This window comes from Lemur catta, chromosome 21 (assembly GCF_020740605.2).
Source record: "Lemur catta isolate mLemCat1 chromosome 21, mLemCat1.pri, whole genome shotgun sequence".
In the NCBI taxonomy this organism is placed as follows: Eukaryota; Metazoa; Chordata; class Mammalia; order Primates; family Lemuridae; genus Lemur; species Lemur catta.
Window position 1 is genome coordinate 33484951 of NC_059148.1, and position 138039 is coordinate 33622989.

At 54.5% G+C, this 138039-nt stretch overlaps 8 protein-coding genes and 1 non-coding gene across 13 annotated transcripts in view; 4 read left to right on the forward strand and 5 right to left on the reverse strand.

Annotated features, from left to right (window-relative positions):
* Positions 1 to 10519, reverse strand: part of RAB43 (RAB43, member RAS oncogene family) — a 12665-nt gene extending 2146 nt beyond the window's left edge. The window contains exons 1-3 of the mRNA XM_045534173.1: positions 10159 to 10519; positions 3182 to 3365; positions 1 to 68 (exon numbers count right to left, since the gene is read on the reverse strand). The exon at positions 1 to 68 is cut by the window's left edge and continues 2146 nt beyond it. Coding sequence (XP_045390129.1) covers positions 1 to 68; positions 3182 to 3365; positions 10159 to 10362 — 456 coding nt within the window. The 5' untranslated portion in view covers positions 10363 to 10519. The remainder of the gene's footprint in view (positions 69 to 3181; positions 3366 to 10158) is intronic.
* Positions 10520 to 14440: 3921 nt separating this feature from the next.
* Positions 14441 to 27547, reverse strand: LOC123625646 (pre-mRNA-splicing factor ISY1 homolog). Its single transcript, XM_045534172.1, has 11 exons — positions 27400 to 27547; positions 23705 to 23727; positions 22858 to 22909; positions 21956 to 22021; positions 21711 to 21753; positions 20748 to 20860; positions 19248 to 19365; positions 17854 to 17976; positions 16278 to 16399; positions 15848 to 15934; positions 14441 to 15193 (listed from the first exon to the last, which is right to left on the reverse strand). The coding sequence occupies exons 1-11, from the start codon at positions 27400 to 27402 to the stop codon at positions 15086 to 15088; spliced, it is 858 nt and encodes a 285-aa protein (XP_045390128.1). The 5' UTR covers positions 27403 to 27547; the 3' UTR covers positions 14441 to 15085.
* A 2874-nt stretch (positions 27548 to 30421) lies between these two features.
* LOC123625648 (CCHC-type zinc finger nucleic acid binding protein) lies at positions 30422 to 42249 on the reverse strand. Of its 5 annotated transcripts, XM_045534175.1 has the most exons (6): positions 42081 to 42249; positions 35636 to 35712; positions 33265 to 33402; positions 33072 to 33164; positions 32694 to 32895; positions 30422 to 31465 (listed from the first exon to the last, which is right to left on the reverse strand). In XM_045534175.1, the coding sequence occupies exons 3-6, from the start codon at positions 33386 to 33388 to the stop codon at positions 31348 to 31350; spliced, it is 537 nt and encodes a 178-aa protein (XP_045390131.1). In that variant the 5' UTR covers positions 33389 to 33402; positions 35636 to 35712; positions 42081 to 42249; the 3' UTR covers positions 30422 to 31347. The 5 variants fall into 5 exon arrangements, with proteins under 5 accessions (XP_045390131.1, XP_045390134.1, XP_045390133.1 ...); XM_045534178.1 differs by lacking the exon at positions 35636 to 35712 and having other exon boundaries at positions 32694 to 32892; positions 33286 to 33402; XM_045534177.1 differs by lacking the exon at positions 35636 to 35712 and having other exon boundaries at positions 33286 to 33402.
* A 15212-nt stretch (positions 42250 to 57461) lies between these two features.
* Positions 57462 to 76947, forward strand: COPG1 (COPI coat complex subunit gamma 1). The gene is made up of 24 exons (XM_045534180.1): positions 57462 to 57637; positions 60122 to 60174; positions 60817 to 60897; positions 61165 to 61236; positions 61410 to 61489; positions 62422 to 62497; positions 62691 to 62783; positions 63180 to 63266; positions 63935 to 64092; positions 64191 to 64324; positions 65267 to 65334; positions 66042 to 66230; positions 67398 to 67493; positions 68165 to 68408; positions 69101 to 69176; positions 70036 to 70139; positions 70549 to 70674; positions 70946 to 71014; positions 72027 to 72169; positions 72451 to 72622; positions 73640 to 73737; positions 74698 to 74836; positions 74986 to 75084; positions 76433 to 76947. The coding sequence occupies exons 1-24, from the start codon at positions 57601 to 57603 to the stop codon at positions 76561 to 76563; spliced, it is 2625 nt and encodes an 874-aa protein (XP_045390136.1). The 5' UTR covers positions 57462 to 57600; the 3' UTR covers positions 76564 to 76947.
* A 1220-nt stretch (positions 76948 to 78167) lies between these two features.
* Positions 78168 to 85334, forward strand: HMCES (5-hydroxymethylcytosine binding, ES cell specific). Its single transcript, XM_045534181.1, has 7 exons — positions 78168 to 78221; positions 78595 to 78804; positions 80399 to 80539; positions 81705 to 81830; positions 82824 to 82990; positions 84260 to 84452; positions 85004 to 85334. The coding sequence occupies exons 2-7, from the start codon at positions 78622 to 78624 to the stop codon at positions 85235 to 85237; spliced, it is 1044 nt and encodes a 347-aa protein (XP_045390137.1). The 5' UTR covers positions 78168 to 78221; positions 78595 to 78621; the 3' UTR covers positions 85238 to 85334.
* A 4841-nt stretch (positions 85335 to 90175) lies between these two features.
* On the reverse strand, positions 90176 to 91350 carry LOC123625651 (histone H1.10). The gene is given in 2 exon segments (XM_045534182.1): positions 90176 to 91155; positions 91157 to 91350. Coding segments are annotated over 2 exon segments (657 nt in total). The 5' UTR covers positions 91265 to 91350; the 3' UTR covers positions 90176 to 90606.
* A 7361-nt stretch (positions 91351 to 98711) lies between these two features.
* On the reverse strand, positions 98712 to 121129 carry RAB7A (RAB7A, member RAS oncogene family). Its single transcript, XM_045534183.1, is given in 8 exon segments — positions 98712 to 98877; positions 98879 to 98911; positions 98913 to 98942; positions 101176 to 101304; positions 102581 to 102799; positions 107192 to 107318; positions 108509 to 108569; positions 120920 to 121129. Coding segments are annotated over 7 exon segments (624 nt in total). The 5' UTR covers positions 108562 to 108569; positions 120920 to 121129; the 3' UTR covers positions 98712 to 98844.
* LOC123626312 lies at positions 111491 to 111597 on the forward strand. Its single transcript, XR_006730800.1, has one exon. It is a non-coding gene; the product is annotated as a U6 spliceosomal RNA (small nuclear RNA).
* Positions 121130 to 133170: 12041 nt separating the features above from the next.
* Positions 133171 to 138039, forward strand: part of RPN1 (ribophorin I) — a 12206-nt gene continuing 7337 nt past the window's right edge. The window contains exons 1-3 of the mRNA XM_045534184.1: positions 133171 to 133508; positions 134989 to 135053; positions 136989 to 137295. Of these exons, the coding sequence (XP_045390140.1) occupies positions 133248 to 133508; positions 134989 to 135053; positions 136989 to 137295 (633 nt within the window). The 5' untranslated portion in view covers positions 133171 to 133247. The remainder of the gene's footprint in view (positions 133509 to 134988; positions 135054 to 136988; positions 137296 to 138039) is intronic.

The window sequence follows — 138039 nt, forward strand, 5'->3', positions numbered from 1 at the left end:
GTGCTCCGCCAGGCTCCGCGCCTCCGCCAGGGAGACCTCCCGGAGCTCGCCCAGGTCCGACTTGTTCCCTGCGGGGAGAAGCCACGTGCGCACGATGATGGCCACCTGCCTAAAAGGTGTGACATGTTTTCATTGCTTTCTTCTTTTTTTTTTTTTTTGAGACAGAGTCTGGCTCTGTCGCCCGGGCTAGACTGCTGTGGCGTCAGCCTGGCTCACAGCAACCTCAGACTCCTGGGCTCAAGCGATCCTCCTGCCTCGGCCTCCCGAGTAGCTGGGACTACAGGCATGCGCCACCGTGGCTGGGTAATTTTTTCTATATATTTTTAGTCGTGCAACTAATTTCTTTCTATTTTTAGTAGAGATGGGGTCTTGCTACATTGCCCAGGCTGGTCTCGAACTCCTGACCTCGAGCGATCCTCCCGCCTCGGCCTCCCACAGTGCTGGGATGACAGGCGTGAGCCACCGCGCCCGGTCTAGAAGAATTTTTTAAAAGTATCTACATGGTGGGGTTGACTTTTGTAACGTGGTTAGAGGTAGGACAAAGAAAAAAGTATAAGAGCCCGTAAATATCTAGAATTTCCTCGGTGACCTGAACAACGCGGTGACCAATTTCAATGTGTGGAGCTTATGTGGATACTGATTTTTAACAGAGTGGAAAAAACAAAACACATGATTTTCAAGAGCAATTATAGGTCTGAACACAAACCCAGCTACTTGAAAACGTCAATATTTTTAGATACGGAAATAATAATGTTGTTATATATATATTTTTTAAGTGTTTATATCTTTTACAGATTTGCGTGGGATACGGACAGGTGAATTTTTTTTTTTTTTAAGAGTCACAGTCTCGCTCTGTCACCCAGGCTGGAGAGCAGTGAGGCAATCATAGCTCACAGCAACCTCTAACTCCTGGGCTGCAGAGATCCTCCCGCCTCAGCCTCCCGAGTAGCCAGGGCTATAGCAGTAGCTGGGAGTAGAGTAGTAGCTGGGACTACAGGAGTAGCTGGGACTACAGGAGTAGCTGGGACCACAGGAGTAGCTGGGACTATAGGAGTAGCTGGGATTATAGGAGTAGCTGGGAGTAGAGTAGTAGCTGGGAATACAGGGGTAGCTGGGACTACTGGAGTAGCTGGGAGTACAGGAGTAGCTGGGAGTAGAGGAGTAGCTGGGACTACTGGAGTAGCTGGGACTACTGGAGTAGCTGGGAGTAGAGGAGTAGCTGGGACTACAGGAGTAGCTGGGACTATAGGAGTAGCTGGGACTACAGGAGTAGCTGGGAGTACAGGAGTAGCTGGGAGTAGAGGAGTAGCTGGGACTACAGGAGTAGCTGGGAGTAGAGGAGTAGCTGGGAGTACAGGAGTAGCTGGGAGTACAGGAGTAGCTGGGAGTAGAGGAGTAGCTGGGACTACAGGAGTAGCTGGGACTACAGGAGTAGCTGGGAGTAGAGGAGTAGCTGGGACTACAGGAGTAGCTGGGGCTACAGGAGTAGCTGGGACTATAGGAGTAGCTGGGAGTACAGGAGTAGCTGGGAGTACAGTAGCTGGGAGTAGAGGAGTAGCTGGGACTATAGGAGTAGCTGGGACTACAGGAGTAGCTGGGAGTACAGGAGTAGCTGGGAGTAGAGGAGTAGCTGGGACTACAGGAGTAGCTGGGAGTAGAGGAGTAGCTGCGACTACAGGAGTAGCTGGGACTACAGGAGTAGCTGGGACTATAAGAGTAGCTGGGACTACAGGGGTAGCTGGGACTATAAGAGTAGCTGGGACTACAGGAGTAGCTGGGACTATAAGAGTAGCTGGGACTACAGGAGTAGCTGGGGCTACAGGAGTAGCTGGGACTACAGGAGTAGCTGGGACTATAAGAGTAGCTGAGACTACAGGAGTAGCTGGGGCTACAGGAGTAGCTGGGACTACAGGAGTAGCTGGGACTATAAGAGTAGCTGGGACTACAGGAGTAGCTGGGACTATAAGAGTAGCTGGGACTACAGGAGTAGCTGGGGCTACAGGAGTAGCTGGGACTACAGGAGTAGCTGGGACTATAGGAGTAGCTGGGACTACAGGAGTAGCTGGGACTCCAGGAGTAGCTGGGAGTAGAGTAGTAGCTGGGACTATAGGAGTAGCTGGGACTACAGGGGTAGCTGGGACTACAGGAGTAGCTGGGGCTACAGGAGTAGTTGGGACTACAGGAGTAGGTGGGGCTACAGGAGTAGCTGGGACTCCAGGAGCAGCTGGGACCCCAGGCATGCGCCCCCATTCCCGGCTAATTTTTTCATTTTCCTTAAATTCAGGGTCTCGCTGGATGAAATGGTTTGATGTGCGATTTGTCTCAGAATGACACCAGGGCGGGAAGCTGATGAGGACAGAGACCAGCGCAGATTTGACAGGGGTTGTTAGTTGCAGCGGCAGAGTGATGGGCACGGGGGGTGGGGGGGGGGGTCGTTACACAGTCCTGTCTCGGTAGGTGGGTAACATGCTCTACAATAAAGCGCTTTTTAGGGAGGTCTCAGATCAAAGGGCAGCGGCCAGGAGAGCTCCACTCCGGTCAGAAATGTCACCCTGACCGCCGGGGTGAGGTCCCTGGGATGACACAGGTGCTAAAAAGCTTCTCCGGGGCTGGGCTCGGTGGCTCACACCTGTCATCCCAGCACTCTGGGAGGCCGAGGCGGGAGGATCGCTCGAGGTTAGGAGTTCCAGACCAGACTGGACAATGTAGCGAGACCCCATCTCTACTAAAAATAGAAAGAAATTATCTGGACAACTAAAAATATATATAGAAAAAAATGAGCCGGGTGTGGTGGCGCGTGCCTGTAGTCCCAGCTACTCGGGAGGCTGAGGCAGGAGGATCGCTTGAGCCCAGGAGTCTGAGGCTGCTGTGAGCGAGGCTGACGCCACGGCACTCTAGCCCGGGCGACAGAGCCAGACTCTGTCTCCAAAACATAGACATCAAAAGGACGCGCATCTCGGGCGCACAGGCTGCAGCCGGGCCACGGTGCACGCACGCGCGCCGCGCGGAGCAACGGACTCCCGTTTTGGATTGGACTTTGCAAGCGATCAGCCGGATCCGAATTCGAAAGATCGGGGCTCGGACCCCGGCTCGGGGCTGTCCCTGCGCTGGGCGGGCGGGGGACAGACGCGGGGGACAGACGCGCGTTGCGGGGACCCCCGGGAGGAGCCCCCCGGCTCACCGATGAGCAGCTGCACGATGCTGGCGCCCGCGTACTTCCTCACGTCCTGGATCCAGTGCGGCACCGACAGGAACGAGCTCCTCTTGGTGATGTCGTAGGCGAGGATGGCCCCGTTGGCGCTGCGGTAGTAGCTCTGCGTGATGGTGCGGAACCGCTCCTGGCCCGCCGTGTCCCAGATCTGCAGCTGGAGAACGGAGGGGACGCGGTGAGCCCGCGGGGTGGCGGCAGCAGAGTGCGGGGACGGAGAGCCCCGACCCCCCGCTGGACTCCAGAAAAGAGGATGCAGAGGCGGGATGCCACCCGCCGCCCCCCGCCCCCGTGCCAGCCCTCTGGGGTCCCCAGGGGGAGGCGGAGGAGGGGAACGGGGGGACTCAGAGCTGGCGGGGACCCTCTGTGTGTCCCGTGTCCCCTCCACACTGGCCTCGCTTGTTGGCGATACCCAAGCACCAGAGCTGGGGCGGCTGGCAGTCGGGGAGGTGGACCCAGGTGTGTCGCGGGGCCGGTGGGGCGCACGGCGGGGTCCCCTGCCTGCAAGTGTGCCATGCACCTGGCCCCACTCTCGGGACTCCACAGCCTGGGGGTGACAGGCAGCGGCAGGGAGGGCCTGGCGGGGACACGGGGACCTTCTTCTTGGGGGGCCTCTGAGCCTAATGCCGTTGCCATCATGTGACCCAGTGTGGCCGGAGCAGGGAGCTTGGGGTCCTTTGCCCACAAACGCCGGCTCTGACGTGGCCGTGCAGAAGAGGCGCCCCCCACTCCCTGTGTGTCCAAGGAGCCTCCCTGGCTGCTTTTAGAAGCAGCAGTCACTCAGGATAGACACCAGGCAGGACCGGAGGAGAGGCCGCCCATTCCAGGCTGGGAAATCTTGCACTTCGGGTGGACACACCAGGGGACAGGTGCCAGGGCTCGGGGGGACCGGACCCCTCGAGGGCCTGGGCTTGTCATCTCCGCTGCACCGATCGCAGGTTCTTGGGGACCTCCGAAGTTGGGGACGCTGGCTCTCTGGCTGTCCCTCCGGTTCCCACGGTGTGTGTGTGGGGGGGGGCCCGCGTCCATCCGGGGATGGGGAAAGACTACAGGAGCTTCCGACGGTTGTCCCTGTCTCTGTGGAGGTGACCGGTGTGTCCCCAACCCTGTCGGGGAGCGGTCTGAGAGTGAAAACTCCGGGCCACACGTGCTGAATAGACCCCCCCTTTTCCCGAGCCGTGAGAGGCTCTGAGAAGGCCAGGCCCCACCTCTGCGGCGCATGTGGGGTGACACGAAAGGGTCACCTGGGATCCAGGTGACCGATGGCTCACGTCCACACCCGGAGAGAGAGAGAGAGAAACACACAGAGATAGAGGAGAGAAAAAACAAAGTGATAGAACCAGCCTGGGAGATGAAGACGATCCCTTTCAATAAGTGAGGACAGTAAAATCAAGGGGAGGAGGTCCGACAAAAATACTTCTAGAAAGTTCTCCAGAATTAACTGAGAGGGCCCAGTAGGGACGGACGCACACGATGGAAGAAAACAGACCCGCCAGCAAACACGCGACTGAAAATTCCAGATTAACGGGGAAGAAACACAGAACACAAAAGATCCACATGGCCAGTAGGTGTTTCAGGAAACGATACCTTAAAATTACGGGGAAAAATGATTTCCAACCTCAAATTTTTTTTTTTTTTTTTCCGTTTTTTTGGGGACAGAGTCTCGCTCTGTCGCCCGGGCTTAGAGTGCCGTGGTGTCAGCCTCGCTCACAGCAGCCTCAGACTCCTGGGAGTTTTCACTGCCCGGGGCACACGCTCAGCCTTGAACTACGGGGTTCGTCGTCGGTCAAGGTGAAACCACCCCTCCGCCCCCCAGCTCCCCTCCTTCTCCCCCTGCGAGGTCCCTTCTGACGCACTCCTACCCATGCTTCAAGACCCCACTGCAAAAGCCCCTCCGTCAGCACAGCCCTCCCTGAAAGCACAGCCCTGAGCCCCAACCCTGAGTGGAATTAACTCTTCTTTCCTGCGTGTTCCCGTACCCCATAACGACAGCACCCGGCACAGGGCTGGTCATCCATGGGAGTCACACGTCCCACGCTAAGATGCCTTTGGGGGCTGGGCAGGGAACACAAAACGCAGGGGAGATGACAGGCTTGGTGAGACCCAGTGACAGTCAGACGGGGACATCACGCCTGAAGCAAATTCAATGAAAACAAACCAGACACCCCCTCCCCCCCCAAATGGCCTTATTTATACTGGTGGCAACTGGCCTGTTGTGTGCAACTCCTGGTTTGGGAGTCTGTCTCTTGCCACCCAGAATGGGTCCTTGTGGGGACAGAAGCCATCTCGCTCCTCTTTGTACCCCAAGAGCTAGCACGGTGGCTGGCAGTCGGGCCGGCGCAGAGGGGCTGAAAGCCGCTTTCCGGGGACTCGTGGTTCAAGTTCAAGTTCAGGTTCAGAGCACTGTGGAGACAGACAGGCTCTGCCGATGCAGTCTGCCTCCTGAGCAACCGGCCAGGCGGCGGCGTTCCCTGCCTCTGCATGTCAGAAAGGACCCTGGAGAAGCGAGTGCTGGGGACAGATGCTGCAAACTGGTCACACTGACCCACATCCACGTTCCTGAGCTATTTTACACCGTGTCTGGGGACGCGATGAGTCACACCAGGAAGCGGAGCTCAGGGGCCGCTGCGGGTCCCCACGGCTCCTGTCCTCGGTTCTGCAAGCCGGACTCTGGGCTCACAGCAAACCACGGGACAAGGGACAGGCGCGCTGATGGGACCAACAGTGAGACGCCGAGAAAATTCCGGCGCAGTAACTGGCTAAAGTCACAGCCCACCACCGTCTGGGCAGAGACCAAGTGGGGACGAGACAGGGAAACGCCGGGCCGGTGACACAGGGTGGCAGCAGCAGATCAGACTCAGATGCAGCCCAGTGGCAGGGGCAGGGGGGACAGGGACAAACTCCCGCCCGCTAAACGGGGCTGCCCAAGGCCCCGCATCAGGGGTGACTTTCTCTGTCCCTTGCTGGGGAGGCTCCGCTGCTGCATGGAAGAGGAATCTGGGACCCGCAGTCCCGTTCTGCGCCACGAGGTGGTGGTTAGGGACCGTCACACTGATTTCCTGCAGTAGTGTTTGGAGCCTGTCATGGGTGTAGGACAAAGCGTGGCATATACAGGGTTTGGAGCCTGTCCTGGGTGTAGGACGGAGCGTGGTGTATGTAGGGTTTGGTGGCATCCTGGGTTTCAGGCATCCACTGTGGTCTGGGGACGTGTCCCCCGAGGAAAAAGGGGAACTCACGTGGCAAATCCAAGACTTTGACCTGGCGCTTTCCGAGCCGGCCCTGTCTCCTCTTTCTGTCCACTGCAGATGCCACCTAGATGGTCGGAGACCCCAGAGACGGAGACAAGGTTTATTTTGCCATCAGGATGGCTGTGGCTGGACAGCAGATTTCTCCAGACTACCAGCGTCACCTAGAACTTTCTGTGTTATCGCACAGGCCTTTTGCGGTTTCCGATCGACACCGAAAAACCCCGACCGATTTGATCCAAAGAGGAAAAAGTCCACGAGCAAAGCCAGACCCTCGATGAGAAGGACTGAGGATTTGCAGACTTTAAAATGAAACCGGTTCCTCTTTCCCGGCCCTGTCCCCCTGCTTCTGGAAGTGCAGGGAGGGGCGACAAAAACACAGATGACTCTTGGGAGGGACAAAGGGAGCTCAAGAGACAAAGGTCCCGAAATCTGGAGGCCCAGGCCGGAGGGCACATGGTTTACCTCTGCAGAGGGGGGATCTGGCAGTGTCCCCAACAGGTGACAGCCGGCCAGACAGCCAGCTCGATAAAGGGGTACAAGTCCACAGGACCGACCTCTGCACTGGACCTGAGGCCCGTGTGCCCACTGAACCGCAAAAAACCGAGTTTACATAACAGGCCTTTGTGTTGTCCCAGATATCAAGGATGAGTTAGTTGGGAGCCCCGGAATGTTCTAGGAGTTTAGGACCAGCTGCGATTGCCCGAGGACAGCGAGGTGGGAAGGGACTCGGGGTGGGGAGGGGCAAATTCAGACATCCTCTGGCTTCTTCCCAGAGGGTGGACACTTTTTACCGGATACCCTTGTAAGTTTCTAAAACTTTGAAATTTAAGCCACGTGAATGCGTTGCCTATCCAAAAAAAAAAAAAAAATCAATGGAGGAAATTTTAAATTCTCTGAAGCATGTCCAAAGTTTTTCCAACAACCCTGAGAGGATCGTGAGTCCCATTTCACAGATGAGGAAATAGAGGCTCCGGGGAAAGGAGAGTAAATTGCACAAGGTTGGGGCAGAGTTGGAAATGAGCCCCAGACCTCGTCACAGCCTGCAAGACAGCAGCGTCCAGAGTCACTCTCTAATCCAGTCCTCATCGCCAGAGCCAAATGCATCCTCGGGAAACGATCACTACTACAGCACGGCAGCGAGTGTGAGCTGTCTGGGGCTATCTCCATGCCGAGTGTCAACCCTTCTTATTGAAAATCCATTCCGAGGCCGGGCGCGGTGGCTCACGCCTGTCACCCCAGCACTCTGGGAGGCCGAGGCGGGAGGATCGCTCGAGGTCAGGAGGTCGAGACCAGCCTCAGCAAGAGCGAGACCCCGTCTCTACTAAAAATAGAAAGAAATTAGCTGGACAGCTAAAAAATATATATAGAAAATATTAGCCGGGCATGGTGGCGCATGCCTGTCGTCCCAGCTACTGGGGAGGCTGAGGCAGGAGGATCGCTTGAGCCCAGGAGTCTGAGGCTGCTGTGAGCGAGGCTGACGCCACGGCACTCTAGCCCGGGTGACAGAGGGAGACTCTGTCTCACAAAAAAAAAAAAAAAAGGGAACACAAGGAACATTCTAGGTTGACGGGAATATTCTCTACCACGATCACGGTGGTGCTTATACGTCTGTGTACATTTCTGAAATTCACAGACCTGTGCACCCAAAATGCGTCCAGTTTACTGTGCATAAAGGAAACCTCAATCAACCGGACCAAATAAAACCACGCTGCTGGCAGACGCTTCGGAGTTATCTTGCAGATGAGGAAGCAGGCTCAGAGAGGGGAGATGGCAGGAGACCCCAGGAATCGTGGCTTGGGGGACAGGGTCCCCCGCGGTGGGCTGGGCTTCCCAGGCTGCAAGCGACCGAAGGCTTTCCCCCTGCAAACCCTTCGGCGAGCAGAGAATACACCTGCCACCCCGCTGGCTCCCAGAAGGGGCAGCCGCTATGACTCGGGGAGGATTTCCCACACTGCTCCCAGGCCCACCAGGCCACCCCCTAAGAAGGACAACCGGAGGTGACCGCGGTAAAAGACATAACAAACCGCCTGGCCCTGCATTGCGTAACCTGTGTGCACAGAACACTCTGGACTCCACCGGGACCCGGGTTGTTATCTCAACAGGTAAACAAGCACCCTGTCCCCCTCCCTGGCCACCATCGGCGACGGGCCACCACATGTACTCCTGGCAAGGGCCACCGAGAGATTGCTAGAAGGATGCCACTGCTCTTTATGCCTATATTCTGCCACTCCGCTGTCCCTGCCGCGGTTGGCATCGTCACCGGGCACACACTCCTCCAGGGACACACTCCATCCGTACCCGCCCTTCCCTCGCCACCTGCTCCAAAAAGGGATGGTTCCCAAGTGACCCCAAAGCTGCCTGCCTACACCTTGCAAGCTCTTTTCCGTCCTACGGAAACCAAAACACACAGAAACTTTGGGGGGCGGGGGAAGAAAAAAGAAAAAAAAAAGAAAGAAAAAGAAAAAAGAGAAAAGAAAAAAAAAGAAAAAGAAAAAAAAAAGGAAAAAGGAAAAAAAAAGAAAAACCTTCAGGCAGGAGTTTCTGCTTCCTGGTCACATCTACTGCGGTCACGTAAAGACTGTTGACTTAACTTTTTTTCTCCGCCCTGGGGCAGGAGGGAGGCGACACCCAGGGCTTATGCCTAAGTGGCAGAAGCAAAGACACAAAGCTAAGAATCCAGGGCCAAGGACCCGCAGCCACCCAGAGAGGCGGAGCAGGGCGACAGCAGGGCTCAAGCGACTCCCTGTGCTCCTCAGACATCTTGGGGACACGAAAGCGTCCAGTGCGGTTCAGTGAAGTCCCCAAAGCGTGTGCAGGCAGGACGCGCTGTCCGGCCCGGGCTAGGGACAGGTCTGACACCGGGTTAAGAAAACTCTGATTTCATTCATCTGCGCGTTACTATTTCCCAGACCACCGCCAGGACATTGTGACAAGCACATCCTGCCGTTTGTCGCTCCGAGAGCCATTGCCAGAGCTGGTCCTGTCCCCCGCCTTCCGGTTATCTGTGCAGGTTCTGTCCGACTCCGGCTGGGGGAGGGGGCCGCGCCAGGGCCCCAGTCGAGGAAAGTTCCACCGCCGGGGCCACAAAGCCACCAGCGGGGAGGCGTGGCCAAGCCGGAAATTGTGACCGAAGAAAGTTTGGGCCCTCGGGTCGCAGAGGCAGCGACTTCCTGGTCCCCGGTGGCAACGGGGGGCTGCGTCCCCCACCCGAAGGGGCTGCTCCCCGCCCCCGACAGCCCCCCCAGGCCGCGTCCCACGGGCCGAGTCACTTCGGAGCAAAGTCCCCCGGCAGGGCAGGGTCGCCTCGCTGCCTCCCCCCCTGCCCGCGAACCCAAGGCCCGGGCCTCGCGGGCTCCAACCCGGGCCGGACCCCGGGGCCAGGCCTGCGCCCCCGGAAAGCTGGGGCCGGCGCGGGGGGCGCACGGGGCCTGGGGACAGCCCGGGGGGCCTGGGGACAGCCCGGGGGGGCCTGGGGACAGCCCGGGGGGCCTGGGGACAGCCCGGGTGGGGGGGATGGGGATAGCCCGGGGGAACTGGGGACAGCCCGGGGGCCCTGGGGACAGCCCGGGTGGGGGGCATGGGGATAGCCCGGGGGGGCCTGGGGACAGCCCGGGTGGGGGGGATGGGGATAGCCCGGGGGGCCTGGGGACAGCACGGGGGGCCTGGGGACAGCCCGGGGGGGGACCCGCGCCGGCCGCGCACCTTGACCCGCTTGCCCTGGATCTCCAGCGTCTTCACCGTGAAGTCCACGCCGATGGTGCTGCCCTGGCGCTCGGGGAAGGCGCCGGTCTTGAAGCGCTGCACCACGCTCGTCTTGCCCACGCTCGCGTCGCCCACCAGCACGAGCTTGAACAGGAAGTCGTACTGCTCGTCCGCGTCCCCGCCGCCCGGGCCCGGCCCCGCCATGGCCCCGCGGGGCCCGGCGCTCCGCACGCTGGGGCCGGCCCGGCCTCCCGCAGGCCCCGCGCCGCGCTCCGTCCGCTCCGGCCCCGCGGGCCGCCCGGCGACGTGGAGCCGCCGCGACACCTGAACGGGCGGCGCCGCCGACCGCCGGCCCCGGCCCCGCCCCGGACTCGCGCGGCCCGGCCCGGCCCGGCCCTCCCCGCAGCCCGCGGCCGGCCTGGGGCCCGCTCCCGGCGCCGCCCGCCTCCGCCTCGGCTCCGCCCCGAAACGCAAGCCCCGCCCCCGGCTCCGACTCCGCCCCTGGCACCGCTCGGCTCCGCCCCGAAACGCAAGCCCCGCCCCCGGCTCCGACTCCGCCCCTGGCGCCGCTCGGCTCCGCCCCGGCCCGCAGACCCCGCCCCCGGCTCCGACTCCGCCCCCAGCACCGCCCACAGGCCCACAGACCCGGCCCCCGGCAATGCCCAGCCCGCTGACTCCGACCCCGGCTCCGCCCGCGGGCCCACCCCGGCCTGCAGACCCCTCCACCAGCTCCGACTCCGCCCCCCCAACACCGCCCACAGGCCCGCAGACCCCGCCCCTAGCTCCGACCCCGCCCCGGCATCAACCAGCCTGACTCCGCCTCGGCACAGCCCACGAGCCCGCCCCTGCCCGCCGACTCCGCCCCCGGCACCGCCCACGGGCCCGCAGACCACGCCCCTGGCCTCGACTCCTCCCCCGACATCAACCAGCCTGACTGCACCTCGGCACTGCCCACAGGCCCGCCCCTGCTCGGCGACCCCGCCCCCGGCACCGCCTACGTGGCCGCAGACTCCGCCCCCAGCACCTCCCGCGGGCCCGCCCCCGCCCTCCCCTGCCCGCCGACTCCGCCCCCGGCCCTGACTCCGCCCCCTCCAACAGGCCCGCCCCTGCCCGCCGACTCCGCCCCCGGCCCTCACTCCGCCCCCAGATCCGACTCCGCCCCCGGAACCGCCCAGCCTGACTCCGCCCCCGGCTTCGACTCCAACCCCCCGTAGCACCGCCCACAGACCCGCCAACTCCGCCCCAACACCGCCCAAAGGCCCAGAGTCCGCCCCCAGCACTGCCCACAGGCCCCGGCCCCAGCTTCGACTCCGCCCACAGGCCCGCCCACAGGCTGACTCCGCCCCGATTCTGCCTTCGCCCCGCCCCATCTACACCACGCCACGCCCACGCCAGAGCTTTGCCCCGCCCCCAACCACTTCCGCCCCTCCCACCGCCCGACCCGGGTCGTGTCCGCGCCGCCGCCCTTCTGCCCCCAGGCGAGGCCAGAAAAGAGGCTGGCGACGGAACCGGGGTGGGGACGGATCAGATCCCCACTTGGGGGGAGGCTGGGCCAGAAAGGGGAGTTGGCAGCCGCCTGGATGGCTCAGTGGGACCGTGGGTGCAGTTGGGGAAACTGAGGCAGCCAAGAAGCACTGAGAACGAGGGAGCCTCGCAGGGGTGTCTGGGCGAGCGCAGAGCAGCTCCTGAGCTGGCCCAGCGAGCCACAAGTCCCGGGAGAAATGACAGCCAGACACCCCCAGATGGGAGGGAACTGAGGACACCCCTCCCCACATCAGACACCTCCCCCTGGGGCATTCTAGTTCTTTTTCTCTGTTTTTTGGAGACAGGTTCTTGCTCTGTGGCCCGGGCTAGAGTGCAGTGGTGGCATCATAGCTCACTGCAACCTCAGACTCCTGGCCTCAAGCGATCCTCCTGCCTCAGCCTCCCGAGGAGCTGGGACGACAGGCATGCGCCACCACGCCCGGCTCATTTTTTCTATATATGTTTTTAGTTGTCCAGCTAATTTCTTTCTATTTTTAGTAGAGACGGGGTCTCGCTCTTGCCCAGGCTGGTCTCGAACTCCTGACCTCGAGCGATCCTCCCGCCTCGGCCTCCCAGAGTGCTGGGATGACAGGCGTGAGCCACCGTGCCCGGCTAATTTTTCTTTCTTTTCACTGTAGTGATGGTATCTTGGTGTCTCACTCTTGCTCAGGCTGGTCTCAAACTCCTGGGCTCAAACAATCCTCCTGCCTCAGCCTCCGAAAGTGCTAGGATGACAGATGTGAGCCACCACGCCCGGCCTCTACTTCTATTTGATAGAAACTGGACTAATGTCTGTTACGGGCCAGGCCTTGTTCAATAAACAGTGGCCCTTGGAATGCACCAGTGACCAAAGCAGACAGAAATCCAGACCCTCCCCAGTAGAGGGAAGTAGTTTTTGGGGTTGGGTGCAGGGAATGCCGCTCTGGGCATGGATTTTGTCACCAAGCGCGGCCACCACTTGCCTTTGTGGGGTGGCAGAAACATTACAAAACCGGACAGTGGTGAGGGCTACACAACTCAGGAAATGTATTAAGATCATTAAAATGTACAGTTATGCAAAGGGTGGGTTTTATGGTATGTGAAGTATACCTCAATAGAGCTGTTAAAAAAAAAAAATCTGCATTTCCTCTCTCTTGGTGGTAAATTCCTGGACTCTTCGGGTGGCATTTTATTTGAAATGGAATTATGCTAATTCGAAATGGAGCGATTCAAAAATATTCGTGATGTCTCAAGTTAACGCCCTGATTTTGAAATAATGCAAATCCCCCCACATTTTTTACGTGGGGTCAAGAATTTAACATCCTTAAAGCTAGTGGTGGGGCCGGGCGCAGTGGCTCATGCCTGTCATCCCAGCACTCTGGGAGGCCGAGGCGGGAGGATCGCTCGAGGTCAGGAGTTCGAGACCAGCCTGAGCAAGAGCGAGACCCCGTCTCTACTAAAAATAGAAAGAAATTAGCTGGGCAGCTAAAAATATATATGGAAAAAAAAAATGAGCCGGGCGTGGTGGCGCATGCCTGTCGTCCCAGCTCCTCAGGAGGCTGAGGCAGGAGGATCGCTTGAGCCCAGGAGTCTGAGGCTGCTGTGAGCGAGGCTGACGCCACGGCACTCACTCTAGCCCGGGCGACAGAGCCAGACTCTGTCTCAAAAAAAAAAAAAAAAATCTAAATACATTGCCCCAGAGCAGGAGGGGCCCGGGGCTGGGGGGTCGGGGGAAGGAGGACCGGGAAGAGCAGGGCATCCCGAGGCCTGGGCGGGGCTGCTGTGACTCATCTGAAGGCAAACAGGAGGGGACACTGTGAGTCGCACAGCAGTGGCGTGAGGGTGGCCTGAGGGAAGGGGAGGGAAGTCCAGGGAAGTGTATTTATGGAAAAGTTGCCTTTTGGGAAAACCGCAGGCGGAGCCAAAGCTAATAATACAAAGGATTTATTTAACCAGAGGCTCCTGAAACTGGCTCTGTGGCCTCTGAGCCATGCGAGCTCGGCCAAGGTGACCACGGCCACAAAAGCGGTCACACCCGCAAGCCCCAGCTATTTCCAGCCTGGGGCGGGAGCCCTGCTGAGTCCTTCCCTCTGTCACCTCCCCCGGGGGACACCTACGGGTGTCTCTCCGTTCTGAGCCTGTTTCCCCCAAGTAGCATCCTAACTGCGGCTCCACCGGAATCTCAGGAAGCCCCGCGGAGACCCGGGGAGGGGACGGCCTTGTCACTGAAGGCCTGGAGCGGGGGACTGGGGGACGGATCAGAAAGGCCCTGAGCACTCCGGCTTTTAAGACGCGCCTGGTTCCAGCCCCTCCCCGCTTCTTCCAGGAAGGACAAATGCCTGACAAATGTCTGAATGTCCTGCTGTCATCTACAGGCAAGGAAGTGACACCCGGTGCAGCAGGTGCCCCTTGGAAAACCAACCCGCAACTGGGCCTGTCCGACCGAGCCCGGCCACCTCCGCATGTCCCAGACCTTCAGATGTGGGTCACTCTGTCCCCGGGGCCCTCGATGCCTCTGACCCTACCTCGCGGGACTGCCCCGACCCCAAACTCCGACAGCAGCAGGTTCAGTCCCGGACTTCAGTGTGGGGAAACTGAGGCTACGGTCCTGAGGTCCGGTCGCACCCAGGGCTGGAGCTTTGGGGACTCCCCCCCGGAGGACAGGGCGGCGAGGGGACCGGGGGGGGGGGCCCTTCACGGTGACTTTGACTGCGTGTCCCAACGCCACTGTTGCCTCAGACGGGTCAACCCAGAGAACGAGCTGCAGGCACGGAGGGGCTCCCTTTCTTATAAAAATCTTTAATAAAAATAGCTCTCTGCGGAACGGGTTATTTAAAAAAAAAAATTAGCAAGCTCGAGATTTCTGCGGCGGGGGAGGCTGAAGGGGGCTCCGGACGGGCCACGAGCAGGACCCCATGGAGGGACACAGTGGCTGTGGACCGGCGTGGTGGGGGACAAGCCACAAGCAGGCCCCCACGGAGGGACCCGGTGGCCGTGGCCCCCGGGGGTGCGGCTCAGGGCTGACACATCTCCTTTTGCAAGAGAAGATGTGTCTTTTTTAAAAAAAATTACATTGTTTTAATGTTAGCCACTCACTGATTCTTCTCCTCCCCCCGCCCAGAATAACAGGGACGGGAAGAGACACAACACGGGCAGCCAGGCAGCTGGCTGTTTTGCACAATGCACGATAAAAATAAGCGGATTTCGGACGGTAGCAAAAGCTCTGTACACACGCCAAGCAGGGGGGCCAGGGACAGAACCCGGCCCCCAGCACACGAGGTAAGAAAGGCAGGAAGGAGGGGGACGAAGGACGAGAAAAGCTCGGGGAACCTGGCTGGCTGTGGCCGGGGACCGGGGGGTCCCGTGTGGCCGCAGGAGGAGGGAGGGACGCCCACCGGATCTTCCGGACTCCAGGGAGAGCCCCCTAGTACCCCAGCAGCCTTTTGGCTTCTTCGCTCTGGGCCTGCAGGGTCTCGCTGGCGTACTTCTGCAGGAGCTCCATCTTCTTCCTCCGCACCAGGGCCTCCTCGATCTGGGGACAGCGAGAGCGCAGGGCTGAGGCCGGGCGAGGTGGCTCACGCCTGTCACCCCAGCACTCTGGGAGGCCGAGGCGGGAGGATCGCTCGAGGTCAGGAGTTGGAGACCAGCCTGAGCAAGAGCGAGACCCCGTCTCTACTAAAAATACAAAGAAATGATCTGGACAACTAAAAATATGTATATGAAAAAAAATGAGCCGGGCGTGGTGGCGCATGCCTGTAGTCCCAGCGACTCGGGAGGCCGAGGCAGGAGGATCGCTTGAGCCCGGGAGGTTGAGGCTGCTGTGAGCGAGGCTGACGCCACGGCACTCTAGCCCGGGCGACAGAGCGAGACTGTCTCAAAAAAGAAAAAAAAAAAAAAAAAAAAAGGGGGTGAAGGGCTCATGCCTCAGTCCTCAGCCAGAGCCACCAGCCGGGCCAGAACCCAGCGGGAAGAGGGGTCTGATTCCAACACGCAGCAGGGTCTCCAAGAACCCCAATCCCTCCCCCCTGGGAAAGCATTTGTCGGTTTCACCGGCAGCAGGGGGTCCCCCGCCCCTCCTGGGTCCCACAGCCTGTTTCGGGCACAGTGACGAGGCCCGTGCGACCAGGACCCAGAGCAGCCCTGGCGGAACCCGCTAGAGCCCTCCTCTGCCCAGCCGCGGTCCTACCTCCTGCTGGGAGGGCACAGGCACGTGAGCGATGAACTTCTGCTGCCCGTCGTCCCCTCCTTTCTCCTGGCTGCCTTCCTCGTCCGACTGCAACAGAACCACCAGACGGGACCAGCTGTGCAAACGCTGACACCTCCGTGAGACACCCTTACTCTGCAGCTGTTTAAGGCAGGCCGGGCACGGTGGCTCACGCCTGTCATCCCGGCACTCGGGGAGGCCGAGGCGGGAGGATCGCTCGAGGTCAGGAGTTCGAGACCAGCCTGGGCAGCCCTCCTCCCTGGGAGCCCCCGGGGGGTCTTCAACAGCTCCCCCTGCAGCCGAGCAAGCCCGGCCCGAGCCCGCCTCGTCTCTGAGCCGAGCTTCCTCCCCTTCGCGCTTCCGGGCTCGGACAGAGCAGGCGGCGAGCCCTGGAGGGGACCGGCCCCAATACCTCCTCCTCGGTGACAGCGTAGATGTTGACTTCCTCCTCCTCTTCCTCTTCCTCTTCCTCTTCTCCTCTGGCCAGCCGGGCCTCTCTCTCTGCCTTCCACTTCCCCACCAAGTCGGCTCGGACTGAAAGCAAAGGACAGCGGGCGCTGCTTGGTCATTCCGGAGTCTGTGTCAGCCTTCAGCCCTCTGTAGGGGTGAGGCCGAGACAGCCCCTCTGGACAGGGACACCGTCACTCTGCCCTGGCGCGAGGGGCCCCAGGTCCTACCACGGCTCTGGCTGTAAGCTGCTACAGGGCACATTTTTAGGGCACGTCCTCCAGCCCTCCCCAGTTTACCAACTTGACTGACTTCCCAGCATGCCCACGTGAGGACAGTGGGGACAGAGGGGTGGCAGGCTGGGAAGAGGCTCCCACGCTGGGCCACTCACTTCCAAAGTCCCAGCTTGATGTGCCCCCTGGGGATCAGCACTAACGTATCCGTCACTACGCTGGCAGGAGGCTTCCGAAGGAGGCCTGTCGAATGCGCAGCACGGTACGTGGACTAAACACTCACATACACAGTGACGGCATCTTGCTCGATGTCAGTAACTGTTCAGCTGTGGTTTTTTTTTTTTTTTTTTGAGACAGAGTCTCGCTCTGTCGCCCGGGCTACAGTGCCGTGGCGTCAGCCTCGCTCACAGCAACCTCAGCCTCCTGGGCTCAAGCGATCCTCCTGCCTCAGCCTCCCGAGTAGCTGGGACGACAGGCGTGAGCCACCACGCCCGGCTCATTTTTTTCTATATATTTTTAGCTGTCCAGATCATTTCTTTCTATTTTTTTAGTAGAGACGGGGCCTCGCTCTTGCTCAGGCTGGTCTCGAACTCCTGACCTCGAGCGATCCTCCCGCCTCGGCCTCCCAGAGTGCCGGGGTGACAGGCGTCAGCCTCCGCGCCCGGCCCTGCTTCAGCTCTGTTTAAAGCAGATCTCAAAGCTACTGAAGTAGGTGCCACTTAGCAACTTCAAGAAAGGCCAGTCTGAAACGAATTCCTGGAGGGAAGGGACCGGGCCAGGTGTGGTTCGTCTGGCCCAACAGAGCTCTGCCTGTCTCGACTATTCCTTAAGGGGAGTAGTTGAATATTAGCAATAAGGAAAACTCCCTTCTGGCATAAAGCACTATCGAAAACCCTGTTTGCAGAGGAGAGAACAGCTATCAGGGCCGGGCGCGGTGGCTCACGCCTGTCACCCCAGCACTCTGGGAGGCCAAGGCGGGAGGATCGCTCGAGGTCAGGAGTTCGAGACCAGCCTGAGCAAGAGCGAGACCCCGTCTCTACTAAAAATAGGAAGACATTATATGGACAGCTAAAAATATATATGTATATAGAAAAACTAGCCGGGCGTGGTGGCGCATGCCTGTCGTCCCAGCTACTCGGGACGCTGAGGCAGGAGGATCGCTGGAGCCCAGGAGTCTGAGGTTGCTGTGAGCGAGGCTGACGCCACGGCACTCTAGCCCGGGTGACAGAGTGAGACTGTGTCTCAAAAGAAAAAACAAAACAGCAATCAGATGGCATCTATAAGGAACCGAAATGCCCAGAGACCTACGTTTCTTTTCGTATTCCTGTTCCAAAGGCACGATGACCCCGTCGTCTTCATCCAGGTAGCCGTAGTACTCAAAGTCAATCGCCTTCATGAGCTCGGCCCGGGTCTTTCTGGGAGGGGGAAGAGCTGCAAGAGACAGCAGTCACTCGGCTGAATTCCAAGGCCACCATCACGCTTTGAGCCAAGACTTGGCATGACACGATGCAGCCATCCAGCAAGTACGTTCAGGAAAATACCATGAAATGGTCACTTCTCTGCACCATTCGTGGGATTACAGAAGTGGTATGATCTTTCCCGAAATCAGCGCTTTGACCCCATTAGTCCCTTCGAAAGGAATCTATCCTAATTAAAACTTGGGAATGACCTAGGATTGTAAATTATAAACTGCAGAATGTTTACGGAATGGGACATCCCGCAGTCCCTATAATGTCGTTTTGCAAGGTCTTTTGATAACATTGGAAACGTCGTAATGTCTAATGAAAAAAGCACGATGGGAAATACAAATACAGAGATAAATAAATGAAAAAGACAAATGAGAATGCCCTGAAGAAAACATTTTCAGACTAAGGATTACTATGCAGAATATTTAAGCAATTTTCTTTTTTTTGGCCTGAATATACACTCCCTGTTTCAGTAATTCTTTTTATTTATTTATTTATTTAATTTATTTTTATTTTTGAGACAGAGTCTCGCTCTGTCGCCCGGGCTAGAGTGCCGTGGCATCAGCCTCGCTCACAGCAACCTCAGACTCCTGAGCTCAAGCGATCCTCCTGCCTCAGCCTCCCAAGTAGCTGGGACTACAGGCATGCGCCACCACGCCCGGCTCATTTTTTCTACATATATTTTTAGTTGTCCACTAATTTCTTTCTATTTTTAGTAGAGATGGGGTCTCGCTCTTGCTCAGGCTGGTCTCGAACTCCTGACCTCGAGCGATCCTCCCGCCTCGTCCTCCCAGAGTGCTGGGGTGACAGGCATGAGCCCCCGTGCCCGGCCCCCAAATTTTTTATTTGTTCTTCAGTTACAATTATTTTCAAGTAATAAGTAACTGAAACATGAACCTTCTTTGATGAGCTGCAGAGCCTGCCCCAGCCATTTTGGGGAACATCAAACAGAGCAACTCCTCGTCCGGACCCGCAGACTGGCGTGTGCTCAGAGCGTGGCATTTGGCACCAGCCAAAGCTGGGCTCACTCTCCAGCCCCCACGGTGTACCCTGGGCCTATAACTTCAATCCCAGTGCCTGTGGCTTCTCTGAAAATGTGGGAAAGATAATTCCTACACGATAAACCTGCTGTGACCCTAAGAAAAAATACAGGAAGAGCACTTAGCATACAGCGTATCTACTCTGATGATTCTCAACGAGCACGGTGCAAAACCTTCACAAACATCAGTTACTTACGTTCTTTTTCAAATAACTCTCTGACACCAGGCAAATCTTTGGCTGCTCCAAAGTACTTGTAGCCTCGGTTTCCCGGGACTTCTTTGCCTTCGTGATCCAGCATTTTAGGGCCAACTTTCTTGTTAGGAAGAAAAAAAAGAAAATGGGTCCAATCCTTAAACCCACTGTTTCCATGTTTGCGACGTATTTTAAGAGAATGCTAACGTGGGAAATATTTACACGCACACAAAAATGTTTATGGTCCCTTTTTTTATCCCTTAAAAAGCATCCTGAATAGCTGGGTGCAGTGGCTACTTAATCCCAGCACTCTGGGAGGCCGAGGTGGGAGGATCGCTTCAGGCCAGGAGTTTGAGACCAGCCTGAGCAAGAGTGAGACCCCCGTCTCTACAAAAAGATTTAAAAATTAGCTAGGCGTGGTGATGCACACCTGTAGTCTCAGCTACTTTTTTTCTTTTTTTTTTTTGAGACAGTGTCTCGCTCTGTTGCCCGGGCTAGAGTGCCGTGGCATCAGCCTCGCTCACAGCAGCCTCAACCTCCTGGGCTCAAGCGATCCTCCTGCCTCAGCCTCCCGAGTAGCTGGGACTACAGGCATGCGCCACCACGCCTGGCTCATTATTTCTATATGTTTTTAATTGTCCATCTGATTTCTTTCTATTTTTAGTAGAGACGGGGTCTCGCTCTTGCTCAGGCTGGTCTCGAACTCCTGACCTCGAGCGATCCTCCCGCCTCGGCCTCCCAGAGTGCTGGGATGACAGGCCTGAGCCACCGCGCCCGGCCTAGGGGCAACAGTTTTCCAAGTCAACGCCCATCAGTGGGGTCGTGAGATCCACTCAGGTCACAATCATCAGATGTAAAAAAAAAAAAAAATCAAGATGGAACAATAGGACACAGCAAACAGTACATCACACTCAGTATTGTTTCTAGCACACTTCTGCGGGTGCTGGCTTGTGATATGACGTGGGCGTGTGTGTATTTCATAACGGGTTATGGCCCTAAAAGTTTGAAAGCTACTGTGCCATCTGTAAGAATCAATAAAAAAAAAAAAAAGGGACTGTATGGAGTGTCCCTGAGATGCTGGCTTGTGATATGACATGGGCGTGTGTGTATTTTATAACGGGTTATGGCCCTAAAAGTTTAAAAGCTACTGTGCCGTCTGTAAGAATCAGTAATAAAAAAAAAAAAGGGCTGTATGGAGTGTCCCTGAGATAAAGAAGTCGCTTGGAACTGAGAAGGACGGGAGGGGCCCTGGTCATTTTAAACACGAGGCCCAGCGAGAAGAAGGGGCCCATTCGAGGGTCCCCGGCTGGTATGTGCAGGTGCCCTGGCTGCTCGGGGTCGTCAGCATCATCCCACCCGGCCTTTTGTAGGTTTCCTGTCCACGTGCAATGGACACTTTCAAGCCTTCTCTCATTATTGAGAGCCCGCTCCACGGCAGGGACGGGCTGGGGGCCGCAGGGGGTGCTTGGTGGGACCCACCACGGGGGGCTGCGGCTTACTCACTCCGTAATCAGACCCGCCCAGCTCCTTGATCCGGACCTCCCAGTGGCCCTTCTCCCTGAGCAGCTTGTTGATCTCGTCATTCAGGTCCCGAATCCGGAATTCACCTAAACCAGCTGGAAAACAGACGTGTTAATATCATGTCTGCAAAATGGCATAGCCTTAGAGGTGGGAGGATCGCTCGAGGTCAGGAGTTCGAGACCAGCCTGAGTAAGAGCGAGACCCCGTCTCTACTAAAAATAGAAACAAATTAGCAAGACAACTAAAAATATATATATAGAAAAATGAGCCGGGCGTGGTGGCACATGCCTGTAGTCCCAGCTACTCGGGAGGCTGAGGCAGGAGGATCGCTGGAGCCCAGGAGTCTGAGGCTGCTGTGAGCGAGGCTGACGCCACAGCACTCTAGCCCGGGTGACAGAGTGAGACTCTGTCTGAAAAAAGAAAAAAAAAATGGCGTAGCCTTAAAAATGAAATGTCAACGTCTACAAAAGGTACGCTACATAAAAATAGTCATTTAAATTGATTAAGAAAAACCATCAACACCCAAATAAATCAGAGCACAAGGATTATAACCGGAGTTCAGAATGGCGTAGGAGAAAAAAAAACCCTTGGAAAAAACCTCACCCTCATTAGCAACCTAAGAAATATAAACTGAAAAAAACCCTGCAGCTCCATTTATATAACTATCAAAGTAGCAAACGCCTAAGCAGGGAGGGAGATTTAGCCTCTGAGGCTTCTTCCAGATTTTCAGAAGAAAAACATTCAACTTCTCACCACTAAATATGACGTTGGCTGCAGGGTTTTTGGTAGAAGGGCTTTATCAAGGTAAAAAAATGCTTTTTACTCCCAGTTTGCTTAGAGTTGTTATTCCGAATGAATGTTAAATTTTGTCAAATACTTTTTTTTTTTTTTTTGCATCTCAGATGATCACAGTTTTTCCTCTTTGGCGTGACATGGTGAGCTTACCATTCTGAATCTGAGCCACCTTTTTCGATATCTCTCCAATGATCTGGAAAAAAAAAACAAAACAAACAAACAAACAAAAGGCGGTACATTCCCACGACTTTTGAATAGGTTTTCAAAACGCAGGAAAACCATAATTCGAAATTAGTAATTAAAAATCGTTCGAGTACCGGTTGAAGAGTCGTATGCAGATAATAAGCCGCAGAGACTTGTTACTACCCCTGAGATCAGATTTACCCAGAATGTACCTGTCGTCTCCACTTCTCGGCTTTGGGCAGCTCGGTACATTCCGAGGCAAGAAACGGTCTTCGTTCCTGAGGAGAAGCAAAATGACACGTGTCGCCACTGTACTACTTCCGAGATTCATGCGATATTCACCGCTGATTCAGGCCTGAAGTCTAAAATGTCTAATGGTCTAAGCACACTTGGTTTCAGTTCCAGAGGATCCTCATCAAGCCTTAAACCTCTCCCTGTAATCTTCTTAGTAAAACATTCATTGCATGGTATCTAATATGGTGAAACAACTTAAATGTCTGGGAATAGCTGGCTAAATAAACTAGGTCACATCCATTTCATGGCGTATTTATACCACCATGAGAAATGATGACTGTCAGAGTTTAGAACAAACATACGTGAATATATGTGTGTGTATATGTACACATATGTGTGGGAATAAAATTTCAAAAGAAATAAAACCATGCAAAGAATGGTATATATTAAAGGCCAGGCATGGTGGCTCATGCCTGTCACCCCAGCACTCTGGGAGGCCGAGGTGGGAGGATCGCTCGAGGTCAGGAGTTCGAGACCAGCCTGAGCAAGAGCGAGACCCCGTCTCTACTAAAAATAGAAAGAAATTATACGGACAGCTAAAAATATATATAGAAAAATTAGCCGGGCGTGGTGGCGCATGCCTGTAGTCCCAGCTACTTGGGAGGCTGAGGCAGGAGGATCGCTTGAGCCCAGGAGTCTGAGGCTGCTGTGAGCGAGGCTGACGCCACGGCACTCTAGCCCGGGCAACAGAGCCAGACTCTGTCTCAAAAACAAATTAAAAAAAATAAAAAAATAAAATAAAATGACGTCTGTCCAGGAGGAAGTCTTACTGCGCATATTCTTAATACTGTACAATTCGTTAAGGAAGATTTACACCTACCTTCACTTTGCCCTCTTCCAGTTGAGCCTGGCGAAATCGGGCTAAGGCCGTCCTACGAGGGATATAAAAGACTCCATTAGACCCTGTTCACAGATTTCTCATTACCCGTGTTCCTGGACGAGGCAGACCCACTCATGACCATGTTTAATGTCATTCATACATAACACTGCAATTAAGAAATCACAGAGTAGCTAAATGGTTTCCATGTTGCAAGGAATAGGGCTGAGAAGGCCATTTGTACTCCTGAACACCCAAATATCTCATTAATTTACACCGCGTGTAAGGACCGTGGGAAACGCTACTTATCAGACCACTGGGATGAGCAATGCATCCAGATGTTAAAAGATTAATATCAGCCGGGCGCAGTGGCTCACGCCTGTCACCCCAGCACTCTGGGAGGCCGAGGCGGGAGGATCGCTCGAGGTCAGGAGTTTGAGACCAGCCTGAGCAAGAGCGAGACCCCGTCTCTACTAAAAATAGAAATAAATTATCTGGACAACTAAAAATATATATAGAAAAAAATGAGCCGGGCGTGGTGGTGCACGCCTGTAGTCCCAGCTACTCGGGAGGCTGAGGCAGGAGGATCGCTTGAGCCCAGGAGTCTGAGGTTGCTGTGAGCGAGGCTGACGCCACGGCACTCTAGCCCAGGTGACAGAGCCACACTGTGTCTCAAAAAAAAAAAAAAGAAAAAAGAAAAGAAAACACTAATGGGGAAAACGAATAGGCAAATAAGGGAATGCTACGTGCAGAGAAAGAAACAGCTTACCTATACCGAAAGGACAAAATGAGTCTTGTGACGGTTATTAAGCTACAAAAAGTTTACAGCCAAAAATAGGTTGATACTTACATGGCCTTTTCCGCATTTCGAGCCTGGAAAGAGAGAGAAGGGAAGAAAAATGGCAATGTTTAAAATATCCTTTTTTGGCTTTGTTTTTGGGTAGCATGCAGGCAAGTTACCATTTACTTTATAGTGACAAGTTTTATAAGGATTCAGCCACAGACTGCTTGAACTGCTGTAACAACAACCAAAAATTCCAAAGACGTCCAAATCCTGTGACTTACGCTGCTCTTCCCTCCGGTTAAAATCTTTACTCCTCCTCTGTCCCTGAGACTCCCATTCCTCCCTGCAATTTTATCTGTGTCATCACCACCCCAGAGAGCTGGTTTGGGACCCCTTCTTCCCAACTCGGCTGGTCCCCTGTATCGGGGTTTATACTAACCACGACACTCGCTACCCAGCGTCACACCTTTCTCTTCCTTGCCACTGGGATTTGGGGAAGTTTAAGCCTCAAGACTGGCTTGTGCAAAGTGAGTTCTCTGCAAGCTCCCTAACACTAGTGTCAAGCCAATTATTCCTACAACACAGTGTTGGGCAAAGACTGATTTCTGGGCCGGGCGCGGGGGCTCACGCCTGTCACCCCAGCACTCTGGGAGGCCGAGGCAGGAGGATTGCTCGAGGTCAGGAGTTCGAGACCAGCCTGAGCGAGAGCGAGACCCCGTCTCTACTAAAAATAGAAAGAAATTAGTTGGACAGCTAAAATATATGTATAGAAAAAATGAGCCGGGCGTGGTGGCACATGCCTGTGGTCCCAGCTACTCGGGAGGCTGAGGCAGGAGGATTGCTTGAGCCCAGGAGTGTGAGGTTGCTGTGAGCGAGGCTGACGCCACGGCACTCTAGCCCGGGCGACAGAGCGAGACTCTGTGTCCAAAAAATAAATAAATAAAAGAATGTTTTCTGGGTTGCAGTGTAGACAGAAACACTACTGGCTGAGTCAGGGACTTTTACTTCCAGCTCTTCCATTTACCACCCCTGAGAGGAAGGAGTCTCTCTAAACTTCAGTCTCCCCATCTTTACAATAGAGATCGTATTTCTTATCTCATAGCGACAGCGCGATGATTTAAGGACATAAATACGCGGTGGCATCAGGCACATGAGTTTATAGACACACCCCCTCAAGAATGAGTTCAATTGAAATCTTCTTTTCAGACTCTTCCTTTCAACTGGTACAGAAACAAAAGCTTGGTGGATAAAGGAGAACGGCAGGGATTTGGGATAAAGGAGAACGGCAGGGATCTGGGATAAAGGAGAACGGCAGGGACTTGGGATAAAGGAGAACGGCAGGGATCTGGGATAAAGGACAACGGCAGGGATCTGGGATAAAGGAGAACGGCAGGGATCTGGGATAAAGGAGAACGGCAGGGATCTGGGATAAAGGAGAACGGCAGGGATCTGGGATAAAGGAGAACGGCAGGGACTTGGGATAAAGGAGAACGGCAGGGACGTGGGATAAAGGAGAACGGCAGGGATTTGGGATAAAGGAGAACGGCAGGGATTTGGGATAAAGGAGAACGGCAGGGACTTGGGATAAAGGAGAACGGCAGGGATCTGGGATAAAGGAGAACGGCAGGGATTTGGGATAAAGGAGAACGGCAGGGATCTGGGATAAAGGAGAACGGCAGGGATCTGGGATAAAGGAGAACGGCAGGGACTTGGGATAAAGGAGAACGGCAGGGATTTGGGATAAAGGAGAACGGCAGGGATCTGGGATAAAGGAGAACGGCAGGGACTTGGGATAAAGGAGAACTGTAGGGACTTGGGATAAAGGAGAACGGCAGGAATCTGGGATAAAGGAGAACGGCAGGGATTTGGGATAAAGGAGAACGGCAGGGACTTGGGATAAAGGAGAACGGCAGGGATCTGGGATAAAGGAGAACGGCTGGGATCTGGGATAAAGGAGAACGGCAGGGACTTGGGATAAAGGAGAACGGCAGGGATCTGGGATAAAGGAGAACGGCAGGGATCTGGGATAAAGGAGAACGGCAGGGATCTGGGATAAAGGAGAACGGCAGGGACTTGGGATAAAGGAGAACGGCAGGGACTTGGGATAAAGGAGAACGGCAGGGATCTGGGATAAAGGAGAACGGCAGGGATCTGGGATAAAGGAGAACGGCAGGGATCTGGGATAAAGGAGAACGGCAGGGATCTGGGATAAAGGAGAACTGCAGGGACTTGGGATAAAGGAGAACGGCAGGGACTTGGGATAAAGGAGAACGGCAGGGACTTGGGATAAAGGAGAACGGCAGGGACTTGGGATAAAGGAGAACGGCAGGGATCTGGGATAAAGGAGAACGGCAGGGATCTGGGATAAAGGAGAACGGCAGGGACTTGGGATAAAGGAGAACGGCAGGGACTTGGGATAAAGGAGAACGGCAGGGATCTGGGATAAAGGAGAACGGCAGGGACTTGGGATAAAGGAGAACGGCAGGGACTTGGGATAAAGGAGAACGGCAGGGATCTGGGATAAAGGAGAACGGCAGGGATCTGGGATAAAGGAGAACGGCAGGGATCTGGGATAAAGGAGAACGGCAGGGATCTGGGATAAAGGAGAACGGCAGGGATCTGGGATAAAGGAGAACGGCAGGGATCTGGGATAAAGAACGGCAGGGATCTGGGATAAAGGAGAACGGCAGGGATCTGGGATAAAGGAGAACGGCAGGGATTTGGGATAAAGGAGAACGGCAGGGATCTGGGATAAAGGAGAACGGCAGGGACTTGGGATAAAGGAGAACGGCAGGGACTTGGGATAAAGGAGAACGGCAGGGATTTGGGATAAAGGAGAACGGCAGGGATTTGGGATAAAGGAGAACGGCAGGGACTTGGGATAAAGGAGAACGGCAGGGATCTGGGATAAAGGAGAACGGCAGGGATTTGGGATAAAGGAGAACGGCAGGGACTTGGGATAAAGGAGAACGGCAGGGACTTGGGATCAAGGAGAACGGCAGGGATCTGGGATCAAGGAGAACGGCTGGGATTTGGGAAATATCCTCCGCCAGAAGAGGCTACGTCTCGTCCACTGGTTTCTCTCCTTGGGATCTTGCGCTCATCGGTCTACACCGGCTTCCAATCCGTATCGTCTATCCCTCAACCATGGCGTCCTGAGCCGCTTTATTTTATTTTTTTGTTGTTGTTTTTAGCACAACCCTGCGCTTCTTCCAGGGGCTCCGCTTACGGAAAACCACACTGTAGCCAACAGTATCACCTCCGAGCATCCTCTTCGCGACCGGCAATGTCCGCGGGCCGCAAACGCTTCTGGAAGCCACCAAGGCGCCGCCCCCGGGGTCACGACCTCCCGCCCTCCTGTCATTCATTCATTCATTCATTCATTCCGAGCCCCGTGTCAGGCGTTCGGGAGGCGACAGAAGACGCCCCCTTGCGAAGTGTGTGCCCCGGGGGGCAGCCCGGGAGGGGACCAGGGATGCCACAAACGTACAGTCACAGCTGTCCCCGGTGTCGCCAGTCACGCGCCCGCCGCGACTGGAGCCCGTCTCGATGTCCCCATGGACGGCGGAGAGAGCTTCATCGGGGTCCGGGTTCCAGGTTCCCCTTTCAAGTTCTGACAAGCCGCCAGGTGACACCCCGGGCGCCTCCGGCCCGCAGTGTCGCTGCGCCCGTGACCTGCGACACCACGGGCAGCCCCAGCAGGGCTGGGGACGTGACAGCCTGCCCGCTCGCCCCGTCCGTCCCCAGCGCACCCCACTCACCATGGTGTCGCTGAGGCCGCCGCCCCGGAGCCCCGCGGCCCCAGCCCGGCGACCTTCGCAGCCTCAAGCCAGGACGACCTCCGGGAGCACCGCGGATTCCCACCGCCCGCGGGCGCTGACGTTTTTGGCGGAAGGCTAAGCGGGCCGGACCGGAAGCGGGGAACCGGAAGTGATCGTGGGCATCGGGCCGGGCAGAAAATACCGCAGCACGCTCCTGGGCGTGGCCCTTCCCGCGCGGCGTCCGTGCGCCGCGCCCTGGCGCTCGCGCGTGCGCGGTTACGCAGGGAGGGGGTGTGGTTAAAAGTTGCGCATGCGTCGTAGGACGGGCGCGTTCGGAGGAGCCCCGGTGGCCGGGTTTGTTCTCGCGATACCAAGTGTGCAATTTCCCGTGTCAGTTACAGGCGCTGGCGGAAGTAGGGGGCGTTGCGCGCGAGCGTGCGGGAGGCTGCCCGGAAGTGAGTGTCGCCACTCGGTTATCCCCGCGGCCCCGTTCTCGATTGTTCGGTGACGGCTGCTGTCCCGTTTGGGGAATGGCTCGCCCGCCCGGGAGCCCCTGCCGGTCCCCGGGGCCGGTGGGAGCGGGAGTCGCGCCGGGTTGGGCACGTCCTCCCGGAAGGATGGAAGGTCCCGGGAGGAAAAAGCCGCTTCTGGGGCGGAGGGGGGAGGGCGGAGAGGAGTCGCTTCCCGGAGATGCGGTCACTGTGCGAAGGGGACACGGCCGGGGCCGGGTCCTTAGGGACTAGGGGACACTGATGGGAAGCAATGGAATGACACGCCGACAGCGTGTCTCGGCCCCCGTGACGCCCTCTGCCAGGGAGCCCCACCGGGGCTGGGCACATGGCCGGGGCCGGGTCCTTAGACAGGGACCAGGGGGACAAGGGGACACTGGTGGGAAGGAATGGAATGACACGGCGACAGCATGTCTCGGCCCCGGTGACGCCCTCTGCCAGGGAGCCCCACCGGGGCTGGGCACCCTCGCGGCAGCCGGGAGGCCCGAGCCAGCCAGGGAAGCAGGTGACCTGGGGTTCAGTGTCAGACAGGACAGGACACGCACTGAGCCACCAGGACCTCGTGCCTGGATGGGACAAGGACAGCAAGTTTTCTTTGCAAGTCCTAAGTGGGCACGTGGCCACCCCCGTATAGACTCCATCTCCCCACCTCTCTGGCAGCTAGGGTTGGGGTTAAATAAAGGCCAGCGGGAACCGAGGGGACATCCTTTGTCCTTTCGCCACCTCTGCTGAGACGAAGAGATGACAGGCACGGCCAACCGGAACTCAGAACTGCTGTGAGGATGCAGGTGCCCCTCCCAGCTCCACAACACCGAGCTCTGCAAAATGCGAAAAATAAACGTGTGTCTTGTTAAGGTCACTGCGTTTGGGGGTCTTTTCTTCACGACAGTTTAACCTTTCCCGTAAGTACCCGGCCCCAAACTAGTAGTTCTTCCTCGCTCAGATGAGGCTCTCGATATTTGCACGTCTTTAGCCGTTAAATCCCTGACTCTGGGATGCAGAGATCACGTATGGCAGGATTCAAAAAACATTTCCTATGTGGATTGTTCTGGCATCCGCTCCCCCTACAGACTTAACCTGAGTTCCACTCGGAGACCTCTCTGGTTCCCTCTGGGGAAGGGAACTGCATCCCACCTTTGAGAGGGGAATTGGATCCCAGCACTCGGGGAGGCCGAGGCGGGAGGATGGCTCGAGGTCAGGAGGTCGAGACCAGCCTGAGCAAGAGCGAGACCCCGTCTCTACTAAAAATAGCAAGAAATGAGCTGGAAAACTGAAAATATACATAGAAAAAAATGAGCCGGGCGTGGTGGCGCATGCCTGTAGTCCCAGCTACTCGGGAGGCTGAGGCAGGAGGATCGCTGGAGCCCAGGAGGCTGAGGCTGCTGTGAGCGAGGCTGACGCCACGGCACTCTAGCCCGGGCGACAGAGCCAGACTCTATCTCAAAAAAAAAAAAAAAAAAGAATCATCATCATTTCTTACTCAGTGGTGCAAGCAAACCCCCAAACCAACCTCACTTTTGACAAAAACCATTCGGGCATCATCAAGTTAATGTCATTCTATAACAACTTTTTTTAAAAAGGCCCCGTAAAACCAAGTCTCGCAGCAGAGCACTAGCTCCTACACACGCTGCACTTGCACGTTGGCTTTTAATTAGCTTGATTTCCCTGTGAAGTACATTTCCTTGTTGCGCTGCTCGAGCTGTCAAGCTCAATACCAATAAATTGCATCTCATTATTGCCCAGACCCGGGCTGACCTAAAGAGCAACAGCATATCTACCCCATTTGCTGTGTTTTTTAGGTTTTCTTACGTGAGGCTGGATCTCAGGGGGGGAGATGACTCCTTATGCCCCGGCCCCCAAACCTCAAATTTAACTGCAGTTCACAGCCGTGCCTTTGACAACAGCTTTTTGTCTCCTCATGCTATGACATTACTTGCAGAAAACAAACATTTAATAAGCTCAACATCTGAGACGTACACAATCGGCTCAGCAAAAATATCACAGAATGAAAAAATATATGCTATGCAGTGTATTTAATTTCGGGGGGCGGGGAGGGCGGAAACAGTAGAGGACTTCTATGAACTCATCTATAAAGTGAGTTCATTAAACCACACGATTCCTGAGGTCTGTCTCGACCCAAAATCAGAGCCTAGGAAAAAAGACAAGAAACCCAACGTTTTCAGATGCCGACGAAGCCCAGAATGTAAAATGCTAAAAACGCAGCCGCGGTATCAGAACTGTTCCGCGTGAGCACACAACTCGACGGCGTCGTTACGATGGATCACACAGAGAACTTCATACAATTCTGCAGAACAGCTGGCTGACACCGAAGTCCCTAAACCCTACGCAGCCTTGTGACAGCAACTTGTCACGACTGAGTTAGCAAGAGAAAAAAAGAGCTCAAACCGCCGGCTTTCGGTCCTCCACGTTCCCCGCTTTAATATGGCATTTTTTTGTACTATGTACATTAATGAGAATTTTTTAAACAAAACAAAAAAGAACTTGAGTCAAACTCCCCTTCCTCCTCCAGCTTTATTGGAATAGTTTAAAATTACATTTTTTCTATTTTCTAGGACTTCAGTTGCTTTTTCCATCTGACTTTTAAAAACTCATTACTGCAAAGGAAACACAGTTGTCTAGGTGATAATAGTATACAAAAATAACCTCTTGATTTCTGTGAAAATGCATTTCTCTGCAATTCCTGAAGAGCTTCGAATGATGCTAACTCTGAGCGCTGATGTTTTTGACTCCGGGTTTTCGATTTAATCTTTGAAAAACAAAAAATGTCGTTCTAAACCTTTCGTCAACGCCGTCTACACGCGCAGCATCCATGCGCTGCGGGGACGGTTAGGCTTGCACCCCGATCTCTCTCGCAACAGCCGTTATCACACGCATGTTTGTCTTTTTGTTGACTCCCCACTCAACTGTATGTTCTAGGTCGGGCCCGAGACAGATGTTACTGGATGTTATTTAATAGCTACTGAGGTCACACGATCCAAGGCCATCGTTCTGCTGCTAAAAATTAATGTTATTTACGGAAGCTCGTGGATGCTTCCAGAATTCATTTTACCTCCTACGTGGGAACGAGTTCGAGGAGCCCGGGACGGGCTCGCGGTCTGACTCAACTCTTCCCACTCCTCGATCCCTATTCACCAGTGGCACGGAAAAGGGGGCTCTTTAACAAAGCATTATACATAACACCTCTACCAAACTAAACAAACTTTTTTTTTTTTTGTAGTTAAATGCAGAAAGTCGGTTTTGTTTTTTTTTTTTTTTTTTTTTCCACCCCTTTCCTCCTTTTACACGGCAAGTAAAGCTCACTGGCCCGGGAGTTGCCTGTGTGTGTGTGTGTGTGTGCGCCAACCGTCGGCCAGTGAAGAGGATTCAGAGAAAATAATACAACCATCGATCAGAAAAGGAGGGGCGACGGGGGGCACGGTTAGGCGGTGGCCTCGATCGTGCACTCCCGCGCCAGGTGCCCCGACTCGCCGCAGCGGTAGCAGTTGACCTCGCTCGTCTTGCTGCAGTTGATGGCTACGTGACCGGTCTCGCCACACCTGGGGAGAGATCAAAACAGTCTTCACGAGGGTGCTCAGAACAAAGCCGTCTACCTATAGCAACAAGCCGAATAGGGAAGAAATTAAAAAAAAAAAAAAAAAAGACAAACCCCCCCCCCCCAAAAAAAAAAAAACCAAGGCCGCCTACCAAGCAATGATCATTACAGAACACACACCCGTTAATAAGCAAAGCAGTGCATTCTCCAAAGCAATAAATCTTCAGATTAATAAACTGAAGGCCGGAAGGAGTAGTTGGATCACAGAGCTACTCAACTGTACAGCGCAAGCTATGAAACTGAAACTTTTGCCATAAGAGATCAACCAAAATCAAATTCAAAACAAAAACAACGGCCAAGATGTTCTTTTTATCCAAATTAATCTCCTAAGGTTTCATGGGTACGTACACAGCTAAATTTATCTAACTGTACACTTTAAATATGCATAGTTTATTATATTTCACAGGCGAAGATATCTGATTATATGATGAAACAAGATTTATGTATATGAATTACATAGCTTTCTACAAACTCCCTGGAAGCTTCCAATTATTATATAACATTCTATTTAAAAAACTCCATAATCGGCCGGGCACGGTGGCTCACTCCTGTCATCCCAGCACTCTGGGAGGCCAAGGTGGGAGGATCGCTTGAGGTCAGGAGTTCGAGACCAGCCTGAACAAGAGCAAGACCTCGTCTCTACTAAAAATAGAAAGAAATGATCTGGACAGCTAAAAATATGTATATAGAAAAAATTAGCCGGGCATGGTGGCGCATGCCTGTAGTCCCAGCTCCTCAGGAGGCTGAGGCAGGAGGATCGCTTGAGCCCAGGAGTCTGAGGTTGCTGTGAGCGAGGCTGACGCCACGGCACTCTAGCCCAGGCAACAGAGTGTGTCTGTCTCAAAAAAAAACAACCAAAAACACCACCAAAAAAAAAAAAAGACAGACAAACAAACAAAAAAACCAAAAACAATTCCTTCAGATTGGAGAAGAAGGAAAAAAAGAAGAAAAACTCCATGGTCACATAAACTATCCAGGTGCCGTGTGCCCCAAGCTACCGTGGAAGGACGCAGGCTGGAGCACAGAGGGGCTGCTGGTTAGGGATGCCAAAAGGGCTCTTCTGTCTGGTCACAGCCAACTTTCCCCGAATGCACCGATCCACAAGGCCCTTCGTTTGTAGCTAATCACCTGTCTCTAGAAGGATCTCGGCCAGCGGCCTGCCGGCGGCTTACCTATAGCACTTCACTTTGGTGCAATCTTTCTGAATGTGTCCAAACTCGCCGCAAGAATAGCACTTCTGCTCGTCGGCGTGGTCGCAGTCGCGGGCCAGGTGGCCGGGCTTGCCGCAGTTGTAGCAGCACTGCTCCCGCTCCCTCTTGGGCTCCTTGCAGTCTTTGGCGATGTGGCCGCCTCGGCCGCAGTTATAGCAGGCTTCAACAATAGGGAAGGGAAGCGGGCGGAGACTATAACACCTCTGCAAGGCGTCCCTCTGCAGCACGCGACACAAAGCCTCAAGGGCGGGAAATCCCTGCCGGGGCTGCGTGCAGCGGCGCAGGCCCGCTTCCCTCCAGGCTCTGCAGGAGCAGGGAAGCGAAGGGTTAAACACTTACCATCCTCCTGAAGGTCGCAGTCCTTGGCGAGGTGGCCGGACTCCCCACAGCGGTAACAGATGTCTGGGAGAGAGGAGGAGACAAACTGGAAACCTATTTGCAGCAGAAACAAGAAAAGGATTTTGACGGATTAGACCGGTCGTGGTCCTGACGAATACTGGCGTACTGCCAATTTTTGTAATCGACAAAATACCTCTATCCGAGGTAAAACCACCTCTGCCTCGGCTTCTCATCCCGCGGCCGCGGCCCCCGCCGGTGGGGCACTCCCGGGCCCAGTGGCCGGACCGTCCACACTTGAAGCACTCGTTGCTGCTCATGGCTGCAGGCAGATCTTCGAAACATGAGAAACAGCAGCGTCAGACCACGGAAACGACTTTCAACCGTTATTCCCCTTTAAATGGATCTTCGGAAAATTATCCTGGGGCAAAAACTAGCCGACGTATTTGTTTAAAAAAATAATTAATTACACGACTATACACTTAGGCATTACCTATCTACGATAAAGCATATTGGAAATGAAATATTGTAAAACGTTGCATAGATCATACAATTTCTGATCTTTAAAACCACTGACGTGAAGCATGTGGGTATTAATACACATGTCAATACTATTGATGGGGCGATGGGATTTACAGGGTTAGTGTCAAGGAACACACAATATTAGAAATAACTGGTAGAGGCCGGGCGTGGTGGCTCACGCCTCTGAGAGGCCGAGGCGGGAGGATCGCTCGAGGTCAGGAGTTCGAGACCAGCAGGACCAAGAGCGAGACCCCATCTCTACTAAAAATAGAAAGAAATTAGCTGGACAACTAAAAAATATATATATAGAAAAAATTAGCCGGGCATAGTGGCGTATTCCTATAGGCCCAGCTACTCGGGAGGCTGAGGTAGGAGGATCGCTGGAGCCCAGGAGTCTGAGGTTGCTGTGAGCGAGGCTGACGCTGCGGCACTCTAGCCTGGGTGACAGAGCGAGACTCTGTCTCAAAAACAACAACAACAACAACAACAACAAACAGTAATCCAGAGATGATTTAAAGCATAGGTTATTTACAAATACCGCACCATTTTACATTAGCAACTTGAGCACCCAAGAATTTTAGTATCCAAGTGAGGTCCTGAAACCAATTCCCCACGGATATCGAGGGACAGACGTATGTTAAAAATATTAGCGAAATGACCAGGAGGTACACTGAAGTGCTACTACAGCACTGCTAACACTTGAATTTTCTTCTCTCCTCATCTCCCCCCTTTCCAAATGTTTCTGTCATTTTATGTTTAAAACAACACTACTTAGAATTCAATAGACTCCTGTACTGGGTATTATTTTAAAGTAAAAATAAAACTCCCACTAAAGCAAATGGATTTTGTACTTCTTTTGTAACAATCTAAAAATAAACTGATGCTATTCTTAGAAGGAAATGGAGTAGAATGGAATGAAAACATCATAAACTATTTTTCCACACTTCCATATCTAAATATTTTTACCCTACATCCCAGTGTGGAGCAATGGTACACAAAGTAGTATTTTAAATACTCTCTCAAACCTAAGCACCGGTACCATCACCTAGAAAAACATATTGTTTCAATAGCGTAAGACTGACTGGATGGTGGAATTAGCCAAACCAACCGCAGCACCAAACCCCCATAAGGCAATCAGAAAAATGCCAGGGTTCACCTCTTTCAATGATTGTTTAACCATTAACTTGTAGAGAAGTACGGTGACTACAATTTAAGCTAAAGTTTAGTATCAAAAAGTTTCCATTGCCAAATATTCAAAAGAAAAAAACCCAATATTCATTTATTCCAACTCTCCACTATCTGATTGAGGATAAAGTTTTCAGAGGAATCCTTCCATCAACTCTTGCCACTTGACCTTGAATGTATCACCAAAAAAAAAAATTTTATCTGTATGTATGGGATACTTGGGGTTTCACATGCAGTCAAAAGAAACCAGCCAGGCCGGGTGTGGTGGCTCACACCTGTGATCCCAGCACTCCGGGAGGAGGCCGAGGCGGGAGGATCGCTCGAGGTCAGGAGTTCGAGACCAGCTTCAGCAAGAGCGAGACCCCGTCTCTACTAAAAAAATAGAAAGAAATTAGCCAGACAACTAAAAATAGAAAAAATGAGCCGAGCGTGGTGGCGCATGCCTGTCGTCCCAGCGACTCGGGAGGCTGAGGCAGGAGGATCGCTTGAGCCCAGGAGGCTGAGGTTGCTGTGAGCGAGGCTGACGCCACGGCACTCTAGCCCGGGCGACAGAGAGAGACTCTGTCTCAAAAAAAAAAAAAAAAAAAGAAAAAGAAAAAGAAAAATACTGCTCCTGGCACCTGCTTCCTCTCCATGCCCGTTTTGTTCATTTTGCATCTTCTCCAGTTTACAATTAGATCAATAGGAGCACGTCTAACATTGCTCTCCTGAGTTCTTTGCACATAAACGATCACTTACTTTTACAGTGTAATCCAGGCAAGCTGACCAGTCCTGAATATTTCATAATTTACTATTTAAGACATTTCTCTTTAAAAAAAAAAAAAAAAGAAACAAAATCTCTGATTAGCCAATATCACTACCTGTCTCGAAAGCTAAACAAATACTTCCTGACGATCTCTCCTTCAGGCTGCTTTAAAGGGACCTGTTCATTTCACAACTGTAAAGTACAAAGGAAAAATGTTACAAAGGAATCATCAGATGCTTACCAGGGATACAAAGCCAGTGGTTACAATGTTCAGTTTACTTGAAACACTTCTGGAAAGCAAACATTAGCTAAAGTAACATTTTTTTTTTTTTTTTTAAAGAGACACAGTCCCACTCTGTCACCCAGGCGGGAGCACAGCGGTGGGATCACAGCTCACTGCAGCCCCCTACTCCTGCCCCCAAGTGAAAGGGACCCTCCCGCCTCAGCGTCCCAAGAAGCTGGCAAGACAGGTGCGTGCCACCACGCCCAGCTCATTTTTTTTCTTTTTTTCTTAGAAATGAGATCTTGCTATGTTGCCCAGGCTGGCCTCCAACTCTTGGCCTCAAGCGATCCTCCTGCCTCGGCCTCCCAAAGTTCTAGGATTACGGGTGTGAGCCACCTTGTCTGGCCTTTAGTATTAAACATTAAGCTCTACTTTTTCCTACCCTAACTCCCGACTGAAAGTTGGGTAAAACGGCATCATTTCAATATGGACCACAAATTACATTTAAGGCAAGCAGCAAGCATTTCTCCATTTAGTTAAAACAATCCCATTAACACAGTGCCTTATAGGACCGCACTTAAACTACTCTGCAAAAACAGATATGCACCTTTATACACTGTGACAGAAGTCTTGGATGTTGGTTTTGCCATCCACAGATTTTTAGGCGGGGGTGGCATTTTTTAGCCTCACATAATTTTGTTTACTACAGTAAAGGCTAAAAAAAAAAAAACCAGAAGGAAAAAACCCCACTGAGTCTTAAAAGGGAAAAAAAAACACCAGCCTGAGCAAGAGCGAGACCCGGTCTATACTAAAAATAGAAAAATTAGCTGGACGCGGGGGCTCACGCCTGTCATCCCAGCAAGGCCGAGGCGGGAGGATCGCTCGAGGTCAGGGGTTCGAGACCAGCCTGAGCAAGAGCGAGACCCCGTCTCTACTAAAAACAAAAAGAAATTATATGCACAGCTAAAAAATATTATATAGAGAGAAAAATGAGCCGGGCGTGGTGGCGCATGGCTGTCGTCCCAGCTACTCGGGAGGCCGAGGCAGGAGGATTGCTTGAGCCCAGGAGTCTGAGGTTGCTGTGAGCTATTATGATGTCACTGCACTGTACCCCGGAGACAGAGAGGGACTGGGGGGGGCGGGGCCAGGACGTTAACTTTATTACCAGTCCCCAAACCCCCCATCAGTATGACACACGCTTTTTACAGAGGCCTTTCCCACGGGCTTAGGTAACCTGCATGCAATCCGCCTTTTCCTCCCTTCCACCAAGCCAACCCTCAACAGTGAACCAGGCGATCTACGCTGTCACTGAATAACCAACCAGTCCCTTGCAATAGATCCGTCTCTGTAGCAGCATTAATAAACCAACCGACTGCCACCATGTTTTAGAGGTGTACTGCTTACGCTAGAGGCGGGTCCTCCTCCTAATAGTCACCTTACGTACACACATAGCTAAACGTCTTCAGAGAATTCCAGGCTTTTTTAGGACACGACAAGACACAGCCGAGAGTCACGGCTCCACGAGTCTCAGGGCCTCCCGCTGCTCCTGCCTGCAAGTTTGCGGCTCCGTCTTGCTCCCCCTGCCCTGCCTCCACCCGGCACCGCCTCGCCCAGCCTTCCACTGAAATGCCAACTCTATAAAAGAGTCTGGCCGCATCTCCCAGCCTGGAACTCTCCTCAGTTGAGACCCAGGACACCGTGTTGACATCTCATGGCCCCGCCATGTTGCCTTTTGTCAGATTCTTTTCCCAGCAAGTCACCTTTAAATCATCACGCCACCCCCCACACAGTTGTCCTCGCAAACAATGAATCCACTCTGACCACAGACGGTGTGACTGCAAAGATACCTGCCTGCTCTCTCTGTCCTTACAGACGGGACAAGATGAACCCGACCTGGGGTGAGAACTGTAACAAGGTACCTTGTGCTTAATAGATGCTCAACCAAAACCCTGCAAAGGTTTACGTCCTCTGCAGAGTTATTGTTTTCTTCCGCTCTTCCCCCAGTTAAGTTGGATCGCCTGCGGGCAGTTTAGACCGAACTCAGTCCAACACCTACCCGGCAGGTTTACACTGGGGCCGACTCTGCTTACAGTCTATTAATGGAATGGAGAGAAGGTTAAGAAGAGAAAAACGGGCAATTTCCAAGTGAGTTCACGCTTTCAACTCCAGATATCAGACTTCTGTTTCTGAGGTTCAATGTCTGTGGGTCAAATTTTCAAAACACAAACCACTCAAAGAGGTGGCAGGGGGACAGGGCACGCCGGGCAGGGGGAGGGATACCTCTGAGAGTGAAGATGATGCTTGAAAAGACTAAAGACTCACTGTGAGGGGCCATGTATATATATATACTACGTACCACTAAGGTTTGACTGATTTTACAGATTTTGCTCCTACCTGGGCCTTGAAGATTAAATCCTAGAAGCGATAAAAGCACAAAGGGTCTTCAAAATTTATCTTCATTAACACAATCATGCCATACTGTTGATACTCCGAAAACCAGTAAACTACTTAAATCTAACAGTATGCTCGGGACCGTGAGTTCTAATCAATAACAACTCTATCCTAGGAAACACGTTTAAGATAAGTAGCAAGAGGAAGGTTGGGGATCAAATGACACCAGCAAAGCGTGAGGTCATTCTGGCTGCCGCTATTATTTTATACGGTTTACATTTGCGTGTAACCTTATCTTCCCCAAGTTCAGGGTTATCCCTGACTCATCCATGTTGCTGACCTAACTAACTGCTCTTAGACCACAGGGCAGCTTTTGCCCTCTGAATGCGCACGCGCACGGTGCTCGCTAACTCACTTTAGTGCTCCAACGTACCTGCAATCAAAATAAACTACAGATACAGTGAAAGCAAGCAAGACACACTCTGCATTCTGGCCAGGATGACAGAGAACAGAGTACATTGTGGAAAGCAATTCCACAGTTTTTATCGCGGTTCCTGCGTTTACTGCCTGACCTTGGTGAATTCCATCCATTTCGGCCTGCCCTGACCACTTCTGACAGGTTTTAACAGCTGGATAGCTGAGTCAGGTATTAATAAACATATTACCTTTCATCTTACAACCCTGCATAGTTATGTATTCTCGCTCCATATTAATGGGAAGGAAGCTGAAGATCTTATACCAAGTGACTTACCCAAAACCATACAGCCAGGAAGTACTAGATCAGGATTTCAGTTCAACAGTCTGGCTCTAAATCCTCTGCAGAGGCTTAAGAGTTAAATGATAAAGTACACAAAAAATGCTATTATAAAGAGTATATCAGGGCCGGGCGCGGTGGCTCAGGCCTGTCACCCCAGCACTCTGGGAGGCCGAGGCGGGAGGATCGCTCGAGGTCAGGAGTTCGAGACCAGCCTGAGCAAGAGCGAGACCCCGTCTCTACTAAAAAAATAGAAAGAAATTAGCTGCACAACTAAAAATATATATACAGAAAAAATGAGCCAGGCGTGGTGGCGCATGCCTGTAGTCCCAGCTACTGAGGAGGCTGAGGCAGGAGGATCGCTGGAGCCCAGGAGGTTGAGGCTGCTGTGAGCGAGGCTGACGCCACGGCACTCTAGCCCGGGTGACAGTGAGACTCTGCCTCAAAAAAAAAAAAAAAAAAAAAAAAAAAAGAGTACATCAATTTACTCCCTACCTCAAAAAATATCACACCAGGGTACTACCACTATATAACAAGTAATTGTTAAAAAAAAAAAAAAAGGAAAAAAACTACACATCTGAATTCTAATGCAGAAAGTATTCGTTCTGTATTTCTCCTTAGATAAAAAAAAATCAAAGCAAAACTAGAACTGATAACTTTTTATTCACAGTATTCCACCTCCGTCTTGAACTTTAAGCCGAGGCAGATTTTTTTTTTCCCCCACTTAACTTCTTCACCAAAGAACTGAGGACTGTCGCTGCATGTGCGAATACGGGCAGCGTGATTTCACCAGTCCTGTACGGAGCCACTCCAGGGTCACGGCTGTGACACTCTCATATTCCTAATGAACTCTGCTACTCACAACTTGAATTCTGATGCCTACGAGCTCTCTCTTTTTGTTATCCCGGGAGTTTTTTTGCCACGTGAAAACGCGGGGTGGCTCACTGCAACCTCTAGGTGGCATTTCCCCACCCCCTGCGGCATCTACTCAGTGCGACAGTATGAAAGGACTGTGCTCTCCACCCGGCAGGCCGGGATGCCTTGGCATCCGTTGTCTGGCTTTGCACTGACTGTCAGGAGGCTCGGGAAGAGGAAAGGAGCCAACAATTTTTTTTTTTTTTTTTTAACTCTCACTCCTGCAGGGGGAACAAAGCAAAATCTGTGGTCAAGCGTTTTGCCAACAGACCAACCATTCCAATCAGCCCAACGGTGGTTCCGTTGCTTTGAAGCACCTATTTGGTATCTTCCCATAGATACAGGCAGTGTTTTTATTAGGTTTTAAAAGAATCCGGTCTTAAATCAGATTACAAACCCCATTTACGATATCTTAAAAGATCACCCTGCCCGTCCCCGACGTACAATGCCAGTCTGAGAAATGCCCCCTGGTCTTCCACTGAGTTGGCTCAGAATGTTTTACAGAAACTGCGCATCGGTTTGAAAAACATTACTTCTCTTGTCGTCAGTATGAAAATAAATGTGGACCTCTGGTTCCTAAGAAACACTTAAGTTTTGTATCGTGAAATATACGAAGAAAAGTACTCAAATTTATACTGTTAGCTGTAAAAAAAAAAAATTTTTTGTTGTTGCCAAGAGATGCAATTTGGGAAAACTGTTAAGTGCTTAATTCGGCCCTTGGGAATCTAATAAATTATTCCTTTTATTTTCCAGTACACAAAAGACTTCCTTGTGGACAAGAACCAGGCTCAAAAAGCCAAAAACAGCCTGTCCTTTGGACCATGGGACTTTCTAGGTGTTGGATAAGCCTTCAACACAGTAATTCTTTTGAAGCTTGAAGAAAAAAAAAACCTGCCTTCCCTAGGAGACACGCACGGCATCTTACACACATTTTTAAAAATCCCCCAAGCCTCACACTCCATTGACGCTGCTCGAGCAAACAAGTAACGTGAAGTTGCTGATTTAAATTCAAAGCTTAACTCCTGGCTGCAGACGTTAACTGGTTGTGTCTCGCTCCAAAACGAGGCCAAAAGGGGGGGAACCCAGTTTAAAAAAAAATGTCATTTAGGGGCAAGATGGGGACGTCAAGCAGTCCTGTTTTACTTTAAAAGACAAAAAAAAAAACCCACAAATCCAAAATCTTGGCTCCTTCCTCTTACCCTGTCTGTGGGTCCCCAATACGGCCAGTAAAACACACTAACTGAAGTCACAAACGGGCAACGTTTGCTGTTTATGAGACCCCCCCCAAGACCAGACGCGGTCACCACCTTCGGAAGTGCCCTGTGGCTCGGGCCATATGGCTAACACGTGGCAACAACCCGCAGCCTTACCTATAATTTTAAAAAATAAAAAAAAAAAAAAAAAGGGAAAAAAAAAATAATCATCAATATTTCCCCCCTGCCCACCCCGGAAGTAGACGCTCCTGCCATTCGAATACAGGTTTTCACGTTACGGGGGAGGGAAAAAAAAATAATAATAATAAAAAAAGAATCTAAAGGGACGTCGCCTCATGCAACTGCGCGTCTCATTAGCAAATTGGCAAATGACCTCCGTTTAATTAACGCGAGCAGCGCCGCACGGACCACTCGCGGCCGCTGCCACGCTCGGGGACGGGTGACAAAGCCGGGGTTTGGGGGACGTCGGGGCTTTTCAGGGGGGCCCCCCTGCAACTCAAATCGCCCCCCCCCCCCGATCGAGCCCCTGGGCCGGTGGCCACGGAGGACAGGCGACATCGGGGCTCGGGTGACGGCGCGGGACGCCACCCGCTCTGCAGGGCGTCGACCCCCGAGTCCCCGCCGCCCCGCCCGGGCGCGTCCCGCCACCCCGAGCGCCGGGGGGGCTTCCCCGGGGACCCTGCCCGGAGCCGCCCCCCGAGACTCCCGGGCCGCGTCCCGCCGGCTGAGTTCCCGCCAAATCCCCCTCCGCTCCCTCCTTCCGGGACCCGCGGGGCCGCCAAGGGCGCCCCGGCCTCCCTCGCGCGGGGCCCGCGGCCTGGGCGCGGCCCCGGCATCCCGGGGACGGAAGGGGACACCGGGGTCGCCCCCGATCGCGCCGGGGCCGAGGCGGCGGCCCAGCTTCCGGCCTGACGCAGCGGCGGCGACGGCCCCACCGCGGCCGCCATGGCCGCCCCGCCGGCTCCCGGCCCCTCTCCGTCCGGCCGGGGAGGAGGTGGTGGTGGTGGCGGCGGGCGGGGGGGACCCGCACGGCGACGGTCCCCGCGCCCCGGGCCCCCCTCACCTTCGGCGTCGCGGCGGGGACTCGGTCGCAGGCCCCGGGGACAGGCGGCTACGCCGGGCGGCGGCTGTTTATTTTCGGGGGGTCCTCGCCTGCGCCACACGCGGGTCTGCGCACGGCCCCACACACGCCGCTGCACACGGCTCGCCGCCGCCTCGCCCACGCAGCCAATCAGCGCGCGCGCCGGGAGGAGGGGGCGGGGCCTGGCCGGGGCCTCCGCGCGCGGGCCGCCTTTCCCGGCGTGCCCCACGCGGGTTTTTTTTGTTTGTTTGTTTGTTTTTTGTTTTTTTTTTTCCCATCGGGACCCGCGCGCGGCCTTGCCCGCCGGGGTCTCGCCTCCCGGACCCCGCCGACCGGAAGCGGCTCTAGCCCGGCCGGAAGTCCGGGTGTCTCGGCCGCGGTGCGGTCTCCCGGCAGCCGGAGCCCCGGGGCGGCCGGGGGACGCGTCTTTGCAGGCCCTGAGATGTGTTTGGGGGCTTGTGGGAGCCGCGACAGAGCCCGGAAGTCCTTGCTACTGTCACCGCCAGGAGTGACACATCCCCCGCCCCCAATGACAGTGCCCGGCGGGGACGAGGGGCCTGCCCTGGGGGGGCCATGAATGAAGCCAGGGAAGGGAATGTCGTGGCACTGTCGCACGACGCCCCTTGCGACACGTTTAGCACGTTTGTGATGAGTGACATCCCCTGGGGGCGTGAGGGGTCGCAGAGAGGGGGCCAGGAGGGACACCTGGCCTGGGCTGTCACGTTGGCTCTGCGACAATTGCGCCTCGTTACGGAGACTGTGTTGCACACGATCTGCTGAATGCTTCGCGGGGATTCAACCGTGGCGATTTGAACCCGGGTTTAAAGTCGGTTAGGACCCAGGTGAGAACGAGGAGGAGCCTTAAGACGATACAGTCACTCTTTGTATTTTTTTTTTGGAGACAGACGCTCACTCTGTCGCCTCCTTGTTCCCTGGGGGAGGCTCTGACCCTGCCCTCCCGTGACCCTCCCTCTCTTCCCCACGGAGGGTGACATGGCATTTTTTTCTTTTTTTTTATTTTTATTTTTTGAGACAGAGTCTGGCTCTGTCGCCCGGGCTAGAGTGCCGTGGCGTCAGCCTCGCTCACAGCGGCCTCAGACTCCTGGGCTCCAGCGATCCTCCTGCCTCAGCCTCCCAAGTCGCTGGGACGACAGGCATGCGCCACCACGCCTGGCTCATTTTTTGTATTTTTAGTTGTTTGACTAATTTCTTTCTATTTTTAGTAGAGACGGGGTCTGGCTCTTGCTCAGGCTGGTCTCGAACTCCTGACCTCGAGGGATCCTCCCGCCTTGGCCTCCCAGAGTGCTGGGATGACAGGCGTGAGCCACCGCGCCCGGCCGATTATTATGTATTGAGTGCTTACTATGTGCCAGGCATTTGGCCTCGCAGTATCCGCTGAGACCTCACCCTATAATATCCTATTGACTCCCTAAAGTGACAAAATAGGGAACATTATCACCTTTGATAAGGACAATACAAAACACTGAAATAATTTAGTGAACCTTTCTCCAATTATTTGGCTTTCTCTAAGGTCAGTTTCATTTGACCTTCAAATGAAACTCACTCGACTGCAAACTGATTAGAGAAAACCTTCACTTGCAGACAGGTTTAAAAGTTTCAAAGTAAAACCACCCGTTCTTTTCTTTTCTTAAAAGTAGATGCATTCATTTCTTTAAAAAGGCAATTTTGTATCAAGTACCTACCTAACTTAGTTAAACTTGGAACTAAGTAGTGACTAGCAAAATGATGGTTACAATTGTTTCCATGTATTTTACAAGATGTCCTGAAGTTGTTTCTTTTGAGAGCAAACAATGTGTCAAACTTGATTGTGTAGCGCCATAACCTACAAAAATACTTTTTAAAGATTAAAACCAGTTTTTAAAGATTAAACTGAAGAACTACTACATGATAGGGTAAATTAGAATCTAGTATCTAGAAGAACATTTAGTCCGGTCTCAGGATATTTAGTCCAATCTCTTCATTTTTAATGAGAAAAGGAAACCTATAGAGTTGCACAGAGTTTCTGCAAATCCCAGAAAGAGCAGATGTTTTTAACATGAACTAGACTAAGGTACCATCCACATCTCATAAGGGACTTACTGCCTGGTTAATCCAATTAATTGCAGTCCTTGTAAGAAAAGGAGAGCCCAAATCTTATGCTACCCATTCATTCATTGTGTCTCCAGCCCTTTTCTTTGGAAAGTAACACAAATGGCCATTCTAGTTTATAAATCAGTCACTTGTGAGTTTGGCAAGGATAAATCAGTGTTTTTCAATCTTCAGAAATGTGCTCAGACCTCAATTTATAAAACATTAACTTTATTTCTTTTTCTTTTTTTTTTTTCTTTTTTTTTTTTGGAGACAGAGTCTTGCTCTCTTGCCCAGACTAGAGTGCCGTGGCATCAGCCTCGCTCACAGCAACCTCCAACTCCTGGGCTCAAGCGATCCTCCTGCCTCAGCCTCCCGAGTAGCTGGGACTACAGCCATGTGCCACCACGCCTGGCTAATTTTTCTATATATATTTTTTTTAGCTGTCCATATAATTTCTATTTTTAGTAGAGACAGGGGTCTCGCTCTGGCTCAGGCTGGTCTCCAACTCCTGACCTCGAGTGATCCTCCCGCCTCGGCCTCCCAGAGTGTTAGGATGACAGGTGTGAGCCACCGCGCCCGGCCAGAGATTGGCCTTTTTCATTCAACACATTCCCTGGCTGCCAACCATGTGACTGCACGTATCATTAGACCATGCCTTTTGTTGTTGGTATTCCGTGGTATGGACGGGGGTTGCAGAGATTGCTGTACCCCACACACTTATAAGTGCCAGCGATACGCTTTAATTGGTGGCATGTTAGGTCCCAGGCAGAGCACAGAGCACATCAAAACTTCCACCTGCTTGACAGCAGATGCCATGAACCCCTTAGCTTTGCTTTTAGCAGATCCTTTGCCTCGTTTTTTGGAGCATTCAGATCTATCAATTGCATTGTAAAACCAGCCACGTTTTGCAATGATTTGACCGGTCCTTGGAAACTGCTGACATCACGAAGTCCTCCTTCCCTGATGTCTCCATTTCCAACCCAGGGCTGCAGCCAGAATTTAGAATCCTGACTCACCCTTCACCCAGCCCCAGAGAATGCTGATGATTCCGGCACGGTCAATGCTCGCAAAGTGACTTTGAAAATGGGAAATCGCTTTTGGACAAGGCAAAGCCAGTGCAATTTCAGATAATAGTGGGGCTTTTTCTTTTCTGACTTTTTCATCAGCTCAGCTACTGCTGCTCTCTCCCGTTGACGGAAGCGGAAGCCACGATCTTGCAGTCCTGGCTATAAAGTCACGGATCGTACGAGCTGGCACGGCCAATACTGTCCTACTGCGCTCGGTGAATTGTCCCGATCTCCACTGAGCTAGAGCCGGCTGCGGTGCAGTGGCATCGCTGAGCTAACAATTGCAAATTCAGCCCTCCTTCCAATAAATTACCTTCTAAAACAGCCACTGACCCAAATCACCTGAAGTAGCTTATTTCTGTGAATTTTGCAATTCCCTAAACTATCCGTGCAGAAATTGATATACAGGCCGGTCCGAAGGTAGTGAGTTATCTCACTTGATTGTTCACAGTCAGTTACAGACTGAACTCTTTATTCTATTACTTTCCCCCCTCCTCACTACTGCACTTGACTGGTCTTAAAAAAATAAAAGAAAAGAAAAAAGAAAAAAAAAAGAAAAAGAAATTGATATACAAAGTTTCTTATCATTTCCCTTCAAACCACAGCAAAAACAGGAAGGCAAGGACTAGGATTATCTAGGAGCATGGAATGTATACCCACGCCACGCAAATAATGTTAATGAAAATAGGCTGTGGATATTTTCAAAGGGCCGTGGTGAGGATTAAATGAGGCATCATATTTTGTTTTGTTTTTTTTTTTTGAGACAGAGTCTGGCTCTGTCGCCCGGGCTAGAGTGCCGTGGAGTCAGCCTCGCTCACAGCAACCTCAACCTCCTGGGCTCCAGCGATCCTCCTGCCTCAGCCTCCCGAGTAGCTGGGACTACAGGCATGCACCACCACACCCGGCTCATTTTTTCTATATATTTTTAGCTGTCCATATAATCTCTCTCTGTTTAGTAGAGACGGGGGGTCTCGCTCTTGCTCAGGCTGGTCTCGAACTCCTGACCTCGAGCGATCCTCCCACCTCGGCCTCCCAGAGTGCTGGGATGACAGGTGTGAGCCACCACGCCCGGCCAAAGATAACTTTTGAAAATTAAAATCATGGGAAGTCTTTGCAAACAAATCTCATCATTTCATTATCATTGTTTCATTTTCTGATTCTGTATCACAGACCCTGCCCTCAAGGGAAGGCGAGGTCTTAACTCATTCTCGTAGTCACAGGATCGAGCAGGGTGGCTGGAATATAGGCTTTCAATGAACTATTATTCAATCAATTTCATTTTCGCTTGTAGCATTACACCTGAGATTGCCCAATGCGTTCATTGTCCCAAGAGCTGTATTTATTACCTTGCACTTTAGAGTCGCTAAGACTCGGGCATTTTCCACAGGCTTTTCCTGTTTTTTAAGTACCTTCCAACCCGGATTTGCTGGCAACAGCAGTTGGCTTCTGTTTTGTGCTGGGCCTGGCGATGATACGGATAATACATTCAAGGGAATCTGGAATTTCCAGCATCGGTGTTTAGACGAATAGGTTTAAAGTGGAGCTATCATATAAAATGGGAAGGCCGCTGTTTAGCTCAGGAGAGGGGGTGAGTTTAAAATAATGCCCTATAAGTAGTTTTTACACTGTAAAGTCCTACTCAAATGTTGTCGTGAGTGTTACCATGTCAGAAATCAACCCATGGCCGGGCGCGGTGGCTCACGCCTGTCACCCCAGCACTCTGGGAGGCCGAGGCGGGAGGATCGCTCGAGGTCAGGAGTTCGAGACCAGCCTGAGCAAGAACGAGACCCCGTCTCTACTAAAAATAGAAAAAAGTTAGCTGGACAACTAAAAATATATAGAAAAAATTAGCTGGGTGTGGTGGCGCATGCCTGTAGTCCCAGCTACTCGGGAGGCTGAGGCAGGAGGATCGCTTGAGCCCAGGAGACTGAGGTTGCTGTGAGCGAGGCTGACGCCACGGCACTCTAGCCCAGGTGACAGAGTGAGACTGTCTCAAAAAAAATAAAATAAAATAAATAAATAAATAAAATAAATTATGTAATTAAATGAACTAAAAAATTTAATAAGCTTAGAATTTAAAAAAGTCGATATTATCCTATTTTTGCTACGAAAATGGATATAGGCCACATGAAATTGACAAAAATTCTGTTTTTTTTTTTTTTTTTGAGACAGAGTCTCACTCTGCTGCCCGGGCTAGAGGATAAAAATTCTTTATTTCTGCATTAGCCCTGAACCTGGATCTGCTTGTAAATAACATGTTAATTTACCATCGTTCATTTAATTCCTGGCTCCTAGTGATGAAAGAAACGCTACCGTCGCCCACGGGTTCCATGCAGGAGAGGAGGAACATGGAACCATATGTGAGTCAATGGTTCATTCGGCAAACATTTATTGAGCACCTACTGTGTGCCCGGAATGTTCCGGGCACCGGAGATGGCTATAAGGGATGCGGATCCGTGCTCTTAGGGAGTGCACTTTGCAAGGGGTATGCCTGGAGAGAGCTTTGCCAAAACCTGAGCAAGCACACAAACGCTGCCCAAAGGAGAAGGCGGTGTACGGAGGTTACCAGAAAAACCGAAGGTACCCCCCTTCTCAGCCAGGAAAAGCTCAACTCTCTGCCTTAGCAGAATGACAAAGTGACAATATCACGGGACTTCGGGGTCACCGGAGGACAGGCCAAACCCGCAAATGACAAGCAGATTTCGCCAGGATACCAGGAGAAGGGCTGAACGCTGGGACTGCCTATCCCTCCAGCCACACTGGACGGTGGCAAGTATGCTACATGGTTCTAGCCTGCAGGCCTTTGCGAGTGCTCTTTGCTCTACCTGGAAGATCCCCATGCTTCCCCCTGTCGCTGACTCCCGGGTGACTCACTCGTCCTTTGGTCCAAACATCGTCTCTGCAGACGGTACCTTGCAGACGCCTCAGGGACAAGATGTCCTGGCTCCCCGTGTCCCCTGTCTCCAGCCCCCGGTCACCGCCATTCCCCTTTCTGTCTCTGTGACTGTAACTCCTCTGGGGACCTCACAGAAGTGGAATCATGCCGTCTTTGTCCCTTTGCGAATGACTTATTATTCACTTAGCACGATGTCCCCAAGATGTGTGGTGCCGTAGCATCCTTCGGAATGTCCTGCCTTTTGAAGTCCCTTGTCTAGATTTTCATGCCTGCATTTTGGGAGGGGGCCCGTCCGTGCTGGCCACTGTCCCCAGAGGCCACCTTTTGAACAAGGAGCTCAAACCTCTCCCGACTGACCGGGGCTGAGAAGTTGCAGAGCGGTTATTTCTGTTTGCTTTGCCAGAAACACAATCTCAATTGTGCTGAATCACAGTAACTATCAACATTGTTTGCTTTTAAATATTTTACCTTCTCCTGCAGGCTCTCAGAGAATCAGCCTGCAGTTCTGCAACTGTGTTTCTGAGAAATGGATACAAATGAGTCAGCAGAGTCCAGATGCAAAATATCGGAAAGCTTCCCAGTCTAGGACAAGACAATGAACTATAAATCATGGATTTTATTGTATTATGTAAATCTGTATAAAAAACTTTGCATTAATTGGTACAAGGAAATTCATGGTCTATATGAGACTGCAATATACAAAATATTTTATGCTTTATTTGTATACTTTTATTTTATTTTATTTATTTATTTTTGAGACAGAGTCTCACTCTCTTGCCCAGGCTAGAGTGCCGTGGCGTCAGCCTCGCTCACAGCAACCTCAGACTCCTGGGCTCAAGTGAGCCTCCTGCCTCAGCCTCCCGAGTAGCTGGGACTACAGGCGTGCGCCACCACGCCCGGCTCATTTTTTTTGTACATATGTTTAGTTGTCCAGCTAATTTCTTTCTATTTTTAGTAGAGACGGGGTCTCGCTCTTGCTCAGGCTGGTCTCGAACTCCTGACCTCGAGCGATCCTCCCGCCTCGGCCTCCCAGAGTGCTAGGATTACAGGCTTGAGCCACTGCGCCTGGCCTGATTTTTTGCATTTTATTTAGAGACAGGGTCTTGCTATGTTGCCCAGGCTGGTCTCCCCAGAGTGCTAGGATGACAGGCGTAAGCCACTGTGCCCGGCCTGATTTTTTGTATTTTATTTAGAGATGGGGTCTTGCTATGTTGCCCAGGCTGGTCTCCCCAGAATGCTAGGATTACAGGTGTAAGCCACTGTGCCCGGCCTGATTTTTTGTATTTTATTTAGAGATGGGGTCTTGCTATGTTGCCCAGGCTGGTCTCCCCAGAATGCTAGGATTACAGGTGTAAGCCACTGTGCCCAGCCTGATTTTTTGTATTTTATTTAGAGATGGGATCTTGCTATGTTGCCCAGGCTGGTCTCCCCAGAGTGCTAGGATGACAGGCGTGAGCCACCACGCCCGGCCTAATAAGAAAGTTTTAAGGAGAGAAGAAAATATGTAACAGAGCAGAAATTTTCTGGAATAAGAGAGCTCTAATCATTCAGCTTAGAATCATCAGACAGTGGGCTATATTAGAGTTAAAGGGGGACGTAATCACTGTCGAATTAAACATCTGACACCACAAGTAAAAGAAACCTTTAGGGGTGATGTTGCAATAGTCCAGAAACAGGTGGTTTGCACAAGAGAAATACTATAATTTCTCAGTCCCTTAGTATCACTACAGCAGGTGTGGAGGGGCGGGGGTTCGGGGAAGGGGACCTTATTCCAGCCTTGCTCAAACCTCTCCCTTGGGCGTAGCTACTGGAAACGTAAAAGAGGACAGCTGCCGTGGAAGACAGTTTGGTCGTTCTGCAAAAAATTGAGCAAGGAATTACCGTAGGACCAGCAATTCCATTCCTAGCTACATGCCCCAGAGAACTGACAACAGAACTCGAACACCAACATTCCAGGCAGCCAAAGGGAGTAAAGAGATCAAGGGTCCATCAAATGATGAACAGACACACGACATGTGGTCTGTACGTTCAATGCAATATTATTCAGCCTTATAAAGGGACGAAAACAGAAAATAACAAGTGTTGGAGAGAATGTGGAAGAATTGGGATACTCATGCATTGCTGGTGATAATATAGACCCCAAAAGAACACAAAGCAGGGTCCCAAAGAGAACATTTCGGCCGGGCGCGGTGGCTCAAGTCTGTCACCCCAGCACTCTGGGAGGCCGAGGTGGGAGGATCGCTCGAGGTCAGGAGTTCAAGACCAGCCTGAGCCAGAGCGAGACCCCGTCTCTACTAAAAATAGAAAGAAATTATATGGACAACTAAAAATATATATAGAAAAAATGAGCCGGGCGTGGTGGCGCATGCCTGTAGTCCCAGCTACTCGGGAGGCTGAGGCAGGAGGATCGCTTGAGTCCAGGAGTCTGAGGCTGCTGTGAGTGAGGCTGATGCCATGGTACTCTAGCCCGGGTGACAGAGTGAGACTGTCTCAAAAGAAAAAAAAACCAAAGAGAACATTTGCACGCCTACATTCATTGCACCGGTATTCACAATAGCCAACAGGTGGAAGCAACCCAAGCGTCTGCCCACAGATGAATGGATACATGCAATGGAATATTACTCGGTCATGAAAAAGGAAGGAAATTCTTGATACATGCTACAACATGGATGAACCTTGAAAACATTATGCTAAGTGCAATTTGCCGGACACACAAAGACAAATATTGCACAATTCCACTAATATGAGGTATCTAGAATAGTCGGATTCACAGAGGCACAAAGGGGTTCGTTGCCAGAGGCCAGGGGGAGGGGGAATAGGAAGTTAGTATTTAATGGGGGCAGAGTTTCATCTTGGGAAGATGAAAAGGTTCTCGAAAGGGAGAGTTACGATGAGACACAACAATGCAAATTGTACTTATTGTAACTGGAGTAGGTTTTAAAATGGTTAAAATGATCAATTCTAGGTTACTGATATTTTACCACCATGGAAACAAACACAGGCCGGGCGCGGCGGCTCACACCTGTCATCCCAGCACTCTGGGAGGCCGAGGAGGGAGGATCGCTCGAGGTCAGGAGTTGGAGACCAGCCTGAGCAAGAGTGAGACCCTGTCTCTACTAAAAATAGAAAGAAACGATCTGGACAGCTAAAAATATATATAGAAAAATGAGCCGGGCATGGTGGCGCACACCTGTAGTCCCAGCGACTCGGGAGGCTGAGGCAGGAGGATCGCTTGAGCCCAGGAGTCTGAGGCTGCTGTGAGCGAGGCTGACGCCACGGCACTCTAGCCCGGGCGACAGAGCCAGACTCTGTCTCAAAAATAAATAAATAAAATAAACACAAACATAATATATTTGGCACCAAAAAAAAAAAAAAAGGAATGCATTTCTGATACATGGTTCAGCATGGATGAATCTTAAAAACATTTGTAAGTGACATCTCCTAGACACAAGAGGACGAATGTTGTACGATTCCGTTTATATGAAAAACCTACAATAGGCAAATTCGTAAAGACAGAAACCGGATCAGAGGTCACCAGGCGCTGAGGCAGGAGAACGTGGAGTCATTGCTTAATGGGCACAGGCTTTCTGTTTGGGGCGGTGGTGGCAACGTTTTGGAAATAGATGTTGGTGACAGTTGCCCCATCGTGTAATTCACACCACTGGATTGCACCCTGAAAAAATGGTGACGATGGCACATTTTCTGGTATAGGCATATGGCCACCCAAAGTGAAAAAAAAAAAAGAAGACAAACCGGCCCTTACAGTGGCTCTGCAGCTTTGCAGAAGTAAAACTCCACGGGCTCGGTGGCTGGCAGACGGGTCCCCCTCGAGCTGGCTCTGTTCCCGTCCCCAGAGGGACTTCCCGCTAGTCACCTGCTCAGAGCCTTCTCGCCCTGGCCCGGCTCCACAAAGCCTTCTCCAGTTCCCTGTCTGAGAGTCGGTCTCCCTCCGGTGAGTAACCGAGCCCTGGTGCACAACCCACCACCCCACCCTGCCCCTCCCAGCCCTCGGCTCTGAGTCATCGGGACTGGCCGGGGACATTGTGCTTAGTAATCATATAGACCGAGAGAGAGGAAGGCTGGCAGCCAGGGCTGGGCACCGCCAGTCTTTAGGAGAACCTTGAGTGAAGAGGAAAGGCCACTGGGTTTGGTGGCTCTGCCACCAGCTCACAGGGTGGCCAGGATGGGCCATTGCCTCCCCCCCAACACCGTGGACCTGCCTTCTCTTCTGTAAAATGAGATATTGCACTGGGATCCCCAAGGGTGTTTTCCATTCCGAGATTTTGTGACTCACACTGGGTAGCTGAGCATAGCAAGGTAGACGCCATCTTCTTCAAAGGACAAAGTCTTCCCAGAATGTTCAATGGATGGTTCCATTCTCACTGGGGCACCCGGCGCCATCTTTAAAGGTTGCTAGAGAGAACAATGGAAAAAATCTTTAATCCACCGAAGTCATGAGTTGTTTTTTGTTGTTGTTGTTGTTGTTGTTGTTGTTTTTGACACAGAGTCTCGCTCTGTCGCCCGGGCTAGAGTGCCGTGGCGTCAGCCTCGCTCACAGCAGCCTCAACCTCCCGGGCTCAAGCGATCCTCCTGCCTCAGCCTCCCCAGTAGCCGGGACTACAGGCATGCGCCACCACGCCCGGCTCATTTTTTCTGTATATATTTTTTAGCTGTCCATATAAATTTCTTTCTATTTTTTTGGTACAGATGGGGTCTCACTCTTGCTCAGGCTGGCCTCGAACTCCTGACCTCGAGCGATCCTCCTGCCTCGGCCTCCCAGAGTGCTGGGATGACAGGCGTGAACCACCGCGCCCGGCCTGTAGTCTTTTTTAGATAGATACTTGTGAACGTTGTGCGTAATAACTAGCAGTTCTATTATGTAAAATATGCAACAACTAGACACAGTGGACAAAGTCTAGATAGAAAATGCAAAACTTAAAGTTGTTTTATAAGGCTGACAGGCTGAGGAATAAATTTCTTCCAATTTCATCAAACTTTATGTAACACTACACTGTCTTTAGAATAAAAAGTAACTTCTACCCCGAAAAAAGCGAGGTTTCCTTTTTTTGGAATTTTTGACATTAGGAGAAGAGACAGAACCGAAATTTGTATCATGCGACAATTTATAGCTTTGTCCAAATATACCCCTATGTAGAGAAGGACTTGAAGGGGGAAAGAATGTTGAGATGATTGAGAGCTTTCTAATTTTTATTTCCTTTATTATTATATTACAAATCAAGAACGTGGGGAGGGCCGGGCGCGGTGGCTCACGCCTGTCACCCCAGCACTCTGGGAGGCCGAGGCGGGAGGATCGCGTGAGGTCGGGAGTTCGAGACTGGCGTGAGCAAGAGCAAGACCGCGTCTCAAAAAAAATTAAAAATTAAAAAAAAAAATTTTAAAAAAAATTTTTTTTAAATTAAAAAAAAATTAAAAAAAAATTTTTTTTTAAATTAAAAAAAAATTGAAAAAAAAAAAAAAAAAAAAGAACGCGGGGAAAGAACTTTTCATTGGTGTTTTCCCAGTTCCTGGAAGCTCTGTCTTCTTTTCCCAATGGTAAAAATCCCCTCTGTGAAATACAAACGGATCTGTTTGTCCCTGAAACACATTAACTCGAGCTACTGACCTTTGCACAGCAAATCACAGGCTATATTGAGAAAGAACTGTCACCGGGCGCTGCGAGAGTTATTTAGGACACAGCCTCTAGCTCCAGCCCAGGGCCAGCAGGGTCATTGGGACATGCTGACAGCCACTGTGTTCTGGGCACAGGGAGGAGGATCCGCAGCGGGCTGGGACCCGGGAAGGGAGCCACAGGACTTCCTCGGCAAGCGCTGCCAAGCCAGGGGAAGATTATCCGCCCTCGAGTGGTTTTTTGCCACGGCTAAACACGGATTGCAAATGGAACGTGATCCAAGCAGATGACGTCCCTGCGATTTTAAAAAGCAAAGTCAATCCCAGATTTGATAGGGTTCACATCAGCTACACCAACGCCTCTCGGGGGGGTTATGAGACTTGAGCTTCTTCTAATTCGGTTTATTGAATATGAAGAAATATCAAGGAAGGTTTAAAAATTCTGGCCGGGCGTGGTGGCTGATGTCTGTCATCCCAGCACTCTGGGAGGCCGAGGCTGGAGGATCGCTCGAGGTCAGGAGTTCGAGACCAGCCTGGGCAATGTAGTGAGACCCCGTCTCTGCTAAAAATAGAAAGAAATTAGCTGGACAAATAAAAATGTATAGAAAACATTAGCCGGGCGTGGTGGCGCATGCCTGTCGTCCCAGCTACTCGGGAGGCCGAGGCAGGAGGATCGCTGGAGCCCAGGAGTCTGAGATTGCTGTGAGCGAGGCTGACGCCACGGCACTCTAGCCCAGGTGACAGAGCCAGTCTCTGTCTCAAAAAAAAAAAAAAAGAGAGAGAGAGAACACTCAGGTTAGGCCCAGGACAGCCAGGGTCTCACCTGGGACTTTTATCCTCCTCCTGGGGCTTCTGAAAAAATAGACGGAAAAGAGGAAGAGTTGGTGCCACCTAGTGGCAAGAGAAGGCATTTCAGGAGGGCGGGGGAAATTCTTAGAACAAAGTTAGGTTTTCTTTAGTTGGAATAGAGGTGGTGGTGGTGAGAAGGTATCCTAACAATAATCTCTACCGTTTTAAAATTAAATTTTTATCGAAATAATCATAGATCCACATGCAATTGTTAGAAATGATACACAGAGATCCTTTATACCCAATGAGAACATTTTGCAAAACTATCGTATAGAAAGCAAGAGTCCAGAAACAAACCCCTACGTTCAGGAGCAACTGATTTTCAGCAAGGAGGCGACACCATTCAGTGAGGGAAGGAATAATAAATGGTGCTGAGAAAAACTAGTATCATAGGCAAGAGTGAAGTTGGACCGTTGGCTCACACCATGTACAAAAATTAATGCAAATGGATCTAAGACCTAAATGTAAGAGATAAAACTCTTAGAGGAAAACAGAGGGGTGAATCTTCATGACCTTGGCTTAAGTAATGATTCCCTCTGCCTGGCGTGGTGGCTTGGGCCTGTAATCCTAGCACCCTGGGAGGTTGAGGCGGGAGGATCTGTTGAGGTCAGGAGTTCAAGACCAGCCTGAGCAAGAATGAAACCCCATCTCTACCAAAAATCGAAAAAATTACCTGTGCATGGTGGCGCGTGCCTGTAGTCCCAGCTACTCGGGAGGCTGAGGCAGGAGGATCGCTTGAGCCCAGGTGGTTGAGGTTGCTGTGAGCTATGATAATGCCACTGCACTTTGCCCCGGGCAACAGAGTGAGATGCTGTCTAAAAATCAAAAAGAAAAAAGTAATGATTCCTTAGATATGACACCAAAAGCCTAAGCAATGAAAGAAAACAAGTAGATCAATCGAACTTCATCAAAATTTAAAATTTTTGTGCTTTAAAGGACAGTATTAAGAAAATGAAAAGACAACTCACAGAATGGGAGAATATATTTGCAAATCACGTAGCCAATAACGGTGTCGTATTCAGAATGTATAAAGAACTCTTACAACTCTATTTTTGTATTTTTTTGAGACAGAGTCTCGCTCTGTCGCCCGGGCTAGAGTGCCGTGGCATCAGCCTCACTCACAGCAACCTCAGACTCCTGGGCTCAAGCGATCCTCCTGCCTCAGCCTCCCGAGTAGCTGGGACTACAGGCATGCGCCACCACGCCCGGCTCATTTTTTCTGTATAGATATTTAGTTGTCCAGCTAATTTCTTTCTATTTTTAGTAGAGACGGGGGTCTCGCTCTTGCTCAGGCTGGTCTCGAACGCCTGACCTCGAGCGATCCTCCCGCCTCGGCCTCCCAGAGTGCTGGGGTGACAGACGTGAGCCACCTTGCCCGGCCCTACACCCTACTTTTAACATCTTACTTATTATACGAAGTTTGCATATCGCCTCCCAAGCCATCCGAAAAATCCCTTTTATAGGGTGCAGAGTATTTCGCCCCATGGATGTACCATAATTTCCATAATCATCCCCCCTTATTTACGGACATTTAAGATGTTTCCAATTATCTCACTGCAAACTGCTGCCGTGGGCAACTTAATTTTCTTCTTTTGCATGATTTCCTCCAGATAAGGGGTGGGGTTACTGACTAAAGATTCTGGACGTTTCTCTGCCTCTTGACAATTTCATCTCAGTGCAAGATCTGCTCGTCCAGGCCTCAGCCTCTGCAAAGCCTGACCGACAGGAAACCCGGGGCCCTTCCTCCCACCCCTCCTGCCACCTTGCTGTCACTCCCACCTTGGTCACCAGCCCCCTGCGAGTCCTCTCCCCAACCGGCTCACCAGGGCTGCTCCTCCCCGCGGTGCTGGCAACCTGGAGCCACGACGTTTGCAGCCTTTGCCCACCCTGCCTCGGCTTTGCCGTTGCCCACGCAGTGTGGCCACGCTGATCTTTCACTTTCGTTAGATCCCCGAAAGTTTAAATAAAATACCAAACAGGCCGGGCGCGGTGGCTCACGCCTGTCATCCCAGCACTCGGGGAGGCCGAGGCGGGAGGATCGCTCGAGGTCAGGAGTTCGAGACCAGCCTGGGCAGTGTAGCAAGACCCCATCTCTACTAGAAATAGAAAGAAATTATCTGGAGGACTAAAAATATATATAGAAAAAATGAGCAGGGTGTGGTGGCGCATGCCTGTAGTCCCAGCTACTCGGGAGGCTGAGGCAGGAGGATCGCTGGAGCCCAGGAGGTGGAGGCTGCTGTGAGCGAGGCTGGCGCCACGGCACTCTAGCCTGGGCGACAGAGCAAGACTCTGTCTCAAAATAAAATAAAAAATAAAAACACCAGACAATTTGCAGCAGGAGCAGCTGTGATGGGGCGTGGGCAGCCACGCATCAGAAGGCCAAGTGCATGCTCCTGTTATTCATTCACGCAACACGAACTTAACTGAGCAACTACTACGTGCCAACGGCAGCCACTGCAATGAATAAAACGACAATAAAAGCAAGATAGTCCAAGTAGTGTTAGGTAGACGGTGATTCGAGCTAGGGGAGGAAACCAGAAAGCGGAAAGAAACTGAATCTACGTAAGGCGGGCGCCAGGCGCTGAGCCGGGGCGCAGGTTACTCCGCCCACTTCCCGGCCTGGCCACACCCCCTCTGGCTCCGCCGCGGACGGGGTTAATATAGCCCGCTGCTCGGGTGGCCCGGATGTGCGCAGGCGCACTTAGCGCTGCGCACCCGCGCATAGGCGCACCTAGCGCACCGCGCCTGCGCACAGGGGCCCCTGCCGCGCCGCGCCTGCGCACAGGCGCCCCAGCCGCGCCGCGCCTGCGCACAGGTGGCCCCTCTCGCGCCGCGCCTGCGCACAACGCAGGCCGACGTGGCCGGCCGGAGCCCGGAAGTGGCCCGCGGTGAGGACGCGCCGCCGGACCGCTGACCAGAGCCGCGCCTGCCGGACGTTGCGGTGCCGCGCTGCGCCCCGGCCGGCGGCACCATGTTGAAGAAATTCGACAAGAAGGACGAGGAGTCAGGTGACGGGGGGCCCCGGCTGGCGCTCGGGGGAGGCCGGACCCCGCGCGGGCCCCGGGGACCCGTCCTCGCGGGGCGACCGTCCCTGCCCGGAGCCCGAGGCCTGACGGCGGCTCCGGAGCGCGCTCCGCTGTCCCCCGCGTGACCTCGGGCGGGTGGCCACGCCCCTCTCTGGGCCTCAGTTTCCCCAGCTGTCGGGGGGTGGCGCCCGGGGCGGCTGCGCCCCGCTTGCTTTCCGCGTCCGACCTCCCGGGGGTCGCCGGGTCGCGTTGCCGCGGGCCGGGCGGGGGCCTCATCCGCGGGGCCGGTGACCCGCGACCCCGAACCTCGACCCCTTCGTCCGGTCATTCAGCGGACGCGGGTCGGTGCGTCCTGTGTCGCCGTCCTGCAGTGGACCCGGGGGCACGCGCGGTGTAGACGGGGGGACGCGCGGTGTAGACTGGGGACACGCGGTGTAGACTGGGGACGCGCGGTGTAGACTGGGGACGCGCGGTGTAGACGGGGGGACACGCGGTGTAGACTGGGGACGCGCGGTGTAGACGGGGGGACACGCGGTGTAGACGGGGGGACACGCGGTGTAGACTGGGGACGCGCGGTGTAGACTGGGGACGCGCGGTGTAGACTGGGGACGCGCGGTGTAGACGGGGGGGACGCGGTGTAGACGGGGGGACGCGCGGTGTAGACGGGGCGGCTCGCGGTGTAGACGGGGGGACACGTGGTGTAGACGGGGGGACACGCGGTGTAGACGGGGGGGGACGCGGTGTAGACGGGGGGGGACGCGGTGTAGACCGGGAGGACGCGCGGTGTAGACCAGGGGGGACGCGCGGTGTAGACGGGGGGGACGCGGTGTAGACCGGGAGGGACGCGCGGTGTAGACGGGGGACGCGCGGTGTAGACGGGGGGACACGCGGTGTAGACTGGGGACGCGCGGTGTAGACCAGGGGGACGCGCGGTGTAGACTGGGGACGCGCGGTGTAGACCGGGGACGCGCGGTGTAGACGGGGCGGCTCGCGGTGTAGCCGGGGGGACACGTGGTGTAGACGGGGGGACACGCGGTGTAGATGGGGGGACGCGCGGTGTAGACCCGGGGGGACACGCGGTGTAGACCGGGGGGATACGCGGTGTAGACGGGAGGGACGCGTGGTGTAGACGGGGGGGATATGCGGTGTACATGGGGGGGCACACGCGGTGTAGACGGGGCGGGTGACGCGCGGTGTAGACGGGGGGGACGCGCGGTATAGACGGGGGGACACGCGGTGTAGACGGGGGGGACGCGCGGTGTAGACCGGGAGGACGCGCGGTGTAGACGGGGGGACGCGCGGTGTAGACTGGGGACACGCGGTGTAGACCGGGGGGACGCGCGGTGTAGACGGGGGGGACGCGGTGTAGACCAGGGGGACGCGCAGTGTAGACGGGGGGGGGAACACGGTGTAGATGGAGGGGAACACGCGGTGTAGACCGGGGGGGGACGCGGTGTAGACGGGGGGGGGGGGACGCGTGGTGTAGACCGGGGGGGGGGGGAACGCAATGTAGATGGAGGGGGACACGCAGTGTAGACCAGGGGGGACACTCGGTGTAGACCCGGGGGGGGAACGTGGTGTAGATGGAGGGGGACACGCGGTGTAGACCGGATAGGACACTCAGAGCCCGAGCTGGGGATATTGCAATTGCTACCGACCCCACAAAGGGGGGTGGGGGGGGTAGCCTAGGTCGCATGATTTGCAGCACAAGAAGCCAATTATGGAGACAACCAGGTTTGCAAAAGGAAGGCGTTTGGATGCCGAAGCCCAGTGTGGGGACAGAGTCTCAAATCCGTCTAAGGGCTTTTATAGGAGGTGGTGACGTGCAGGTCACGTTGCGTGGGGTTCGCAGTCCTAGGGTTCTCGGGGGGTCTGAGCCAAGAAGAGGCTGCTGGGCATGGCTGCTGAGTCCTGGGGAGAGGCCGGTTAGGTCTGGTTGTGAGGTTGGTTAGTTAAGGCTGGTTGTCAGGCCGGTTAAGTCTGGTTGTGAGGCTGGACTGGTAAAATCTGACGGAACACGAACCAACTTGGGGGGTGGGTGGGTCATTCTGCAAAGCCAATCACGGAGCGGTTAGAGGCATAGTGGATTCAGACATCAACCAGGTAATTACACACGTCGTTAATTACAAAGGTGACATCTGCTATGAAGGAAACTTGGTCAACAGGGAGATTGTGGTCCCCGGGCACGTAGAGGTTCGGTTAAATACGAGGTGCTTGAATGAAAGCGAGACATGGCACAGAAGGACCGTACCAGGGCTGCTGGGTGACAGGCCCAGAGCTTTAGGGTCGAGGAGAGTCCCCTCAAGGGAGACTGGCAGGACCTACAGATAGATCGTGGCTGCCGTTCCTTAGGAGTTTGAACTTGACCGGGTGTACTGGGAAGGGACATTCTCGCGTCTCCCTTTCCTTAGGTGTGGAGAGTTTTGAAATTCAGAGTCACAACCTGTCTCTTCTCCTCGCCCCCAGGTGGAGGGTCCAACCCATTCCAGCACCTGGAGAAGAGTGCGGTGCTGCAGGAGGCAAGTGTCCTTTGTCCCCCTTCGTCTTCCCTCCTAAACGTTCATCCTAAATGCGAATACATTCCAAGAGCAGTAGGGGCCCGGGCGCGGGGGCTCACACCTGTCATCCCAGCACTCTGGGGAGGCCGAGGCAGGAGGATCGCTCGAGGTCAGGAGTTCGAGACCAGCCTGAGCAAGAGCGAGACCCCGTCTCTACTAAAAATAGAAAGAAATTAGCTGGACAGCTAAAAATATATAGAAAAAAAAACGAGCCGGGCGTGGTGGCGCACGCCTGTCGTCCCAGCTACTCGGGAGGCTGAGGCAGGAGGATCGCTGGAGCCCAGGAGTCTGAGGTTGCTGTGAGCGAGGCTGACGCCACGGCACTCTAGCCCGGGTGACAGCAAGACTCTGTCTCAAAAAAAAAAAAAAAATTTTGTTTACTAAGTATCTGCTAGTCGATAGGTCAGCACATCCCTGACTGATATTTGGGGAAGATTTCGGGATTTATTCATTGATGAGTGAAGAGAAACAAACTCCTCGTGAAAATAAGCTTGCGTAGACAAGTGTATTTATTTACCCCGGGATCTCTCCGACCTCGAATGTCCTTGAAGGGAAATGGACCAGGCCGGACGGTGACATCGTCGCTTGCTTCTTTCTTCTCAGGCCCGTGTGTTTAACGAAACCCCCATCAACCCTCGGAAATGCGCCCACATCCTCACCAAGATCCTTTACCTCATCAACCAGGTAACCAGGGTGACGCCTGGGGGTGGCGAACTCGGTGCCGGAGGATGTTGGGGACGGTGGAAAGGTCGCGGTCGCCTTCAGGCTGTTAGACGGGCTGCGTGTGGCTGTCGGCAGTGGCCGGGTTCCGCGTCCTCCCCTCGGCCTCCAATTTTGATGCGTTGCCTTTGAGTCCCCGCGAGGTCTGAGGATCTGGCCTGGGCTGACGCAGCAGGAAGAGCCACCCGGTCCCCGTGTCACACGCTGAGACTTCTTTCTCGACGACCACAGGGGGAGCACCTGGGGACCACCGAAGCCACCGAGGCCTTCTTCGCCATGACCAAGCTGTTTCAGTCCAACGATGTAAGTTGCCCCCGTCCCGGCTTCCCTTGCGTGGTGGCAGGTGTGGGCGGGGCGGGGACGGCGAGAGCAGCCGGCGCCACCAGTCACTGGGCACTGCCTTTGTGCGGACTAGAAGCTTCTTCTAGCTCTGGCCCTCTTGCCACGAGCCAGGGCTTTTCCCGTCTCTTCCCCAGCCCACGCTCCGTCGGATGTGCTACCTGACCATTAAGGAGATGTCGTGCATCGCCGAAGATGTCATCATTGTCACCAGCAGGCGAGTCTGGAGCTGCGGGGGTGGCTCCTCCGACGGCTGCCATTGGCCGAGACCCGTTTTGTTTTTGCTTTTGTTTTTTTTTTGAGACAAGAGTCTCGCTCTGAGCCCGGGAGGCTGAGGCAGGAGGATCGCTGGAGCCCAGGAGGTTGAGGCTGCTGTGAGCGAGGCTGACGCCACGGCACTCTAGCCCGGGCGACAGAGCCAGACTCTGTCTCAAAAAAAAAGAACTGGGGCTCCGTTCTCCTGTTTCTCCTTGCCCCGGTTTCGGATGGGGGTCACACGTCGCTCTGTAGGCTCATGTAGAAAATATTTACGGAGCGCAGTTCGGGTGCCGTGTGCAGCTCTGGGGGTCCAGCAGCAAACGAGACAGACATAGCGTGTGCGGCCCCAGGATTTGCAGAGCAATCGCGGGCAGTGAGGCCATTAAGACGGGGTGCCATCCGGGTCATCGCGGGGCAGTACGGGGGGCTGCCAGAGGAGATCAGCAGAGCACCCAGCTTGATTTGGGTCCCGAAAGGCCTCCTAGCCCCGTGCTGTGAGCGGGGTGCGGACAGATGAGGGAGAAATAGCAGGACGGGGGTGCAGGGGTGAGGGCCGCTCCAGGCTGCGGAAATAGCACATGCAAAGGCCTGCAGAGGAGTGAGAGCGACCTACCGGGGGCACTTCCAGAACTTTCTGCATGAGGTCACTGGCCGTAGGGAGCCTTGGGGATGTTGTAGCAACAGCAGGGGGGTGACCTGGACAGTGTGAGTGTCATGAAACCCCCTGCAGCTGCCGCGTGGAGCGTGGCCTGGTGGGGCGGGAAGGAAGGGAGAGAGAGTGCGGGGTGGATGGCGATCCGGGTGAGCGTGGTGGCAGGGGGACCGGAGAGGCGTGGCCAGGCCTGGGCACCCCGCGTGGTAACAGTGCTTTCTGTCCCTGCCCCGCCACAGCCTGACAAAAGACATGACGGGGAAAGAGGACAACTACCGGGGCCCGGCCGTGCGCGCGCTCTGCCAGATCACGGATGTGAGTCGTGCGCTGCGCCCTTCCCCGCTGCCCGGCCCCTTCCCTGAGGCTCTGGGCCCGTCCTTTGCTTGCTTGGGGGGGTCCCCATCTCGCCGAGCCGGGCAGTGTGGCGTGGGAGCCCCCCGTGCCCCACCACCTGCCCGGCCGCGGCTCGCCGAGGACTGACCGGGTCCCCTCCGCCCCCCGCGCCCAGAGCACCATGCTGCAGGCCATCGAGCGCTACATGAAGCAGGCCATCGTGGACAAGGTGCCCAGCGTCTCCAGCTCCGCCCTGGTATCGTCCCTGGTGCGTAGCGGTGGCCCTGCGGGGGACGGGGTGGGACATTGAAGGAAAGAACAAGGCCACTTTCCGGTAGGCGCGAGAAAAGCATTCTGTGTCCCCAAGTCTGAGGGTCCCACCTGCCTTCTCAGGCTCGATCGATGGGGGGCCTGGGTGCGTGGCCTCAACCCGTCGTCCCCTTGGGGTGACAGATCGCTCGCTGGACTTTAGATCCGGCAGAATAATCTTCAGCCAGGACGGACGGGGCGAGGGAGGGCGGGAGTTACCCGAGTTCGTCTGGGGTCTTGGAGGGCCCGGACGGCGGCCAGGCCCTGGCTGTGTCCGAGGGCAGACCAAGCACCGGGCGACAGGGAGGGGACCGATCCTCCCTGCCTGCCCCTTAATGTCCCCCCTTGCCCGCAGCACCTGCTGAAGTGCAGCTTTGACGTGGTCAAGCGCTGGGTGAACGAGGCCCAGGAGGCAGCATCTAGCGACAACATCATGGTCCAGGTGAGACGGGAGCGGAGGGGGCGACATTTACAGTACTCAGGTGTCGGCCGGGCAGGGAGGCTCACGTCTGTCATCCCAGCACTCCGGGAGGCCGAGGCGGGAGGATCGCTCGAGGTCAGGAGGTCGAGACCAGCCTGAGCAAGAGCGAGACCCCGTCTCTACTAAAAGGAGAAAGAAATTAGTCAAACAACTAAAAATATATATACACAAATGAGCCGGGCGTGGTGGCGCGTGCCTGTAGTCCCGGCTACTCGGGAGGCTGAGGCAGGAGGATCACTTGAGCCCAGGAGGCTGAGGCTGCTGTGAGCGAGGCTGACGCCACGGCACTCTAGCCCGGGCGACAGAGCCAGACTCTGTCTCAAAAAAAAAAAAAACACTTCAGAGGGTCAGAGAAGCCTCCCACGTCGAAGGCGCACACACCTGCCGCATCTCGGCCCTCAGATGCCACTCTGCCAGGCCACGTGCTCGCGTGGTTTGTCAGGTGTCGAGCTGGGCGCTGTCTAGACCGGGCACCTGGGGCGATCGCTCCGCGTGGCAGCTGCCACCGTGCCCATCTCAGAAATGAAAAGGCCGCAGCCGACAGAGGTGCGGTGACCCGCCTAGGGCCGCACGGCTAATGGCCCTGGGCCCGGCGTGCCTGTACCGTGTCGCCGTCTCTCGCCCTGCAGTACCACGCGCTGGGGCTGCTGTACCACGTGCGTAAGAACGACCGGCTGGCCGTCAACAAGATGATCAGCAAGTTCACCCGGCACGGCCTCAAGTCCCCCTTCGCCTACTGCATGATGATCCGGGTGGCCAGCAAGCAGCTGGAAGAGGAGGACAGCAGGTAACAACGGCCCCCGTCCCTCCGCGGCCGCCCGATGCCGCCTTCATCCCTCCGCGCGGTTCGTCCCCAAACCCTTTGTCACCCGCGTTGTTTTGCAGCCACAACAGCCCGCTGTTCGACTTCATCGAGAGCTGCCTGCGGAACAAGCACGAGATGGTCGTGTACGAAGCCGCCTCGGCCATCGTCAACCTGCCCGGCTGCAGCGCCAAGGAGCTGGCCCCGGCCGTGTCAGGTCAGCGAGCGTCCCCGTCACCCGGCCGCGCGCACATCCGTCCCCGCTGGGGACTGGACCCTGGGCCGGGGGCTGCAGGGAAGGAAGAAAACGCCCTTAGAGAGGCGGTGGTTTAGTGTCAGGAAAATAGGGGTTGGTACTTAGGACAGGAAGCACGAGATGAGAGGCTGAGCGGTTGGAACCAGAAAGGGGGCGAGTTCAGAGGTCAGAAAAGGAGAGGCTCTCGGGGGTGGAAAACCGGATTCTAACAGAGGGAGAACATTCTAGACAGGACAAGCCCAGTGAGAGCAAAGCTGGCATCGCAGGTGGGTTAGGTGTGCGGGTTTTTAGGAGTGGATCGAGTTTTTCTGAGATTTCCTGGAATAATGGCGTCAACTTGGTCAGGCAGAGAGAGGAGTTCGTGTTCAGAGAGAGGAGTCTCCCTTCCTCCCTGGAAACAAACCAAAAAGAGAGCTAAGGAATTCGTTCCCTGACTTGAGCATTGATTTATTGTTTTGGTCTCCCTCCTAGTTCCAGAATTAGGTAGGACGTAAAGGAGAGCCTTCAAAATAAGGGTTAGCTTATTTTAAGAAAAAAACATAAATGCTAAGAAAAGTATCAGAGAATGAAAGCCAAGTTATACACAAAGGAACATGGCTATTCCAGAAAACGGTTGTCTTATTCACTACTAAGGGCAAATGCAAACTTTAGCTGTGAGCTCCCAGGCAGCCAGGGCAAGGAAAGGAAGTAGACCAGCTGTCATCATTGACCAGAGCCCCTGGGTGCTCGTAGACATGACGGCCCCTGTTCACGGCTGCCCAGGGCGAAGGCGAGCTCTGTGTCCCGGGCGGGGGGGCAGGTGTCAGCAGGGAAATGAGCCCTGCCCCTCCCTCAGGGGCCCGGCCCTGGCTTCGCCCAGCTGCCCGGTAGTGAGGGAAGCATGTGGCGTGTGTGTCCCCACAGTGCTCCAGCTGTTCTGCAGCTCGCCCAAGGCCGCGCTCCGCTACGCCGCCGTCCGCACCCTCAATAAGGTAGGGGCGCAGGGGTGGGGAGGTGGGGGGGCCTGGCCCCTCGGCAGGTTCAGGGGAGGCACGCTGGGTCTGGCTGCAGCTGTCTCCCAGCCCCCGGCCTGGCTGGGAAAGGCGTAGCCCAGGTCTCAGTTACTTCCTTCCGGAAGGTCAGATGATCTTGTCCGAAGGGCCTGTGACCAGGCTGGACCCATCCGGGGAAGTGCTGGTTTTTTTTTTTTTTTTTTTTTTGAGACAGAGTCTGGCTCTGTCGCCCGGGCTAGAGTGCCGTGGCCTCAGCCTCACTCACAGCAACCTCAGCCTCCTGGGCCTCAGCGATCCTCCTGCCTCAGCCTCCTGAGTAGCTGGGACGACAGGCATGCGCCACCACGCCCGGCTCATTTTTCTATATATATTTTTAGCTCTCCGGCTAATTTCTTTCTATTTTTAGTAGAGACGGGGTCTCGCTCTTGCTCAGGCTGGTCTCGAACTCCTGACCTCGAGCGATCCTCCCACCTCGGCCTCCCCAAGTGCTGGGATGACAGGCGTGAGCTACTGAGCACGCCCGGCCTTTTTTTGTATTTTATTTAGAGATGGGGTCTTGCTATGTTGTCCAGGCTGGTCTCCCCAGAGTGCTGGGATGACAGGCGTGGGCCCCCGCGCCCGGCTGAAGTGCTAGAATTGAGGTCCGGCCCCTCTCCGTCTCCCTCCCCACCCCCCCCCCAAACGAGGTGGCCATGAAGCACCCGTCGGCGGTGACAGCCTGCAACCTGGACCTGGAGAATCTGGTGACGGACTCGAACCGCAGCATCGCCACACTGGCCATCACCACCCTCCTCAAGACAGGCAGCGAGAGCAGCGTCGACCGCCTCATGAAGCAAATCTCGTCCTTCATGTCGGAGATCTCGGACGAATTCAAGGTACCCGGGCGCCCCCGGAGCACCCGCAGGTCCCCAGAGTGAGGAAGAGACCCTGCCTTAGTCACGCAGAGCGCGGTGGGTCGTGCAAAGCGGGCAGAAACCTGCTCCGCCTGCGGGTCACAGGGCGGCTTCGCGGGCCGAGCTGACCCGTGAGACGTGCGTTGGAGAGAGATCCTTCTGGAGCAGCGTGGAGTGGAGGACAGCGCGGGGAGGAGGTTGTCGCCGTGGTTCCGAAGGACAGGACGCGGCCACCAGAGCTGGCCGGGGAGTAGGAGAGGGGGGCTGGTGTGAGAGTCCTTCAGGGAATAGAGCCACTCGGTACGGCACAGCGTGAGAGTGGCAGTGGGGACATCATTTTCCACTTTGGGTTGACGGTGGCTCAGACGAGAGAGAAAGATCTAGAGTCGGTAGCATAGAAGTAGCTAAAGCTGTAGGCGGAGCTGAGCTTGCCGATGAGACTCAGGAGAGCAGAGAGGCAGGGACACAACAGTTAAGACACAGGCTGGGCCGGGAACGGTGGCTCACGCCTGTCATCCACCACTCGGGGAGGCCGAGGCGGGAGGATCGCTCGAGGTCAGGAGTTCGAGAACAGCCTGGGCAAGAGCGAGACCCCGTCTCTACTAAAAATAAAAAGAAATTAGCCAGACAGCTAGAAAAAATATAGAAAAAATGAGCCGGGCGTGGTGGCACATGCCTGTAGTTCCAGCTACTCGGGAGGCTGAGGCAGGAGGATCGCTTGAGCCCAGGAGTCTGAGGTTGCTGTGAGCGAGGCTGACGCCACGGCACTCACTCTAGCCAGGGCGACAAAGTGACACTCTGTCTCAAAAAAAAAAAAAAAAAAAGGCTGGACAAAGGAGGAAGCAGAAAGGCAGGTGGGAGTCACGGGGCAGGGTGCTTAGAGACTCACTAAGGCCTCAGGAGGACAGCGGAGTTTGGGGGACCCAGGCTCTGACTCCGGGGCTGTGGGGACACCCACAGGTGCCACCCAGCCCTGGGTTGGCTGGGGATCGAGTGCTCCTGAGCATGGGGGCAGTTCCTGTCCCCTCCTTGCCCTCGTATCATGCCCGTGGCCTGGCCTCGCCTAAGGAAGGGCGCTGCTGGCACTCGGTGACCTGAGTCACCCCACCCGGCGGCAGGGGCTCACGTCTGTCTGTCTGTCTGTCCCAGGTGGTGGTTGTGCAGGCCATCAGCGCCCTGTGCCAGAAGTATCCTCGCAAACACGCCGTGCTCATGAACTTCCTGTTCACCATGCTGCGGGAAGAGGTGAGAGTCGGGGGCGTTCGGGGCACGGCACACCCCCTGCGCAGGGAGTGACCTGGCCGCGGGCTCCGCACTTGAACTTGGAGCCAAGAGCCTCCTGACTGCGGGTGTTCTCAGACCAGCCCACCAACCAGCTAGTGTTCTTGGTGCCTCTGGCCCTTTGCCCGCCTTTTGGACAGATGGACGCTGTAAACACGCACCAGGTGCTGGTAATTACAGCGAGAATTGTGACTCACCGTTGTGGCTTTAGGGACACAGCAGGCCGGGCGCGGTGGCTCACGCCTGTCACCCCAGCACTCAGGGAGGGAGGCTGAGGCGGGAGGATCGCTCGAGGTCAGGAGTTCGAGACCAGCCTGGGCAAGAGCGAGACCCCGTCTCTACTAAAAAAAAATAGAAAGAAATTAGGCAAACAACTAAAAAAAAAAAAAAATGGAAAAAATGAGCCGGGCGTGGTGGCGCATGCCCGTAGTCCCAGCTACTCGGGAGGCCGAGGCAGGAGGATCGCGTGAGCCCAGGAGTCTGAGGCTGCTGTTAGCGAGGCTGGTGACTGGCTCATTTAGTACGATGTCAGGCGCCCTGCCTCCAGGTTCCGTCCTCGGTGCCGCCTGGCACCCAGCCCCTCTCTGGAGCGGGCAGACCCCGGGTTCAGCCCCGCCCCGGCCGTCCCCCCGCAGGGTGGCTTTGAGTACAAGCGCGCCATCGTGGACTGCATCATCAGCATCATCGAGGAAAACTCCGAGAGCAAGGAGACGGGCCTGTCGCACCTCTGCGAGTTCATCGAGGACTGCGAGTTCACCGTCCTGGCCACCCGCATCCTGCACCTCCTGGGCCAGGAGGGGCCCAAGACCAACAACCCCTCCAAGTACATCCGCTTCATCTACAACCGAGTGGTCCTGGAGCACGAGGAGGTCCGGGCAGGTGGGTCTGAGCCAACGCTGAACTCGGGCTCTTCGCTTGGGCTTGGGTGAATGTCCTGCTGGCAAAGGGACCGGAGCCCCCCTGTGGGGACCTTAGATGTCCTCTCGTTGATTTTTTTTTTTTTTAAGAGACAGGGTCTTGCTATGCTGCCCAGGCTAGAGTGCCGTGGTGTGATCATAGCTCACTCAAGCGACCCTCCTGCCTCAGCCTCCCGAGTAGCTGGGACGACAGGCATGCGCCACCACGCCCGGCTCATTTTTTCTATATATTTTTCTATATATTTTTAGCTGTCCAGATAATTTCTTTCTATTTTTAGTAGAGACGGGGTCTCGCTCTTGCTCAGGCCGGTCTCGAACTCCTGACCTCGAGCGATCCTCCCGCCTCGGCCTCCCAGAGTGCTGGGGTGACAGGCGTGAGCCCCCGCGCCCGGCCTCATCGTAGTGATTTTGAAAATCGCTCCCAGAAGCCTAGAGTGGGAGCTGCGATCCCACTGGGCTCCCTTTTCCATTAAGTAGATAAAGAAGTTGAGGCCCAAGAGGGTGCCGAAGTCCCCCCAAAGCCACTCATTGCAGTCGTGGTGACTTTGGGCCTCCTCACTCGAGACTTGTTGCCCCTGGGGCTCTGAGCACCGAAAGTGCCGGAACAGTCGCTGTCAGGGCACACGGGGCGAGTGACATCTGCTTCCTAAACAGGCGCCGTGAGTGCCCTGGCCAAGTTTGGAGCCCAGAACGAAGAAATGCTACCGAGTATCCTGGTGTTGCTGAAGAGGTGAGTCCCGGACCAGGGACCCTGGTGGATGACAACGTTCCCTTTGACCCAGGTCAGGATTTCCTTTTTTTTTTTTTTTTTTTTTTTTTTTTTTTTTGAGACAGTCTGGCTCTGTCGCCCGGGCTAGAGTGCCGTGGCATCAGCCTCGCTCACAGCAGCCTCAACCTCCTGGGCTCAAGCGATCCTCCTGCCTCGGCCTCCCGAGTTGCTGGGATGACAGGCGTGAGCCACCACGCCCGGCTCATTTTTTTCTATATATATTTTTAGCTGTCCTGATCATTTCCTTCTATTTTTTTAGTAGAGACGGGGTCTCGCTCTTGCTCAGGCTGGTCTCGACCTCCTGACCTCGAGCGATCCTCCCGCCTCGGCCTCCCAGAGTGCCGGGATGACAGGCGTGAGCCACCACGCCCGGCCTCATCAGCGACTCTTGGGTTATTTCCGTTTTGTGGCCCACACGCATGACGCTCTGTGAATACTCACGCACAGGTTTTCCTGTGGACGTAGATTTCCACGTCTCTTGGGCACACACCTCCGTGTGGGGTTAGTCACTGGATCCTATTAAATGCTGCTGGACAGCGGGTCTTGGATTCGGGGGCTGCCACACTTACGGGGCTGGGCTTTAGGGCGAGGGGCCGGGTGGCGTGAACGTGGCCCGCTGCTAGCTCACTGTCACAGGCTGCAGGCCCCTCTGCACTTCCAGGCCCTTGTTCTGGTGCTTTCTGGGTTCCTCATGTGGGGACTGACCTCTCAGAGCCTCAAGAGACCTGCTCCCCCCCGAGCCCCCCGATAGAGCAATGCGGGGAGTCCTCCTGCCCCCGAGCTGGGCTGCAGGCCAGAGCACCTTGCGTTCTGGCTGCAGGTGCGTCATGGACGATGACAACGAAGTCAGGGACCGAGCCACCTTCTACCTGAACGTCCTGGAGCAGAAGCAGAAGGCGCTCAACGCCGGCTACATCCTCAACGGTGAGTCGCCGGCTTTTGTCTGTCCCAGCGGTTAACCGGGGCCCTTCTCAGAGCAGCGGCACCCTCCCCGGACAGGGGACATCCAAGGCAGGGTGTTCTCGGCTGGACTTGTGTGGCATCCTCGTGACATCTCGGGAGACCCAGGGTCACGCCGGCGTGGGTGGAAACGGTCCGGTAAATTGACACAGTCGTTAATAAAACATTTTCCTAGTGCTTTGCCCTTCCTGAGTCGCTCCCTGGGAGAGCAGAGAGGCCCAGAGAGTTCAGTGATTCTTCTCAAGAGTCGCAGCTCCTAGGATTTGTCACTTGGGAACCCCTGAGACCTCAGTCTTCCACGGGGGTCCCCGGCGTGCGTTCCGTCGTGCCTGGCAGGCTCGGTGACATCTCTGTCCCCCCGCCCGGCCTCCAGGTCTCACCGTGTCCATCCCTGGTCTGGAGAGGGCTCTGCAGCAGTACACTCTAGAACCTTCCGAAAAGCCTTTTGACCTCAAGTCCGTGCCGCTGGCCACCACGCCCATGGCTGAGCAAAGAGCAGGTAATGGCGGGGCTCCCCCCGGGGCCTTGGCTGGAGGGTCTGCAGTGGCTTTGAAGCCACTAAAGGGACCAGGGTGGCGGGGCAGGGCTTGCGCTGGCTGCAGGAAGCAGGGGTGACACAGGTGCTCGGTGTTTGTCACATGTCCTGCGCTTCTCCCCCTCTCAGGAGGGCTGGAATTCGTCCTCCCTGAGTCATGGCGCTGGGGGGGGGGTGACACTCCACCAGCCCGCGACTGCAGCTCTCGGTCACCACGTGTGTTTGTCCCCTGCAGAAAGCACCCCCATCACGACCGTCAAACAGCCCGAGAAGGTGGCGGCCACCAGGCAGGAGATCTTCCAGGGTGAGTCACGGCGCCGGGTGGGCTCGGGGCCGGGGCGTGGTCTGCTCACGGGGGGCACAGAGAGCGAGAACAGCTACGGGGTCTCTCTCCGGAGCGCCGGGGCCTGGAGAGTGTTGTAGGTCACGGTCGCCTCAGGTGGACGCTGGTGGCTCTGTCTGGCGTCCCAGGAGTCGGAAGTTCACAGAAGGTTGACTTTGCACAAGTAGGAAGTGCAGGAGCCGGAATTCAGATCCAGATCCTAATCAGTGGCTCAGAGCTGCCCCAGGGCCCTGACTCCGCGGGCTCAGGTCCCTGTGGCCCAGGTGATTCCGGATGTCTGGCGGAGCACAGCACGGGTTCAAGGACACTGGAACATTCTGTTGGGTTCCATGTGTTCTGTCCGTGTTCTCTCACAAGGTTTTGTTTTTGAGACAGAGTCTCGCTCTGTCGCCCGGGCTAGAGTGCCGTGGCGTCAGCCTCGCTCACAGCAACCTCAGCCTCCCGAGTCGCTGGGACTACAGGCATGCCACATGCCCGGCTAATTTTTTCTATATATTTTTAGCTGTCCAGATCATTTCTTTCTATTTTTAGTAGAGACGGGGTCTCGCTCTTGCTCAGGCTGGTCTCGAACTCCTGACCTCGAGCGATCCTCCCGCCTCGGCCTCCCAGAGTGCTGGGGTGACAGGCGTGAGCCACCGCGCCCGGCCTCCACCTCCTTTCCAGAATCCTCACTGAGCTTCTGAAGCCTCCAGATGGGATTAGGGCTAGGACGTCCCTTGGGGTGTCACGGTTGGTTGGTTGCTGCTCAGATCTGTCCCAGGCCGTGGCGAGGGGCAAAGGAGGACCAAGGTCAGGGACATGAGGAAATGCACACACCCCTGTTCAGGAAGTAGCGAGCGGCCGGGCGTAGGGACGTCCTCGTCTATCTCAGGGAGGGGGAGACCGTGAGAACCGGTCCGGGGACTTTATTAGAAATGCTGACAAGTGTGTCTGCAGTTCGGGAAGCTGAGCACGCGTGGCCTGTGGGTTTCAGAGCAACTGGCCGCCGTGCCCGAGTTCCGGGGGCTGGGGCCCCTCTTCAAGTCCTCGCCCGAGCCGGTGGCCCTCACGGAGTCAGAGACAGAGTACGTCATCCGCTGCACCAAACACACCTTCACGGGCCACATGGTGTTCCAGGTGAGCAGGGTGGGCTGGGGGTCGATGGGTCCCCGGGGTGGGGATCATGGCGGCCCCACTCGGAGTTGGTTGGAAGCCCAGCGTGAGGGCAGGATCTGCCACGAGCAGATGTGTCCCTGCACCTCTTGACACGGCTCCGGAGTGTCAGTGTGGAGACAGGGGACTGGGGTAGGGAGGCCCCTCGGTCAGTCGGGGAGAGGTGGGACCTCCCGGCTCTTCTGTGCGTCACGGCGTGGACCGAGAGCCGCGTCTGAGCTGTCCCCTCCCCTCCCCTGGCCCAGTTCGACTGCACCAACACGCTCAACGACCAGACCCTGGAGAATGTCACCGTGCACATGGAAGCCACCGAGGCCTACGAGGTGGTCTGCTACGTGCCCGCCCGGAGCCTGCCCTACAACCAGCCCGGCACCTGCTACACGCTGGTGGCACTGCCCAGGGAAGACCCCACAGCCGGTGAGCCCTCGGCCCCATACTGCCCCGGCCTCGTGGGAGCCGTGGAGTCTCGAGGGGGTGGACGGCTGCGGGGACAGCGGTTGGCTCCCAGGAGGGCTTCAGCGCCCCGATTCCAGCCCTGAGAGGAAGAATGGCCAAGTCCCAAGGGCTGTTTTCTTTTTTTTTTTTTTGAGACAGAGTCTGGCTCTGTCGCCCGGGCTAGAGTGCCGTGGCATCAGCCTCGCTCACAGCAGCCTCAGCCTCCTGGGCTCAAGCGATCCTCCTGCCTCGGCCTCCCGAGTAGCTGGGACTATAGGCATGCGCCACCACGCCCGGCTCATTTTTTCTGTATATATTTTTAGCTGTCCAGGTAATTTCTTTATATTTTTAGCAGAGACGGGGTCTCACTCTTGCTCAGGCTGGTCTTGAACTCCTGACCTCGAGCAATCCTCCCTCCTCGGCCTCCCAGAGTGCTGGGGTGACAGGCGTGAGCCACTGCCCCCGGCTCCAAGGGCTCTTCATGTACTGTCTCATGTCATCCTCCTAGAAAAGCTGTGGGGAGAAGTTCCACCGGCCCTGTTCATCCTTGGGGAAACTGAGGCACAGGTTAAATGATCGTCTGAGTTCCTGTGACTGCAGAACCCAGGCCTGTCTGGTCCTCAAACCAGAACTCTTTCTTTCACCATGCCGTGTTTCCCAGAGACAAGCACGTGCACCCCAAGCCAGTCCCCCCCGTGGAGCCACCAGCCCCCGTTTCCAGTCCTGGGGCAGTGGGCCTGTGACTGTCACAGGGACACAGCCATCCTGCATGGTCTCTGCTTTTCCTCTTTCTTTCTTCTTTCCTTGGACCCGTGACTCGACTGTCCTGTCCTTCCCCAAGGTGGTGCCCTCTGCCCAGCGTCGTGGGGCCAGATGGCGTGTGTCCCCGACTCATAAAAGCAGAGGCCTGAGGAGCAGGCAGTGACCCCCAGCCCTGCAGAGGAGCTTGTCCCCTGCAGGCTGGTGGCAGCCTCACCACTCAGCCTCCTTCCCCCGCAGTGGCCTGCACGTTCAGCTGCATGATGAAGTTCACCGTCAAGGACTGCGACCCCACCACCGGGGAGACAGACGATGAAGGCTACGAGGATGAGTATGTGGTAAGAACCTGGTGTCGGGAGGCTCAGTTTTGCGCCTGAGGCTGCAGGCCGGAATCCTTTTCTTGCTGTTCTTTTTTCTTTTTTTTTTTCTTTTTTGAGACAGAGTCTGGCTCTGTCGCCCGGGCTAGAGTGCCGTGGCGTCAGCCTCGCTCACAGCAGCCTCAGACTCCTGGGCTCAAGCGATCCTCCTGCCTCAGCCTCCCGAGGAGCTGGGACGACAGGCATGCGCCACCACGCCCGGCTCATTTTTTCTATATATATTTTTAGTTGTCCGGCTAATTTCTTTCTATTTTTAGTAGAGACGGGGTCTCACTCTTGCTCAGGCTGGTCTCGAACTCCTGACCTCGAGCGATCCTCCCGCCTCGGCCTCCCAGAGTGCTGGGATGACAGGCGTGAGCCCCCGGGCCCGGCTTCTTGCTGTTCTTGGATTTAACTTCTTTTTAAATTATGAAAACTGAATGTTTACATCTAAAAAGAAAACTTGAGACACACAAAAACGAAGTAGAAATGAACAGGAAAGCACTATCCATAATCTTTGGGAGTTATTTTTCAGGGCGAGTTGCATATTTGAGGTCATTCTGCACATTATAGAGATCTTGCTGTTTTGACTTAAAAACCATAATACGAGTCTTTTCCCGTATCCTTACAAATACTTCATGACTACAATTTTTTTTTTTTTTTTGAGACCAAGTCTCGCTCTGTCGCCTGGGCTGCAGTGCCGTGGCGTCAGCCTGGCTCACAGCAACGTGTGAGCACTTTGAGGACATGTCCATGTCCCCAGTCACGTTGCTCTGTGTCCCCAGACCCCAGCACAGCCCGCAGCGCCCAGCAGGGACCCGCTGGACAAGCTGCAGGAGGGGCTGAGCGGACGAGCTCCGAGCAGAGGCCCTGCGGTGTGGGGAGCAGGGAGTTTGTCCCCTGGCCGTGGGTCCCCAACTTCTTGTACTGCCATCTCTGCAGCTGGAAGACCTCGAAGTCACCGTGGCCGACCACATCCAAAAGGTCATGAAATTGAACTTCGAAGCAGCCTGGGACGAGGTAGGGGACGAGTTTGAGAAGGAGGAAACGTTCACCTTGTCAACGATCAAGACGCTGGAAGGTAGAATCCCGGGAACAGTGACTCGGGGCTGCGAGCCTCCCAAGATCTGGGACCGCTGCCGAAGTGCCCCTCCCTGTTCCCCTCCAGGGACGCGGGGCCATGTCGAGATCACAGTGTCAAACGCCGCTCTGTTTGATCTCTCCCCGCAGAGGCCGTGGGCAACATCGTGAAGTTCTTGGGCATGCACCCCTGCGAGAGGTCGGACAGAGTGCCGGACAACAAGAACACGCACACCCTGCTCCTGGCCGGTGAGCGCCACACCCACGTGGGGCGGGCCCGGGGCGCGGAGGACTCCGCAGGGAGTGAAAATCCCCAACGTTTAAAACTCCCAAAGCATCAGAAATCTTCTCCTGACCCTTGGCTGGCAGCACCCAGCTTCCCTCCCAACCAGCAACCTGCGTGACAGTCACAAAAGATGCCTGTCTAGCCTGCCAGGTTTTGTGGGTTTTTTTGTTTTTTTTTTTTTGAGACAGAGTCTCGCTCTGTCACCCGGGCTAGAGTGCCGTGGCGTCAGCCTCGCTCACAGCAGCCTCAGACTCCTGGGCTCAAGCGATCCTCCTGCCTCAGCCTCCCGAGTAGCTGGGACTACAGGCATGCGCCACCACGCCCAGTTCATTTTTCTATATATATTTTTAGTTGTCCAGCTAATTTCTTTCTATTTTTAGTAGAGACGGGGTCTCGCTGTTGCTCAGGCTGGTCTCGAACTCCTGACCTCGAGCGATCCTCCCGCCTCGGCCTCCCAGAGTGCTAGGATGACAGGCGTGAGCCACCGTGCCCGGCCCCTTTGCAGAATTTTCTAGTGGATCGGTTGGTCTTTTCTAATAGGAATGGGTATTTAAGCATTTTGGCTTGGAAATTTTCAAACAGACACAAAAATTAAATAGTATCATATATCCAATGTGCTCATCTTCCAGCTTCGACTCACACACCTGTCCCCACACTCATTCTCCACCTCTGCGTTATTTACTAGAAAATTCCACATACAGCATTTTATATCAAACTGCGGCTTCATCTGTATGTTTCCATAAGAGATGACAACCAACCCCCGCCCCCCCTTTTTTTTTTAAAGGGCAGCACAATCATTGTACCTAAAACAATTAAAAGGAAGTGAGATTTTTTTTTTTTTTTTTGGCTGAGTGTTTATAAACAGAGTTGGGAGGATGTTCCGCTTCAGTCCCCTGCTCACAGCTGACACCCCCCCTCCCCCCCGCCCCCAGGCCATCCTGTCTGTCCCCACTGAAGCAACCCAGTCCCCTGGGTCTCACAGACACCTGCCCTGCGGTTTTCCTCCCGGTGGGGCTGTCCCCTTCCTCAGTGCTCTCAGCGTCGGCCGACGTGAGAGAGCCTCGGGGACATCAGGTACGAGCCTGACCTGTCCGTTAACGCAGTTGAACTTGGCAGAAAGCCTTTTGAGGTTGGGGACACCAAAGCCCAGAGAGGTAAGGCCACAGGCTGGGACTTCAGGCCGGCTTCCCTGCCCACTCGTCTACACCAGAGCTGCCTGGATTGGTCGCTGTAGACGCCACCGCCAGCCGGGCCTCCGCAGTCCCTTGTGCCTCACGTGACCACTCACTCTTCTTCTCCCTTCCCTTTTAGGCGTGTTCCGGGGTGGCCACGACATCCTGCTGCGCTCCCGGCTGCTGCTGCTGGATACGGTGACGATGCAGGTGACGGCCCGCAGTTCAGAGGAGCTGCCCGTAGACATCATCTTGGCGTCTGTGGGCTGAGGGGCCCGCCAGCCTGCAGAGAGACCCCCCGACTCCCACCCCGTTCCCCCCAGACACTACGCAGAAGTTCCCGCCCTTCTCGCGAAACCGCCGGAAACCCCATCTTCCCGGGCTTCTGTGTTCAAACGCAATTAGGAATCACGGCAGATATGTTTTTTTTTTTTAATTCTACCCCCTCCCGTAAACCCAGAACTATTCGGGTTTGTGACATTTTTTTTTTTCTTAAGTAGGGGTTGATTTTAGCTTGTCCTAAATCTCGTCCTCCTGCCTGCAACAGAAAAAGGGTGGTCGTAAACGAATAAAAACATCGGCACCTCCTCTTGCAGTTGCTCCCCCAAGAAACCATCTGTCTCATCCCTGGAATAATAAATCAGCATGTGTTTATCCAGCGACTGCTGACCTCTGCGAGACTCGTGCTCAGGTGCCCGCCCTGCCCCGTGGGGGCCTCCCCCCGCCAGGTAGGGCGCCTGCGCTGTCCCCTTCGCAGGCAGGGCCCTCTCTTTGTCACTCTGCACGCACCAAGCCCCGGGAGGGGAGCGGTGTGAAAGTTTGTTGCGTGAATGCCATTAGCTAATGGGCAATGCGTTCACAGCCATTTACCCCGGTGTCACCTGGCGGTGTCACCTGGCGGCAGGTGTGACCTGGATGGAGCAGATGGACCAGGAGGGAACAGAGCGGGGAACCGCCCTGCGACAGGCGGAGCCGTCCCCGGCTTGGGTTCCAAGGCAGCAGGCTCTGAAACCCGGGCCTGGCCTTGCCCCAGCTTGGTGGCCCCGAGGCCCCTGTCACCCTGTTTTGTAAACATCCGGGGCCCAGCCTTGGAGATGGAGGTTGGGGACTGGGGACAGACTCGTGCCGGCGCAGGTGACCCGCAGGATCCCTGACTTCCGCTTCCCGGTGTCCCCGCTCCCGTCGCGCTCCGAGGCTGCGGGACAGAAAAGCGAAGACGGTGGCGTTTGTGGGTTTCACACCCCGGGGTCAAGCAGGCCGGGACGCGGGGACCCTCCCGCGCCGTCCCTGAGGCTCCCGCTGCGGGACGGACGGCAGCGCGGGGTGGACGCGTCCGTGGGCCGCGGCTGTCACAGCCCCCGGCATCGTCCGTGTCGGCCCAGGACGGAGACGACCCGGCCGCAGCGCGGAGCACCAGTGACCCCGCCAAGGGGGCGGGGCTGACCTCGGGGGCGGGGCCTTCCGCTGGGAGGGCGGGGCCTGGAGCCGGGAGTGCGGGGTGGCCTCTGGGGGCGGGGCCTGACGCCGGGAGGGGGGGGCTGACGTCTGAGGGCGGGGCCTGACGCCGGGAGGGGGGGCTGACCTCTGGGGGCGGGGCCTGACGCCGGGGGGGGGGGCTGACCTCTGAGGGCGGGGCCTGACGCCGGGAGGGCTGGGCTGACCTCTGGGGGCGGGGCCTGGCGTCGGGAGCGCCGGGTGAGCTCTGGGGGCGGGGCCTGGTGTCTGGAGGGCGAGGCCTGACGCCAGGAGCGCGGGGCTGACCCCTGGGGGCGGGGCCTGGCGCCGGGAGCGCGGGGCTGACCTCTGGGGGCGGGGCCTGGCGCTGGGAGGGCGGGGCTGACCCCTGGGGGCGGGGCCTGGCGCGAGGAGCGCGGGGGTCGCGAGGGCGCCGGCGAGGCGGGAGCGGAGGCCAAGGCGACGCGGCCGCTGTGAGGGCGGGCGACGCGGGGCGGCGGGGCCGGGGACCGGGCGGAGGGGAGGCGACGCTCTGGGGACGCCCGGGCGGAGGGGAGGCGACGCGGGGAGCCCGGGGACGGGGACGGGGCCGAGGGGAGGCGACGCGGGCGGCGGGGACCGGCGGGGCCGGCCGGGGCGGAGGGAGGCGGTTTCCGGTCGCCGCCGCCGGGTCACACAAGGACTGGGGGACGGGGGACAGCGGGTCCCCCCGCGGAAGGAGCTGGTGGCTAAAGACGTCACACCGGGGGGTGACACGGAGCCGCGGCCGGAGCGCGGGGCCCTGCGGGGATCGAAAGGGACGTCGAATGTGAGATGCACAAACCGCTTCCTTACGTTTGGTGACAGGAAGGTCGCGAGAGACGGGGCCGCAGAATGTGTGGGCGCACGTCGTGTCACCTCCCCAGGGACGTCCTCACTCGAGCTTGCGCCTATCGGGACCGGCGGGGCCAGCAGCGGCTCCCGGCCTGGAGGGACCCGGATAAGTATTGTCCCTCGTACAACAAGAGCCCTCAGTCCCGCAGCCCCGTGCTGCTGTCGCGGCTGCACTTCGAGAAGGTAACCGGCTTTGCGTCACACTGTCCCCTTGCCCCGCGTCCCCGTGGTGTCGTCCTCGCTGCTGCTGGGTTTGGTGGATTCTCAGCCTCTGGGATGATAGTTACTCATTCATTCATTCATTCATTCATTCATGAGACAGTCTCCCTCTGTCACCCGGGCTAGAGTGCCGTGGCGTCAGCCTCGCTCACAGCAGCCTCAGCCTCCTGGGCTCAAGCGATCCTCCTGCCTCAGCCTCCCGAGTAGCAGGGACGACAGGCATGCGCCACCACGCCCGGCTCATTTTTTTTTTTCTCTATATATTTTAGTTGCCCAGCTAATTTCTTTCTATTTTTAGTAGAGACGGGGTCTCGCTCTCTTGCCCAGGCTGGTCTGCAACTCCTGACCTCGAGCGATCCTCCCACCTCGGCCTCCCAGAGTGCTGGGGTGACAGGCGTGAGCCACCGCGCCCGGCCTATTTTTTTCTATTATTGTTTTTCAGATCAGTCCAAGTTGATCTAAGGGATCACATTGTTGTGAACTAAATATACCAAATAACGATCTTTTTGGTTGAACGGAGCCATTTACATGAAATAGTTTATTCACGCGTTACTTTTAGAGGGTGCGTACTTCCGTGTTGAAACTTTTTTGAGTGAGAGGGAAATCCAGATGAAATATCGTGGAGAACCTTGAAGGGGAAGGGAAAAGATAAAAGGAAGGCATAATTCAAGGTTAGAATGCAGAGAAGGATTAAGTATATGAGCCTTATTGATTTTTAGCCCTAGTGCTCTTCATACTACCTCTAGAATTATAGAACGTTAGCTGGAAGAAAAATTGGTTTAGCAGATGTAAAGATGGAAATATTTGATATTTCATTTTTCTCAAACCTACGAGTTATAAAGCAAAATTGGAACCATTGCAGCAGCTCATTCAAATCGTCAACGGCCAGCATGTGTGTGTAGATTGCGACATTGACAATTGAAACCACAGATTTGCAAATGACTTCCTCTTTCACTGAGCCACCCCAGGGCTACCAGCTGTTCTGTTCAGAAGTCCAAAAAGGCAGAGAAAAGATGACTAATACTGAGCAATATTTTCAGTATATTGGCTTCTCGGCCAGTTTCTATTCATTGCCCTCACGTTTGGGTTTGGTTGACAGTTGTTCGGTGAACACACTCAAAAGTGATCAACGGGACTTGCGAGAGTAGGATTTCTCAATCTGCACACCATTAACATTTTGGCCAGGATAATTCTTTGGTTTTTTTGGTTGGTTTTTTTTTTTTTTGAGACAGAGTCTCGCTCTGTCGCCCGGGCTAGAGTGCCGTGGCGTCAGCCTCGCTCACAGCAGCCTCAGACTCCTGGGCTCCTGCGATCCTCCTGCCTCAGCCTCCCGAGTAGCTGGGACCACAGGCATGCGCCACCACGCCCGGCTCATTTTTTTCTCTATATATTTTAGTTGTCCAGCTAATTTCTTTCTATTTTTAGTAGAGATGAAGTCTCGCTCTTGCTCAGGCTGGTCTCGAACTCCTGACCTCGAGCGATCCTCCCACCCCGGCCTCCGGTTTTCTCAATTTCATCATGATCTCCTCACCAGATCTTAACCTTTCTCCTGTGGCAGGACGCAGACTCATCCGAGCGCATCATTGCTCCCATGCGATGGGGCCTGGTCCCCTCTTGGTTCAAAGATGATCCCTCCAAGCTGCAGTTCAATACCACCAACTGTCGCAGTGACACCATTATGGAGAAACGGTCGTTCAAGGTGGGTAGCCGGTCTGGGGAGAAGGTGCACACTCTGTTCTTTTTTGCTAACAGGGCTGTCAGGGCCTCGTGTCCCTGAGAGATAAAACAAGTTTCCAGAGCGAGGCCGGGCACGGTGGCTCACGCCTGTCATCCCAGCACTCTGGGAGGCCGAGGCGGGTGGATCGCTCGAGGTCAGGAGTTCGAGACCAGCCTGAGCAAGAGCGAGACCCCGTCTCTACTAAAAGTAGAAAGAAATGATCTGGGCAGCTAAAAATATATATAGAAAAATTGGCCGGGCGTGGTGGCGCATGCCTGTAGTCCCAGCTACTCGGGAGGCTGAGGCAGGAGGATCGCTTGAGCCCAGGAGTCTGAGGCTGCTGTGAGCGAGGCTGACGCCACGGCACTCTAGCCCGGGCGACAGAGCCAGACTCTGTCTCAAAAAAAAAAAAAACAACAACAACAAAAACAGAGAGTCTCCCCAGCTGTTAACGTGGAGAGCTGTTCTGTTACCGCATAACAAACCACACTGACACTTAGTGGTTCCAAACAAACCACTCACATTCTCTGGCCTGACTGAGCTCAGCTGGGCAGTTTTCACTCAGATATTCTTACAGAGTTGTGATCAGGTGGCCGCCGGGCCTGGATGTTCCCGATGGCTCCTCCACTCACATCTGGCACCTCAGAGGGGTGGCAGAAACAGCTGGAAGCCTTTCCACATGCCTAGCTTAGCGGGGTGTCGGGGTCGTCAGGTTTCTGGCATGGTGACTTATACATCCCAGAGCTGGCGATGCAACAGAGCAAGATAGAAGCTTCTAGGCTTGGAGTCCCAGCCTTTGCAGTGAGGCAGCATCGCTTCTGCGTTCTGGCTAGACAGAGCCAGCCGGATTCAGTGTGGGGGGCTGCGTAGGGGGTGCATACTAGGGAGTCAACTTCGGAGACTCGATGCCGTAAGTACTTTCTAGAAAAGAGCTGGCGGCTCGTGTGTGCGTTATTTAATCTTTTCCACATCTGTGTGTGTGAGTTGTGACTTTATACACAAGAAAAGGGAGGTGTACAGAGAAATCAAGTACGTGTTCTAAGGTCACACTTTTGAGTGTGAGATTCTAACTGAAGTTCCACGTAACGGCAGCCCGTGAAGCGTGACTGTGTCCCTAAGACCACGTCTTGTGCCCATTTCCCCTCAGGTGCCGCTTGGCAAGGGCAGACGCTGCGTCGTCTTAGCAGACGGATTCTACGAGTGGCAGAGATGTCAGGGGACAAACCAGCGGCAGCCGTACTTCATCTACTTCCCCCAGGTCAAAACGGAGAAGGTATCACCATCGGCACCCGCAGTATATATCTGGAAAGGTGCAGGGAAACAAATTATCCAAATTCAGGGATGTCGGCCGGGCGCGGGGGCACACGCCTGTCATCCCAGCACTCTGGGAGGCCGAGGCGGGAGGATCGCTCGAGGTCAGGAGTTCAAGACCAGCCTGAGCAAGAGCGAGACCCCGTCTCTACTAAAAATAGAAAGAAATTATCTGGCCAACTAAAATATATATATATAAAAAATGAGCCGGGCGTGGTGGCGCATGCCTGTAGTCCCAGCTACCCGGGAGGCTGAGGCAGGAGGATCGCTTCAGCCCAGGAGTTGGAGGTTGCTGTGAGTGAGGCTGACGCCACGGCACTCACTCTAGCCCGGACAACAAAGCGAGACTCTGTCTCAAAAGAAACAAAAAAAAAAACAAATTCAGGGATGTCTTAGTCTATCAAAGGTGTGCAGCCATTGCCACTAATTTTAGAATATTTTCTTCACTCTAGAAAGAAACTCCATAATCCATTAGCAGTCGCTCTTCACTTTTCACTCCCCGGAGTCTACTTTCTGTCTCTGTAGATTTGTCTATTTTAGACATTTTCTAAAAATAGAATCATACGATATTTGGTTTTTTGTGACTGGCTTCTTTCACTTAGCGTAATGTTTTCAGGGTTCATCCACGTTTGATATGGATCAGAACTTCCTTCCCTTTTGTGGCTGAATAATAGTCCATAGTGTGCCTAGCACTCTGGGAGGCCGAGGCGGGAGGATCGCTCGAGGTCAGGAGTTCGAGACCAGCCTGAGCAAGAGCGAGACCCGTCTCTACTAAAAATAGAAAGAAATGATCTGGACAGCTAAAAATATATATAGAAAAAATGAGCCGGGCGTGGTGGCGCATGCCTGTGGTCCCAGCTACTCGGGAGGCTGAGGCAGGAGGATCACTTGAGCCGGAGTTGGAGTTGGAGGCTGCTGTGAGCGCATCTAACCTGCTCGTGTGTTTCGCTTCCAGTCTGCAGACGGCGCTGAGAGCCGGGAGAAGGTCTGGGATGACTGGAGGCTGCTGACCATGGCCGGGATCTTCGACTGCTGGGAGCCCCCGGAGGGCGGAGAGGTCCTGTATTCCTACACCATCCTCACCGTGGACTCCTGCAAGCGCCTGAGCGACATCCACCACAGGCGAGTCGCGCTCTTCCCTGGATCCAGAAGGCTTCAAAGGAGGATTTGTCCTCCATCCTCCTAGTTAGGTAGCTTTGGAGTCTAGGAAACTGAGTCGTTCTGAAAAATACAGTCATAGTCAGTTCAGCTCTAACATGACACACGTGGCTGAAAGTCATCCCACGATGCAAAATGGTACAATAAAAACCACATAAGTGATGGGGAAAGTGGGTTTAAACAGACAGACTTAAAAACTTTGTTGGCCGGGCACGGTGGCTCACGCCTGTCACCCCAGCACTCTGGGAGGCCGAGGCGGGAGGATCGCTCGAGGTCAGGCGTTCGAGACCAGCCTGAGCAAGAGCGAGACCCCGTCTCTACTGAAAAAATAGAAAGAAATTAGCTGGACAGCTAAAATATATATAGAAAAATTGAGCCGGGCGTGGTGGCACATGCCTGTCGTCCCAGCTACCCGGGAGGCTGAGGCAGGAGGATCGCTTGAGCCCAGGAGGCTGAGGCTGCCGTGAGCGAGGCTGACGCCACGGCACTCTAGCCCGGGCGACAGAGCCAGACTCTGTCTCAAAGAAATAAATAAATAAAAATAAAAACTTTGTCAGTGCTACATTAAAAAATAATAGGACCCTAATAAAATCAGCGGCACTGTTTTATTCACGCCAAGTGGTTAAGAAATCATAAAATCTGCAGGAAATACCGCACTTTATCTTGAGTAAGACCTGAAGTTTGCTTGCAGAAGTGGGTGTTAGGAGAATTCCGGCTCACGAGTTCCTATGAAGCTGTGGAAGGAAAGTTATGCACAGTTTTTGGTCCTTTGCGGTCTCAAATCCCGGGGTCTGTTCTTTTGCCCTTGAACGTAGTTCCTTTGAGACCTGCGTTTATTTATTATTATTGTTTTTGGAGACAAGGTCTCGCTCTGTCGCCCGGGCTAGAGTGCCGTGGCCTCAGCCTCGCTCACAGCAGCCTCCAACTCCTGGCCTCAAGCGATCCTCCTGCCTCAGCCTCCCGAGTAGCTGGGACTACAGGCAGGCGCCACCACGCCCGGGTAGTTTTTTCAGTTTTTGCAGACATGGGGGTCTCACTATGTTGCCCAGGCTGGTCTTGAACTCCCGGCCTCAAGCGATCCTCCCGCCTCGGCCTCGCAGTGCTTATCACAGGTGTGTGTGTCATCAAAATGAAATATTTGATCCAGTGTGTTCAGCGGGCTCAAGTCTCTCTCCCCTCTCCTCTTCCCCTGCTTCTGCCTCTCCCACCCCGTACCCTGACCTCGCTGGCTAGGATGCCCGCCATATTGGATGGGGACGAGGCGGTCTCTAAATGGCTGGACTTTGGCGAGGTCTCAGCTCAGGAAGCCATGAAGCTAATTCACCCCACGGAGAACATCACCTTCCACCCCGTGTCCCCCGTGGTGAACAACTCCAGAAACAACACCCCCGAGTGCCTGGCTCCCGTCGATTTGGTGGTCAAGAAGGTAGGTAGGGGCCTGTGACTTCTCTAGTCCTTTGGGCTTTTCGTCTTTTTTTTTTTGAGACAGAGTCTGGCTCTGTCGCCCGGGCTAGAGTGCCGTGGCGTCAGCCTCGCTCACAGCAGCCTCAACCTCCTGGGCTCCAGCGATCCTCCTGCCTCAGCCTCCCGAGTAGCTGGGACTACAGGCATGCGCCACCACGCCCGGCTCATTTTTTTCTATATATATTTTTAGTTGTCCAGCTAATTTCTTTTTATTTTTTTTTTTAGTAGAGACGGGGTCTCGCTCTTGCTCAGGCTGGTCTCCAACTCCTGACCTCGAGCGATCCTCCCGCCTCGGCCTCCCAGAGTGCCGGGATGACAGGCGTGAGCCACCGCGCCCGGCCTACAAACAGAACGTTAATTTGAACCTCTGCAGAACCTTCTCTGAGAGTTGCTCCCCCGCCCCTCGGGGTCCCCTCTGCTCTTCCCACCCCCCCGCCTCTGTGTCTTCCCTGAGCCTTGGCCTCTTCCCAAAAGCGTGAGCTGGACTCTCTGAGCTTTTCCTCCTTCTCCCAGGAGCCCGCGCCAGGCGGCAGCAGCCAGAAGATGCTGCAGTGGCTGGCCACGAAGTCGCCCACAAAGGAAGAGCCGAAAACACCCGAGAAGGAAGAGTCGGGCGTGCCTCGGTGGTCCAGCCAGTTCCTGCAGCACAGCCCGCTCCCTCGCAAGAGAGGCGGGGCGGGGCTCCTGCAGCGCTGGCTGAAGCGAGAAGAGGAGGAGCCTGCGGCCAAGCTGGCCCACAGCCAGTGACGGCACGGGACTTCCAGGAACCCAGGGCGGCGCGTCCTGCGCCCGCTGCTCTCCGTGACGACAGCTTCTTGCATCGTATGTGTGTGTGTGTGTGTTTTAGGAGGTGGCACGGTGACAGCCGACAGCTGTGGGCTTACGGGGAAGGGGCCCCCCGTGGGGCTGGGGGGCAGCCTTGGCAGAGGCGGTGGCTGCCACTGCGGGGTGTGAGCACCCCATGGGGCACTGCGCCCACCCTTTCCGGTCTTCTCTGAAGCCGGTGTGACCCGCTGGGACCTCTCACCCCTGACCCGGTGCTCTGGTTCCTTTCTGTCTTCTAGAATAAGTTCCTAAAAATGTATTTTTTTTTTTTCCCTGAGTAAATTATATTTGCTAAACCTCCGCCTTCGTTTCGGAAAAGGATGCTTGTGGGGGGGGCGGTGGAGAGTTCTGGATCTTCCCCGGTTTTCTCCCGGCCTCGGTCCTAACGTGTGGGTTTGGTGACCAACGGGGCGCTGGGGCTGTCTGAGGACGACGTTCCAGAAAGGCCGGGGCGGGCGGGGGGTCCTTGTCGCGTCCCCGTCCTCACTCGTAACACTTGGGGGTTGCCTGAATCCTTCGGCTTGAAACCAGCCTGAGCGTGGGGCTTGAGAGCGGAGTGCGGGGGGCCAGCCCTGTCCCCTACCGCGGGGAGCACTCGCCCGGATCCTTAGTCCCATCAAAGCAAGAGCCACATTTTTGCCTTCATCTTCTCCCCCGTGTTAACAGTAGATGCAGAAATACTGTGCGGTGACTTTGAGCACTTGTCCCCTTTTTGCCTTGACCTTCTGCTCATGTTAACAGTAGATGCGGAAATACAGTCCGGTGACACTGAGCACTTGCCCCCCTTTTGCCTTTATCTTCTCCCCGTGTTAACAGTAGATGCGGTAATACTGCGCGGTGACTTTGAGCACTTGTCCCCTTTTTGCCTTTACCTTCTCCCCGTGTTAACAGTAGATGCGGTAATACTGCGCGGTGACTCTGAGCACTTGTCCCCTTTTTGCCTTTACCTTCTCCCCGTGTTAACAGTAGATGCGGTAATACTGCGCGGTGACTTTGAGCACTTGTCCCCTTTTTGCCTTTACCTTCTCCCCGTGTTAACAGTAGATGCGGTAATACTGCGTGGTGACTTTGAGCACTTGTCCCCTTTTTGCCTTTACCTTCTCCCCGTGTTAACAGTAGATGCGGAAATACAGTCCGGTGACTCTGAGCACTTGTCACCCCTTTTGCCTTTACCTTCTCCCCATGTTAACAGTAGATGCGGAAATACTGCGCGGTGACTTTGAGCACTTGTCCTCTTTTTGCCTTTATCTTCTCCCCGTGTTAACAGTAGATGCGGTAATACTGCGCGGTGACTCTGAGCACTTGCGGGGCGCCCAGCCCCGTGCTGCAGCAGGGACCCGAGCGGGGACCCTGCAGGCGTTAATTAGCCGGGGACCGAGTGACAGTGGCGTGGCGGGGAATGACATGACGGGGCGCCCCGCAAGGCCGCCCCCGGGCACCCCCCCGGGGAGGGAGACACGGCGCAGGGAAGCGGCCGGGGAGGACGGGGCGGCGCTGCGCGATCCCGCCGCGCGCGGGGGCGCGGGCCCGGGGCCGTATGCAAATGAGGGATCGGAATTCCCGCCAATCAGAGGCCAGCTCGCGCCGGCGCCCGCCAATGGGAGCGAGCGGCGCTGCGCTGCGCGCCCCCGCGCGGGGCGGGGCGGCGGGAGGCTGGCGGGCGCGCGCGCGCGGGCCGGCTGGGGTCTCCGCCCCGGGCCCGCTCCCCGTGGGCTCCCAGTTCCCAATGCGCGCGGCGTCGCTTCCGGCCGGGGCGGGCGGGGCGGGGCGGGGTGGCCGCGCCGCGGTCACTGTCCCTGCGCCGACGCGTGTGCGCTTTGCTGCTTTTCCTACTTTGCAGCCCCGGGACGCAGGGGGGGGACGGCAGCCCCGGAAAACAAAGGGAAATGGGACAAAGTAGCGATCCCCAGGGAACATTCCAGTAGGGGATCTGTTGGTAAAAGGTCAGATCGGAAAAGCAAAGGCCACGGGGACAGGTGACAGGTCCTCCAGACCTCGGGGCCTGCGCTGGTGCGAGGTCCCCCCCTCCCCCACCCCCCAGTCCGGAATGTCCCTCCCTGGAAGTTGCTGGATTATCTGTCATTGGTCTGCAGGTGGGCAAGTCCCTGTCGCTGCCTCTGTCCCCTCCGCCCCCAGCCTGGCACAGTCTGCGACAAGGGGGTCCCCAGCCTGTGGGTGCTGAGTGAATGACTGTGGTCTGGGCCCTTGACATATGACATCTCCTTCTGGTGTCGCATACGTCTGCAAGTGTCACTGTCCCCATTTTGCGAGTGGCCCCAACAGCAGTTGCCGCGGGAAGAGCCAGGGCCTCTCTGCTGCCTCTCGATGTCCCCCTGATGCCTGGGACAGGGAGGTGGCTGTGCTCGGACCCTCCCCCGCAGGCCACGTGCCCCGCGCCACGCCCTACGCTGGCGGAGGGACAAGTTCAGGCCAGGTTGGTTGGTCCAGGGAGGTTGACCAGGGTCTCGAGACCCTGTCATCCAGGTCACTGAGGCCCCCAAGCAAGCTGGGAAGAAAGGAGGCGCGCGGGGACTCGGGGCGGGGAGTGGGACATTAGGTGGGTTTGGAGGAAGAGCAATTTGACAAGGTCCAGGATGCGAGTTTGGGGACGGTGAGTCAAAGGAGTGAGGGACCAGGACGCAGGCGACAGAAACCCAGTTCAGACTGGCGCATGCAAGCAGCAGCGTATCGGTGCACGCGATGGCCGGGTCGAGCAGGGCTTCAGGCACGGCTGGATCCAGCAGCTCCGTTAATGTCGTCACGCATCTGCACGTTGCCTGGCGCCAGTTCTCTCGGCCTTGGTTCCTTTGCCCCGTGTGTTGACAAAGATGGTGACTCTGGCCCTACCGTTTAGTGATCCCAGGGGACAGAGCAGCCGTTTCTCAATCATTCCAGGAAAAGTCCCACGGCTGACTCTCATCAAGCCCACCGAGGTCAAGAACCCATTTTTCTTTTTCTTTTTTTTTCTTTTTTGTTTTTTTTTTTTTGAGACAGAGTCTGGCTCTGTCGCCCGGGCTAGAGTGCCGTGGCGTCAGCCTCGCTCACAGCAGCCTCAGCCTCCCGGGCTCCAGCGATCCTCCTGCCTCAGCCTCCCGAGTAGCTGGGACGACAGGCATGCGCCACCACGCCCGGCTCATTTTTTTTCTATATATATTTTTAGCTGTCCAGCTCATTTCTTTCTATTTTTAGTAGAGACGGGGTCCCGCTCTTGCTCAGGCTGGTCTCGAACTCCTGACCTCGAGCGATCCTCCCGCCTCGGCCTCCCAGAGTGCTGGGGTGACAGGCGTGAGCCACTGCGCCCGGCCTGATTTTTTTTGTATTTTATTTAGAGATGGGGTCTTGCTATGTTGTCCAGCCTGGTCTCCCCAGAGTGCTGGGATGACAGGCATGAGCCACCGCGCCCGGGCCGAAAGAACCCATTTCTGACCCAATCACCGTGGCCAAGTGAATAACCGACTAAATACTCATTAGCCAGGTCTTGGGTGACAATGACCATCGCCAGGGCTGGAGGCGGCAGACCCCCCCAGACCCCTGTGGCCCAAGACTGGGTGTGGGAGGGGCCAGCCGGGTCCCCAAGGGAAAATTACAGTGATGGCAGCAAAGTGGAAGGCCGGGGGCTCAAGTTCTCTTGGAGGACGCAGCAGGGGGCATTGTCCCCGGCCACAGCCCTGCCCAGCCGTCTCTGAAGCTCCGAACCACCTGGGAGCCGGTCACAACGCTGATTCCCAGGCCAGCTGCTGGTGGCCGGGACATGGGCTGGCCACAGAGAGGGACAGTCTCTGATGCAGGGTCACCTGCCTCCAAAGTGCCCGCAGACCCCAGACAGCCCCAGTCCAGTCTAGCCGTGTCCCAGTGACAGTGTTCCCTGCCTGCATCGGTCACCCTTCTGCTCGGGAAGCTGGGGGGAGGGGGGCCGGGCAGGCACCTGGGCTGTTTTTGGCCACTGCTGTGTCCCCAGCGCTCAGGACAGGGCAGGTAGGGGACTGCATGTGGCACCCGGCCACGCAGTGCCATGCGAGCAGGGAGCGGCCTCCCGTGTGGCAGAGACTTGAGCAGGGAACGGAGTGGCCAGTTGCCCAGGGGACCCAGGGGCTGCCTCCCTGTCGACCCCACCTGTACGCAGGGGACAAGGGGACCGTGGAGGGCCAGATCAGGGACACCAGCGGGCCGGGGACTCTGTCCCAGCAGGGCTCCCTCCCCTGCACCCGCCATCGCCCCAAAGCCCTTTCCCCACCTGTAGTTTCCAGAGTCTCTTACACGGGGGGTATAAGATCCGCACACACAGCCAGTGTTCTAGAACCTTCCGTATCTACCACTGCCCCCAAAGGCGTCCCTAATTTTGCAGTTGTCGCTTCTTAGGGCCGTCTGTCCGAACAGACCTTGGCCTGGGGCCCAACTGGAGGGACAACTGTCCCGCATGCCAGACCCCAGGGGTGTCCCAGCGCCGGGAGCCACTCTCTTCCCAAGTCCCCAGTAATCCTCTGGGTCCCGTCTGCGCTCCAGGTGGGACAGACCGCGCCACCCGCACTGTCCCCGGCCAAACCTCGTGCCTGTCACCTCTCACCATAAACAAAGTCTCCTGACACTCAGAATAAGCTCTGGGAAGGTGGCACAGTCTGGTGTGACACTGCAAGGCTGTCCCCTCCCGCCACCCCCCCCCAGGGTACAACGTTCAGTTTCCCGGCTGGGATGGGGGGGGTCCCGACCCGTCCCCTACTCCGGGCTTCCTGTCCCTGCCGCCCCCAGGTCGGGCCTTAAGCGTCCTGTCACCTCTGCTGCCGGGTCGCCGCCTGTGGAACATTTGGGGTCCTGGGACCCCTGTCCCACCCCGCGGCACCGGGAAGAAGCGAGAGAGGGGGGTTCAAAGGTTTCAACGATTTATTGTCCCCCCCCCCAAAAAAAAAAAAAGCCAACCAGGCCGACGGAATGAACGCACGCGCCGCGCAGCCCCGAGCCCGCGGCGACGTTTGTCGCGCAGCCACGTCCCGGCCCCCGAGAGCGGCCCCGGCCATTGGCGCCCGGGGGCTGGTCACCATGACGACGGCCGTTGCCAAGGCCGAGAGCCAATGGGGGCGTCGCCGGGGCTGTTTGAAAAACCCTCCGGCGGCGGCGGCGGGGAGGGGGAGGGGGAGGGGAGGGGACGCGGGGACAGTCCCCGCGGCCGGGCCGGGGCCAGCCCGCCGCGCGCCACCTGCGCGCACTTGGACTTGGGGGGGGTCCGAAAGAAAAAATTAAAAAAATTAGAAAAAGAAACTTAAAAACAAAAGCGGGACACACCAGGCCGGGCGCGCTCACTTGCGCCCCTTGGGGACTTTGGGGACGCTGGGCTTGGCCGCCTTCTTAACCTTCTTGCCCGCCGCCGCCTTCCTGGCCTTGTCCCCTTTGTCCTTGCGGGCGGCCGCGCCCTTGTCGCGCTTCGGCGGGGCCCGGGCCGCCGGCGGCTGCTGCTGCTGCTGCTGCTGCTGCTGCCGCTGTCGCCGCTGCTGTCGCCGCTCCGCGCGCCGGGGCCCGGCCGCGCCCGGGGTCGCCCTCCTGGTGGCCGGGCCGGCGCCCGGGGTCGCCCCGGCGGCCTCCAGCTTCTTGCGGTTGAGCTTGAAGGAGCCGTTGGCGCCCGTGCCCTTGACCTGCAGCAGCGTGTCGTTCTGCACCAGCGCCTTGATCGAGTATTTGAGGTAGGTGCGACCGTGCTGCTGGTCGAACCAGGGCACTTGTCGCGCCTCCGCGTAGACGCGGGCCAGCGACGAGCCCCCGCGCTCCGCCAGCCTGCGGATCGTGTCCACCACCAGCTGGCTGTACTTGCCCGGCTGGTTCTTCTTCCTGCCGCTCTTGCGCTTCGGGGGCCGCGGGCGGCGTCGCCGGGCCGGCGCCACCGGCCTTGGTGGCCTTCCCGGCCGCGCCCTCGGCGGCGGCGGCGGTGAGCGGCAGCGCCTCCTCCAGCTCCACGGACATGGTGGCGAGCGGGTTGGTGGCGGGCGGCGCGCGGAAGCCGGGGGGCCGCGCCGGGAAGAGGAAGGCGACGCGCCGCGGGGACGCCGGGGGACTCGGGGCGCGCGGCGGCTCCGGGCGGGAGCGGCCGCGGCCGGGCGCGGGGGCCGGGCGGCAGGGCGCGGGGGTCGGGCGGGGCCGCGGGGACCCCGGGCGGGACGCGCGCCGCCGCTGTCGCCGCCGCCGCCACCGCTGGAGGTCGCGCCGGGCGTGCGCGCCGCGCTCTGGCCGGACGCCGCCGCCGCGCCGCGCTTTTATGGCCGCGCCGCGGACCGCGTTGAGAACAGCAACAGCCCGGTCCGCCGCCGCCGCCGCCGACTTGTGCTTCTTGGAGCCCCTTCGGCGGCCGCCGGTGGCCCGGCCCGCGCGTCCCCGACGTCGCCGCGGCCCCCGCCCGGCGGCCCGAGCCCCGGAGGCGGCGGGGAGGCGACCCGCGCCCGCGGGGACCTCGGCGAACGGGGACGCGGGGGCCGCACCCTCCGCTCCGGCAGCGCGGCAGGAGGGGGGCGCCCCGTTTGGGGACCCACAGCGGGGACCCGGGGGACACGCCGCGTCCCCCGGGGGGTCGCACGTGGCCGGGGACGGCGCGCCCCCCGGCCCCCGAGCCCTGGCCGGGTCCCCGGGACCCCCGGGCCCGCCCGCAGGAGCGGCTTTAATTTGTCCCAACTAACACAGGGCACGCCCTCCGGTGGCCGGCCGGGGCAAGGGACCCGCGCGGGACGTCGCCGAGCCGGGTCCCCCGCCGGATGCACAGGGGACAGCGCGGGGAGGCGCCCTCGGGCCGCGGGGACCGGGGGACCGGGGTGGGGGGGTGGCTCTGGGGACATCGCCTGGCTGCTGCCACCCTCGCCGAGTGCCCCGGTTTGTGTCGCGCCAGTGGCTGTCGCCGGGTGCCCCCCCAAAGCCACATGGGGGGACAGAGGGGGGCCAGAGGGAGCCCCCCCAAATAGAGGAGGTCCCCGCCGCTCCCCTCCCCCCCCGTGTGGGGGAGGGGGCGGGGACTCATCCCGGGGACACGGTCCAGACGACGGGTCCCCAGGCGACGTCCTCCCAGGGGGCTTTTTTGCGAGTCTGGTGGCCTGAGCTCCTCCTGGGTCCGGCAGCGGGGGACCCGGAGCTGGAAGGGACACCCCCAGTGACCCCAGGGCCCAGGCCCGGGTGCAGCCGGGGCCACAGACGGGGGAGGCGGGACAGGGCGCCGGGTCCCCGCGTTGCCAGGTAGGAGCGAGACCCTGTCCCCGAAAAGGGGGTGGTCGGTGGGCACATTTGCAGCCTTAGGCCTCTGTCCCCCCTGGTCCCCTGTCACAGACGGGTCCCCTTTCGTCCCCCCTGACAGGTGAATAAGCCGGGAGATGGGGACATTGAGGCCAGGTGGGGAAAAAAGGTGACACTGGGCGGGGTTTTTTTTTGGGGGGGGGGGGGCTCGGGGTGGTGGTCGGGGACACGGAGCCAGAAGCCAGATGACCGGCCACACGGCCTTGGCCTTGCATTTCTGGACTGTCACAGGGAGAGTAGAGGGTGACGCTCTCGTGGAATCCCAGCCGTGGGCAGCAAGCCTGGGGACGGCTCAGAGGTTTGCGCGGCCGCCACGGGGGACAGAGGATCTGGCGCTGGTGTGACAGCAGGCTGGGTCAGGGACGCGGTCCCCAGGCCACCCGGGGAGGGGCAGGGAGGACGCTCTGTTGGAGACGGAGGAGGAAGGGTCAGAGAGGAAGCAGGGGACCCAGGTGTGGCCTCGCTGGGAGGAGGAGACACGAGGACATGTCCTCGCTGCCCGCAGTCTGGGATTGGGATCCCCAAGCCGTGGGCTCCGAGCGGGCCTCAGTGTTACCGTCTGTAAAATGGGTCTATGTGCACGTGCGCCCAGGGCACGTCGGGGGGCTGAGAGGGGACTGCAGGAGCCACACGCCCTGGGGACCGGGGGGTCAAGGGCCTGCCTGAAGGCCAGTCCGCAGGTGGCCCCGCTGCTGCGGGATAGGGGGGCCACAGAGCCTGTCCCCCCCCCAAAAGGGGCTTTAACCGAGAGGTTGGCCCGGGCCTCGGCCTGGGCTGGGAGCGAGGCTGGCGGGACCCAGGTTCGGGATTAAAATGGAAACAGAGGGACACAAAGGGGACTGCGGGGACATGTCGCCTTTAAGATGCAAATGTGTATTGTGTAGCCCTGAAAGGGGGACATTGTTAGGGGCCGGGGCCCCCTCTTCCCCGTTGAGGCTGTGGGGGGGGGGCCTGGGACCAGCAAAACGGGAGTCCCCGACGGGGACGGGTCAGGCCTGTCCCCTGTGCACGTTTTAACGAGGGGACTTTCAGGGCTCATTGCGACACCCAGCCCTCCTCCGGCCTTCACACCTGCAGCTGCCGGGATTTGGCATCGCAGTAAGGGACGGGGACAGTGGGACGGGGACAGTGGCCCAGGCTGGCTGGGAGTGTATTCTGCACCCCGGCACCCCTGGACTGAGGACAGGAGCAGCTGAGTGACAGTCCCCAACCTGGGGTTGTCGTCTTGAAAAGCTGGACGAGTTGGGAAGACGTGGGGATTGGAACCTGTCCCCTGTGCCCCCTGCCCTGCCCTGCCCAGAGGGACTGAACCGAGAGCACGAAGGATTTGGGGACAGGCTCTGCGGGGTGGCAGACGGAGGTGCTCCCGGGCTATGGTCACACCGCCTGCCCCCTGGGCTTCTAGAAAAACTTCTTTAAAATCTGGTCACTTAATTTTCTTAATCCAGTTACTAATAACGGTGCCCGCTTATGTCCCCAAGCAGGATGCCACACACCTGGCCCCGCATCGGGCTTTTGTCCGCTTAGCGCCTAACTCTGGACGTCCAGGCCGGAATCCCAGATGTGACTTATTGAACTGGGGACAGCCACAGTGTGGCCCCCGGTGTGGCGTGTCCCAGTCCCCCTGGGGCTCGCGGTGCGGTTCCAGGCAGCGGTGGGGATCTGTACGTCAAAGACAGTTTTGCTTCCGGACGGCCTGTGTGGCCGGACTCCCAGGGCCTGTGTCCCTTTCGTGCCAGCCTGCTTCTGTCCCCGGGGCCCCCCAAACTCTCAGCGACCTTCCTGTCCCCAACGTCCCCAGCCCGGCTCAGCCCCCGCTGCCCCATCTTGCACACCAGGGACAGTCTCCTTCGCCCAGTTTTCCTGGGGTCTTGCGAGGACAGGCATGGTGACCCCGTGCCCCCCACAGCCTGGCTGCCACCCACGTTTCTAATGTCACCTGCCATTCCTCGTTCCCATCGGAAGTCCCGGCCTCTGGCAGGTTAGTAGTGGCCGTGCGCAGGGCCTGTCCCCGGCCTGCTGCTGCCTTTGTCCTCGAGTCTCGCTGGCGACCGGCCTCTGCTTCCCCAGGGGCCTCCCTGGCCACACACCTGCTCCTGTGGCACTGTGACTGTCCCCTGGACGGCCGCGATGGCCTCTAAGGGGGTCTTCCTGTCACCAGGTCTTCACAGACGCCGAGGCCTTGTCCCCATCCCCGTGCACCAATCCTCCCTCTTCGGAGACTTTCCCGCGCCCCGTCTGCCGCCTCTTGCCAAGCAACCCGATGCCGCCTCCTCCGGGAAGCCCTCCGTCAACGCCCCCGCCCGAGGCAGGGCCACCCCCGCCTCCCGCCCTCGCGTGTCCGTTTTGCACGACTCGGGTGTTCTGTGCGTTTACACCCTAGTTTCTCAGCCCGGGCTCGGCCTGTCTGTCGCCTGTCACCGGCCCCGTGCGCGCCAGATGCGTTTGCAAAGAGGAGCCGCCCGGGCCACCCGGGCAGTTAGACGTCGGCCCCGCCCCCGTCTCCATGGAAACCTGCCCCGCCCCCACCAGGTCCCCGCCCCGTCTCCATGGAAACGGGGGCGCCCCCGCCTGCGGGACTTCCCGGGGCGCCTCTCCGCGTGTCCCCCCCCCCCCCCCGTGTCCCTGCAAGAGGCGGTCGCCAGGGCTGGGCAGGGACGCGGGGACAGGTGCACGGAACCGACCCGGGGCCGGAGGTGGCACCTGGGGTGCTGTCACAGGCGGGCCAGGTCCCCGGAGCGTCCCTGCGGCGGCGCGCTCCCCCGAGCCCTTCTCGGTGCCGCGGGGACGTCGGACGTGCCCGCCCCGTCCGTCCCCTCCAAGGGTGACCTCCGTCCCGCGAGTCACGGCCGGGCCACCATCGGAGTCTCCTTCCACGGATTTTCAGGCGTCCAGGGTCCCCGTGGAAGACGCAGCCAGCCGACCTGCAGGCGACTTCTGGGGCGTCCCTGCCACGCACGCGACACCACCTAGCAGAGCCACCTTCCGGGGGGACCTTCCGGCTGGTCCCAGCTGGCGTCCCCGTGCCTAGAGTCCAGACGGTCCCCCGTGGTGTCGCGGACACGGGGGGGTGGCGTTTCCGAGTGGCCTGAGCACAGAACCATCGGGTGCACCGCGTGCAGCCCCCGCGCGCCACAGCATCCGGTAGCTTTCTGCAGGGTCCCCAAGCTCAGGGTCCCCAAGCTCACGGCCTACCTGGCGGGGCAGGTGACACAACTGAGCGGAGGCGGCAGCAGAGGGGGGACTGGTGCCATGAGGGGGTGCAAGGCGTTCTCAAGAGAAGCGAGAGAGACCAGCGTTTGTAAATACGCTATGTGGGTGTGTGTGCGCACTGGAGTCTAAAAATTCGAATGCAGGACTCAAAAAAAAATCCGAATGCAAAAACGTGGAGAAGCGCAGCGGGACACCCCTGCAGCCTGGGGGTTGGGGGGGACCCGCAGGCCGCCTGTAGCGACCCCAAAACTCCCTGCAGTTTCGACCCCCGCGCCCCCCCCGGGACCCGGGCACGGCTCCACGCAAGCCCCTGGGCGCAGAGCCCCTGCAGCCTCGGGGCGCCACGGAGCCAGCTAGCGCCCTAGGTGGGCACGAGAGCTTGGGGGCCCATCGTTCCGGGGAGCCTGTGCCTCTTCCGGACCTCGATGTGGCCTCCTGAGGGGACAGCATAGCCACAAGGTCCTCCAGGAACCGTATCCATTTACATACGCAAGGGGCAAGGAGGCCCGGCGCGGTGGCTCACGCCTGTCACCCCAGCACTCTGGGAGGCCGAGGAGGGAGGATCGCTCGAGGTCAGGAGTTCGAGACCAGCCTGAGCAAGAGCGAGACCCCGTCTCTACTAAAAATAGAAAGAAATTAGCTGGACAACTAAAAATATGTATACAAAAATGAGCCGGGCGTGGTTGTAGTCCCAGCTACTCGGGAGGCTGAGGCAGGAGGATCGCTTGAGCCCAGGAGGTTGAGGTTGCTGTGAGCGAGGCTGACGCCACGGCACTCTAGCCCGGGCGACAGAGCGAGACTCTGTCTCCAAAAAAAAAAAAAAAAAAAAAGAGACCAGAGAGGGGGAAAATGTCTGTTTGCACGTCAAGTTCAAGGTCGGGATCACACAGGGGTCCAAGCTGGAGAGGCTTCCGTGCTCCTCGAGGCCAAGTAACACCCCAAGAGGCCCAGCATGAAACACAGAACCAGACAAGACTTAAACCACGCACCCCCGGCCAGGGCTGGGGGGGGGGGGGTGGCCGGCCTCCCAGAGTGCGGCATGGGAGCTTCTAGAACAACAACGCTATTTTTAACTCTCCAAGTGTGCGCCAGGAGGCACGAGGGGAGGGAGGAAAGAAAACAGAGGAGGAGCCGGGGGAAGCGCAACTGTAGCCAACAGTGTAGCAAAGTAGAATTCAAGGTGGAAGCCGGTGAGGCCCTTTTGCAAAACCTGCACTGACCCGCTCGCTGGCTCAACTGCTATTTTATACGATGGCTTCTCGGTGGCATTGCTTGTCGGTGGGCATTGCTTGTCGGGTGGCATTGCTTGTCGGTGGCAGCCGTCCGGTTCTGGCTGGTGGCTCGGGTACGCTGGAGCACAGGTGCCGCAGGACTGGATGTGAGGACGCCTCTCGTGCTCGACAAAACATCGCCTAGGACCACCCAGCATGGTCTCCCCCGAGCTAAGGTTCTGGAAGAAGAAGGAAAAAAAAAATAAGAAGAAAAAAAAAAAAAAAAAAAGGAAGAAAAAAAAAAAAGGAAAAGAAAAAAAAAAAACAAAGACAGGGCAAAGACCAATGATGTTTTGTTCTTGTTTAAATTTTATTGGCATCACGCTCATCTCTTTACAGAACTCAGCCCACACCCTAAAATGTAGACCTTTGGGAAAAAGGGGGGGGGGGTGCTCCGCTAAGCAAGCTACGTACGACGCAGGGCCGGGTCCCGGGACAGGAGCGGGACACGCCCGGGGTTCCAACCAAAGAAACCGGTTAGTCGGTGACAGGAGGAGAAAAAGAGGTCTGCTTGCTAACCTACGGGTACCAACAACCCCGAAAGGAGTGCCTTCTAGAACAAAGGTAAAAAAAAAAAAAAAAAAAAAATCACTAGGACAGATCGGTGAGGGTTTTTCCTTTCCCGGTTATAGTAGATGCTCATTTAACAGGGTCCAGTTCGGAAGTGTGGAGCAGGAGGAAGGAAAAAAAAAATAAAATTAAAAAAAAAAAAAAAAAAAAACAGAAAATGAGAATTTTTAATTCCCCGAAATAACAGCCGTTTCTATCCATTGCACATACCGCCGTGTTACGGCAAAATCGACCTTTCTGGAAAATTGAGACGCAGAAGGGAACCGATGGCCGGGTTTTTCGCCCCTTGGAGAGATGGAACCGGTTTTTTTTTTTTGGCTCTTGAGTCTTTGACAAAAGGCGTCTGTAATTCTGGTCGCGCCCCGCGGGCCCGACAGGGTTCGACCCTGTGTCGTGCGGGCGGGCGGGGCCTGCGTCGCGGGGACTGGCGAGACAACGTCATCCGAGAAGTTTCTTACGCTAATTCATACATTGTGGTTTTGTTTCTTTTTTTTTTTTTAATTGGTTGCATATATTATTAACATGTACTATAAGATTGTTTTCCTAAGAAGCATTACATAATAAATGGATACTGTAAAAAGATCTGATTAGTTAAAAGTAACGAGCATTAACAGATACATACAAAACTCAGCCTGGGCGACAGGTGTGGGGCCTGGGACGCGGCGGGCAGGGGGTGGGGACAGCAGCCTTCTGGGGGGCGGGAGGGGGGTGGCAGCCTTCAAGGGGGGACAGGGCTGGGGCAGGGCGGAGGGGGAGGGAGGTAAAAAGACCACAAGACCGTTAAAAAAATCAGGTAACTCATTAATTAGACGCAGATTAACTGTAAACAGTTCTCTGTCTCTCTGTCTCTCTCCAGTGGACAAGAACGAGCTTCCGATGGCGACTCCGCGACAGAGAGGCGCCCGCGCTGCCCCCACCCACGGGGACTCACCTGGGGGGGGTGGGCGGACCCCCCCAAGGAGCCGTCCCAGGCGTGAGCTGGAGTTTGCGGTGCGTCAGACGTGTGTGTGTGTGTGTGTGTGTGTGTGTGTGTCTCTCGTGTGTGTCGTGTGTGTCGTGTGTCGGCCGTGACCGTGTCTGGAGGGGGTGTCTTTTGGCAGCTGGAGGGGAGAGGTCGGTTTCTGTTTCGCTCGGAAGAAGAAGGGGGTCTCGTGTCGAAGGCCTAGGTGTGTCCGCGGTCCGCGGGGGGACCCCGTGCTCCGCCCCGCCGCCCCCTCAGCAGCTGCAGCTCTCGGCCGAGGCCTTGGCCTCGGTCGTTCTTGTCCAGTTTGATGGGCTCGGGGGAACTCGTTGTACAGCTCCACCTCCGTTTCCTGGGCGGGAGACAGACGGAGGCCAGTTACGCGGGGACACGGTAACTCGGGGACACGGGGAGACGAAGTCACGCTCCCCCTCTGACCCCTCCGGCCCAGGCGGGCCCGGGGAGCAGCCGAGACCCAGCGGAGAAGGGAGACGCTGGCAGAAGGTGCTGGATCCTGAGGATGGGCAAGCAGGGGGCAGAGACTGTCACCACCCCGGGCCGGCAGTCAGGACAGGGGCTGGCGGGCGCCACGCCCTGCTCACACAGGCTCATCTGCTGTGCCACGAAGCTGCCTGCGCCAAAAAGGCCCCAACCCGGTCTGGAATCCGGCTTCTCTCAAAGCCCCGGCCACCCCCAGTGTCTACACCGGCCGCCCCTTGAGGGCTGGAACCCGCCTCCCCCTGCCCCAGCTCCTGCGCATCCTTCTAGAACAATGGTCTCTTTTCTGCTGCTTCTAAAGTTTCAGGAGGGTTCTGCCCCCCAAACGCTGCGGGCCCATAAGCACAGCTGTGGACCGACTTTGTCACCCCCTGTGGGACAAAGCCAGAGCAGAGGGACTTGTGCTGAATTAACACGTGGCCGCTGAGGGGCGGCCCTGGGCTTCCGGGTGCAGGAAAAGCGCCTGTCACTTCCACGCCGAGCAGCTCTGGGCCACGAGCTCGTCCAGGCTCTGGATATAAAGCATCAGGACAGGACAACGGGGACACGAACGGCCAGAGAGGAAAACCCTGATGCTGACACTGGGGACAGGCGGGATCACACGTTCCCAGCCGTGTGTGGATTCCCACGTGACCGTGTGAACATTGTAAAAGTGCGACAGGTTGTTAACGGGACGGGGGAGGGGGGAGGCCTCGCGTCGGCGCCTCGCCACCGTGTCTCTGTCCTGGTGGGGGGCTCCCCTGGCATTCTGGGGGGACGATTCCTCATTAAGCAGGACCGTCCCTTTCGTCACGGGGACACTTACTGCAGCTGCCACCCACGCCAGGATCCCCCCTCGTCCTGGGAACAAGCACTCGGAGTCTCATCCGGTCCCACGTCCAGAGGTCCCGTCCCACTGAGAACCTGCCTTGCCCCTGACAGCCACCCGTTGTCCCCGACAGCCACCGTCTGCCTCCCTGAGTGTCCCCGGCAGCTCCGACACCCCTCTCACCTGGCCACCCGCCTCTGATGCTTCCCCCGACACAGCCGCTAAACCAGAACATTCCACGGCTGGGTCGGATGGGTAGCGGGTGACCAGAACTTGCGAACATTAGTGTCACTAAAGTCGGTATCCGACCCCCCCGCTGCTAGATTTGACTGGCTTTAAAAAAAACTAAAAATCTAAAAAAACAGAACAGCCTTTCAATTTGCACAGACGTAATTTCACCTCATCACGGCAAAGGTTACCGAGAAGCGCTGGGAGGTGTATTTCTCGAATAAAGTTTTCCTGTGTTTTCTTTCCCGACTGTGTTGTTTACTTAACTGTTCCCAGAGAAAAACGGTGACTTGCTGGTACGTGAGAGTTGAGAGAGACCGTCTCGCTGAACCTTCGCAGATTCCCACCTTAGAGGCGAGGGAGGGTCACATGATTTAAAAATAAATAAGTAGGGGCCGGGCGCGGTGGCTCACGCCTGTCACCCCAGCACTCTGGGAGGCCGAGGCGGGAGGATCGCTCGAGGTCAGGAGTTCGAGACCAGCCTGAGCAAGAGCGAGACCCCGTGTCTACTAAAATTAGAAAAATTATCTGGGCAGCTAAAAATATATATAGAAAAAAAAAATGAGCCGGGCGTGGTGGCGCATGCCTGTGGTCCCAGCTACTCGGGAGGCCGAGGCAGGAGGATCGCTTGAGCCCAGGAGGTTGAGGCTGCTGTGAGCGAGGCTAGCCCGGGCGACACAGCCAGACTCTGTCTCAAGAAAAATAAATAAATAAGTAAATAAAAACACCCAAACTAGATCTAACGATGGGCAGCAGAGCCGGGGTCTGAGTTCAAGTTCGGGGGGACGTGAGCCGGGCTCGGCAGCGTGGAAGAAAACAGGAACAAGCCCAGGACGCCAACGGCGGCCTCAGCCCAAGTCCTCACTGCCCCTCTAACCTTCCAGATCATTCACAGACAGAGTGGAATTTCTAGAAGCTTAAGCAAGACATGCCGGAGCCTTCTCGGCTGAACACGCGGGTTTCTCTGGCTGCACGGAGAACGGCTGGCCGGGCAGGGAGAGGGAGGCCCGGGCGGCGGCTGGGTCGCCGTGGGGCGTCCCCCGAGACCCACCTGCTTGAGCGCGTTCCGGGCAATCGTCTGGAAGGCCTGCTCCACGTTGATGGCCTCCTTGGCGCTGGTCTCGAAGTAGGGAATGTTGTTTTTGCTGTAGCACCAGGCCTGCGCCCGCTTCGTGGCCACCTGGAAGGAGTGGGCACACGGGGCTCACCACGGGAACCGCGGGCACGGCCTCCGCCCTCCCCGGGAAGGACGGTGGCCCCGGGCGCTGAGGGTGTGGGGGACACACCTGTCCCAGGCCACCCTGCCGGCGGCGCTCAGTACAGCTGGGGCTCGATCTCCGTCCACAGCCCGTACCCTCTGACCTCAGGCTCTACTGAAGCAGCTGGTGGCGGGAGTGGGAAGCCGGGCCGGGACACGTGACCTGCCTCTCCTGGGGCCCGCAGGGGGACATGCCCGGCAGCCCCGCAGGCCGCAGACCCCTCCCCGCCGCCGCTGCCTCTGTTACGTCCCCCGTGCCTCACGCTCGAGCGCTAGGGGACCGGCAGCTGTCACCAGCACCCTGGCCGCTCAACATCCCCATTCCCCTCCCAAGCCCTCCCCGGATTTCAGCCTCGAGACGGGGATGGAGTCGCTTAGGAAGGGCAGAAGAAGAGACCGATGGTCTGAAATACACGTAGCTGTCATTAACGACAGAGTCTCTGTTTCGAACAGATGCTACTTGAAACTACACAGCAGGCCGGGCGCGGTGGCTCACGCCTGTCACCCCAGCACTCTGGGAGGCCGAGGCGGGAGGATCGCTCGAGGTCAGGAGTTCGAGACCAGCCTAGGCAAGAGCGAGACCCCGTCTCTACTAAAAATAAAAAGAAATTAGCTGGACAACTAAAAATATATAGAAAAAATGAGCCGGGCGTGGTGGCGCATGCCTGTCGTCCCAGCGACTCGGGAGGCTGAGGCAGGAGGATCGCTTGAGCCCAGGAGGTTGAGGCTGCTGTGAGCGAGGCTGACGCCACGGCACTCTAGCCCGGGCGACAGAGCCAGATTTTGTCTCAAAAAAAATAAATAAAAAATCAGGGGGCAGGAAAAAAAAAAAACTACACTGGAGCAGTTTCACTCGGAGCCCAAAGCAAACTCCTACACACCCGGAGATCCAGGCAGGCCCTGAAGGTGCTAGAAGAACAGGGACAACGGCAAGACTTAGCTCTCTCCTTTAAACACAGAAAGACAACTGAGGTTCAGAGGGCAAACATGGTGGCCCGAAGTCACAGCCTGCTGGGACGCCATGGGGACTTAAGCCAGGCCACCCAGGCCCTGGTCCTCAAAGGCGGCTGGTCTGAAAGGCTGTTCTGGGGTAACAAGCATGCCCTTCCAGCACATTCCAGAACCTTCCAGAACCTTCCGGAGCCATCCCGAGGGGTGGGCGGCAGTGAGGACGGCCCCTGCGGTCTCTGGCACTCACTTGTCTGTTTTCGAGGTCGATCTTGTTTCCCAACACGACGAAGGGGAAGTTCTCGGGATCCCGGGGACTGGCCTGGATGAGGAACTCGTCCCTCCAGCTGTCCAGGGTTTTGAAGGTGTTGGGGGCCGTCACGTCGAACACCAGCACGCAGCAGTCCGCGCCCCTGTAGAAGGCCACGCCCAGGGACTGGAACCGCTCCTGGCCCGCCGTGTCCCAGATCTGAGGGAGACAGGACATTGGCTCCTTGGGGGGCTGCGGGGCAGGACAGCGGGGGGCCGGGAGGGGGGGGAGAGAGACAGAGAGAGACAGAGACAGAGACAGTCGGGGGGACACAGATTGCAGGGCCACCCACAAAAACAAGTGATTTCAAAACCCAGGCAGCAGATCTGAGCCCCAGAATACCCAAAACCACCCTGCCAAACAGTGTGTGTCTCTACGACGCGGTGACGTTGGGTGCCATCCGTGGGCTGCCGGCGATGTTTTCTATCCTGAGCCCCGCAGAGCTCACGCAGGTAGACAGGAGCGTGAAATCCAAGCCGCAAATGTAAGATGGAGGCGCTCTGGGAGCTTCCCGGGAGTGACAGCAACGGAGGGAAGCGATTACCCACTGAACAGTTCGGTCCACCATATGTAAAGTTCGCCCCCAAACAACAACAAGGATCGGTACGTTTTATTTCTGTTACACCTCGACAGAAAAGCAAAACGCAGAACCTTAACGGCAAGAGACCGAGAGGAAGATGAGGAACACACACACTAGAGTGAGGAAGCAAAGCGGGCACCGCTGACCGGTTCAGGGACCTTCATCACGTCACTCTGGGCCACGTCAGGGTCGAGAGCGAGGCCGCCGGACTCCTTGCTGCCCTGGGTCCCCGACAGCCACCCGGCAGGACCAGAGGGGCGTGGTGAGGATGGCTGAGAAATGAGGATGCAGGCCGGGCGCGCTGGCTCACGCCTGTCACCCCAGCACTCGGGGAGGCCGAGGCGGGAGGATCGCTCGAGGTCAGGAGTTCGAGACCGGCCTGAGCAAGAGCGAGACCCCGTCTCTACTAAAAATAGAAAGAAATGATCTGGACAGCTAAAAATATATAGAAAAATGAGCCGGGCGTGGTGGCGCATGCCTGTAGTGCCAGCTACTCGGGAGGCCGAGGCAGGAGGATCGCCTGAGCCCAGGAGGCTGAGGCTGCTGTGAGCGAGGCTGAGACTCTGTCTCAAAAAAAAAAAGAAAAGAATACAGTAAACAAAGTCCACATGTGCAAATAAAATAGCATCAGGGCGCTGGCAGCCCTCATCGTGGGGCTGTTCTGCTTCTCCAACATTCTACAGAGGACGTGTGTGTCCCTCCAAGTGGGAAAATGGCCCTTTGCCCACAAGGGGGGACCGAGGTGCGGGGGAACCGGGAAGAACCGGGAGGAACCGGGTTGCACAAGAAGGAAAGCAGGAGCAGACAATCAATCACTCCTGAAGAGCGAAAGTGGAAAAAGAAAAGTTCTAAAAATAGAACTGAAATCTAGCCTCGGACCAGTTTTTTTTAAATCCCCAATAGGGAAGTAACGTCGTCATTATGCAAATATTTAGAAGATAACTAAGAAAATGCAAAAAAAAAAAAAAAAAAAAAATCCAGAAAACACCTGCTATCTACACTCACTCACGCAATGAGCTCACATCTCATGCCAACCACTAGTCATCCCGGTGGCTGAGAATTTTCTAGAGCTGAAATCTTCTGCCTCACACCTTTTTCCACGATCCCCCGTGTCCCCTCCTCCTGGCCCCCAAAGCCACCACGGCATCCTCTCTGGCAACACCGGAGCGGGTGACAGGGGACAGCGTGTCCCCGGGCTTCACTGCTGTCCAGCACCCTCCAGAACAAACTCAGTAAACCATTCTCGTTTTTAAAAAAAAAATCCTGCTGCCAAGTTTCCATGGTTATAAATAACTCAGCAATAAACATTATTAGTATATACGGTTGTTTTCTCTATTTTCAAATGGCTTCTTTCGGGCACAATCCTAAGTGTGGAATGACACAAGAACCCTGTTACTCGTAGCTGGAACCAAATGGTTATTTGGGACTCAGACACACGAAGAAGGCAGAGTCGTGGATTACAAAGAAAAGCCGAAAAATTCCTAGCAAGCTTCCAAAATTAATTTCACTTCGAATTTAGAAAAGTATAATCTAGACCGGGCGCGGGGGCTCACGCCTGTCACCCCAGCACTCTGGGAGGCCGAGGCAGGAGGATCGCTCGAGGTCAGGAGTTCGAGACCAGACTGGGCAACAGAGCGAGACCCCGTCTCTACTAAAAATAAAAAGAAAGTGAGCCGGGCGTGGTGGCGCATGCCTGTAGTCCCAGCTACTCGGGAGGCTGAGGCAGGAGGATCGCTTGAGCCCAGGAGTCTGAGGTTGCTGTGAGCTACAGTGATGTCACTACACACTCCACCCAGGGTGACTCTGTCCCCTCCCGCCGCCCCCAGAAGACAGGGTCTCACTCTCTCGCCCGGCCTAGAGTGCCGTGGCGTCAGCCTAGCTCACAGTAACCTCAGACTCCTGGGCTCGAGCGATCCTCCTGCCTCAGCCTCCCGAGTAGCTGGGACTACAGGCATGCGCCACCACGCCCGGCTCATTTTTCTATATATATTTTTAGTTGTCCAAATAATTTCTATTTTTAGTAGAGACGGGGTCTCGCTACATTGCCCAGGCTGGTCTCGAACTCCTGACCTCGAGCGATCCTCCCGCCTCGGCCTCCCAGAGTGCTGGGGTGACAGGCGTGAGCCACCATGCCCGGCCTCACCCGGCCTCTTCCGCTGTGTTTACTCTGTCGCTTAACTGTTCATTCACTTTATTTCCATGCTGCTTTTTCACTTCTTGCAGTGCGAAGTTTTCCATATCCTCATTTCTTCATAGCATCCCTTTCCATCCTGGTTTCTATTCCTTTTTAAAACATCCCTAGTCATCGTGAGCATTTCTTGCGGTCAGTCATTTCCTCTTGTGACTATGAGCTCACCTCTTCCGAGGTTGTCGATGTCCCCATAGCGTGGTCTCGGCTTTGTTTTCTCAGGGAGTGACGGGGGCTTGTATGTTACATTCTTCAAGACGAAGGTTTCTGTACCATGCGGAGGATAAACTTCAAATCCACTCAACAAAGCCCCAAACCTACACTGCAGACATGAGTCTTGTCACTTCCTCGGGCCGGGTTTTCCAACCCTGTTTTCGCATCCTCCCCAAGTCCGGGGTGGGGTGGGGGGGTGTGAGTACCACGGATCTCAGTTCCGGCTCCCCGACCTCCTACAGCTCTACCTCCTGCCCCCGCACGACTGACCCAACTCTGTCCTCTGTCATAAACTCCCAGTCACCGTGGCAGGAGCCCCGAATGGACCACTAGCTTCGGTCCTGCCGTTTTCTGCAATCTGGAAGTGTCCGTTTCGCTCCAGCTGGGTTTACTTAAACTCTGGGTGATCGTCTAGGAGAACGCCCCAGCTCCAGGTTGACACATTCACGGAAGACGAGCGCGTCATGTGGCAGGAGACAAAAAAGGGGAGCAATGCCATTGCCACCCTCTTGTCCTGGGTGATGCTCTCAGGAACGTCAACAAGGCGGCAAAGAGGCGGGAACACCGGGTCCTCAGGAGACCAGCCTCCAAAGTCACAGCGCGGCTTCCAACTGTGACGATGGAACACGGTTACCTGGCAAACTCGAAATCGTTAGTGACCGCAGAGCTGGGAAAGTCGTCGTGGGCCTCGCAGGCAGGTTAAACAGCTGTCATGAGCTTCAGAGCTGACACGCAACTCCAGGATCTAGAAAAGTGGTGGAACAATCTATTCCTGTCCCATCGGTTTGGTTTTGCTGTACTGGCCTCAGGGACCACGAAGGAGCAAGACAAAAACAACACACAGGAAGGAAAATGCCGGGGTTCTTTTGCTAGGGATGTAATGCACATACGAACAAAATGCTTTGGGGGGGAAAAAGTGAATACAGTCATAACGTGAAAGCTCTCAAATAAATCATACGAAGGGATCTGTATCTTATCCTACCTCCTGAAAGAGAAACCCTTAAAGATGACGCTGATACACGAAAAAAAACCAGCCTGGCTAAACAGAAGCATAACATTTGAGGTGACAGATAGGACGGATTAAAAAGAAAAGTCAAGAAAATAAACAAAATCCTTTAACTGCCGTTAAGAACCCAGGTGAGGCACAAACATTTCTGACCCGAAGCGTCTGGCAAGGATGTTGAGAGAGTGACGAGCTAGACGTTTGGGAAACGCAAGATAGTGATGTACAGGTTGCCAGATTTGGTAAAAACCAAAACCCAAAAATAAATGACAAAAAAACAGGGAGTCCGGTTAAATATGGATTTCACAAAAACTGTGAAAAAAAAACGTTAGCATGCCGTATCGTGCTATTTTGGGGCACACTTGCGCTAAAAAATGATTCGTTTTGTTTATCTGAAATTCAGATTTAACGGTGTGTCCCATATTTTACCTACCTGGCAAGCCTACCTGTAACCGACTAGTCATGAATATCGTACCAGGACTGGAAGGGCAGGGAGGAGACGGGTCCAGGCACGGAGAAGGGTCAGAGTAAGGAAACCAGGGAGGCCCGGCCGGGACACCCGCTCACCTGCATTGTCACTAGCCTGTCATCCACCATCACCTCCTTGGTGAGGAAGTCTGCTCCTATTGTGGCTTTGTACTGATTGCTGAACTTCTTGTTGACATACTGGTTCATGAGCGATGTCTTACCGACCCTGAAAGGCGAGAGAGACCACAAACGTAAGTCAAAAACAGACACCTGATCTTTGCAGCTTTTAAAAGGAATCTAGGCCGGGCGCGGTGGCTCACACCTGTCACCCCAGCACTCTGGGAGGCCGTGGCAGGAGGATCGCTCGAGGTCAGGAGTTCGAGACCAGCCTGGGCAAGAGCGAGACCCCGTCTCTACTAAAAATAGAAAGAAATTAGCTGAACAGCTAAAAATATATGTAGAAAAAAATGAGCCGGGCGTGGTGGCGCATGCCTGTAGTCCCAGCGACTCGGGAGGCTGAGGCAGGAGGATCGCTCGAGCCCAGGAGTCTGAGGTTGCTGTGAGCGAGGCTGACGCCACAGCACTCTAGCCTGGGCGACAGAGCGAGACTCTGTCTCAAAAAAAAAAAAGAAAAAAAAGAAAAAAAAGAAAAGAGCAAGACTCTGTCTCAAAAAAAAAGAAAAAAAAAAGAGCAAGACTCTGTCTCAAAAAAAAAAGAAAAAAAAAAGAGCAAGACTATGTCTCAAAAAAAATAAATAAATAAAAAGGTTCCTCCGGTGATTCAAACAAGCCAGTCAAGATGGAAAAATCACTGGCTTTTTAAAGGAAGGGCGGGGAACTTTGGAATCAAGATGCACACCTGCATTGATTATTATTGTTGCCATTTTTAAAAATACTGAAGTCTTCAATAAGCCGACTATGGTGGGTTACTTCCGACCCCAAGTCTGGAGGGCCCAGCGCAGCATCTTAGGAATTGGCTACAGGGTGAGTGGCAGCTCGTTCAGACGCCGGCCTGAATTCACACAGCGGGAGGACAGGGCACTCCAAAGTCACATGCGGCAGGCGGCCAACGGCGACAAACCTTTTTTTTTTTTTTTCCCCCCAGATACAGAAGCTTGCACACCACTGAGGGCTGCATATCTACACAGCAGGACTCCCAGTGTGGACGGAAGAGGTGGCAGGAACATGACTATGGTATGATCTTATCATTAGCCGAGTTCAAACAGCCACGCCTTATGCCCCCCAACTCAGGATAAAAACCAGGGGATAAAGGGACGATTTAGATTCCCACCACGCCCCAACCTGCAGGGAGAACGGAAGGGCCAAGTCAAGGCCGCCACAGTGAGAGCAGGAAGGGACGGCGTGGGGGTGGCCTAGCTCTGAGCCCAGCTGCGGGTCAAACACACCAACACTTACCCAGAGTCTCCCAGGATGATAACCTTCAGCAACACTTTCTTCCTGGAGGTCATCCTTCAAACTGGAGGAGGGAAGGAGAGACCAGCGTAAGCAGGATGGAGACCGCGAGTGGAACACACCTCCCCGGGCACGACTCTGAGCAGCCCGAGAGCGCGGGGACCTCAGCCTTCCGGCCGCTTCCTTTCCTACACCCAGGGGACCCCGACAGAGAACATCATCAGGCCGGGCACGGTGGCTCACGCCTGTCACCCCAGCACTCTGGGAGGCCGAGGCGGGAGGATCGCTCGAGGTCAGGTGTTCGAGACCAGCCGGAGCAAGAGCGAGACCCCGTCTCTACTAAAATTAGAAAGAAATTATATGGAAAAATAAGATATATATAGAAAAACGAGCCAGGCGTGGTGGCGCATGCCTGTAGTCCCAGCTACTCGGGAGGCTGAGGCAGGAGGATCGCTTGAGCCCAGGAGTCTGAGGCTGCTGTGAGCGAGGCTGACGCCACGGCACTCTAGCCCGGGTGACAGAGCGAGACTCTGTCTCAAAAAATAAAAACAAAAACCCGACACAACTATGCATCTGGAAAAAGATCCTGACATCAGATCATATAGAAAAAAATCCAAACAGGCCAAATGCAAGAAAAAAAAATATTGTTTTTATTGTCCTAGAGATGGGTAGGGCCCAAGTACAACATAAAACCCGGAAAACAAAACAAACTGACAGAGACAGATGTGATCCTGGAAAAGTGTCTATGCTACACACACACACACACACACACACACACACACACACACACACACACGCCACCAGCCAAACCCAGCCAAGACAAACAAGCCAGGAACGTCTGCCACGTGAAAAAGGATCAGATTACTGTCATATAAAAAGTCTACCAGCCGGGCACGGTGGCTCACGCCTGTCACCCCAGCACTCTAGAGGCCGAGGCGGGAGGATCGCTCGAGGTCAGGAGCTCAAGACCAGCCTGAGCAAGAGCGAGGCCCCGTCTCTACTAAAAAAATACAAATTACATGGACAGCTAAAAAATCTATATAGAAAAAATGAGCCGGGCGTGGTGGCGCATGCCTGTAGTCCCAGCTACTCGGGAGGCTGAGGCAGGAGGATCGCTTGAGCCCAGGAGGCTGAGGCTGCTGTGAGCGAGGCTCACGCCACGACACTCTAGCCCAGGTGACAGAGCCAGACTCTGTCTCAAAAAATAAAAAACAAGTCTACCAATCAGGGGGAGGGGTAACTTAGGCTTTAGAGAACAAGAACCATAGAATATAAATGGCTAATTTTTTTTTTTAAAAAGCTGAATCTAACTATCAAAGAAACACGTGTCTTAAACAATGAGGCATCATTCAAATTCTTCCCATTCATTAAACTGGCAAAAAATTAAAACTGACAATTGGCAACTATATAAATGAAATTCTTAAACTATAAATGTTAACTAGACAACGTTCCTGAAGACTGTAAGGCAATGCAAACCGAATTTTAAGCATGTCTGCTCACTACATCCTACGGAAATGACTGAGTAAGTGGAAAAATATAAACAATAAATCATTTTCTTACAGAGAACAGCTGGAAGTAACAAATGATCATTCAGAGGATGGTTAAATAAATTACGGCCAATGCAATATTGCACAACCATTAAAAACAGTAGGGACTTACAAGGAAAGGTATCTACCATATACGGTTGAAATGTGAGAAAGGCAAATCGCGGAAGAGTACGTACTGTACTATCCATTTAAATTTTATTAATAAATATGTTTTAAATTATAGTCACCGAATTATCCAGAAGGGTGGAGAGGACTACTTAAGACTTCCATACTGCTTCTGCACTTTAAAAACAAGTCTACTTTTTAAGGAAAAGACAACCTAACGGTCTAGCAGTGAGGTTGCCCTCGTCTCTCTCTGAGCAGGGGACGGGCGAGGCTCCAGGTGGCAGGCAGCTTTGAAAACGGCCAACAGGGTCTTCTGAGCTTCCGAGGGTGTCATCGTGCCAGTTAGGATATTGCAAAAGCTGCTGCAGTATGTCCCCAGGGGCCGGAGAATGTCAACATGGGAAGGGACCTGAAGGACAGTTAACCCACTCCTCTCACTGCTCAGAAGTAGGGACGAAAGCTTAGCGACACACTCAGCAACCAGACTGTGGCCTTGCTTATGGAAGTTTCTACAATCCCATAGCCCCTGACCTACTGATTTTTTTTTTTTTTTTTTTCTGAGACAGAGTCTGGCTCTGTCGCCCGGGCTAGAGTGCCCTGGCGTCAGCCTCGCTCACAGCAACCTCAGACTCCTGGGCTCAAGCGATACTCCTGCCTCAGCCTCCCGAGTAGCTGGGACTACAGGCATGCGCCACCACGCCCGGCTCATCTTTTCTATATTTATTTTTAGCTGTCCATGTAATTTGTATTTTTTTAGTAGAGACGAGGTCTCGCTCTTGCTCAGGCTGGTCTCGAACTCCTGACCTCGAGCGATCCTCCCGCCTCGGCCTCCCAGAGTGCTGGGGTGACAGATGTCTCAAGAAATAAAAAAATAAAATAAAAAAATAAATAAAATGAATTACCAGCTAACTGGAGCAAGCATCTACAAACAGAGAGTTCTTCCCCCCAACAGCAAGCCTACATCGCCAAGCCAAGTACGATGCGAGTTCTATATCCCGAATATATTTCCAGCCATCTGCCTTCCAAGTCCGCGGTACGATCCCCAGTTCTGGAGTCCTTGTGTGGTGACTCATTTTGGCCAACGAACTGTAAGCAGGAGTGACGTGCAGGGATGTGTCATATCTGGGCTGGAACATTTCAACGTGGGAGCCGAGAGCCTCCGAGGGCTCTCCTGCCCCAGGAGCAAGAACAGCGTGGACTTCTAGAAAAGCCAGGCCGTTTTGGACCACTCTGAGGTTATTTGCTACTACAGGCTAATCTAGCCTATTTATTGTATCTGATCCTGCTTGAAAACTCACCGCCTGCAGATCTGTCTTTCAAAACAAACAGAATAGTGCTCGCTTCGGCAGCACATGCACTAAAATTGGAACGATACAGAGAAGATTAGCATGGCCCCTGTGCAAGGATGACGCTAATTAATAAAAAAAAAAAAAACCAAAAAAAAAAAAAAAAAAACAGAAGAGTCAAAGCACTCCTCTGTTAAAAAAAAAAAAAAAAATTTAAATAAAACTGAACGATGAAAGTTACACGAGATGGAACCTTACCACGGTGAGGGTTAAAGAATTATCTGCCAACGACTCCGCAGACTCCAGGAAACTTGAGCAGGACCTTTTTAGTCTGTTTCCTTCTCTGGGACAACATGGTGACAAATCAGATGCTGCTTAAACTCGGGAAGCTTAAACAAGGTGACAGTGAACCTCCACCAAATGTAAAGAGGTTGTTAATATACTGGATATACTTTGTTCTAAGTATTGCATTCCCGCCGGGAAGGGGGAAAAAAGGCAATTTTCACAAAGAAGTTAGTTCCTGGGACAGCAATTCCCGTCAAGAGGACTTTGCTTCCCAGATCAATAGATTCTTTTTTTTTTTTTTTGAGACAGAGTCTGGCTCTGTCGCCCGGGCTAGAGTGCCGTGGCGTCAGCCTCGCTCACAGCAACCTCAGACTCCTGGGCTCAAGCAATCCTCCTGCCTCAGCCTCCTGAGTAGATGGGACGACAGGCATGCGCCACCACGCCTGGCCAATTTTTCTTATTTTTTGTAGAGATGGGGTCTTGCTATACTGCCCAGGCTGGTCTGGAACTCTTGGCTTTAAGAGATCCTCCTGCCTCAGCCTCCCGAGTAGCTGGGACTACAGGCATGCGCCACCACGCCCAGCTAATTTTTCTATATATATTTTTTAGCTGTCCAGCTAATTTCTTTCTATTTTTAGTAGAGACGGGGTCTCGCTCTTGCTCAGGCTGGTCTCGAACTCCTGACCTCGAGCGATCCTCCCGCCTCGGCCTCCCCGAGTGCTGGGATGACAGGCCTGAGAATAGATTCTGGAACACGGTGCTCTCACCGTCAAGCTTTCTAAACCTAGAAGCCAAACCAAGAGTTGACGGCCTTTGAATGAGAGACCGGCATGATGGCGCATTTTTTTTTTCTATTTTTTTTTTTTTCCAGGAAGACAGACGGGAAAGCAGATACCTAGTAAACAAGACAATTACATAAGAACTATTTTCACTAGCTCGAAGCTTTTGATGGCAAGCCTACATCATCCCGGGCATGTCACTTGTACAACAGACTGTCCTTAATCACCAAGAGGAGCCCGCAGCGGGGTGGCCGGCTCAAAGAGGAAAACCAGACTAACCGTTCTCTTCCTCCGTCCCACCCCAGCCCCCCCAGAACCAGCTCTGACTTTTCACCTGCGGCCGGAGCACTGCGGAGGAGGTTTAGTATTTCAGCCCCGGCCCACTAAGCCCTAAGGTATGTGTCTTTATGCAAATTGTAGCATCAGAGTCATTCCTCGTCCCTAACTGGGGTGCCATATATATGCGTCACTCAGCGAGGTTGTGAGGGTCACGCAAGAGGATGCTGCCCTGTCCGTTCCAGCATTGCTGAGCAAAGCATGACTTCGCTGGACATAAATCCTCCCACCTGGCATCACGGTGCCTGCCCCGCCCCCGAGGATCTGGCTCACACACACGGTCACCCCCAGATCGGAGGTGCTCCAACCCCTGCGCCCATCCATTTGCTTACGCCACCCCCTGCAACCACAGTGGTCTGCCCCGGTCTCACCTCCGGATCAGCTTAGCCAAAAATCCACTCGGCACCTCACCCACCACCTCAGCCAACTCTAGCATTTTCTTTAAACTGTTTGGGTGACTTTTATTCCTGAACCTCCAGGACTTTTTTTTTTTTTTTTTGGCGGCGTGCACAGGGTCGTGCTCTGTCCCCCAGGCTGCAGCCTCAAACTCCTGGGCTCAAGCCATCCTCCTGCCTCAAACCAAGGAGCTGGGACTACAGAGGCATGCCACCATGCCCAGCTCACTTTTTTTGTTTTTTTTAAGAGATGGGGTCGGCCGGGCACAGTGGCTCACGCCTGTCACCCCAGCACTCTGGGAGGCCAAGGCGGGAGGATCGTGCGAGCTCGGGAGTTCGAGACCAGCCTGAGCAAGAGCGAGACCCCGTCTCTACTAAAAATAGAAAGAAATCAGCTGGACAACTAAAGATATATGGAAAAAACTAGCCGGGCGTGGTGGCGCATGCCTGTAGTCCCAGCTACTCGGGAGGCCGAGGCAGGAGGATCGCTTGAGCCCAGGAGTCTGAGGTTGCTGTGAGTGAGGCTGACGCCACGGCACTCTAGCCCGGGCGACAGACCCAGACTCTGTCTCAAAAAAAAAAAAAAAAGAGAGAGATGGGGTCTCACTATGTTGCCCAGACTGGTCTCCAACTCTTGGCCTCAAGGGATCTTCCCAAGTTTGTCCCCCTCTCCAACTCTAAGCCTCTTGAGGGCAGGGATGAATCATTATTCTGGAATGAATCTTCAAATACTACCCACTAAACTTTTGTTTAAAAAGTTTCCAGTTCTAACTTTGCAGAGCCAGTTACTGTTTCTAGTGCGTATAAGTTACGTTTCTTGTCTACTATAAGAAAACACTGCAGGCAGCTGTGGGGAATATAAAATAAGAGTACTGGAGCCAGGCATGGGGGCTCATCCCCAAATTCCTAGCACTTTAGGAGGTTGAGGTGGGAGGATCACTGGAGGCCAGGCGTTCAAGGCCAGCCTGGGCAACATAGCAAGACCCTATATGTACAAAAATAAAATTTAAAAATTTAAAAGGTTAAATGAGGTCATTAGGGTGGGCCATTGTGTGACTGGTGCCCTACAAGAGGAGACAAGACAGACGCATACAGAGTGAAGACCGTGTGAAGATACGGGGAGGAAAAGTCAGCCGTCAACAAGCCAAGGAAAGAGGCTTCAGAACAAGCCAACCAACCCCACCAACACTGTGATCTCAAATTCCAGCCTCCAGAATTAGGAGAATTAATTTCTGTTGTTGAACCCAACAAGTCTGCGCTATTTGCCGAGACAGCCCTAGCAAACGAACAACACAGGCATACCCTAAAACTCAGCCTTGCCACTTAAACACATTACGACATATCACATAATGGAATACTATTAAGCAATGAAAATGGAGGTTCAACTGCACACGATACAAAATCTAAAAAACAAAAACAAACAAAAAAAAAAAAACCCACTGAGTCAAAGAAACCAGAGACACAGAAGAATATACAGTGTATGATTCTGTATGATTACACAGACTCCAAACCTGGCGAAATCAGTCTACAGCGCAGTGTTACAAATCGGCAGGCTGGTTCCCCATGGGGTAGAGGATGATGATGATTTGAAACAGATACAGGGGACTTCTGAGTGGGTGAAAATTCTCCGAACTGTTCACTTCTCCGTGTACTTTTATTTTATTTTTTTTTGAGACAGAGTCTGGCTCTGTCACCCAGGCTAGAGTGTCGTGGCGTCAGCCTCGGTCACAGCAACCTCAGACTCCTGAGCTCAAGCGATCCTCCTGCCTCAGCCTCCCGAGTAGCTGGGACTACAGGCATGCATGTGCCACCACGCCCGGATAATTTTTCTATATATATTTTTTTAGCTGTCCATATAATTTCTTTCTATTTATAGTAGACACGGGGTCTCGCTCTTGCTCAGGCTGGTCTCGAACTCCTGACCTCGAGCGATCCTCCCGCCTCGGCCTCCCAGAGTGCTGGGGTGACAGGCGTGAGCCACTGCGCCCGGCCTGGGTACCTTTCTATATGCATGTTTACTAAAATACAGGCATGACAAATGACTTGAAAATGAGGGCAATGATTTACTTATCCGGTGTTACCATGGCAAATAAACCTTATTTTGGAGCTGGAGGTATCAGGTTCTTTGCCTACTACCGTTCAACGTTTTTTGGAAAATACAGCTAGTCCCACGACCCCGAGATTCCCATCATTAAGTGTCTATTCGGGGAGGCACCGCAGGTCAAAGCATCCAAGAGTGCCCCGTCTGCACAGTTAAATTCTCACACCATTTTGCGAGGGTTTCATTTCATCGTATTAAAAAAGTACATATTCAAAGCAAAAAAATAACACTTTGGTCTTCCTCTGGTGGTAGTGAATCAGAAATTTTTCTTCTTTATACTTCTCAATTTTCCTTGTTTTATTTATTTATTTTTTTTTAAGAGCTGACTAGTTTACTAATCAGCAAGAGAGACGTGCCATTTTAAATAAAAAGTAAAGGAGGAAGGATGTATTCTCATCAGGGGTCAAATGCTGATGGCTTCAGGGCACTGATTTATTACACAAAAGGCAGAAGTTTCGGCAGAGCTAGATTCGCATTCCGGCTGGGCACCAGAGCACCCAACCTCAAAGAGTACCTGCGAACACCAAATTAAATCACGTGCAAGCACTACACAAGCATTAAAAAGCATTTAATAAAGGAGAATGTTGTGTAACAAGGTTTCTACAGGCCAGCACAGTAGCTCACGCCTGGAATCCTGCCGCTCTGGGAGGCAAAGGCAAGGAAAAGTTCGCTTGAGGCCAGGACTTCAAGATCAACCTGGACAACACAGTGAGACCCCGTCTCTACCTGGACTACACAGTGAGATCCCACCTCTACAAAAAATTTAAAAATGAGCCGGGCGTGGTGGCGCATGCCTGTAGTCCTGGCTACTCGGGAGGCTGAGGTGAGAGGCTCGCCTGAGCCCAAGGATTTGAGGTCACAGTGAGCTACGATCCCGCCACCGCACTCTGGCCTGGGTGACAGTTAACATTTTTTTTAAGAATGATCAACATGGCGCAGGTCAAAGGATTTAGGAGTGGCTCTTAAATGACCTGGACTTTCAGGGCTCCCCAGGTCTGCAAGTGGACAGAGAAGCGCTGGTAAGCTGACACAACACCCTAGGTAAGCAGGACTATTTTTCACAAAGTCTGTGGTGGGTTTTTCAAACGTTTTAATTTCATAGGGGGCCCTGTCATTGTGCGCTCTCCAATCAATCGTTCAAACTAAAAAGGTTACCAAATGGCAAAATCAACTTTGTACCGCACGTAGGAAAACTGGAAATCAATCAGGTAAAAATCTACTCCACCGGGTAATTTTTAAAGGACGGCTGAAGTGACGTGGTGAAATGTCCAGAAAGCTGGCCGTCAGAAACAAGCCACCGTCACTGGGTAAGCCATCGTCACTGGTCACTGGGCAGGAGAACAGGGAACCTCCCTCCCCTCACCCGGTGGCAGTCACATGAGCAAGACGAGGCTGTGGAATTCCTAACAATCCCAGGCTTCCCTTAACGCGCTTCCTCAATCTGTTCTGTCCCCGACTGCCGGCAGTCCCGGGCCACCAGGAAACGGACAAGAGAATCAGGCAGACGGATCCTCACGGCAGCGATGACATCATGCATTAAGTCCTGGATCTTCAAGCAAACAAACAGGGCCAAGGCTCCAGGTCACCCTTGGAAACAACTCCCGAGCTTTCGCCTTCCTTCAAGGAGACGTTCTGCGAGGAGCTATTCTTACATTTGTTATTGCAATCACAGCCCGGAGTGGCACTAAAATTGAAACCGGTCGGAGGAGAGACTGCTAAAAAAAGCTTGCTCTCGATTTCACCCACCACACTTTTACCTGGGATTCACAGATCACGCTGACCACAGCCGCTACTGAGACAAGTTAGGAAAACAGAAAGTTTTCAGACACAAATGCAAACTCTTCTTGTGTCTTGAATGTCACACGTGTGAAGGGAAAAAAAAAAAACAAAAACAGAACAGAACAGAGGGAAGACGGGAGAGCACATACATGAAGAGGATCAACACGTTGCAAAACGTGCTTCTGCAGGGAACTGCAGACAAGCATCAAACGGTCCATCTATTGGATGGTATTAACAGGTAACTGATAACACGAAGAAACGGACGTCTGAGACTACCACGGCAACCTTATATGAGAGACGGGGTCAGCAGAAAACCAACAGCCGAAAAACCGGAGGGTTGGTGGGGGGACAGTTCATTTCTAGAGTTGCGGTCCCCTTCCAAAGGTGACGTCATCGCCAAGGGGAAGCACCGTCTGGCCTCACCCAGGGGGATTCCTCCCACTCCCCACTTCCCCAAGCAAACCTTGCCTACCGTACCGGGTCAAATCTACCTCAGCCACACTGGCTGCATTATACGGAGAGTTAGACAATTTAAACAGGAAAAGCAACGAGACATCTAGGTGGAACTCCAGACAGGAACAGTGCATGCGACAACTGACGTACAGAATACGTGTACGGTCCAGGTTTGCGACCTCTTTGCACACAGACCCTAATGCCAAATGTTAAGGGCAAAATCGTTATTAGCTCGGATCTCTTTACAGACTTGTGAGGGGCGAATCCAATAACCAGAACTTTTCTGCTTCGCTTGGCAGTGGGGTGAGAAAACCGATTCCAAGCCACACCCTGCTGCGAAAGCAATGCTCTTGCACGATGCTGCGGGGTTTGGGAGCTGAGGCACAAGTGACACAAACAAAAAAGAAGAAAAATCTGCCCCGAGTGGCTGCTAGCAACTACCTGGAGGGACACACCAATGAAACTACTTTTAGGGGGCCTTGTCCGGCACGCCAGCCGTCTGTGCATTGAAGCACGCAGTTCTACCCCAAATGTAAAACTCCAACCCCCTTGAATGAGGGGATTACAAAGATGTGGGAGACAGGACAGCACAGAGTTTTTATTTAGCAAGGTACTGATCCTACGACTGGTACGTGCTACATTAAACATCCCTGTCACCCGAAGGAAAAAAAAAAAACCATCAAGCCAAATGTAACTTGGCTCAAAAAACATTGCAGGGCAATGTAATGACAGTGACAACAGGGACTCCCTCTTGAGGGAACCAAAAAAATGCCACTAGAGCAAACGGAGAAACAAGTTCAGCGTGGAAGGTTACTCTCCCGAAGCCAGGATCAATTAGGAACTGTAATATTATCTTCCGTACTCGTTCAAGAGCAAACCCTGCAAATGCTGTCGTTAAAATTAACAAAGTCCTCGAGCTAGCCGGAATGCCAGACTCTGCATTACTACGGATTCACCTGCAAAGACGGGGAAAAAAAAAAAAAAAAACTCCTCTACTCTTGGAAAAGTAAAAAAAAAAAACAGACAACTCCCCTTTCCAAAAGCCTCAACTTCTACTGCAAAAAAGTCATTCCACGACAGAATTCCTGGCGACGATCGTGCACCATTGTAAAATTCCCCGAGGACAAGAGCCGTGCCTATCTGCCTGAGTCAATATCCAGCGATGCCTGCTCTAGGGCAGGTACTCAAAATATTTCGTGAATGAATGAAAGGCCGCTCAAAGTTACTCTCCTATGACCCCAAACGTTGCATCTGGCTACAGCACTTATTACTCACTTAAATATATCAGGCTGGGTAGCAAAGTAAAATAAAATTAAAAAAAAAAAAAAAAAAGAAAGAAAGAAAAAAGAAGCCGGGCGTGGTGGCACATGCCTGTAGTCCCAGCTACTCGGGAGGCTGAGGCAGGAGGATCGCTTGAGCCCGGGAGTCTGAGGCTGCTGTGAGCGAGGCTGACGCCACGGCACTCTAGCCCGGGCGACAGAGCGAGACTCTGTCTCAAAAAAAAAAAGTTTAAATGACAGTAGAGAATTCAATAACAAAAAAAAAAAAAAAAAGGGAAGAGTACGTTAGAATACAACAGGGGTGCGAACACTAAGCTTTAGCTTGCAAAGTGTCTTCGGGAGTGCTCATAACTCATCCTCCAGTTCTCAGACACAAACTCCCCCAACTTGGAAGAGAGAAACACACTAACAGGACGCTATTAATCCATGGATGAGAAGTCATGCGGCTGATCAGCTGCTTTAAGTCACAAGGAGGAGACAAGAGCGTCTTCTTCGGGAATCCAAAGACGCGGTATTTTCAGTAAAGAAGAAGCAACTGGCTGGACACTCAACCAAGGTGGCAAGAAAGCTTCACATGGCAAACGCGCCAGGCCCAACGCGACTCACAGAACGATCTAGGCGGCAACATTTTTCAAACTTCAACAAAGTATCTCGCTTATATTCAAGAGCCCTAGATTTAGTGACGCTACGCTACAATGACACGCGTTCTAAGTCACCGATGCAAATGCACGTTTCACGGCCTTAAGGTGGAACTAATTCCACCAGAGAGGCTTTCAAGTGACATCCCTCAGAAAGGAGGTGCAGGCCGGGCGCGGTGGCTCACGCCTGTCACCCCAGCACTCTGGGAGGCCGAGGCAGGAGGATCGCTTGAGGTCAGGAGTTCGAGACCAGCCTGAGCAAGAGCGAGACCCCGTCTCTACTAAAAATAGAAAGAAATCAGCTGGACAGCTAAAAATATGTATAGAAAAAATGAGCCGGGCGTGGTGGCGCATGCCTGTAGTCCCAGCCACTCGGGAGGCTGAGGCAGGAGGATCGCTGGAGCCCAGGAGGCTGAGGTTGCTGTGAGCGAGGCTGACACCATGCCACTCAGGGTGACAACAGAGTGACACTCAAAGAAATAATAATAATAAAAATAAAGGAGGTGCAGGGAGGCAGTGAGGTACAGACACCAGGCAGCCACAGCTAAATGACAAGCTTTCGGGGGTCACCTGGCAGCAGGACAAGCGACAAGAGTGAGGCCGGCGCTCACGAATCCTGCCGGCCTGGGCTTGACCCTCGGCTTGGTGACTTACTGACCTTGGACACGTGACTTCACCTGTCTGTCCTTCCGACTTTCCCACCTGGACGTGGCCCCGGCTGCACCAGAGAAGCCAACCCAGCAATCAGCGCAGGGAGGAGCGGTCTCGTCCTGCCGCGGGGGACGCGACAAGCGCGCGAATGTCCGCTGTCACCCCCCTCTCCTACGGCAAGTTCGGAAACTTCTGCCCACGCGCGACGGCAGACACGCTCGGGACGCACAGCCCCGTGTCCCCGGGAGCCCGAGGCGACGCGCACGGGGACCCGGGTGCCCGGGCGCGCCCGGCGCACGTGACCTGACTCACCGCCTTGACTCAGTCAGTGGCCGTCGGGGACCCTTTCCCACCGACGGGGTCACGCTGTGCAACTGGGGTGACAGCGGGGAGCCCTGGCGCCCCGGGCGCGACGGCGACAGCGACGGCGACAGCGGCCAGGGTGGCGCCGACACCCCCCAACTGGGGTCGCCGCCGGCCACCGCGTCCCGCCGCTGCCAGGGCCGCCCGGGTCACCGGCCGCCCCCGGCCTGACGCCACCCGCCAACCAGGCGTCCGCGACGGGCCGCACGGGGTCGCCAACCCGGCCGGAGGTCACGCCCGGCGACCTCTGACCTCCCCCCCCTGCGCGGCCGGGCGCGGTCCGGGCCTGTCCGCGGAGCCCGGAGGAGCCCGAGGTTCCCCGCGATCCGAGGGGCCGGGCCGGGACCGGGGAGGGGACACGCGGCCCCGGCGACCGGCGTCCCCGGGAGGGGGATGGGGACGGGCCCGCCGCTTACCGCGGCCGCTGCGCTGCGGGCTCCGGGCCGGGCGCGTCGCGAGGGCTCCCGCCTGGGAAGAGACGCAACGACGGGCGGAAGCGGAGAAGTCCCAACTTCCGGTCCCAGCGGCCTCCCCCGCGACGTCCGAGTCTCCACAGCCGCCGCCGCCGCCGCCGCCGCCGCCGCCGCCGCCGCCTTGGGCTTTATGGCCAGGACTCCAGCCCCGCGCCCACTTCCGCCACCGCCGCCGCCCCGACCGGAAGTGCCTGTCACGAGACGCTCGACGCCGGGGGGGAGCGCGGGAGAAGCCCCGCCTCCACGTCGCGTCACGTGCCGGCCTCCTAGGGCCGGCGCCCGGGTCACGTGGTAAAAAAGATGGCGGCCCCCACGCGGCGGCCGCCATCTTGGAGGAGCAGGGCGGCGCCATGTTGGACCCACAACCCGATTCCTCAGCCAGCCCCTGTGTCCCCGGAGTAAAGAATGCCACTGGGGCGGGGGAGACGGAGGACGAGGGGTATCTTGTTTACTCCACTAATGTCCCTCTTCGGAGGTCACCGTTTGTCCTTCCTTTAGCCACTTGAGCAAAGATGATCACGGCTTACAGATAAGGAAACAGAGATGCAGCACAGAGGGTCGCTTGACCCAGCTCCCATAGAAAGTGCTAGAACGGGGACACGAACCGACGTCTGTCTGGTGACAACGCGTGGGATCCTTCTAGCAGACTGCAAGCGACCCCGCCAATCGGGTGGCTTGGTTGACAGAGGACCTAGGGGACTCAGACATGACCAGGACACTTTGGCAGAGGGGACAGCCCAAGATTGTGGGAAAACAGCTGAAGGCTCTTTGAACTTGGTATTAAAAGGCACGTAATAAACATGGACCTCCAACCCCCTCCGAACCCGTCACCATCAACCCAGAACCTTGATCTCCATCTTCAAAACCAATGCGTCTTCCTGGCCTTTTCCCATGGAGGTTATGCAAACTCCATTCTTTCCATTGCTCCATTCCCGCAAACCTCGGAATCATTCTTAACCCCTGCAGTGGGTTGAATAGTAACCCCCCAGCAAGATACGTTCCGTGTTCTGGAACCTGCCAGGGTGACCAGATGAGTAAAAAATGTCTGTGCATCTGAGTAAAGACCTCTACATGGGACCATCCTGTATCATCTAGGTGGGCCATCAATCTAATACCAACTATCCTGTTTTTTTTTTTTTTTTAAGACAGGGTCTTGCTCTGTTGCCCAGGCGAAAGTGCAGTGGCGTCAGCCTCTCTCACAGCAACCTCAGCCTCCTGGGCTCAAGCGATCCTCCTGCCTCGGCCTCCCGAGTCGCTGGGACTACAGGCACGCGCCACCACGCCCGGCTAATTTTTTATATATATATTTTTTTAGTCATCCAGATCATTTCTTTCTATTTTTAGTAGAGACAGGGTCTCGCTCTTGCTCAGGCTGGTCTCGAACTCCTGACCTCGAGCGATCCTCCCGCCTCGGCCTCCCAGAGTGCTGGCATGACAGGCGTGACCAAGTATCCTTTTAAGAGACACAGAGAAGTCCACGTGGAGATGGAGCCAGAGATCAGAGTGACGGGCCACAAGCCAAAGAATGCTGAAGCTGAAAGGAGAAAAAGAGAGAAAAAGGCGGCTTGATTGACCACTTGATCGGAGGTTTCCATTACTGTCTTAGGGTAGGGAATAGGTGGGGGGTGGGGAGCCCTCAGAAGCCAACCAGCAGGGCAGGAGGAGGTCTCCTTCCATGCATGGCTGCAGCCTGCTGTTCTTGCTCCAACCAAAACAACTTCCATTCTGTCTGTTTTCAATACTGAAAATCGTTTGAGAGCCATTGCTCTAGCATCTTCTAGGCCCCGGGTTTGAAGAAATGCTCCCCAGGGCCTCATTCAGCCGCTGGCTCTGAAGATGTCCCTGGAAGAAACGGATTGGATGGAGGAGGAGAGCCATGGTAAGTGCTACTACTGAGAGAACCAAGGCTACGAGAATGAGCAAGATAGTCCCAGAAGCAAATATTACCAAATCCTCTTCCCAGTGCTGCCTTTTCCTTCCCCTACCTAGTTTTTTAATTTTAAAATACATGTGGGTCTCAAGGTATGTCTCTACAAGTAGTTGTTGATTATAAAATAATAACTTTATGGCTGGCCACGGTGGCTCACGCCTGTAATCCTAGCACTTGGGAGGCCGAGGAGGGCAGATCCTTTGAGCTCAGGAGTTTGACACCAGCCTGTGCAAGAGTGAGACCCCCGTCTCTACTAAAAATAGAAAGAAATTATCTGGACAACTAAAAAATATATATAGAAAAAATTAGCCGGGCGTGGTGGCACATGCCTGTAGTCCCAGCTACTCGGGAGGCCGAGGCAGGAGGATCGCTTGAGCCCAGGAGGTTGAGGTTGCTGTGAGCAAGGCTGACACCATGGCACTCTAGCCCGGACTCTGTCTCAAAAAACAGAAAAAGGACATAAAAACAAAACACAATGCTCCTGAACTGGATCATGAACTAGAAAAAAAAAAGTCACAATCCGATTAAAAAATGGGTAAAATATCTGAATAGACATTTCTCAAAAGAAGACATACAAGTGGCCAACAGGTATGTGAAACAGTGCATAACATCATTAGTCATCAGAGATATGGAAATCAAAACTCCAGTGAGATGTCATCTCACCCCAGTTAAAAAGGCTTTTATGGAAAAGACAGGCAATAACGAATGCTGGTGATGACGCAGAAAAAGGGGAACCCCCTACAGTGTTGGTGGGAATGTAAATTAGTGCAGCCACGGTAGAGAACACTATTGAGGTTCCTCAGGAAACTAAAAATAGAACCACCACATGATCCAGCAATCCCACTGCTAGGCAAGTCCAAAAGATATCCAAAAGAAAACAAATAAGTATATCAGAAAGATATCTGGGCCGGGCGCAGTGGCTCACGCCTGTCACCCCAGCACTCTGGGAGGCCGAGGCAGGAGGATCGCTCGAGGTCAGGAGTTGGAGACCAGCCTGAGCAAGAGCGAGACCCCGTCTCTGCTAAAAAAAATAGAAACAAATTATCTGGGCAACTAAAAATACATATAGAAAAAATTAGCCAGGCATGGTGGCGCATGCCTGTCGTCCCAGCTACTTGGGAGGCCGAGGCAGGAGGATCGCTTGAGCCCAGGAGTCTGAGGTTGCTGTGAGTGAGGCTGACGCCACGGCACTCTAGCCTGGGCGACAAAGTGAGACTCTGTCTAAAAAAAAATAAAATAAAACAACTGATCTCATGGAGACAGAGAGTAGAATTATGGTTACCAGGGGCTGGGAAGGATAGCAGGGAACGGGGGATACAATGGGGATGCTTAATGGGTGCAAAAATACAGTTAGGTAATTAGATAGCATGAACAATATTCGATAGCACAACAAAGTGACCATAGTCGACAATTAAGTTATACTTTACTTTAAAATAACTAAAGCAGTGGAATTGGAATGTTCCTACCGTAAAGAAATTATAAATGACTGAGATGATGGATACCCCATTATCTGGATTTGATTATTACGTGTCATGCCCGTATCAAAACATCACATGTACCCTAAAAATATACACAAATATTATGTACCCATAATTAAAAATGTTTTAGCGCTACAAAGGACATTATTGGAACAATTAAAAAAAACTTAAATATGGGCTGTGAATTATTTTTTTAATATTTATTTATTTATTTATTTGAGACAGGGTCTTGCTCTGTTGCCCAGGCAAAAGTGCAGTGGTGTCAGCCTCGCTCACAGCAACCTCAGACTCCTGGACTCAAGCGATCCTCCTGCCTCAGCCTCCCGAGGAGCTGGGACTACAGGCATGCGCCACCATGCCCGGCTCATTTTTTCTATATATTTTTAGTTGTTTGGCTAATTTCTTTCTATTTTTAGTAGAGACGGGGTCTCGCTCTTGCTCAGAGCTGGTCTCGAACTCCTGACCTCGAGCGATCCTCCCGCCTCGGCCTCCCAGAGTTGGACTGTGAATTAGATACCGGTTTTGTAGCAATCACATTTTCTGATTCCGCTAATTGCATTTTCCGCTTTTGTAACAAAATGCCTTCTTTGTCCTTAGCAAATAAACTTGGAAGTTAGGGATTCTGCAAAAAGGTGTCTTCAATTTACTCTCTAGTGGCTCAGAGAGGGAAAGATCGAGAAAAAAAATTTAGAGGCCCGACCTGCACAGGGGCAGGAAGGATGAAGGTGGAAAGAGCAGCTTTAGAAGTTGTCCCCTATGAGACCAGACACGACGACCAGATTAGATTCTGAAAATGGGCCAGACCTGGCTTTGTCTGGCAGCGCAGAAGCTGTGGGAAAGGAAAAAACTACAACCCCCAGCAGCCCCTGGGGCAGGCTCCCCGCAAACGCGCCTCCCGGACTCCCCGAGCATCATGGGAGTTGTAGTTCAGGCTCACAAAGGCCGGCCACTGTTGCCTGGGAAAAGGGGGATGCCCTGTCGTTGGACTCAACAGGCCAGAGGGGCTGGGGACTCGGTCTCAGGGTGAGGAAGGAACAAGCTGACAGCTGCGATGTTGGTATCTCCCTTTGTCCTCACCTGGCTTCGCAGCAGGTGCAGGGGACGTCCCCGGCAGGTGACAGCCCTCAGGCAGGCTGAGCAGGGGGTCGGCGTGGGTGCTCAGTTCCTGGGCTGCTCCAGGAAGCCTGGCGGGACGATCGGGGAGAAGTCCAAGGTCATTAGGGAGCAGCTGAGAAACCCTCAATGGGAGGACGAGCTGGGCACATACAGGACTCTCTGCAGAGTCTGCCGGGCACCGTGGAGCCTGTTCATCCGCAAAGTGACAGTGAGGAGGGGTGTGCTGTCAGCAGGTTGTTTTTCTTTTTTTTTTGAGACAGAGTCTCACTCTGTCGCCCGGGCTAGAGTGCCGTGGTGTCAGCCTCGCTCACAGCAACCTCAACCTCCCTGGGCTCCAGCGATCCTCCCGCCTCAGCCTCCCGAGTAGCTGGGACTACAGGCATGCACCACCACGCCCGGGTAATTTTTTCTACATATATTTTTAGCTGTCCAGCTAATTTCTTTCTATTTTTAGTAGAGACGGGGTCTTGCTACATTGTCCAGTCTGGTCTGGAACTCCTGACCTTGAGCGATCCTCCTGCCTCGGCCAGAGTGCTGGGATGACAGGCGTGAGCCACAGCACCCGGCCTGCAGTTTTTACAAAAATGATTGACTTCAGAATATTTAAAATGAGGAGATAGTAAGTGGGTCGGGTCGGACAAGAAACAAGACCGGCCATTACTGTATGGTATTGAAACTAGTGATGGCATTCCTTATTCCCTTGTGGCTCCTTTTGGTATCTGTTGGACGATTTCTACATCTGACCTGGCTGGCGTGAGAATTATCAGTGTGGTTGACATCAGACTCCACCCAGATTGCCTGAGTTCAGAAATCCCAGTTTGGCTGCTTATTCCTTTCTGCCCAGTCTGTGTGCCTCAGTCTCCCCATCTGTAAATTCGGAGACTAGAGACTACCTCATAGAGTTCTTATGAGAATGCAACATGGCAAGATTGTGAAGCGCTTGGAACACTGTCTGGGGCTTGTGAAATGCACTGGAAACGTTTGATAAATAAAAATAAGTGAACTCAAGGGACGTTCCCCCCCCCAAAACAAAAAAACTTACACAAATAATACATGCTCATGGCCGGGCGCAGTTGCTCATGCCTGTAATTCTAGCACTCTGGGAGGCCGAGGCGGGAGGATCGCTTGAGGTCAGGAGTTCGAGACCAGACTGAGCAAGAGCGAGACCCCGTCTCTACTAAAAATAGAAAGAAATTAGCTGGACAACTAAAAATATATACAGGAAAAAATGAGCCGGGCGTGGTGGCGCATGCCTGTAGTCCCAGCTACTCGGGAGGCTGAGGCAGCAGGATCGCTTGAGCCCAGGAGTTTGAGGCCTCAGTGCTCTATCATGATACCTGTGAATAACCACTGAACTCTAGCCTGGGCAACATAGCAAGACCCTGTCTCTAATTTAAAAAAACCAACCTGTGATTAAATAAATTTGTTATGTTTTTCTCTTGTTAATCTGTCTTTTGTTATAGGAGCATGGAGAGTGAGGAAATGTATCATACCTTTCAGCCTCTAAAATGGACAAGAGTTTTTAATTTCAACCAAGTCCAATTTGACTAGTTTTCTTTTGTTTCCTGTGTCTATGGTGACATAGCCACAAAAGCATTGCCAAATCCCATGTCGTAAAGCTTTTCCTGTATGCTTCCTTCTAAGAGTTTTATAGTTTTAGCTCTTAGATTTAGGTCTTTGACAGTATATAGATTTTATATTTATATTTATTTTATTTTATTTTATTTATTTTTTTGAGACAGAGTCTCGCTCTGTCGCCCGGGCTAGAGTGCGGTGGTGTCAGCCTCGCTCACAGCAACCTCAGCCTCCTGGGCTCAAGCGATCCTCCTGCCTCAGCCTCCCCAGTAGCTGGGACTACAGGCATCTGCCACCACGCCCGGCTCATTTTTTCTATATATATTTTTAGTTGTCCAGCTAATTTCTTTCTATTTTTAGTAGAGATGGGGTCTCGCTCTTCCACATCAGGCAGGTCTCGAATTCCTGACCTCAAGTGATCTGCCTGCCTTGGCCTCCCAGAGTGCTGGGGTGACAGGCGTGAGCCACCGCACCCAGCCTGATGTTTGGAATTTTAAATGCTCTGAGTACTCCTGCAGCTGGGAGACACGAGGTTAACGTTGCCTGATGAAGCTGTACTGTAATGCCCACGCATCTACTCTCCAACTTGTTCTTTTAATAGGAGGCTGATTTGTTTAGGGCAACAACACGCGCTTCTCAGCATTCCTTTCCGGCAGAGGTGGCTGGATGACTTGGTTCTGGGCGACCAGGTGTAGGTGGAAGTTGCTGGGTGGAGCTTCCTGAAAAGCTGGTAAAAAAGAAGGGCTGAGCTGGCGAGTATAGTCTGCCGTTTCCTCCACCCCTTCATCCTGTCTGAAAGGTGGATGCAATGGATGGAGGAGGTGGCACAATCATCTTGTGACCCTGAGGTGACAAACATGTAGATGACAACCATAGGCTAAGTCTGACTGTGCAAAGGTAAAAAAGTAACCCTGGCCCCTGATGGCTTCATGACGTGACTTTACTTCTCTGGACATCTGGATTATGAGAAAGGAAATCTACGCTTGGCTGACTGAGGCATTGCATCTTGAGTTTTCTACCAAAAGATAAAATGATTCTGGGCGGGGCGCGGTGGCTCACGCCTGTCACCCCAGCACTCTGGGAGGCTGAGGCGGGAGGATCGCTCGAGGTCAGGAGTTCGAGACCAGCCTGAGCGAGACCCCGTCTCTACTAAAAATAGAAATAAATTATGTGGACAACTAAAAGTATATACAGAAAAAATGAGCCGGGCGTGGTGGCGCGTGCCTGTCGTCCCAGCTACTCGGGAGGCTGAGGCAGGAGGATCGCCTGAGCCCGGGAGGTTGAGGCTGCTGTGAGCGAGGCTGATGCCATGGCACTCTAGCCCGGGCGACAGAGCGAGACTCTGTCTCAAAATAAATAAATAAATAAATAAAATAAAATAAAATAAAAATAGGCGGTGGCGAAAAAAAAACAAAAAAAGAAGAAAAAAAAAACCCACATACAAACACTTGTCCATCGTACAGACCTCAGAAGACCTAGCTGGTCTTCCATGGAAACTGTTTCCTCCCATGCTTGTTCCCCCATCTCTCCGTTCCTTTCCTTAAACTGTGCCTTAAGTCACTGTCACCAATTTCTTAGTCCTTCTCGAGATAGTCCTCGCCTATATAAACACATGTATATCTTAATACCTAAGTGTGTCTCTTTGTTTAAAAACACAAAGGCGTATCTATATGCACGTTTCCCCCGCGCTCTGCTTTCTTGCACTTAATACATCTGGGAGTCGGCGCCACATCAGAATTATAAAGGGCTGCTTTGCTCTTTTTTTTCTTTTCTTTCTTTCTTTTTTTTTTTTTGAGACAGAGTCTGGCTCTGTCACCCGGGCTAGAGTGCCGTGGCGTCAGCCTCGCTCACAGCAGCCTCAGACTCCTGGGCTCAAGCGATCCTCCTGCCTCGGCCTCCCGAGTCGCTGGGACGACAGGCACGCGCCACCACGCCCGGCTCGTTTTTTCTGTATATATTTTTAATTGTCCATATAATTTCTTTCTATTTTTAGTAGAGACGGGGTCTCACTACATTGCCCAGGCTGGTCTCGAACTCCTGACCTCGAGCGATCCTCCCTCCTCGGCCTCCCACAGTGCTGGGGTGACAGGCGTGAGCCCCCGCGCCCGGCCTGCTTTGCTCCTTTTTAAGGACGGGCTCGAATTTCTTGCACCGGCCCCGAGTTTGGTGGCTGCAGATGGGAACAAGGACGTCTGCGGATTGAGGTGACAGGAACCCCCGTATTGCCCAGTTCTCCAAATTGTCAGGCGGTAGCATCGCCTTAACGCGCTGCAAGGAGGTGACATTGACCCCACACGCAGCCTCCGAGGCGACCCCTTCGTCGCGCACACAGAGGCGGGTCCCAGCCCCGCCAGCCCCGCCAGCCCCGCCAGCCCCGCCAGCCCCGCCAGCCCCGCCAGCCCCGCCAGCCCCGCCAGCCCCGCCCTTGAGGGCGCACGCTCCCATCAGCCCCTGCGCGCCCGCGCCGCCATCTTGTACTCGGGGCCTCCTGCCCCGTCCGGAAACGCCGGGTCGCTCCGCGGCAGCCATGTTTTCCGAGAAACGCTGCGCGTTTTCCAGAAACAGCCTCTCTCCGCGTTTTTCCTACGACCCCCGAGGGGCGCGGCCACTTGTGTGGCAAACGCCTGCCTTTCCCGAACCGTCGGCTGGCGTGACGACGGAGGTGCGAGCCAATATGGCGGCCCCGTGCGCCCTCTGGCGGCGGTGCCGGAGCGAGGGGGCGGGGTGGTGTCTTTGACCCGTTGGGGGTTCTGCTTCCGGGTCGAGTCGCGAGGCTGTGAATGCTGAGCTGGGCCGTGGCTGGGGCGCACGTCCTGGGGCTGGATCTGAGCCTGCGCAGTGGGCACTAGGGGGCGGGGCGGAGCCCGGGGGCGGGGCGGAGCCCGGGGGCGGGGCGGAGCCCGGGGGCGGGGCGGAGCCCGGGGGCGGGGCGGAGCCCGGGGGCGGGGCGGAGCCCGGGGGCGGGGCGGAGCCCGGGGGCGGGGCGGAGCCCGGGGGCGGGGCGGAGCCCGGGGGCGGGGCGGAGCCCGGGGGCGGGGCGGAGGGAAGCTGGGGGAGGAAGTCCCCGTTTGTTAAGCGCCTCTTCGGTGTCGCTTAGCCCTCTCGGTGGCTCCATGAGTCGCGCCATGTTGTCACCGTTTGCAAAGGAGGAAGCTGAGGCTCAGCCTGCTTGTGCATTCTGCTAAACTCGGGCAGAGATGGGATTAGAGGCCGCTGTCCCGTGTAAAATGAGATGACAGCATCTCTGGGGTGTCCTCGCTAGCATTAAATGAGTTGTCACGTTCCCCTGCAGGGTTGTTAATGTTACTTTCAGTGTCCTCTCTCTTGATGGTGGTACTAATGGCAGCACCCACGTGCCAGGCGCGTGCAAGGGTAGCACACTACACTGCAACGCTGCAAGGTGGTGGCATTCCCGTTTGAACCGAGGGGACAGTCAGGCGAGCTGACACAATGTAGCCAAGATCACACAGCGGCAAGTGGCAATTCCCAGGTGGTTTGGAGCGGGAGGCTCCGCCTTCACTGCCACACATTGTCTCTGATAACAAAACCCTGCCCAAAGTGTGTTCTGGCTTCCCGAGGTTGTAAAGAAACTGACCAGTCATCGTAGTTCTTGCAGGTTCCTCGTGATATACGGTGCGGTTTGTAAAGGAAGGTCTATAGGAACGGGAAGAGAGAAGGGTGGGACGGGGAGAAGGAAGATTGGGTTTGAGAAAGTACCGGAAGGAATGGACTAGAAGGATAGAAACAAAATTTTTGTCCTGTCTGCACCGCAAGTGAAAAGACAGGGCTTCCAGCTTAAGGCGTGGGGAAGACAGTATTTAATCATAATAACTACTTGCTATGACACTTTATCTACTCTTAGACGGTATTAATTATTATTATTTTTTTTGACACACGGTCTCACTCTGTCGCCCTGAGTACAGTGCCATGATGTCAGCCTAGCTCACAGCAACCTCAGACTCCTGGGCTCAAGCGATCCTCCTGCCTCAGCCTCCTGAGTAGTTGGGACTACAGGCATGCGCCACCACGCCCGGCTCATTTTTTCTATATATTTTTAGTTGTCTGGTTAATTTCTCTCTATTTTTTAGTAGAGACGGGGTCTCGCTCTTGCTCAGGCTGGTCTCGAACTCCTGACCTCAAGCGATCCTCCTGCCTTGGCCCCCCAGAGTGGCGGGATGATAGACGTGAGCCACCGCGCCTGGCCTTTATTATCATTTTTTTTAAGGCTAGTCAAGTGAAGCAGTGGAAGTGGAGAATGAAGAAAGGAGTCTGTTCTGTTCATGATGATTTACCCAATTTCAGGTATTTTGTTATTGCAGCAAAACTAAGCTGGGATGCAGACATTCCGGAAGATGCAGGAACAGCCAACTTGGATCAGGCCATGAAAGCCAAGTGTTGAGGCTGGGAGAGCAATCATATTGATGAAGCCAGGCTGCCATAGAATATTTACATGAGAAAGAAAGAAATATCCTTTCTGTTTAATTCATTCTTGTTTTGGCGTTTTGTAACAGCAGTTTATACTGCATACTATTATGCCTAGTTTGAGTTGGGTTTCTATCACTTGCCACCAAAAGAGCTTTGACCCATATAGATAACAGTAGGAATTTGAGGTGTGAATTAAAGAATTGTTCTGAACAGTCCATGGGTGATTGCTGGGCTTAGTGTTTGGTTTTGTCTTCTGTGATACCTGGTTCTGTCTCCAAAATAGGGGAATAATAAGATCTCACTAATCTGCTTATATGCAGGGTGGATTTTTTTTTTTTAAAGCCAGTCAAATTTAGCAGTGAGGGGTTGAATACCAACTTTAGTGACACTAAAGTTAATAAGTTCTGATAACCCACTACCATCAGACCAGCCATAGGGTAGTATTTCTCACACTTCCTTGACTCAGTGGCAATACTTCTCTGCATCTTTTTACTGAGTACCTACAACACCCCAGGCACTCTGGGAGTCACCATGGGGGAAAGGAAGTAATCAAACCTTCATGTTGTCCTTTCCAATAAAAAAAGGCAGGTGCACAACCTACAAGGGGACACAGAGGTAAGAGGGTGAAAAGTCAGTTCTATCTTGTAGACTATCCCTCAATTTTGGTTTGTTTGATGTTTACCACCAGATCGAGGTCATGTATTTTCACGATTCCCGTGGCAATACCACAAAAGTGACGTGCCCTTCTCAGTGGACCGTATCAGCAGACATATAATTAATGTCACTTGTGTGTCACACGTGGTGGCAACTTTCTCCACCAAGTTAACGTGGTGCCTGGCAGGATTCACTATTGGAAAGTAACTGTTTTGTACCATTTCTCATCCTAAGCATTTCAGGGGAGATACTTTGAGATTCTGCGACTACCCTGTTTCGGCTCAAAGCTTTGCTCTCATTTTAGCATCCATGGATGCACGTTGGATAAGGCTGACATTGACTTTCTCAGTCCCAGCTCAATTTTACTGTCTCTTTTTTTTTAATTTTATTTTTTTTCAATTTTACTCTCTTTTTTAAATTTTGGTTTTTTTTCAATTTTACTGTCTCTTTTTTTAATTTTATTTTTTTTCTATTTTACTTTTTTTAATTTTATTTTTTTTCAATTTTACTGTCTTTTTTTAAATTTTATTTTTTTTTCAATTTTACTTTTTTAATTTAATTTTTTTTTCAATTTTACCTTCTTTCAATTTTTATTTTTTATTTACTCTTTTTAATTTTATTTTTTTTCAATTTTACTGTCTCTTTTTTTAATTTAATTTTTTTTCAACTTTACTCTTTTTTAATTTTTTTTCAATTTTACTCTTTTTTGTAATTTTATTTTTTTTTCGATTTTTTTTTTTTTTTTGTAATTTTATTTTTTTTTTCAATTTTACTGTCTCGAGAAGCAAAAGGGTCAGAGGTATTGCAAGGGGAGAATGGTAGCAGAGAGCAGAGAGCTAGACAAAAGGGCCGTGGGCGTTAGAATTAGATGCACCAGCGCTGCAAACAATGGACGCCTTGAGGGGTCTTTGAGAAGCATTTGCAATCAGGCGCTCCGCGGGCCGCCCGGTTGCCCCGGAGACGGGGTCCTCCGCCGCCGGGCGCCGCCATCTTGCGGCGCCCGTCGGGAGCCAATCAGCGGCCGCGCGGTGGCGGGAGGCGGGGCGGCGGCGGCGGCGCTCGGCCCGGCGCGGCGCTCAGCTCCATCCGGGTCATGGAGTCGCCGGCCGCGCGTGGGTTTCTGCTCCTGCTGCTCGGGGCCTGCGTCCCGGCGCCGGGCGGCGCGTCCCCCGAGGCGCCTCCGCTGGTCAACGAGGACGTGAAGCGCACGGTGGACCTGAGCAGCCACCTGGCCAAGGTGACGGCCGAGGTGGTGCTGGCGCACCCGGGCGGCGGGGCCACGTCGCGGGCCGCCTCCTTCCTTCTGGCGTTGGAGCCCGAGCTCGAGGCCCGCCTGGCGCACCTGGGCGTGCAGGTGAGCGAGGCCGGGCCCCCGCGGCCCTTCCCGGGTTGGCTCTTCCGGAAATGCGGGGACTTGGGCGGCGGGCGGGTGGCCGGGGCCGCCCTCCGCCCGCCGGTAGCTCCGACACGTCAGCGCCGGCTCCCAGCGCGCGCGGCCCCTCGGAGCCTGTCCCCTTCCGGGTGCGTCTGGCGACCCCGCTTGGTGACCTCCGACCTCCGACCTCCGGCCGAGCGAGCGCACCCCCCACGGGTCACACGAGCACGGTGGCCGCGCAGCCCGGTGCCTGGCAGCGTCCCCAAGCGGGCGCCACACTTCGTGTCGCGGTGGCCCGAGTGGAGGACCCGGGAGCAAATTAAAACGACTTTCATTTTTTTTTCCTTGTTTTTTTTTTTTTTTTCTCTTTTTGTTTTTTCCCTATTCAGAAAGAAAGTAAAACGACTTTCATTTTTTTTTTGTTTTTTTTTTCCTTTTTTTTTTTCTTGTTTTTTTTTTCCCTATTCAGAAAGGAAATAAAGCGACTTTCATTTACTTTTGTTTTTTTTCTTTGTTTTTTTCCTTTTGTTTTTTGCTTATTGAGAAAGCAAATAAAACGACTTTCATTTCTTTTTTTTTCTTTGTTTTTTTTCTTTGTTTTTTTTTTTCCGTATTCAGAAAGGAAATAAAGCGACTTTCATTTATTTTTGTTTTTTTTCTTTGTTTTTTTTCTTTTGATTTTTGCTTATTGAGAAAGCAAATAAAACGACTTTCATTTCTTTTTTTTTCCTTTGTTTTTTTTCTTTGTTTTTTTTTTCCGTATTCAGAAAGGAAATAAAGCGACTTTCATTTCTTTTTGTTTTTTTTCTTTTGTTTTTTCCCTATCGAGAAAGCAAATAAAACGACTTTCATTTCTTTTTTTCTTTTTTTTCCTTTGTTTTTTTTTTCTTGTTTTTTTTTTCTTTTTGTTTTTTCCCTATTCAGAAAGGAAATAAAACGATTTTCATTTTTGTTTGTTTTTTCTTTTCTTTTCGTTTTTTCTTTTTGTTTTTTCCCTATTCAGAACAGTTTAGGTTAGTTTGTTCCACGCTTTGTGTGTGTTCTTCGACTGTACAGTGTAGCCTTTTCTGGCCTTGATGGCTTGTTAGGTACAGTTGTGTTGAGGTATCAGATCTGCGGTCACGTCACCAGATTTATTCAAAATCATTTGTTAATTCCGTAGAGCACGAGAGAGACCAGTTAAATGGATATATGTACTGTTTCACACCCCATCTCAGGAAAATGTTTTATATTTCTAGAGGTTATTATACTGCTCATTCCATATATAAGTAAGTCATTGACAATATTGTTAGGTTTCAGATGAAAAAAATTGTTAACTGAAACCGTAATTCAATCTTCAAAATGTTCTGATAGTTTTGACCCTTTAATGTTGAAATTCTAAGGCAGTTGCTTATTTGTTGACTCAAACTTTAGAAGCCAAAAGACACAAAAATAAATAACTTGCTCTTTTCTGTTGTAGGTGAAGGGAGAAGATGAGGAAGAGAACCATCTGGAAGTACGAGAAACCAAAATTAAGGGTAAAAGGTAAGCTAACAAACAGAATATGTATTTCTCGTCTCTTGTTAAAGGTTATTCTGTTAGGACTGGAATCACAAGCTAGGACGAGTTGCTTAGGAAATGACTAGTGTACTAGAGGATGTTTTTATTATTAGGTTATTAATTACGAAATGTCCAATTTTCTTATGTACTAAGTTTGACAGTTGATATCCCTTCCATTTCACTTTGACACTTCCTGTTTTATTTTTATTGTGAAGGTACGTCCTCATTCTTCCAAATGCGAGGTTTGGCTTGTGATTATTTTTCAACTTTTTTTTAGAGTAATTTTTGTGAAACCATGGATAAGTCAAAAATTGGTGTTATGTTTGAGTATGCGTTCCATCATGGGACCAGTGCAGCGTAGACAGCTTGAAATGTCAACAAAGTGTTTGGCACGGATGTGGCTCATGTGAACACACAGTAGTACATTGATGGTTTGAGAAGGTCCATTGTGATTTTAATCTTGAAAATGACCCACATGGGCGACCTGAGACCAAGGTGGATAATGATGAGTTGAAAGCTGTAGTGGAAGCGAATCCATCTCAACCTTCCTGTGAATTAGCAGCAAGGTTTGGCGTCGCTATTCCAACAGCATTGGACCATTTGAAACAAATGGGCCAGGTAAAGAAGCTGGATAGATGGTTACGCATGAATTAAATCAGCGTCAGAAGAGAAATCATCTCAAAGCTTGCCTTTCCTCGCTGTCACGACATAAAGCTGAACCATTTCTACACTGTATTGTTGCGTGTGATGAAAAATGGATTCTTTCTGACAATCCCAAGTGTTTGGCACAGTGGTTGGATAAAGATGAAGAGCTGAAATACAGTCCCACGGTGAATATTCATCAAAAAAAGCTAATGGTGTCTGATTGGTGGTCCAGCGCTGGTGTTGTCCACTACAGCTTCGTGAAACCTGGCCAGTCGATTACAGTGGATGTCAACTGCGACCAGTTGCACAAAATGATGAGGATGTTTGTGATCAAGCAGCCGAGATTGGTCCCTGGAGACAGGACAATCCTCTTGCAAGACAACACTTGACCACGTGTCGCACAAACAACGCTGCTCAAACTACAGACACTGGACGTGGAAACTCTCTGTCATCCACTGTATTCACCAGACTTTGCACCAACTGACTGCCACTTCTTCCAGGCTTTGGAATACTTTTTACAAGGAAAAATATGCAATTCTCAACAAGCTGGGGAAAACGCCTTTCACGATTTCATAACCACTCGCTCTCCAGGCGTCTTTGCTGCTGGCGTACACAGGCTACCGTTAAGATGGCAAAGGTTTGTCGCTAGTTTAGGTGCACACTTTGCTTAATTGTACTGCTTCATGTTTGAGATATAATAAGCTACACTTTTGATTTGAAATTGGACATTTCATATTTAATAACCCGATAATATGATATGTCGTATTAAGCAAGACATATTTTGGACCCATTTGTGGGTTATGATTACTATTAACTACTACAGGGTAGGAGAACATTCCTTGAAATACTTTGCTTCACATAGACTTGGATGTCTATGTTTTGTTTTGTTTTGTTTGTTTGTTTTTGAGACAGAGTCTGGCTCTGTCGCCCGGGCTAGAGTGCCGTGGCGTCAGCCTCGCTCACAGCAACCTCAGCCTCCTGGGCTCCAGCGATCCTCCTGCCTCAGCCTCCCGAGTAGCTGGGACTACAGGCATGTGCCACCACACACGGCTAATTTTTGTATATATATATTTTAGCTATTCATATAATTTTTTTCTGTTTCCAGTAGAGATAGGGTCTCGCTCTTGCTCAGGCTGATCTCGAACTCTGACCTCGAGCGATCCTCCCGCCTCGTCCTCCCAGAGTGCTGGGATGACAGGCGTGAGCCCCCGCGCCCGGCCTCTGTGTTCATTTCCCTCCATCTCTCTCATTTCTCCTGCCTGGTTCTCGCTTCAGTGGGAGGTTCTTCACGGTCAAGCTGCCCGTTGCTCTTGATCCTGGGTCCAAGATTTCAGTCACGGTGGAAACCGTCTACACCCACGTGCTGCAGCCGTACCCGACCCAGATCACCCAGTCGGAGAAGCAGTTCGTGGTGTTCGAGGGGAACCATTACTTCTACTCTCCGTATCCAACGAAGGCACAGACCATGCGTGTGAAACTCGCCTCCCGAAACGTGGAGAGCTACAGCAAGCTGGGCAACCCGACGCGCTCCGAGGACCTCCTGGATTACGGGCCCTTCAGAGATGTCCCTGCCTACAGTCAGGTAGGCTAAGGGGGGTCCCGCCCACGTCTGTCTGCTCCGGAACCTGTCCTGCAGAGTCACTCCTGGTGGAGGGGCCTGGGCAGCGTGGGGTTCTCCCTTTACAGCCAGCAGAAGAGCTACGTGGAAATCTAAAGTCGTTTCTAAGATCATCCCCAAAGTTTTTCTTTTGAGGCAGAGTCTGGTTCTGTTGCCCGGGCTAGAGTGCCGTGGCATCAGCCTCGCTCCCAGCAACCTCCGACTCCTGGGCTCAAGCGATCCTCCTGCCTCAGCCTCCCCGAGTAGCTGGGACTACAGGCATGCGCCACCACGCCCGGCTCATTTTTCTATACATATTTTTAGTTGTCCAGATGATTTCTTTCTATTTTTAGTAGAGATGGGGTCTTGCTATGTTGCCCAGGCTGGTCTTGAACTCCTGACCTCGAGCGATCCTCCCGCCTCGGCCTCCCAGAGTGCTAGGGTGACAGGCATGAGCCACCACGCCCGGCCTGTCCCCAAAGGTTTTAACCTGCTGTGAAATGAGTCCACGAGGTCCTGTTTGTCCTTTTGGGAACACAGGTGGAGGGTAGGGGTAGCATTAGGAGAGTCGGAATGGGAAGTGGGGGAGAGGCCAGCCAGGCGTTGCAGGCAGAGACAGCAAGAGGGACACAGGCCTGGAGCTGGCGTGTCCGGGCAGTGCTGGGGTGAAGACAGCTGGCCACGCGGCTGAGGGTCTTGAATGCTGGGCCTTGTGGGCTCGGGACTTGA

Bases quoted from the DNA above. Each gene is read 5' to 3' on its own strand.
- LOC123625646 (XM_045534172.1), bottom strand. The intron at 22,022-22,857 runs GTAGGTGTAAAT...GCTTCTCCTCAG, and splicing joins TGGAAGAGGGCAAAGTGAAG to GAACGAAGACCGTTTCTTGC. The intron at 16,400-17,853 runs GTAGGTCTCTGG...CTTTGCTTTCAG, and splicing joins ACAGGAATACGAAAAGAAAC to TCCGAGCCGACTTGGTGGGG.
- LOC123625648 (XM_045534174.1), bottom strand. From the start codon at position 33,388: ATGAGCAGCAACGAGTGCTTCAAGTGTGGACGGTCCGGCCACTGGGCC. The intron at 32,896-33,071 runs GTAAGTGTTTAA...TCCCTATTGTTG, and splicing joins CTGCGACCTTCAGGAGGATG to AAGCCTGCTATAACTGCGGC. The intron at 31,466-32,693 runs GTAAGCCGCCGG...ATCTCTCCCCAG, and splicing joins ACCAAAGTGAAGTGCTATAG to GTGTGGCGAGACCGGTCACG.
- COPG1 (XM_045534180.1), top strand. From the start codon at position 57,601: ATGTTGAAGAAATTCGACAAGAAGGACGAGGAGTCAG. The intron at 64,325-65,266 runs GTCAGCGAGCGT...GTGTCCCCACAG, and splicing joins GCTGGCCCCGGCCGTGTCAG to TGCTCCAGCTGTTCTGCAGC. The intron at 72,623-73,639 runs GTGAGCCCTCGG...CTTCCCCCGCAG, and splicing joins CAGGGAAGACCCCACAGCCG to TGGCCTGCACGTTCAGCTGC.
- HMCES (XM_045534181.1), top strand. From the start codon at position 78,622: ATGTGTGGGCGCACGTCGTGTCACCTCCCCAGGGACGTCCTCACTCGA. The intron at 78,805-80,398 runs GTAACCGGCTTT...CTCCTGTGGCAG, and splicing joins CGCGGCTGCACTTCGAGAAG to GACGCAGACTCATCCGAGCG. The intron at 80,540-81,704 runs GTGGGTAGCCGG...ATTTCCCCTCAG, and splicing joins TGGAGAAACGGTCGTTCAAG to GTGCCGCTTGGCAAGGGCAG.